The sequence below is a fragment of the Ranitomeya variabilis genome, chromosome 1, assembly GCF_051348905.1.
Source record: "Ranitomeya variabilis isolate aRanVar5 chromosome 1, aRanVar5.hap1, whole genome shotgun sequence".
NCBI lineage: Eukaryota > Metazoa > Chordata > Amphibia > Anura > Dendrobatidae > Ranitomeya > Ranitomeya variabilis.
Genome location: NC_135232.1, coordinates 771,374,830 through 771,519,008, shown reverse-complemented (window position 1 = coordinate 771,519,008; position 144,179 = coordinate 771,374,830). Strand labels below are relative to the sequence as shown.

The 144,179-nt window shown below is 44.9% G+C and overlaps 1 protein-coding gene across 2 annotated transcripts; it reads right to left on the bottom strand.

Moving 5' to 3' along the window:
* Window positions 1–41,486: 41,486 nt before the first annotated feature.
* Window positions 41,487–104,069, bottom strand: LOC143766858 (uncharacterized). 2 transcript variants are annotated; one of them, XM_077254887.1, is made up of 3 exons: window positions 103,946–104,069; window positions 44,261–45,116; window positions 41,487–41,779 (listed from the first exon to the last, which is right to left on the bottom strand). In XM_077254887.1, exons 2-3 carry the CDS (start codon window positions 45,106–45,108, stop codon window positions 41,611–41,613), a joined length of 1,017 nt encoding a protein of 338 aa, XP_077111002.1. In that variant the 5' UTR covers window positions 45,109–45,116; window positions 103,946–104,069; the 3' UTR covers window positions 41,487–41,610. The 2 variants fall into 2 exon arrangements, with proteins under 2 accessions (XP_077111002.1, XP_077111074.1); XM_077254959.1 differs by having other exon boundaries at window positions 41,487–41,776.
* Between the last annotated feature and the right edge of the window lie 40,110 nt (window positions 104,070–144,179).

The following is a 144,179-nucleotide window of genomic DNA, read 5'->3' as shown; positions in this document are numbered from 1 at the left end:
GCCACTCATTACAGTTTTCCTCCACTGAACAAAGCAATGCCGCCTATTTAGTCCTGTTACCACATTTGAACTGCATTTAGCCTACTTTATTATTTGGGCCTACTAACTGTGTTTCCTTCTCATCCTGCCCATTGCCCAGCCACTGCTAGATGAGTCTGCTGGTACATTGACCCAGACCACTACATTCCCCTTGCACTCTACACAGCCAGAATCTGACCCTGCTGAAAGTAATGGTCCCCTTCCCGCATACTATACCACCTTACTCGGGGACAAAGAGGAAGGTGTAGATGAAAGTGCAGGTTCCTTCATCAGGTGGGGTGGCATACTCGTTAGCGATGTCACTGGCACAGGGTCCCTCATAGTATGCAAAAGTGTCTCTGCCAGTGGGAGGCGCCACCTGCCGTCAAACACACCGCCGTACTATGAGGGGCCTTGTGCCAGTGCCAACGAGTGGGCCCCCCACTGCTTACTCAGGATCACAGCACTTGCAAAGTTGAAATAATTACCTCTCACTGCTCCACCGCCGTGACGTATTCCACGTTTCCTGGGCCCACAAAAAATCTTGAGCCAGCCCTACCTGTTGTGAATTCCGTTCTTGCGCTCCCTCCGGTGGTTGTAAATGGCACTTTTGTGAGTTCTGCCCTTGGGCTCCCTCCAGTGGTTTTGAGTGGAACTGCTGCTCTTTGGGTTTAGCATTGCAGCTGCTTCCACTGATCGTCTCTCCTGGCTCTGCTATTTAGCCTGGCTCTAGTCTTCAGCCAGTGCCAGCTGTCAATGTTTCTTGGTTGGATTCAGATCTCTCCTTGGATTTCTTTGATAGCCTGTCCATTTCAGCAAAGATAAGTCATTGCTTTTCTTTTGGTTGTCCACTTGCTGTGGACTTAATCGTTCAGCTCATGTTGTGTTTTTTCTTGTCCAGCTTGTCTGTATGATATATTCAGCTTAGCTGGAAGCTCTGGGGAAGCAGATTTGCCCCTCCACACCGTGAGTCGGTGTGGAGATTTTTTGTAAACTCTGCGTGGATTTTTAGCTTTTAATACTGACCGCACAGTATCCTTTTCTATCCTGTCTATTTAGTTAGAATTGGCCTCCTTTGCTAAATCTTGTTTTCATTCTGTGTATGTCATTTCCCTCTCCACTCACAGTCAATATTTGTGGGGGGCTATCTTTCCTTTGGGGTTTTCTCTGAGGCAAGATAGCTTTCGGTTTCCATCTTTAGGGGTAGTTAGTTCTCAGGCTGTGACGAGGTGTCTAGGGAGTGACAGGAACATCCCACGGCTACTTTTAGTGTTGGTGTTAGGATTAGGAACTGCGGTCAGTACAGATACCACATCCTCAGAGCTCGTCCCATGTTGCTCCTTAACCACCAGGTCATAACAGTACAGCTGGCCGGCAATGTGTTGAATGCATCTCAAAAGAGGGAAAAAAAAAGTTCTGAGCCATTTTTTTTTTCTTTGCAGCCTGTTTTTTCTTTCTTTTTCCCCTTACCTCTGGGTGGCTCAGTGGTTAGGTGCTAGCATGGATATTCAGGGATTGACATCTCATGTGGATCATCTTGCTGCTTGAGTACAGGGTATTTTGGATTATATCATTCAGACTCCTGTTTTAGAGCCTAGAATTCCTACTCCTGATTTGTTTTTTGGGGATAGATCCAAATTTTTGAACTTTAAAAATAACTGCATATTGTTTTTTGCTTTGAGACCCCGTTCCTCTGGTGACCCCATTCAGCAGGTGAAGATTGTCATTTCTCTGCTGCGTGGAGACCCTCAGGACTGGGCATTCTCCCTTGAGTCAGGGGATCCTGCATTACTCAATGTAGACGCATTTTTTCAAGCGCTCGGATTGCTGTATGACGAACCTAATTCTGTGGCTCAGGCAGAAACAACCGTGCTGGCTCTGTGTCAGGGTCAGGAAGCGGCAGAAGTATACTACCAGAAATTTAGAAAGTGGTCTGTGCTCACAAAATGGAATGAGTATGCCCTGGCCGCAATTTTCAGAAAGGGTCTTTCTGAAGCCCTTAAAGATGTTATGGTGGGGTTCCCCACACCTGCTGGTTTGAATGAATCAATGTCTCTGGCCATTCAAATTGATCGGCGCCTGCGCGAGCGCAAGGTGGTGCACCATATGGCAGTGTCCTCTGAGCAGAGTCCTGAGCCTATGCAATGTGATAGGATTTTGACTAGAGCAGAACGGCAGGAATTCAGACGTCAGAATAGGCTTTGTTTTTACTGTGGTGATTCTGCTCATGCTATTTCTGAGTGCCCTAAGCGTACTAAGAGGGTCGCTAGGTCTGTTACCATTAGTACTGTACAGCCTAAATTTCTCTTGTCTGTTACCCTGATTTGCTCATTATCATCCTTTTCTGTTATGGCATTTGTGGATTCAGGTGCTGCCCTGAACTTAATGGACTTAGAGTTCGCCAGACGCTGTGGTTTTTCCTTGCAGCCTTTGCAGAGCCCTATTCCCTTAAGGGGGATTGATGCTACACCATTGGCCAAGAATAAACCTCAGTACTGGACACAGTTGACCATGTACATGGCTCCAGCACATCAGGAAGATTGTCATTTTTTGGTGTTGCATAATTTGCATGATGTTGTTGTGCTGGGTTTTCCATGGTTACAGGTGCATAATCCGGTGCTGGATTGGAAATCTATGTCTGTGACTAGTTGGGGTTGTCAAGGGATACATAGTGATGTTCCTTTAATGTCAATTTCCTCTTCCCCCTCTTCTGAAGTTCCTGAGTTTTTGTCGGATTTCCAGGATGTATTTGATGAGCCCAAGTCCAGCTCCCTTCCTCCTCATAGGGACTGCGATTGTGCTATTAACTTGATTCCTGGCTGTAAGTTTCCTAAGGGCCGACTTTTCAATCTGTCTGTGCCAGAGCATGCAGCCATGCGGAGTTATGTAAAGGAGTCTTTGGAGAAGGGGCATATTCGCCCGTCTTCGTCACCGTTGGGAGCTGGATTCTTCTTTGTTGCCAAGAAGGATGGCTCCTTGAGACCCTGTATAGGTTATTGCCTTCTCAATAAGATCACGGTCAAATTCCAATACCCTTTACCTTTGCTTTCTGATTTGTTTGCTCGGATTAAGGGGGCTAGTTGGTTTACTAAGATTGACCTTCGAGGGGCGTATAATCTTGTTCGTATTAAACAGGGTGACGAATGGAAAACAGCATTTAATACGCCCGAAGGCCATTTTGAATACCTTGTGATGCCATTCGGGCTCTCTAATGCTCCATCTGTGTTTCAGTCCTTTATGCATGATATCTTCCGGAATTATCTTGATAAATTCATGATTGTATATTTGGATGATATTTCGTTTTTTTCCGATGATTGGGAGTCTCATGTGAAACAGGTCAGGATGGTATTTCAGATCCTTCGTGCTAATGCTTTGTTTGTGAAGGGGTCTAAGTGCCTTTTTGGAGTTCAGAAGGTTTCTTTTTTGGGTTTCATTTTTTCTCCCTCGGCTATAGAAATGGATCCTGTTAAGGTCCAGGCCATTCATGACTGGAGTCAACCCACATCTGTGAAGAGCCTTCAGAAATTTTTGGGCTTTGCTAATTTTTATCGCCGTTTCTTTGCTAAGTTTTCCAGTGTGGTTAAGCCCCTGACCGATTTGACGAAGAAAGGCGCTGATGTGATGAATTGGTCCTCTGCGGCTGTTGAGGCCTTTCAGGAACTTAAACGTCGTTTTACTTCTGCCCCTGTATTGCGTCAGCCGGATGTTTCTCTTCCTTTTCAGGTTGAGGTTGACGCTTCTGAGATGGGGGCAGGGGCCATTTTTTCTCAGAGAAGTTCTGATGGTTCTTTGATGAAACCGTGTGCCTTCTTCTCCAGAAAGTTTTCGCCTGCTGAGTGTAATTATGATGTCGGCAATCGGGAGTTGTTGGCTATGAAGTGGGCATTTGGGGAGTGGCGACATTGGCTTGAGGGAGCCAAGCATCGCGTTGTGGTCTTGACCGATCATAAGAATCTGATTTACCTTGAGTCTGCCAAGCGGTTGAACCCTAGACAAGCTCGATGGTCCCTGTTTTTCTCCCGTTTTGATTTTGTGGTCTCGTATCTTCCGGGATCTAAGAATGTGAAGGCTGATGCCCTCTCTAGGAGTTTTTTGCCTGATTCTCCAGGAGTCCTTGAGCCGGTTGGTATTCTCAAGGAGGGGGTGATTCTTTCTGCCATCTCCCCTGATTTACGGCGGGTGCTTTGGGAGTTTCAGGCTGATAAACCTGACCGCTGTCCAGTGGGGAAACTGTTTGTTCCTGATAGATGGACAAGTAAGGTAATTTCTGAGGTTCATTGTTCGGTGTTGGCTGGTCATCCTGGGATTTTTGGTACCAGAGATTTGGTTCCCAGGTCCTTTTGGTGGCCTTCCTTGTCGCGGGATGTGCGTTCTTTTGTGCAGTCCTGTGGGACTTGTGCCCAGGCCAAGCCTTGCTGTTCCCATGCTAGTGGGTTGCTTTTGCCTTTGCCGGTCCCTGAGAGGCCCTGGATGCATATTTCCATGGATTTTATTTCGGATCTTCCTGTTTCCCAGAAGATGTCTGTTATCTGGGTAGTTTGTGACCGGTTTTCTAAGATGGTCCATTTGGTACCTTTGCCTAAGTTGCCTTCCTCCTCTGATTTGGTTCCATTGTTTTTTCAGCATGTGGTTCGTTTGCATGGCATTCCGGAGAATATTGTGTCTGACAGAGGTTCCCAGTTTGTTTCTAGGTTTTGGCGGTCCTTTTGTGCTAGAATGGGCATTGATTTGTCTTTTTCTTCAGCATTCCATCCTCAGACAAATGGCCAAACTGAGCGAACCAATCAGACCTTGGAAACCTATTTGAGATGCTTTGTGTCTGCTGATCAGGATGATTGGGTGACCTTCTTGCCGTTGACCGAGTTTGCCCTTAATAATCGGGCTAGTTCGGCTACCTTGGTTTCGCCTTTTTTTTGTAATTTTGGTTTTCATCCTCGTTTTTCTTCAGGGCAGGTTGAGCCTTCTGACTGTCCTGGTGTGGATTCTGTGGTGGACAGGTTACAGCAGATTTGGACTCATGTGGTGGACAATTTGACGTTGTCTCAGGAAAAGGCTCAACGTTTTGCTAACCGTCGTCGGTGTGTTGGTCCCCGGCTTCGTGTTGGAGATTTAGTCTGGTTATCTTCTCGTCATGTTCCTATGAAGGTTTCTTCCCCTAAGTTCAAGCCTCGCTTTATTGGTCCTTATAAGATTTCGGAAATTATCAATCTGGCATCTTTTCATTTGGCCCTTCCAGCTTCTTTTTCCATCCATAATGTTTTCCATAGATCTTTGTTGCGGAGATATGTGGTGCCCGTGGTTCCCTCTGTTGATCCTCCTGCTCCGGTGTTGGTTGAGGGGGAGTTGGAATATGTGGTGGAGAAGATATTGGATTCTCGTTTTTCGAGGCGGAAGCTTCAGTATCTGGTCAAGTGGAAGGGTTATGGCCAGGAGGATAATTCTTGGGTTGTTGCCTCCGATGTCCATGCTGCCAATTTGGTTCGTGCTTTTCACTTGGCTCGTCCTGATCGGCCTGGGGGCTCTGGTGAGGGTTCGGTGACCCCTCCTCAAGAGGGGGGTACTGTTGTGAATTCCGTTCTTGGGCTCCCTCCGGTGGTTGTAAAAGGCACTTTTGTGAGTTCTGCCCTTGGGCTCCCTCCGGTGGTTTTGATTGGAACTGCTGCTCTTTGGGTTTAGCATTGCAGCTGCTTCCACTGATCGTCTCTCCTGGCTCTGCTATTTAGCCTGGCTCTAGTCTTCAGCCAGTGCCAGCTGTCAATGTTTCTTGGTTGGATTCAGATCTCTCCTTGGATTTCTCTGATAGCCTGTCCATTTCAGCAAAGATAAGTCATTGCTTTTCTTTTGGTTGTCCACTTGCTGTGGACTTAATCGTTCAGCTCATGTTGTGTTTTTTCTTGTCCAGCTTGTCTGTATGATATATTCAGCTTAGCTGGAAGCTCTGGGGAAGCAGATTTGCCCCTCCACACCATGAGTCGGTGTGGAGATTTTTTGTAAACTCTGCGTGGATTTTTAGCTTTTAATACTGACCGCACAGTATCCTTTTCTATCCTGTCTATTTAGTTAGAATTGGCCTCCTTTGCTAAATCTTGTTTTCATTCTGTGTATGTAATTTCCCTCTCCACTCACAGTCAATATTTGTGGGGGGCTATCTTTCCTTTGCGGTTTTCTCTGAGGCAAGATAGCTTTCTGTTTCCATCTTTAGGGGTAGTTAGTTCTCAGGCTGTGACGAGGTGTCTAGGGAGTGACAGGAACATCCCACGGCTACTTTTAGTGTTGGTGTTAGGATTAGGAACTGCGGTCAGTACAGATACCACCTCCTCAGAGCTCGTCCCATGTTGCTTCTTAACCACCAGGTCATAACACCTACCCCCCCACAACTTTAGCCAAATGACCCCCAGTTTTCAATGTCTAACTATTATTATAGAGTAAATTAAGATTGATAAGCTTAAGTAATAAGAATTGATGTTTTTGTCATTAAAATGGGCACTGTAGGTGTTTTCCTGTCCTCCACTCACTGCCGACTTTGATTCACCATTGACTTGCATTGGGTTTCGTGTTTCAGTCAGCCCCCGACTTTTCGCAATAATCGGCCGATTTCACCCGACCCGACTCTTGACAAAGTCGGGTTTCGCGAAACCTGACTCGATCGGAAAAAAGTAAAAGTCACTCAACTCTAATATATAGGTAGCTTTGTCACCATAGAAGGAGAGGGGCCCATACACATTTCTTGCACAAGGGCCTCAAGCTGTTAGTGTCTGCCCCTGCCACACTGCACTGAGACTCGGCCGCCATGCCCCCCTCTTGATGCATCCATGCATCTGTGCTGGCCATACCCCCTCTCTTTTGCTGGCCATGCCCTCTCTTCATGCTGGCCTCACACCTTCTCCATACTTACCAAACCCCCAGGAGTCGGTATGAGACCCTCAGCAGTCAGTACCTGACCCTCAGCCTGTGGTCACATGACACCTCTGCCCTCACATCCCATCATGTGCATCACATCTTCTCAGGCAGAGCTGCGGAAAACACTGCCCGGGGTCCTCACACTGCGGCTTGTGATTGGTTACCAACGGATCTGCTTGACCACCGCAGAGAAAAGAGAGAGATGGGGAGGTGCAGCCGCGCAGCAGGGCGCGCCTTCTGCACCGGAGCTGGTACTGACATGGGTACTAACGGAGCTCACAGAGGTGACATAGCAGGCTGGGAATCTTGGACACCAAGTACCAGGGGAAGGGAGTGAGGGTGCATCCAGGTCCATGTCATCTCATACATCACAGAGCACACACTATCGCGGGAAGATGACTGTGTCATGTGCCAGCATCTGTCTGCCATCATCCTGCCAACACATTCCGGGTGTGTCCGAGGGGGAGATCATAAGAGGGATCAGCTGACAATTCCCAGATGTGTTGGATCACATTGTGCAGGTCTGTGGGCTGCAGAGCTGTCAGATCACTCAGAGTGTGTGATCTGTTAATATGCAAGAGATCTATATCGGAAGATCACATTGGTGATTGTCCATGGTTATGTCACCTGTGAGGAGATGTGAGGAGATCCCATGTGAGGAGATCCCATGGGTGAAGGTTGTGATAAGCTGATCTGTCAGGAATCTATGTAAGATCTCATTGACAAAGTGTAATCTGCTAATGTGTTAGATAAATATATCAAGTCTATGGTGTCCTGATGTGTAAGAGATTACTGGTGAGCTCTGTGATCTGCTGATATGCATTAGATCTGTATGAAGAGATCACATTGGTGAAGTGTATTGCCCGCTGATGCATCACAGATGTCAGGTCTGTGTCTGCTGATCTGTCAGATCACATTGGTTGTGCGTGATCTGCCACTGTGCTATGGATCAATGTGAGATGACATTGGTGTATTATCCGCTGATATTTGTGAGATCGGATTCTGAAGTCTGTGATCTCTGTACTGTATACAGAATACAGGTATGGAGGCTGGTGCACTGCACTGTACACATTATACAAGTGCAGAGGCCGGTACGCTTCACTGCACACAGTGTACAGGTATGGAGGCCGGTGCACTGCAATGTACACAGTATACAGGTACGGAGGCCGGTACACTGCACTGTACACAGTATACAGGTATGGAGGCTGGTATGCTGCACTGTACACAGTATACAGGTACGGAGGCCGGTACGCTGCTCTGTACTCAGTATACAGGAACGGATGCCGGTATGCTGCACTGTAAACAGTATACATGCAGCGCCCCAGAGTCCTGGTTGTTGCAGTACTGTTGCTCCGCCACTAAGGGGAGTGATGGTATGTCCGATGGCACTGAAGGAGTTCACCTGACCAGGTATCACAGGCACCAATACACTTCACAGTCTAGCCTCCAGGGGGAGCAAAGGGTACTATGTATTAGGCCACTCCTCACAATCTGGTAAAACTGGGGGTTGGATAGGAAGTTAGACAGAAGCTGACTGGGTTGGAACCAGGCAACATCCTGTGGCAGAGGGTGTTGCGGGGAAAGATTCAGGGGGGTCCCTGTCAGGGGTGGGATCCTGACAGAGGCCTAGCGAACAAGACAGAACGTTAAGGAACCGCGCCTGCACTACATTGCGGTGATATCTCAAGAAAGGACAAGAAGCGAGGTTTATTGTGGAGAAGTGAGAAACAAGATCACAGCAAAAAGGAGATAACACCAGTCGGAGTCGTGCCGTAAGATCGAGGCAACATCCTACTGAGGCGCGTAGCCGGTGGCCGGAACGCCGAGGAAGTATTGGGCTCCAAGCATTACTTCAAACAGCGGCAGGACAGTTAATTATAGGTTGGATGTCTCACCTAAATCACCTAAGCAGACATAGGAGGCAATTGTGGGAGAGGGGCGACACTAGGGTCCCGGAAGAACTCCAGGCCTACCCGTCATAAGGGTGCGTCCTAGCCATATCATCTGGGGGACGGAGAGAACGAACATCAGAATAGAAACGAGACTTGTGAGAAAGAACATCAGAAATAGACACAACAGTTGTGAGGACTATCCCGTGGTGCTCAGCAGGGAAGTACTACAACACACAGGCGCTAAAAGGTAGGCACTGATTTCCACCTGCAAAGGGAACTCTGGATGTGCCTTCGGACCGGCCGGTCTCAGCCAGCCCTGTTAGCAGTACTCTGGATTGAGGATCCTGAAGCCTTCAGTAAAGAGGTAAAGAGACTGCAACCCTGTGTCCTCGTTATTCCTCACGACCTTTACCACGCACCACAATCTCATCTTTCATTGGACGCCCCTTAGCAGGGTCACGGACTGGGTCTAGCCACCGTGACAACCCCAAGACCGCGACATAGAGGCCCGGTACCGAGTATCCCGCGGCCCTGCGTCTGGGGGCGCTCCATACAGGTACGGAGGCCGGTACGCTGCGCTGTACACAGTATACAGGAACGGAGGCCGGTACGCTGCACTGTACACATTATACAGGTACGGAGGCCGGTACACTGCACTTATTGGTACCATTACAGGGACAGTATGCAGTCATGCTTAAAGGAATTTTCCCATGAAAAAAGTTAATTTTAATCAATACAGTACATCTTGGAAAAATAATAATTTCCACAATTGGATGTGTTTAAAAAAATGTCCATGGGCTGAGATAATCTTATTAATGTGCCCCTGCTGTGTACTGTGTAATGGCCGTGTCTGACCGCACAGGAACATGGGCTGATCATACCACAGCTCCAGATGGGGGCTGGAATGGGCGCAGCTTGATGTAAGCCCCCATGACTGCGTTGCCATGGGAGGGTTTTCCCATATTGTTTTTTAAAAGCTGGGCTTGGGATTGGCTGTAGGGGGGCGTGGGAGGAGTTTAGGGGTTGGGGAGGGTTACAAGGGGGGAAAAGTGCGGGAAAAGTAATTTACAGGAGAGAACCCAGCGTGAAAAGCTCACCCACCCTCCCTCTTTTTTCTGGGATGTTTAGCAGTTGTTCTGTGGTCATTTAACCATTCCTCGGGGAAGGGATATGTTGGTTTGTTTGTATTTTCATGATATTTTTATTGTCACAGTGGCAGGTGGGGCGGGGGACGGGGTTCTTGGAGTTAGTGATGTTTTATTGGAGGAAGGTCAATTGTATGGGGGTTGATCTGGCTTGTGAATACGGGCTCTGGACGAGGATTGTCCTCGGGAGCTTTGGGGTTTTTTGGTCTGCCCTGAAAAGGGTTACATGGTGCCCTCGAGCTGGTGGTCACGGCTGAGGGTAAAAAAGTGTTGGTTAAAATTGTGGGCATTTTTTTGCCTATATATATGATGCCAGATCTTTTAGCTCCAAGAACCCTCCCCCTCGAGTTTTTTCAGATGTTTTTTGTTATATAATTACAAGTATTATGTTTTGTTTGTTAATAAAACTGGCCGCTGTGGCCAAAATTATCCAAAGAATTTAACGTGTTATGTTTTTATTGCATAATTAGCATTAAGTGGGGGGTGGCGGATTTTTTGATTGGTCACAGTTGGCGGGTTTGGTGGAGAGGTGTGAGGAAAAAGATCCCAAATGGGCCATACGCGGTCATGGGAAGGAGAGTATACAGACATTACAGCATGGGATCACAGCTGATTCTTTCTTCTTCTGCCTCCATCTCCGCTGTGGTATGATCAGACCATGTCCATGTACGGTCAGACACAGCCATTACAGAGTACACAGCAGGGGCACAATTATATTATCTTTAAGCTCATCAAATTGTGGAAATTATTATTATTCCAAGATATATTGATTTTAAATTTTTTGTCCATGGGAAAACCACTTTAATGCTCCTAGTCCAGTCGTAGTAATGTAATTCCTTCTATAGATTTTGGGTCTCTCCCAACCTTTAGTGACTGTTCACACATGAAGCTCCGTTATGTGTACGCCGGACTGCTTAGATTATGGAGCGCTGGGCACTAATGTGCCAATCAGTGACTGCCCATAACCTGGTACACTTTATTAAACATTGATCTCTCTGTGACTTTTGGCTGTGCCTATTAGGGGTGATGGCCGTGTGATGAGCTGACCCCCTCTGTGCCCATTAATGGTGATGCTGGTGTGATGAGATGACCCCCTTTGTGCTCATTACTGGTAATGCCGGTATGAAGAGATGACCCCCTCTGTGCCCATTATTGTTGATGCCGGTGTGATGAGATGACCCCCTTTATGCCCATTAGTATTTATGCCGGTGTGATGAGATGACCCCCCTCTGTGCCTGTTAGTGGTGATGCCAGTATTTAAGTGGTTGTTATGTGCAAGTAGTTGTTTGGTGAATATTCATGAGCTTAATAAGCGGCAGTGGAAGCAGGAGAGAGCAGGGACACTGGTAATGCTATTCTCGCTTCTATCTATCTTTCTATCCTATCATCTATCGCAAACACAGTATAACGCAATGCTGCAGGTTTGTACAAATCTGTATCATGATGTTATATTGCATTTGTTTGCTAAAAAAATATAAAAACACTGCAGTCAGCATTTGCCTGTGCATTTCAACAAACAAATACTTGCAAACGCATGCCTATTTTGGCATGCGATTGGATGTGTTTGCTGAATGCAAACCTATGGAGACGTTAACGTCTCCGTTAGTCTGCCGTCACACTAGCAGAATTTGGTCAGTATTTTACATCAGTATTTGTAAGCCAAAACCAGGAGTGGAAAAATTAGAGGAAAAGTATAATAGAAACATATGCACCACTTTTGTATTTATCACCCACTCCTGGTTTTGGCTTACAAATACTGATGTAAAATACTGACCAAATACTGCTAGTGTGATGGCAGCCTTACATTGCGTTTTTTCTGCTGTTCATCGGATGCAATAAACGGACAGCAGTAACGCAATGTGAACCTACCCTTAAAGTGACAGGTATTATCTCCTTTAGGGTAAGTTCACACAGGGAGTTTTTGCTGCTTTTTTTCTGCAGCAAAACCTGATCATCTTGGCAGGATAGAAGGTGCATCAAAAACGCAGGTTTAGGTGCATTTTTGGTGCATTTTTTGTTGTGTATTTGGTGCGGTTTTTTTGTGCGTTTTTTTAATCTTTGTCCAGGCTTATGTCCTTGCATTTTCAGCAGCAAAAACACAGCAAATAATGATACCTGCGTTTTTGCTGCTTTTTTTTCAACACCTATTCAAGTCAATGGGTGAAAAAACACAGTAAAAACGCTGAAAGAAGTGACATGCTCTATGTAAAAAAAAAAGGCAGCAAAGCACAAAATATTGATCAAACAAAAAAACAATGTGTGTGCATGAGATTTCTGAAATCTCATAGGCTTTGATGGAACTGTAAAAAGCAGCTGAAAATTAGCATAAAAAACGCAGCAAAAATACGCAGCAAAAACATACTGTGTGAACTTACCCTTAAGGACAAAAATAGCGCAAATAATAATGTGATCTTGGTTAATTGGGGTTATCCATCCAGGACCTTTTTTATTTTTTTTAAATAAGGCGCTAAGAATTCACAGGCAAGTAGTTAACTACCTGCCTGTTCTACCCTGTGCCAATTTGTGGTCACAGACGCTCCTGCCGGTCATTCTGCTTAATTTGATCTCACTGTTGAGAGAGGTGAGGGTAATGCTTCTCATGATTTCAGTAGATATGCAGAACAATAAGTCATCTATACTCTAATTCCTCCTATTAACCAATAGCACAATATTGTTGAAGATATTTTATCTAATAGAGTGGATCTGTTATGTATCTTGCTGCTTTTACATTCTAATTTAAAACAAATATTATTACCAAGTTTGCATTAACACTTTAATTTGTTACTTGTAAATAAATGTATTTTTTCTGTTTATAATTATTGTTTATGAAACAGTGTGATCAGCAGTGCTAAATGGGTGTGGTTGGGGCGCGGATATGGGTGTGACTATATGTGAAATGTGTGGTCAGGGGCGAGGGCTAAAATTTGCCGTAGGGTGCACAGCAAACTTTGTCCCTCTTTTCCTTCTTCAAAAGTTGGGCGGTATGCTTTAACTACTATCAAAACGGTTTGGGCAGTTTTAGTCTGAATTATCAGTAGGGGGTGTCACGACTTAGGGCAGCATGAACACCAAAAATGGCCCTGGCAACACCTAAACTCTCACCAGGCTACCCACCTCCATGAAGCTCCATAAGCCTCCTGATAACTAGCTGAATTTTAGTTTATCTGGTTACATTAATGTAGCATGCAGCTGGACAGATTGACAAAAGTGGGCAACTCAATATTTTGCATGGTTATCCTCTGTGTGTTTAATTTCAGTCCTTATCAAGTAAACGTAAATGCATAATTACATGCTTATTTTATTTGCTTTTTTGAAAACATGAAATAGATTGTATACAACACAGAACTTCAGCTTTGCAGTGCAGAATTTACGTTACACACAGAAAATCAAATCGCATTATCACCTAAAATGTCAGGTATTTTATCATATAACTAAAGGAGATACCAGCTTTACCTTCTACATACATTTTACCTTCTGCATATATTTCCTACATTCATTTTCTGCATACATATTAAATATATGTTCTAAAAAATACATATTACTCATTTTTCAAATTTTCAATATTTTTTGATCTGACTTAAAAAGACTTTGCATATAAAAGAGGGTTATATATCCCAATCTTCACACTGGCCATTAGCAGTTGAGCAATAATTGCAGCGGTAGGGAGTGTTACTGTTATTTGCCCGCAAGACGAGGTAGTCATTCATCTCAACTATCCACAAAATGTGGATCAAGTTCAGAACTATGGCTGGTTACAGATCAATTGGCTTCGTGCGTCAACACATATTTGTAAGCCACAAGCTGCCTGTGACCTATCAGAGATAAGGAGCACACAGTGGATGCCAGCATTCAACTGCCAGTGACCAAAGTTGCAAACTTGACGTTTTAGTTTTTCTGGACAGCTAACCAGAAAATCACTGACAGCAGTAGTGTAGCTACCGGGGGGCAGAGGGGGCTATAACCCTGGGCCCCGCACTCTGAGGGGGTCCACTCGGAGCTACGCTACTTGTTATGATGACCTGGTGGTTAGGAGCACTTGGAATGACCTGATGAGCAAACTAGTAATACAGGACAAGCTCTGGGAAGTGGGAGCTCTGCTGACCGCAACCCCTAATCCTATCACAACAACTAGAAATAGCCGTGGAGCGTACCTGACTCTGCCTAGATGCCTCTTCACAGCCTAAGAGCTAACTACCCCTAAAGATAGAAAATAAAGCCTAACTTGCCTCAGAGAAATTCCCCAAAGAAAAAGGCAGCTCCCCACACATATTGACTGTGAGTTAAGATGGAAGTCACAAACACAGGAATGAAATAGGTTTCAGCAAAGGAGGCCAGACTTAACTAAACAGACTGAGGATAGAAAAGGTATCTTTGCGGTCAGCATAAAAAACTACCAAAAAACCACGCAGAGTGTGCAAAAGAGACCCCCGCACCGACTCACTGCGCGGAGGTGCCACTCTGCATCCCAGAGCTTCCAGCTAGCAAGGCAAAATCAAGATAGCAAGCTGGACAAGAAAACAGTGGTAAACAAATAAGCTAGCAGGGACTTAGCTTTTGCTGGAGTAGACAGGTCATCTGAAAGATCCAAGAAAGAACTGAACCAGTACTAGGACATTGACAGCTGGCATCAAGTAACGATCTGAGTGGAGTTAAATAGAGCAGCCAGCCTAGAACTAAACGAGGTCAGCTGAGGAAGGAACCTCAGAACCAGCCGCTCCACTCACAGCCACCAGAGGGAGTCCATGGACAGAACTCGCCGAAGTACCATTCATGACCACAGGAGGGAGTTCGAGAACAGAATTCACAACAGTACCCCCCCCTTGAGGAGGGGTCACCGAACCCTCACCAGAGCCCCCAGGCCGATCAGGACAAGCCAAATGAAAGGCACGAACCAGATCGGCAGCATGAACATCAGAGGCAACCACCCAGGAATTATCCTCCTGACCATAACCTTTCTACTTGACTAGGTACTGAAGTTTCCGTCTCGAAATACGAGAATCTAAAATCTTCTCCACCACATACTCCAACTCCCCCTCAACCAACACCGGGGCAGGAGGGTCAACGGAGGGAACCATAGGAGCCACATATTTCCGCAATAACGACCTATGGAACACATTATGGATGGCGAAAGAAGCTGGAAGGTCCAAACGAAATGACACAGGATTAAGAATTTCAGAAATCTTATAAGGACCAATGAAACGAGGCTTAAACTTAGGAGACGAAACCTTCATAGGAACATAACGAGATGACAACCAAACCAAATCCCCAACACGAAGTCGGGGACCAACACAGCGACGACGGTTAGCGAAACGTTGAGCCTTCTCCTGGGACAATGTCAAATTGTCCACCACGTGAGTCCAAATTTGCTGCAACCTGTCCACCACAGAATCCACACCAGGACAGTCCGAAGGCTCAACCTGCCCTGAAGAAAAACGGGGGTGGAAACCAGAATTACAGAAAAAAGGCGAAACCAAAGTGGCCGAGCTGGCCCGATTATTAAGGGCGAACTCAGCCAAAGGCAAAAAGGACACCCAATCATCCTGATCAGCAGAAACAAAGCATCTCAGATATGTTTCCAAAGTCTGATTGGTTCGTTCGGTTTGACCATTTGTCTGAGGATGGAAGGCTGAAGAAAAAGACAAATCAATGCCCATCTCAGCACAAAAGGACCGCCAAAACCTTGAAACAAACTGGGAACCTCTGTCCGACACGATGCTCTCCGGAATGCCATGCAAACGAACCACGTGCTGGAAAAATAATGGAACCAAATCAGAGGAGGAAGGCAATTTTGGCAAAGGTACCAAATGGACCATCTTAGAGAAGCGATCACAAACCACCCAGATAACCGACATCCTTTGAGAGACAGGGAGATTAGAAATAAAATCCATGGAAATATGCGTCCAAGGCCTTTTCGGGACCGGCAAGGGCAAAAGCAACCCACTGGCACGAGAACAGCAGGGCTTAGCCCGAGCACAAGTCCCACAGGACTGCACAAAAGAACGCACATCCCGTGACAAGGAAGGCCACCAAAAAGATCTAGCCACCAAATCTCTGGTACCAAAGATTCCAGGATGACCAGCCAACACCGAACAATGAACCTCAGAGATAACTCTACTAGTCCATCTATCAGGGACAAACAGTTTCTCCGCTGGGCAACGGTCAGGTCTATTGTCATGGATCCCAATGGCTGGGGATCGCACTGGACAAGCAAAATAACATAAATAACGGACGAGCTCTAGGGTGATGGAACCTGGGCTGACCGCTGCCCTACTCCTGACAAACACAACTAGAAATAGCCAGGGAGCGTGCCTACGTTGATTCTAGACGCCACGCGCCAGCCTAAGAGCTAACTAGCACTGCAGAGGAAATAAAGACCTAGCTTGCCTCCAGAGGAATGAACCCCAAAAGGTATAGTTGCCCCCCACATGTATTGACGGTGAAATGAGAGGAAGGCACGCACATAGAGATGAAAATAGATTTAGCAAAATGAGGCCCGCTATAACTAGAAAGCAGAATGATACAAAAGGGGTCTGAGCGGTCAGCAAAAAACCCTAATCAAAAACCATCCTGAGATTACAAGAACCCATGTGCCAACTCATGGCACATGGGGAGAACCTCAGCCCACTAGAGCTACCAGCTAGCATAGAGTCATAACTAGCAAGCTGGACAAAAAACCAAACAACTAAAAAACAGAACTTAGCTTATCCTGAGAGATCTGGGAGCAGGTAGTCAGGAACCAAACTGAGCACATCTGAGTACATTGATAGCCGGCAAGGGAATGACAGAAAAGCCAGGTTAAATAGGAAACACCCAGCCTCTGATGGACAGGTGGAAAGCAGAGACCGCAACCCACCAAAGTCACCCAGTACCAGCCGTAACCACCAGAGGGAGCCCAAAAACAGAATCCACAACAGTACCCCCCCTTGAGGAGGGGTCACCGAACCCTCACGAGAACCCCCAGGGCGATCAGGATGAGCTCTATGGAAGGCGCGGACCAAATCAGTCGCATGAACATCAGAGGCGACCACCCAGGAATTATCCTCCTGACCATAACCCTTCCACTTAACCAAATACTGGAGTTTACGTCTGGAAACACGAGAATCCAAGATCTTCTCAACAACATACTCCAATTCTCCCTCCACCAGCACCGGAGCAGGAGGCTCAACCGAAGGAACAACGGGCACCTCATACCTCCGCAATAACGACCGATGGAACACATTATGAATAGCAAACGATGCTGGGAGATCCAAACGAAAAGATACAGGGTTAAGAATCTCCAAGATCTTATAAGGACCGATGAACCGAGGCTTGAACTTAGGAGAAGAGACCTTCATAGGGACAAAACGAGAAGACAACCACACCAAGTCCCCAACAAGAAGTCGGAGACCCACGCGGCGACGGCGATTAGAAAACTGCTGAGTCTTCTCCTGAGACAACTTCAAATTGTCCACCACCTGATTCCAAATCTGATGTAGCCTGTCCACCACCACGTCCACTCCAGGACAATCCGAAGGCTCCACCTGACCAGAGGAAAAACGAGGATGAAACCCCGAATTACAAAAGAAAGGAGAGACCAAAGTAGCAGAACTAGCCCGATTATTAAGGGCAAATTCGGCCAGTGGCAAAAAGGCAACCCAGTCATCTTGATCAGCAGAAACAAAACACCTTAAATAAGTTTCCAAGGTCTGATTAGTTCGCTCCGTCTGGCCATTCGTCTGAGGATGGAATGCAGACGAGAAAGACAAATCAATGCCCATCTTAGCACAAAACGTCCGCCAAAATCTAGACACAAACTGGGATCCCCTGTCAGAAACGATATTCTCCGGAATCCCATGCAAACGAACCACGTTCTGAAAAAATAAAGGGACCAACTCAGAAGAGGAAGGCAACTTAGGCAAGGGTACCAAATGAACCATCTTAGAAAAGCGGTCACACACAACCCAGATAACGGACATTTTCTGTGAGACAGGGAGATCTGAAATAAAATCCATGGAAATGTGCGTCCAAGGCCTCTTCGGGATAGGCAAGGATAACAACAACCCACTGGCCCGAGAACAGCAAGGCTTAGCCCGAGCACACACTTCACAAGACTGCACAAAGGTGCGCACATCCCTTGACAAGGATGGCCACCAAAAAGACCTGGCCACCAAGTCTCTAGTACCAAATATTCCAGGATGACCAGCCAACACAGAAGAATGGACCTCGGAGATGACTCTACTGGTCCAATCATCCGGAACAAACAGTCTTTCTGGTGGACAACGATCAGGTTTATCCGCCTGAAACTCCTGCAATGCACGTCGCAAGTCTGGGGAGACGGCGGACAATATTACCCCATCCCTAAGGATACCAGTAGGCCCAGAGTCTCCAGGAGAGTCAGGCACAAAACTCCTGGAAAGAGCATCTGCCTTCACATTCTTTGAACCTGGCAGGTATGAAACCACAAAATTGAAACGAGAAAAAAAACAACGACCAACGAGCCTGTCTAGGATTCAGACGCCTGGCAGACTCAAGGTAAATCAGATTTTTGTGATCAGTCAAGACCACCACACGATGTCTAGCACCCTCAAGCCAATGACGCCACTCCTCAAATGCCCACTTCATGGCCAAAAGCTCCCGATTACCCACATCATAATTGCGCTCAGCGGGCGAGAATTTTCTAGAAAAGAACGCACATGGCTTCATCACCGAGCCATTGGAACTTCTCTGTGACAAAACCGCCCCCGCTCCAATCTCGGAAGCATCAACCTCAACCTGAAAAGGAAGTGAAACATCTGGTTGACATAACACAGGAGCAGAAGAAAACCGGCGCTTAAGTTCCTGAAAGGCCTCCACAGCCGTAGGAGACCAATTAGCAACATCAGCACCCTTTTTAGTCAAATCAGTCAAACGTTTAACAACACTGGAAAAATTAGTAATGAACCGACGATAAAAATTAGCAAAACCCAAGAACTTCTGAAGACTCTTAACAGATGTAGGTTGTGTCCAGTCACAAATCGCCTGAACCTTGACGGGATCCATCTCAATAGTAGAAGGAGAAAAAATGTACCCCAAAAAAGAAATTTTCTGGACTCCGAAGAGACATTTTGAGCCCTTCACAAACAGAGAATTGGCCCGCAGGACTTGAAACACCTTCCTGACCTGTAGAACATGAGACTCCCAGTCATCAGAAAACACCAAAATATCATCCAAATACACAATCATAAACTTATCCAGATATTCACGGAAAATATTTTGCATAAAGGACTGAAAGACTGAAGGAGCATTAGAAAGTCCAAAAGGCATTACCAAATACTCAAAATGGCCCTCAGGCGTATTAAATGCGGTTTTCCACTCATCACCCTGTTTTATCCGCACAAGATTATACGCACCGCGAAGATCTATCTTAGTGAACCACCTAGCCCCCTTAATGCGAGCAAACAAATCAGTCAATAATGGCAATGGATACTGATATTTGACCGTAATCTTATTCAGAAGGCGATAATCTATACAAGGCCTCAGGGAACCATCTTTTTTTGCCACGAAAAAAAAACCTGCTCCCAGAGGGGACGAAGATGGACGAATATGTCCCTTTTCCAAGGACTCCTTAATATAATTCCGCATAGCAGTATGCTCTGGCACTGACAGATTAAATAAACGACCCTTAGGGAACTTACTGCCAGGAATTAATTCTATAGCACAGTCACAATCCCTATGAGGAGGGAGCGAATTGAGCTTAGGCTCCTCAAAAACATCCCGATAGTCAGACAAAAACGCAGGGACCTCAGAAGGAGTAGATGAAGCGATTGAAATCAGAGGTGCATCATCATGAACCCCCTGACATCCCCAGCTTAACACAGACATTGTTTTCCAATCCAGGACAGGATTATGAGTTTGTAACCATGGCAGACCAAGCACTAGTACATCATGTAAATTATACAGTACAAGGAAGCGAATCACCTCCTGATGAACGGGAGTCATGCGCATGGTCACTTGTGTCCAGTACTGCGGTCTATTCATAGCCAATGGTGTAGAGTCAATTCCCTTCAAAGGAATAGGAACTTCCAGAGGCTCCAGACTAAAACCGCAGCGTTTGGCAAATGACCAATCCATAAGACTCAGGGCAGCGCCCGAATCCACATAGGCATCGACGGAAATGGATGACAGTGAACAAATCAGAGTTACAGACAAAATGAACTTAGACTGCAGAGTACTAATGGCAAATGATTTATCAACCTTTTTTGTGCGTTTAGAGCATGCTGATATAACATGAGCTGAATCACCACAATAAAAACACAATCCATTTTTCCGCCTATAATTTTGCCGTTCACTTCTGGACTGAATTCTATCACATTGCATAGTCTCAGGTGCCTGTTCAGAAGACACCGCCAACTGGTGCACAGGTTTGCGTTCCCGTAAACGCCGATCAATCTGAATGGCCATAGTCATAGACTCATTCAGACCTGTAGGCGCAGGGAACCCCACCATAATATCCTTAATGGCCTCAGAAAGACCATCTCTGAAGTTTGCAGCCAGGGCGCACTCATTCCACTGAGTAAGCACCGACCATTTCCGAAATTTTTGACAATATACTTCCGCTTCATCATGCCCCTGAGAGAGGGCTAATAAAGCCTTTTCAGCCTGAATCTCCAGGTTAGGTTCCTCATAGAGCAATCCCAGTGCCAGAAAAAACGCATCCACACTGAGCAATGCAGGATCCCCTGGTGCCAATGCAAATGCCCAATTCTGAGGGTCGCCCCGCAGGAAAGATATTACAATCTTAACCTGCTGAGCAGGGTCTCCAGAGGAGTGAGATTTCAAAGAAAGAAACAATTTGCAATTGTTCCTGAAATTCAGGAAGGTAGATCTATCTCCAGAAAAAAACTCTGGAATAGGAATTGTAGGTTCAGACATGGGAGTGTGAACAACAAAATCCTGTATGTTTTGAACTTTTGCAGCAAGATTACTCAGGCTGGAAGCCAAACTCTGGACATACATGTTAAACAGCTAAGGTCAGAGCCATTCAAGGGTTAAGAGGAGGTAAGAAGCAGCTAGACAGCAATTAAGGGCTAGGCAGCAAAACTCTGAGGAGAAAAAAAAAAAAATTTCCCTTAAACACTTCTTTTTCTCCTGCTTCAGCCCAAACAATTAACACTTTGTAGGCCGGCTATACTGTCATGGATCCCAATGGCTGGGGATCGCACTGGACAAGCAAAATAACATAAATAACGGACGAGCTCTAGGGTGATGGAACCTGGGCTGACCGCTGCCCTACTCCTGACAAACACAACTAGAAATAGCCAGGGAGCGTGCCTACGTTGATTCTAGACGCCACGCGCCAGCCTAAGAGCTAACTAGCACTGCAGAGGAAATAAAGACCTAGCTTGCCTCCAGAGGAATGAACCCCAAAAGGTATAGTTGCCCCCCACATGTATTGACAGTGAAATGAGAGGAAGGCACGCACATAGAGATGAAAATAGATTTAGCAAAATGAGGCCCGCTATAACTAGAAAGCAGAATGATACAAAAGGGGTCTGAGCGGTCAGCAAAAAACCCTAATCAAAAACCATCCTGAGATTACAAGAACCCATGTGCCAACTCATGGCACATGGGGAGAACCTCAGCCCACTAGAGCTACCAGCTAGCATAGAGTCATAATTAGCAAGCTGGACAAAAAACCAAACAACTAAAAAACAGAACTTAGCTTATCCTGAGAGATCTGGGAGCAGGTAGTCAGGAACCAAACTGAGCACATCTGAGTACATTGATAGCCGGCAAGGGAATGACAGAAAAGCCAGGTTAAATAGGAAACACCCAGCCTCTGATGGACAGGTGGAAAGCAGAGACCGCAACCCACCAAAGTCACCCAGTACCAGCCGTAACCACCAGAGGGAGCCCAAAAACAGAATCCACAACAGTCTATCAGCCTGAAACTCCTGCAGCACCCGCCGCAAATCAGGGGAGATGGCAGACAAAATTACCCCCTCTTTGAGAATACCAGCCGGCTCAGGAACTCCCGGAGAATCAGGCACAAAACTCCTTGAAAGGGCATCAGCCTTCACATTCTTAGAACCCTCAAGGTACGAAACCACAAAATCGAAGCGGGAGAAAAACAGCGACCATCGAGCCTGTCTAGGATTCAACCGCTTGGCAGACTCGAGATAAGTCAGATTCTTGTGATCCGTCAAGACCACCACACGATGCTTGGATCCTTCAAGCCAATGTCGCCACTCCTCGAACGCCCACTTCATAGCCAACAACTCTCGATTGCCCACATCATAATTGCGCTCAGCAGGCGAAAACTTTCTAGAAAAGAAAGCACATGGTTTCATCACCGAGCCATCAGAACTTCTTTGAGATAAAACAGCCCCTGCTCCAATCTCAGAAGCATCCACCTCGACCTGAAAAGGGAGCGAAACATCTGGCTGACACAACACAGGGGCAGAAGAAAAACGACGCTTCAACTCCTGAAAAGCCTCAACGGCCGCAGAGGACCAATTGACCACATCCGCACCTTTCTTGGTCAAATCAGTCAATGGTTTAACAACACTAGAAAAATTAGTGATGAAGCGACGGTAAAAATTAGCAAAGCCCAGGAATTTCTGAAGGCTCTTCACAGAAGTAGGCTGAGTCCAATTATAAATGGCCTGAACTTTAACAGGGTCCATCTCGATAGTAGAAGGGGAAAAAATGAAGCCCAAAAATGAAACCTTCTGAACTCCAAAGAGACATTTAGACCCCTTCACAAACAAGGAATTAGCACGAAGGACCTGGAACACCATTCTGACCTGCTTCACATGAGACTCCCAATCATCCGAAAAGACCAAAATATCATCCAAATATACAATCATGAATCTATCCAGGTACTTTCGGAAGATGTCATTCATAAAGGACTGAAACACAGATGGAGCATTAGAAAGCCCGAATGGCATCACCAGGTACTCAAAATGGCCCTCGGGCGTATTAAATGCTGTTTTCCATTCATCGCCCTGTTTAATACGCACAAGATTATACGCCCCTCGAAGATCTATCTTGGTGAACCAACTAGCCCCCTTAATCCGAGCAAACAAATCAGACAGTAGCGGCAAAGGGTACTGAAATTTGATGGTGATTTTATTGAGAAGGCAGTAATCTATACAAGGTCTCAGAGAACCATCCTTCTTGGCCACAAAAAAGAACCCTGCTCCCAATGGTGACGACGACGGGTGAATATGCCCTTTCTCCAAGGATTCCTTTATATAACTCCGCATAGCGGCATGTTCTGGCACAGATAAATTGAACAGTCGGCCCTTCGGGAACTTACTACCAGGAATCAAATTAATAGCACAATCGCAATCCCTATGAGGAGGTAGGGCACTGGATTTGGGCTCATCAAATACATCCCGGTAATCTGACAAGAACTCAGGGACTTCAGAAGGATGGGAAGACGAAATTGACAACAATGGGACATCCCCATGTACCCCTTGACAACCCCAACTGGATACAGACATTGATTTCCAATCCAATACTGGATTATGGACCTGTAGCCATGGCAAACCCAAAACGACCACATCATGCAGATCATGCAACACCAAAAATCGAATATCCTCCTGATGTGCAGGAGCCATGCACATGGTCAATTGAGTCCAGTACTGAGGCTTATTCTTGGCCAAAGGCGTAGCATCAATTCCTCTCAATGGAATAGGACACTGTAAGGGCTCCAAGAAAAAACCACAGCGCCTGGCAAACTCCAAGTCCATCAAATTCAGGGCAGCGCCTGAATCCACAAATGCCATAACAGAATAGGACGACAAAGAGCAAATCAGAGTAACGGACAAAAGAAATTTTGGCTGTACCGTACCAATGGTGGCAGACCTAGCGAACCGCTTAGTGCGCTTAGGACAATCAGAGATAGCATGAGTGGAGTTACCACAGTAAAAACACAGCCAATTCTGACGTCTGTATTCTTGCCGTTCAGCTCTGGTCAAGGTCCTATCACATTGCATAGGCTCAGGCCTCTGCTCAGAAGATACCGCCAAATGGTGCACAATGGTGCGCTCCCGTAAGCGTCGATCTATCTGAATGGCCAAGGACATAGACTCATTCAGACCAGCAGGCGTGGGGAATCCCACCATAACATCCTTAAGGGCTTCAGAAAGACCCTTTCTGAAAATTGCCGCCAGGGCACACTCATTCCACTGAGTAAGCACAGACCACTTATTAAACTTCTGACAATATACCTCCACTTCATCCTGACCCTGACACAAAGCCAGCAAGATTTTCTCTGCCTGATCCACTGAATCTGGTTCATCAAAAAGCAATCCAAGCGCCAGAAAAAACGCATCTACATTACGCAATGCAGGATCTTCTGGCGCAAGGGAAAATGCCCAGTCTTGAGGGTCATCACGTAGCAAAGAAATAATGATTTTTACTTGCTGAATGGGGTCACCAGAGGAGCAGGGTTTCAAAGGAAAAAACAGTCTACAATTATTTTTGAAATTCAGGAACTTAGATCTATCCCCAGAAAACAAATCAGGAATTGGAATTCTGGGTTCAAACATCGGGTTCTGAACTACATAATCTTGAATGCCTTGTACCCTTGCAGTGAGTTGATCCACACAAAAGGACAGACCTTGAATGTCCATATCTACACCTGTGTCCTGAACCACCCAGAGATTTAGGGGAAAAGAAAAACAAAACACGCTGCAGAGGAAAAAAAAATGGTCTCAGAACTTCTCTTATCCCTCTATTGAGATGCATTAACACTTTACGGGCCAGCTGTACTGTTATGATGACCTGGTGGTTAGGAGCACTCGGAATGACCTGATGAGCAAACTAGTAATACAGGACAAGCTCTGGGAAGTGGGAGCTCTGCTGACCGCAACCCCTAATCCTATCACAACAACTAGAATTAGCCGTGGAGCGTACCTGACTCTGCCTAGACGCCTCTTCACAGCCTAAGAGCTAACTACCCCTAAAGATAGAAAATAAAGCCTAACTTGCCTCAGAGAAATTCCCCAAAGAAAAAGGCAGCCCCCCACACATATTGACTGTGAGTTAAGATGGAAGTCACAAACACAGGAATGAAATAGGTTTCAGCAAAGGAGGCCAGACTTAACTAAACAGACTGAGGATAGAAAAGGTATCTTTGCGGTCAGCATGAAAAACTACCAAAAAACCACGCAGAGTGTGCAAAAGAGACCCCCGCACTGACTCACGGCGCGGAGGTGCCCCTCTGCATCCCAGAGCTTCCAGCTAGCAAGGCAAAATCAAGATAGCAAGCTGGACAAGAAAACAGTGGTAAACAAATAAGCTAGCAGGGACTTAGCTTTTGCTGGAGTAGACAGGTCATCTGAAAGATCCAAGAAAGAACTGAACCAGTACTAGGACATTGACAGCTGGCATCAAGTAACGATCTGAGTGGAGTTAAATAGAGCAGCCAGCCTAGAACTAAACGAGGTCAGCTGAGGAAGGAACCTCAGAACCAGCCGCTCCACTCACAGCCACCAGAGGGAGTCCATGGACAGAACTCGCCGAAGTACCATTCATGACCACAGGAGGGCGTTCAAGAACAGAATTCACAACAGTACCCCCCCTTGAGGAGGGGTCACCGAACCCTCACCAGAGCCCCCAGGCCGATCAGGACAAGCCAAATGAAAGGCACGAACCAGATCGGCAGCATGAACATCAGAGGCAACCACCCAGGAATTATCCTCCTGACCATAACCTTTCCACTTGACTAGGTACTGAAGTTTCCGTCTCGAAATACGAGAATCTAAAATCTTCTCCACCACATACTCCAACTCCCCCTCCCCCTCAACCAATACCGGGGCAGGAGGGTCAACGGAGGGAACCATAGGAGCCACATATCTCCGAAATAACGACCTATGGAACACATTATGGATGGCGAAAGAAGCTGGAAGGTCCAAACGAAATAACACAGGATTAAGAATTTCAGAAATCTTATAAGGACCAATGAAACGAGGCTTAAACTTAGGAGACGAAACCTTCATAGGAACATAACGAGACGACAACCAAACCAAATCCCCAACACGAAGTCGGGGACCAACACAGCGACGACGGTTAGCGAAACGTTTAGCCTTCTCCTGGGACAATGTCAAATTGTCCACCACGTGAGTCCAAATTTGCTGCAACCTGTCCACCACAGAATCCACACCAGGACAGTCCGAAGGCTCAACCTGCCCTGAAGAAAAACGAGGGTGGAAACCAGAATTACAGAAAAAAGGCGAAACCAAAGTGGCTGTGCTGGCCCGATTATTAAGGGCAAACTCAGCCAAAGGCAAAAAGGACACCCAATCATCCTGATCAGCAGAAACAAAGCATCTCAGATATGTTTCCAAAGTCTGATTGGTTCGTTCGGTTTGACCATTTGTCTGAGGATGGAAGGCTGAAGAAAAAGACAAATCAATGCCCATCTTAGCACAAAAGGACCGCCAAAACCTTGAAACAAACTGGGAACCTCTGTCTGACACGATGTTCTCCGGAATGCCATGCAAACGAACCACGTGCTGGAAAAATAATGGAACCAAATCAGAGGAGGAAGGCAATTTAGGCAAAGGTACCAAATGGACCATCTTAGAGAAGCGATCACAAACCATCCAGATAACCGACATCCTTTGAGAGACAAGGAGATCAGAAATAAAATCCATGGAAATATGCGTCCAAGGCCTTTTCGGGACCGGCAAGGGCAAAAGCAACCCACTGGCACGAGAACAGCAGGGCTTAGCCCGAGCACAAGTCCCACAGGACTGCACAAAAGAACGCACATCCCGTGACAAGGAAGGCCACCAAAAAGATCTAGCCACCAAATCTCTGGTACCAAAGATCCCAGGATGACCAGCCAACACCGAACAATGAACCTCAGAGAAAACTCTACTAGTCCATCTATCAGGGACAAACAGTTTCTCCGCTGGGCAACGGTCAGGTCTATCAGCCTGAAACTCCTGCAGCACCCGCCGCAAATCAGGGGAGATGGCAGACAAAATTACCCCCTCTTTGAGAATACCAGCCGGCTCAGGAACTCCCGGAGAATCAGGCACAAAACTCCTTGAAAGGTCATCAGCCTTCACATTCTTAGAACCCGGAAGGTACGAAACCACAAAATCGAAGCGGGAGAAAAACAGCGACCATCGAGCCTGTCTAGGATTCAACCGCTTGGCAGACTCGAGATAAGTCAGATTCTTGTGATCCGTCAAGACCACCACGCGATGCTTGGCTCCTTCAAGCCAATGTCGCCACTCCTCGAACGCCCACTTCATAGCCAACAACTCTCGATTGCCCACATCATAATTGCGCTCAGCAGGCGAAAACTTTCTAGAAAAGAAAGCACATGGTTTCATCACCGAGCCATCAGAACTTCTTTGAGATAAAACAGCCCCTGCTCCAATCTCAGAAGCATCCACCTCGACCTGAAAAGGGAGCGAAACATCTGGCTGACACAACACAGGGGCAGAAGAAAAACGACGCTTCAACTCCTGAAAAGCCTCAACGGCCGCAGAGGACCATTTGACCACATCCGCACCTTTCTTGGTCAAATCAGTCAATGGTTTAACAACACTAGAAAAATTAGCGATGAAGCGACGGTAAAAATTAGCAAAGCCCAGGAATTTCTGAAGGCTCTTCACAGAAGTAGGCTGAGTCCAATCATAAATGGCCTGAACTTTAACAGGGTCCATCTAGATAGTAGAAGGGGAAAAAATGAAGCCCAAAAACGAAACCTTCTGAACTCCAAAAAGACATTTAGACCCCTTCACAAACAAGGAATTAGCACGAAGGACCTGGAACACCATTCTGACCTGCTTCACATGAGACTCCCAATCGTCCGAAAAGACCAAAATATCATCCAAATATAAAATCATGAATCTATCCAGGTACTTTCGGAAGATGTCATGCATAAAGGACTGAAACACAGATGGAGCATTAGAAGGCCCGAATGGCATCACCAGGTACTCAAAATGGCCCTCGGGCGTATTAAATGCTGTTTTCCATTCATCGCCCTGTTTAATACGCACAAGATTATACGCCCCTCGAAGATCTATCTTGGTGAACCAAATAGCCCCCTTAATCCGAGCAAACAAGTCAGACAGTAGCGGCAAAGGGTACTGAAATTTGACGGTGATTTTATTGAGAAGGCGGTAATCTATACAAGGTCTCAGAGAACCATCCTTCTTGGCCACAAAAAAGAACCCTGCTCCCAATGGTGACGACGACGGGCGAATATGCCCTTTCTCCAAGGACTCCTTTATATAACTCCGCATAGCGGCATGTTCTGGCACAGATAAATTGAACAGTCGGCCCTTCAGGAACTTACTACCAGGAATCAAATTAATAGCACAATCGCAATCCCTATGAGGAGGTAGGGCACTGGATTTGGGCTCATCAAATACATCCCGGTAATCTGACAAGAACTCAGGGACTTCAGAAGGATGGGAAGACAAAATTGACAACAATGGGACATCCCCATGTACCCCTTGACAACCCCAACTGGATACAGACATTGATTTCCAATCCAATACTGGATTATGGACCTGTAGCCATGGCAAACCCAAAACGACCACATCATGCAGATCATGCAACACCAAAAAGCGAATATCCTCCTGATGTGCAGGAGCCATGCACATGGTCAATTGAGTCTAGTACTGAGGCTTATTCTTGGCCAAAGGCGTAGCATCAATTCCTCTCAATGGAATAGGACACTGTAAGGGCTCCAAGAAAAAACCACAGCGCCTGGCAAACTCCAAGTCCATCAAATTCAGGGCAGCGCCTGAATCCACAAATGCCATAACAGAATAGGACGACAAAGAGCAAATCAGAGTAACGGACAAAAGAAATTTTGGCTGTACCGTACCAATGGTGGCAGACCTAGCGAACTGCTTAGTGCGCTTAGGACAATCAGAGATAGCATGAGTGGAGTGACCACAGTAAAAACACAGCCCATTCTGACGTCTGTATTCTTGCCGTTCAGCTCTGGTCAAGGTCCTATCACATTGCATAGGCTCAGGCCTCTGCTCAGAAGATACCGCCAAATGGTGCACAGTTTTGCGCTCCCGTAAGCGTCGATCGATCTGAATGGCCAAGGACATAGACTCATTCAGACCAGCAGGCGTGGGGAATCCCACCATAACATCCTTAAGGGCTTCAGAAAGACCCTTTCTGAAAATTGCCGCCAGGGCACTGTCACGATTCAGACCGTGACTGTCAAGATCCCTTAGCCGCAGCCAGCAGTTTGTCACAAAATCCACAGGGATTCCTGACCACTGCCACCAATATCTCACGGATTGGGGTGACTTTAGACCAACAGACGGCTATCACATGTGCAGGGGGCTTATCTTAGTTATCCCTCCACTGCCACAATGTGATAAAAATAAACACACACAAGTTTAATGACCTCTTAGGTTACAGCAGGGGCTTATTTTAGGTATCCCACTGCTCTTCAATATACCATGAACTGCAGGGATTTGTGTATCCCGCTTACAGTTCCACTTAAACCTTGCAGCTCTCTGGCGCCCCCCTTTCTGTCAGGTCAGATTAGGTACTGGACCTAGGGTGATTAGTCGCCAGAAACGCTGCCTGCTATGTACTGGCTATTGGGCGCGCTGCAGCGACACGGTAACTACTCCCACTCGGGCAGGAACAATAATTATCAAGCCGCAGTCGCTGAAGTGACACCCAACGGCCTGTACACGATATTGCTGCCACCAGCTCCGATTAAACGGGTCCGGAGCTAACCCAAAAACAGTAGCGTAATTTCCCTTCAAGAGACAGGGTATGTTTTTAGAGCAAAAAGTACGAACTAGTATTAAATATTATACTCCAGAAAGGTTAGGCAGTGCTTTATCAAAATATTTTACAAAGATGTTACAAATGAGACAATTGCAAATATGTACAAGGTAATTATGAAAATAAAAGGATTAAATGAAGAAAAGATAACACTCACATATTCTCAGATCATTGCATTGCAGGCAACCATACGTCCCAGCTCATTGGACGTGCTGCTCAGGGCTCACAGGAAAAGACAAGAAGCCTGAGCTGGGGGTCCTGCCACAAACTTAAATCCTGCAGCTAGTGACATCACAGAAAGGCTGGCTTATCCAGACCCTCCTCTCTCTACATTCTGAGTAAATGTAAGCTAAATTTTTCTAAGACTTGTAATTCCGCTACTGAACATATCATAGTCCTAACATAACCAGCATTCATCTCGGAGTAACGTGGGCTTTCTAATAAGATCAAATATGCCCTGTCTGGGATACATATTTACAGAGAAATCCCTACTTCTTCACCAGATGGAGTTAGACGTCTGTGTTTAGAGTAATGGGTAGATGCTTCGATGGAGATCAAGGATATGTATTTTCGTGTCCCTATCTTAAATGATTTGCCTAATATCTTCCAAAAACAGAACAAAAGACTTTCATATTCTGGAAGTTTCTAATCTAGTTAAAGCTGGGCACTTTCCACCACAGGAAATACCGGTCGTAAATACCTTTCGTCAATAAAACTCTCTTCCCCCATGTACATTGACAAGGCAGCTCTTGTCCATTGTTCTTGGAGGTTTTGCATCTCTGTCTGGTTCCTCCTGCCCTGCTGCCAAATCAGCAAAGATAAGTGTCTGGTTTTTGCTTCTACAGCACACATGCTGTGTCCTTTACAATTCAGTGCTATTCATGGTTTTTTCTTGTCCAGCTTAGACTGTGTTTGGATATTTTCAGTCAAGTTGGATTCTCAGGAGAAGCAGATATACTGTACATTCCATGTCTTTAGTTATATGGAGGAATTTTTGTATTATCTGCTGTGGATATTTTTAGGGTTTTAATACTGACCGCTTAGTATTCTGTCCTATGCTTTCCTATTTAGCTAGCGTGGCCTCTTTTGCTAAATCCTGATTTCTGCCTGCATGTGTCTTTTCCTCTAATACTCACAGTCAATATTTGTGGGGGGCTGCCTATCCTTTGGGGTTCTGCTCTGAGGCAAGATAGAATTCCCATTTCCATCTATAGGGGTATTTAGTCCTCCGGCTGTGTCGAGGTGTCCAGGATGTGTTAGGTACATCCCACGGCTACTTCTAGTTGCGGTGTCAGTTTAGGGTTTGCGGTCAGTACAGGTTCCACCTACTCCTGAGAAAGTCCCATGCAGCTCCAAGGTCACCAGATCATAACAGCGGAGACCACTGTCTTTGTTTAACAAAAATAAACCTGCCACCACATGAGAAACAGAAGGACAGATGTGCCCCTTGTGGAGGTTTTCAGATATGTATTCGTACATAGCAAGCCATTCAGGACTTGAAAGATTATACAAGCAGGCCTTGGGCAATTTGGCACCTGGAACCAGGTCAATAACACAATCAAAATGGCAGTGTGGTGGCAAAATCTCAGCCTCTTTTTTGGAGAACTGTTATGAACTGGTGGTTTAGGAGCAACATGGGACGAGCTCTGGAGGAGATGGTACCTGTACTAACCGCAGTTCCTGAGCTTATCACAACACTAGAAGTAGCCGTGGGATGTTCCTGTCACTCCCTAGACACCTCGTCACAGCCGGAGGACTAACTACCTCTAAAGATGGAAACAGGAAAGCTATCTTGCCTCAGAGAAAATCCCCAAAGGAAAGGCAGCCCTCCACAAATATTGACTGTGAGTGGAGAGGGAAATGACATATGCAGAATGAAATCAGAATGTAGCAAAGGAGGCCATTCTAGCTAGATATATAGAACAGGACAGAATACTGTGCGGTCAGTATAAAAAAAACTAGAAAAATCCACCACAAACTTTACAAAAATCTCCACACCTGACTAAAGGTGTGGAGGGTAAATCTGCTTCCCAGAGCTTCCAGCTTAACTAAATAAATACATATTGACAAGCTGGACAAGAAAAAACATAGAAAGAGCTGAACGATTAAGTCCACAATATGTGGACAGCAAAAGAACAAGCAAGGACTTATCTTTGCTGAACTGGTCAGAATATCAGGGAAATCCAAGCAGAGATGTGAATCCAACCAGGAACCATTGACAACTGGCCCAGGCTGAAGGATAGAGCCAGGATAAATAGCCGAGCCAGAAAGACGATCAGTGGAAGCAGCTGCTGACTGCTAAATCCAAGGAGCAGCAGTTCCACTCAAAACCACCAGAGGGAGCCCAAGAGCAGAACTCACAAAAGTGCCACTTACAACCACCGGAGGGAGCCCAAGAGCGGAATTCGCAACAGTACCCCCCCTTAAGGAGGGGTCACCAAACCCTCACCAGAGCCCCCAGGCCGATCAGGGTGAGCCAAGTGAAAGGCACGAACCAAATCGGCGGCATGGACATCGGAGGCAACAACCCAAGAATTATCCTCCTGGCCATAACCCTTCCAGTTGACAAGATACTGAAGCCTCCGCCTCGAAAAACGAGAATCCAAAATTTTCTCCACCAAATATTCCAACTCCCCCTCAACCAACACCGGGGCAGGAGGATCAACCGAGGGAACAATGGGCACCACATATCTCCGCAACAAAGATCTATGGAAAACATTATGGATGGCAAAAGAGGCTGGAAGGGCCAAACGAAAAGACACCGGATTGATAATCTCAGAAATCTTATAAGGACCAATAAACCGAGGCTTGAACTTAGGGGAAGAAACCTTCATAGGAACATGACGAGAAGATAACCAGACTAAATCCCCCACCCGAAGCCGGGGGCCAACACACCGACGGCGGTTAGCAAAACGTTGAGCCTTTTCCTGAGACAATGTCAAATTGTCTACCACATGAGTGCAAATCTGCTGTAACCTGTCCACCACAGAATCCACACCAGGACAATCAGAAGGCTCAACCTGCCCCGAAGAAAAACGAGGATGAAAACCAAAATTACAAAAGAAAGGCGAAACCAAAGGAGCCGAACTAGCCCGATTATTAAGGGCAAACTCGGCCAACGACAAGAAAGCCACCCAATCATCCTGATCAGCAGACACAAAGCATCTCAAATAGGTTTCCAAGGTCTGATTAGTTCTCTCAGTTTGGCCATTTGTCTGAGGATGGAACGCCGAAGAAATGGACAAATCAATGCCCATCCTAGCACAAAAGGCCCGCAAAAACCTAGAAACAAACTGGGAGCCTCTGTCAGACACAATATTCTCTGGAATGCCATGCAAACGAACCACTTGCTGAAAAAACAATGGAACCAAATCAGAGGAGGAAGGCAATTTAGGCAAAGGTACCAAATGGACCATTTTAGAGAACCGGTCACAAACCACCCAGATAACAGACATCTTCTGGGAAACAGGAAGATCCGAAATAAAATCCATGGAAATATGCGTCCAGGGCCTCTCAGGGACCGGCAAAGGCAAAAGCAACCCACTAGCACTGGAACAGCAAGGCTTGGCCCGGGCACAAGTCCCACAGGACTGCACAAAAGAACGCGCATCACGTGACAAAGAAGGCCACCAAAAGGACCTACCAACCAATTCTCTGGTACCAAAAATACCAGGATGGCCAGCCAACACAGAACAATGAACCTCAGAAATCACTCTACTAGTCCATCTATCAGGAACAAACAGTTTCCCCACTGGACAGCGATCAGGTTTGTCAGCCTGAAATTCCTGAAGAACCCGTCGTAAATCAGGGGAAATGGCAGAAAGGACCACCCCTTCTTTCAGAATGCCGACCGGTTCAAGGACCTCAGAAGAATCAGGCAAAAAACTCCTAGAGAGGGCATCAGCCTTAATATTCTTAGAACCCAGAAGATACGAGACCACAAAATCAAAACGGGAAAAAAACAAGGACCATCGAGCCTGTCTAGGATTCAGCCATCTGGCAGACTCGAGGTAAATCAGATTTTTATGATCGGTCAAGACCACAATACGGTGCTTAGCTCCCTCAAGCCAATGTCGCCACTCCTCAAATGCCCACTTCATAGCCAACAACTCCCGATTGCCGACATCATAATTGCGTTCAGCAGGTGAAAACTTACGGGAAAAGAAGGCACACGGTTTCATCAAGGAACCAACAGGATCCCTCTGAGACAAAACGGCCCCTGCCCCAATCTCAGAAGCGTCAACCTCAAATATTGACTGTGAGTATTAGAGGAAAAGACACACGCAGGCAGAAATCACGATTTAGCAAAAGAGGCCACGCTAGCTAAATAGGAAAGGATAGGACAGAATACTAAGCGGTCAGTATTAAAACCCTAAAAATATCCACAGCAGATAATACAAAAATTCCTCCATCTAACTAAAGACATGGAATGTATATCTGCTTCTCCTGAGAATGCAACTTGACTGAAAATATCCAAACACAGTCTAAGCTGGACAAGAAAAAACCATGAATAGCACTGAATTGTAAAGCACACAGCATGTGTGCTGTAGAAACAAAAACCAGACACTTATCTTTGCTGATTTGGCAGCAAGGCAGGAGGAACCAGAGAGAGATGCAAAACCTCCAAGAACAATGGACAACTGGCAAGGGCTAATGAATCCTGCACACCTAAATATCCCAGTCAGAGCTGCAATCAGCAGGGACACCTGCCCAGGATTGCAACCCAGGGACAACTGCATTACTACAACAACCACCGGAGGGAACCCAAGAGCAGAATTCACAACACTCCGCCCATGCCTTGATTTTCGGGAACTTAATAAGATCACGGTGAAAAATACTTATACCCTTCCACTCATTCCCAATTTGTATAACTAGGGTTGAGCGACCTTTACTTTTATAGGATCGGGTCGGGTTTCACGAAACTTTTGAAAAAGTCGGGTCGAGTGAAATCGGCCAATCCTATAAAAAAGTCGGGGTCGGGGTCGGCCGAAACTCGAAACCCAATGCAGTGCATTGGGTTTCCAATGGTTCCCAGGGCCTGAAGGAGCGGAAACTCTCCTTCAGGCCCTGGGATCCATATTTAAGTGTAAAATAAAGAATTAAAATAAAAAATATCGCTATACTTACCATCTGACGGGCCCTGGTACTAACTGGGAACCTTCCTTCCTTAGAATCAGCCTTCCAGGACCTCGCGGTGACGTCACGGTGACGTCGCGGCTTGTGATTGGTCGCACGGCCGCCCATGTGACCGCTCGCGCGACCAATCACAAGCCGCGACATCACCGTGACGTCACCGAAGGTCCTGGAAGGGCTGATTCTTAGGAAGGAAGGCTGCCGGAACGAAGCCGAGGGTGAGTATATTCCTATTAGGTATATGCTCACCCTCGGACACGCCCTGCTTCGTTCCGGCAGCCTTCCTTCCTAAGAATCAGCCCTTCCAGGACCTTCGGTGACGTCACGGTGACGTCGCGGCTTGTGATTGGTCGCGCGAGCAGTCACATGGGCGGCCGCGCGACCAATCACAAGCCGCGACGTCACCGTGACGTCACCGCGAGGTCCTGGAAGGCTGATTCTAAGGAAGGAAGGTTCCCGGTTAGTACCAGGGCCCGTCAGATGGTAAGTATAGCGATATTTTTTATTTTAATTCTTTATTTTACACGTAAATCTGAATTCCGATACCAATTCCCGATATCTTAAACATATCGGGAATCGGTATCGGAATTCCGATTCCAGATTCAGAAGATCGCCGACTTCATGGCCGACCCCACACAGGGGTCGGGTCGGGTTTCATGAAACCCGACTTTGCCAAAAGTCGGCGACTTCTGAAAATTGCCGACCCGTTTCGCTCAACCCTATGTATAACCAATTGTCTGGGGCCAAATGGTTTTCTAAACTGGATCTACGGGGAGCATATAATCTGATCCGGGTATGGGAGGGAGATGAGTGGAAAACGGCTTTTCTCACCTCATAGGGACTGTTTGAAAACCTGGTTATGCCCTTCGGGTTAACTAATGCTCCTGCAGTTTTACATAATTTCATTAATTGCATGTTCTCTGATTGTATTGGGCATTTTATGGTTGTATATTTGGACAACATACTCATTTACTCACCTGATAAGCAGGCTCAAATTAGTCATCTACGTGCAGTTCTCCAAAGACTCCGGGAGATCTTTTTCTTTGCCAAGTTAGAAAAATGTTCATTCTTTGTTCAGGAACAGTCTTTTCTGGGGTTTATTGTGTCTGCTGAGGGCTTTCTTATGGATCCTAGGAAGGTTCAGGCCATTGTGGATTGGGTTCAACCCAGAGATTTGAAAGGCCTGCAATACTTCTTAGGATTCGCTAATTATTATCGGATGTTTATAAGGGGGCTTTCGCAGGTGTTCAAACCCCTCACAGATCTGACTCAAAAGGGGGCAGATATCATTGGTCAGCCTCAGCTGTGGTGGCGTTTTTAACCTTAAAAAGAGTTGCATGTCTGCTCCGGTTCTAATTCAGCCAGATTCCTGTAAACTATTTATTGTTGAGGTGAACAACTCATAGGTGGGTGTGGGAGCGGTGTTGTCCCAAGGGCCCGCCACTTTGACCAAATTAAGGCCCTGTGCCTTCTTTTCTAAGAAGTTCTCCTCGGCAGAGAAGAATTATGATGTTGGCTTTTGAAGAATGGAGGAATTTTTTGGAGGTGATGGTACATCCTATCACTGTGGTTGCTGACCACAATAACCTGGCTTACACTGAGTCTGCCAAGAGGTTGACCCCGAGGCAGGCGAGATGGTCACTTTTTTTTTCTCGATTCCAGTTCTTGATCACCTTTCGGCCTAGGTCCAAAAATGTCAAGGCCGATGGTTTGTCCCGTAGCCTGGGGTGCTAGTGGCTGATGTTTCCTCTGATTTGGAGCAAGGGATCCAGGAGGCTCAGTCGCTGGCTCCTCCATCTTACCTGGTTGATAGGTTGTTTGTGCTACGTCAGTTTTGTCTCAGGGTCCTCAGGGAGTTCCATTACTCAGTCTTGAGTGGACATCCTGGAATCTCGGCAACCCATAGGGCCATCTCGAGGATTTTTTTGGTGGCCCTCTCTAGCCTCAGATATTGGGAAATTTGGGTCTGCCTGTGAGGTACAGTGCCTACAAGTAGTATTCAACCCCCTGCAGATTTAGCAGGTTTACACATTTGGAATTAACATGGCATTGTGACATTTGGACTGTAGATCAGCCTGGAAGTGTGAAATGCACTGCAGCAAAAAAGAATGTTATTTCTTTGTTTTGTTTTTTTTTAAATTGGGAAAAGTTTTTTCAGAGGGTCATTTATTATTCAACCCCTCAACCCACCAGAATTCTGTTTGGTTCCCCTAAAGTATTAAGAAGAAGTTCAGGCACAAAGAACAATGAGCTTCACATGTTTGGATTAATTATCTCTTTTTCCAGCCTTTTCTGACTATTTAAGACCCTCCCCAAACTTGTGAACAGCACTCAAACATGGTCAACATGGGAAAGACAAAGGAGCATTCCAAGGCCATCAGAGACAAGATCGTGGAGGGTCACAAGGCTGGCAAGGGTACAAAACCCTTTCCAAGGAGTTGGGCCTACCTGTCTCCACTGTTGGGAGCATCATCCGGAAGTGGAAGGCTTATAGAACTACTGTTAGCCTTCCACGGCCTGGACAGCCTTTGAAAGTTTCCTCCCGTGCCGAGGCCAGGCTTGTCCGAAGAGTCAAGGCTAACCCAAGGACAACAAGGAAGGAGCTCCGGGAAGATCTCATGGCAGTGGGGACATTGGTTTCAGTCAATACCATAAGTAACGTACTCCACCGCAATGGTCTCCGTTCCAGACGAGCCCGTAAGGTACCTTTACTTTCAAAGCGTCATGTCAAGGCTTGTCTACAGTTTGCTCATGATCACTTGGAGGACTCTGAGACTGACTGGTTCAAGGTTCTCTGGTCTGATGAGACCAAGATCGAGATCTTTGGTGCCAACCACACACATGACATTTGGAGACTGGATGGCACTGCATACGACCCCAAGAATACCATCCCTACAGTCAAGCATGGTGGTGGCAGCATCATGCTGTGGGGCTGTTTCTCAGCCAAGGGGCCTGGCCATCTGGTCCGCATCCATGGGATGATGGATAGCACGGCCTACCTGGAGATTTTGGACAAGAACCTCTGCTCCTCCATCAAGGATCTTAAGATGGGTCGTCATTTCATCTTCCAACAACACAACGACCCAAAGCACACAGCCAAGAAAACCAAGGCATGGTTCAAGAGGCAAAAAAACAAGGTGTTGCAGTGGCCTAGTCAGTCTCCTGACCTTAACCCAATTGAAAACTTGTGGAAGGAGCTCAAGATTAAAGTCCACATGAGACACCCAAAGAACCTAGATAACTTGGAGAAGATCTGCATGGAGGAGTGGGCCAAGATAACTCCAGAGACCTGTGCCGGCCTGATCAGGTCTTATAAAAGACGATTATTAGCTGTAATTGCAAACAAGGGTTATTCCACAAAATATTAAACCTAGGGGTTGAAGAATAATTGACCCACACTTTTATGTTTAAAATTTATAAAAATTTAACTGAGCAACAAAACTTTTTGGTTTGTAAGATTTATGCATCTGTTAATAAATCCTGCTCTTGTTTGAAGTTTGAAGGCTCTAACTTATTTGCATCTTATTAAACCTGCTAAATCTGCAGGGGGTTGAATACTACTTTTAGGCACTGTATGTGCCCATGCAAAAAGTTCCCATAGCCAGCCAGCTGGGGATTTGGTGCCTTTGCCAATTCATGATAGGCCATGTACTCATTTCTCCATGGACTTTATCACCAATCTCCATCCTTCCAAGGGTAATACTGTTGTTTGGGTGGTGATAGACAAATTTAGTAAACAGGCACATTTTGTACCCTTAACTGCTTTGCCCACTGCGGAGTCTTTCTCCAGGTTGTTTGTGGAGCATGAGGTGAATTTGCATGGCATTCCCTTGAGTGTGGTGTCTGAAAAGGGGATGCAGTTTGTATCCACATTTTGGAGGGTGTTTCGCAGGAGGTTGGGTTGTGTTCTCCTTTTTGTCCGCTTATCACCCAGAAGCCAATGGACAGACTGAGCGGACCAATCAGTCTTTGGAGCAAATTTTGTGCTCTCTGTCCACTGCCAGACAGGATGATTGGTGTGCGGCTTTGCCTTTGGCTAAGTTTGCTTTTAACAACCGTATTAATCAATCAATGGGCACATCCCCCTTTTTCTGTAATTATGGTTTCCATCCACATTTTGGGGAGTTCTCCCGCTTGGAGTCTGGGTGCCTAGGGGTGGATGGCGCAGTCCAGCGCCTGGGGGAGTAATGGCGGGAGGTCCAAAGGATTATTGGGGAGGCTCAGAGTAAATATAATTTTTTTGCAGACAAAAGATGGTCTGTGGGGCCTGTGTTCTGGGTTGGCGATAAACTTTGGTTGTCAACTAGGAATATAAAACATGAAGACATTAGCTACATTTACGGCAAACTTTAAAATGATGATAATTATAATCAAATTAATCCGTATAAAATTCTTCAGCTTCCAAAAAATCATGGACGCCTTAAATATTTTTTACAGACAGAGCAAAAAAGTGCCTTATTTTTATGGACTGCCCTGGAAGTTCTTGACAGTTAACATCTCAGCCAGAGACAGCTATTCCCTTTAACCACCAAACACCATTTTCAAGATCTCTGCCTGATATAATTCTTATATGTTATGTGCTTCTTTAACAATGGCTAGCACTGCTCCTATCCCAAGGTATGAGAAGACGCTAAGGTAGAAACCTAGTGAGTATCTGATATAAAAGTATATTGTAATCTGAACTTATCTGATTTATTGGCTATATGGCTATATATAGCTATATGGCGTCAAAATGATAAAGTAGGAATAGCCCGCAATAACTAAAAAAGCAATCTATCTTGTTTCATTGCCCTTTTTTTCAGGACTGGAGCTGCTTGCATCTAGACACATTCACAGTGAGCTTTATATTGAACGACTGATTTCCTAAATGTATTTCTTTTTTCACTCAGCACTCTACAGACATTATTTGGACTCACTATGTAAGTTTCCTATCAGTATGTTTTTGGAATGTGAAAGGAAACCCACACAAATTCCTTATAGACATTGTCCTTGGTGAGATTTGAACCCAGGGCCTCAGTGCTGTAAGGCTGCAATGCTAACCACTGAGCCACAATGCTGCCATCTATACCCTCATGAATTTAAAGGGAATGTGTCACATGATTAACAAAAACACAATATAATTTGGAGCATGGATGTGAAGGAGTGGTGGAGATGATGTTCTGCTCTCTGACACCCCAAGTGGTTAAATGTATTTTATAGTAATGCATGTCATCTGCAAGTAAAACCCTCTGGGATTGCAGTTTAGCCTAGACAGGGTTAACTATGGCCCAGATTGGATAGGGGGAACTGAGTGTTAGGCCGAGGTCACACTTGCGAGTGTGATGCGAGAAACTCGCGCATCAATAGCCAGCACTGCCGTCGACACTCGGGACCAGAGTGTGTGGCTGCATAGAAATACATGCAGCCACACGCTCCTGTCCGAGTGCCGGCAGAAGTGCCAAGTATTGATGTGTGAGTTTCTTGCACCACACTCACAAGTGTGACCCCGGCCTTAGTGTCAAGTTCAGGAAGGGTCAAGTTCCGTTAGGGAAAGTGTGGCATCATAGCAGTGGTCATAGGCAGCAGGCTTCTAGGGATAATGTGAGCCTGATACTTGAGGCAGAGGATTGCCAAAGAACTCCTTCCATGCAAATCTGTCTGTCGGTCTGGGAACCTCGAGATGGATGTCGAGACCCCTGGGGCGCACTAAGCCTGCAGTGCTTCAGGAAAAGATGGACTCAAACTCTCAGAGGCTGGAGGTAATTTAATCTGGGTGTGCTGCTTGTGTTGGAGAATAATTTCTAGTGCTAGAGAGGTTAGTATGAGTGATTCTCTACCCATAATGAGAATTAGGGCTGAGGGTATGTCTGGTACCTGTGGGAAATACTGTAACCCATTGGGCCCTATCCTATATGTTTCATTGTAATGACTGTAAACTGACAAGTAAAAGTATGATTGTTTTACCGAATTCAGTGTCCCCTAGATTGTTTTCTGCAAAGGTTCTGGAAGATGACGCCAGTGGAGGCTTATGGACCATAAGTAAGTGTTATGCACCCCACACACAGTAGCACATATGGACACGATTTTCAAGGTATGAGGGTCAAATTTTTTAAACAATTATTGCAGCAGTACCAGGAACAAGAACTAAAAGAGCCACCTTGTCAGAATGCAGCATTAGTGCTGCACAAAGTGGCTCTTTTAGTTACAAACGCCTGGGGGGGGGTGACAGGTTCCCTCTAAATATTTCTGATGGATGGATATGCTGAACTTCCTTCTATTTGTTTGCTGTTGCTAAGTTGGAAGTTATCTGTTCAGAGTTGCCTTTAGAATCATCCTGATTCTGATGATTTTAAAGTTTTCCAGGATGATAATTCTGCAGTCACTCTATTGTAACTTGTGCAATTCAGCAGTCTGTAGCCAAACAGACCTCTCTTTTCATTGCGGAAAATCCCTCTAAAACAATTCAAAATGATAGTTACATGAGTTATAAATGGTAACCCATCAGGAAAAACTTCCTTTTTCTACTTTATACAAACATTACATAGTTGATGTTTAATATCAAAGAAATGATTGAATGTTGGTCTTACAATTTGCACTTTGTGCGACAAATGCATAAAGATTATATAAAATTAACAGTAGCTTCTTAGTGATGTCATTAGGACCATTCAGGAGGAATAGTAATTTATTAGCATAGGTCACAAATGTCATAACAACAAGACAAGTATATAATTGCTGCAACATAATTCTTGACACACTGTACATGCTGTCTTTTAAAGACAACTTTTCCTTTACTGATCTGGTAATATGTACACATCTTCTTCTTCTTTGCTGTTGCTATTCCTTAGTCTTGGTTCTGTGTAATTATAATAAATCCCCTGGGTATTTGTGTAAATAGGCTGGTCACCCTCATAGACGTCACTTTCCAGATGTATTTTGCCTTCTGTTGTAGGTTTGCTGCTGATGAAAAAAGAACAATATTAAAGTTGATCATGAGCATTTGCTAATCATATCTAGAATATATTTGGAGTGGTAATCCCATGTAAAGAATTATTGTCAAATGAAGTGTCTTTCCGAAAAACATCCATTAGCGTATTCTGTCACAATATGTACGTACATTACAATTTCATAATTGGTAGCTCGGTAGCTCCCTCCTGCAGTTTTTCCTTATGTTACTGCCAAAATGATTTTCAATCCTTTATATAAATACTATATATATATATATATATATATATATATATATATACACTCACCGGCCACTTTATTAGGTACACCTGTCCAACTTCTTGTTAACACTTAATTTCTAATCAGCCAATCACATGGCGGCAACTCAGTGCATTTAGGCATGTAGACATGGTCAAGACAATCTCCTGCAGTTCAAACCGAGCATCAGTATGGGGAAGAAAGGTGATTTGAGTGCCTTTGAACGTGGCATGGTTGTTGGTGCCAGAAGGGCTGGTCTGAGTATTTCAGAAACTGCTGATCTACTGGGATTTTCACGCACAACCATTTCTAGGGTTTACAGAGAATGGTCCGAAAAAGAAAAAAAATCCAGTGAGCGGCAGTTCTGTGGGCGGAAATGCCTTGTTGATGCCAGAGGTCAGAGGAGAATGGGCAGACTGGTTCGAGCTGATAGAAAGGCAACAGTGACTCAAATCGCCACCCGTTACAACCAAGGTAGGCCTAAGAGCATCTCTGAACGCACAGTGCGTCGAACTTTGAGGCAGATGGGCTACAGCAGCAGAAGACCACACCGGGTACCACTCCTTTCAGCTAAGAACAGGAAACTGAGGCTACAATTTGTACAAGCTCATCGAAATTGGACAGTAGAAGATTGGAAAAACGTTGCTTGGTCTGATGAGTCTCGATTTCTGCTGCGACATTCGGATGGTAGGGTCAGAATTTGGTGTAAACAACATGAAAGCATGGATCCATCCTGCCTTGTATGGAGCATCTTTGGGATGTGCAGCCGACAAATCTGCGGCAACTGTGTGATGCCATCATGTCAATATGGACCAAAATCTCTGAGGAATGCTTCCAGCACCTTGTTGAATCTATGCCACGAAGAATTGAGGCAGTTCTGAAGGCAAAAGGGGGTCCAACCCGTTACTAGCATGGTGTACCTAATAAAGTGGCCGGTGAGTGTATATATATATATATACACACACACATACAGTATATGTATATATATATATATACACACAGTATATATACAGTATATACATATATGTATATATATATATATATATATATATATATATATATATATATACTGTATATACTTATGTGTACATGCACAGCTCTGGCAAAAATTAAGAGACCACAGCAAAATGTTCAGTTTATCTGATTTTTCTCTTTATAGGTATATTTTTCAGTAAAATGTAAAGTGTTTTTTACATGTCTCCGAATTTCCAAGCAATAAATTTAGTTGTTTTTTTTTGACAAAGAAAAATGTTCAAAATAAAAAAAACTGTACTTTCAGACCTCAAATAATGCAAAGAAAACTAGCTCATAATAATTTAGAAACAACAATACTCATGTTTTAACTCAGGAAGAGTTCAGAAATTAATATTTTGTGGAATAACTATGATTTTTAATCACAGCTTTCATGCGTCTTGGCATGCTTTCCATCAGACTTTCACACTGCTTCTGGCACAAAAATGTAAGCAGTTCTTCTTTGCTTGATGGCTGGTGACTATCCATCATCCTCCTGTTTACATTCCAGAGGTTTTCAATGAGGTTCAGGTCTGGAGATTGGGCTGCCCATGACAGGGTTTTGATGTGGTCGTAATCTCTTTATTTTTGCCAGAGATGTAGATAAATAGATTTTAATATACATATACATTACATAAAAGAAGCTACCTAGCTATCTGGACATTGTTGTAATGTTAATATGTTATGCCAATGCATTTTTTGGCTGGCATGCCCTTATTTTCCAAGTGCTATGCCTTGTTGGGATTAGTCCTGCCTCTTTCACTTTTGCATTGAGACGTGAGTGTGGCAGATTAAGGGATGCCTACTGATACCTCCCCGGACATGAGCCTGATTTTCCAATTCTAATGAAGTGTTTATTACAATGGGACATGTGCACAATATATCCAGGTGTGCAGTGATACAGGACTAACCATTTAATTATTGTATTGTTACAAGCAAATGTGGTAAGCCAATAAACTGTCTCATCAGTGGACAGAAACTTCATCACACCCACCATCAAGGATACCAGAGACAGAGTGTGGCCTATTTACCGTATTACATGGTGTCCTTTTAAAAAGTCTGCAATTCCTACATGTAATATATGATTGTACTTAGTTCTTTTATAGTGTTTTCTCTTTGGTGGTCCCGTGCTGTGATTTCCAAATACGTTGTACCTTAGTAGAGTGAATTTACAAAAGATGGCCTGATGGGAATAGCATAAGTTTCAGAGATTAAATCAAAACCTACCTGTGAGTGCCTGTTTTATGCTCATTTTTTCCATAGCCATAAGGTTTTGTTTCAGTGGTTGGCAAGTAACCAACAAAAACATTTTCATAATCTTGTTTCTGGCCTGGCTGTACAGTTGTTGCAGTAGTTTCCATATTCGTTGACATGTAGCGTGGTTGCCCATGAACAGGTGACATGTTTGCAGCACTTTTGCTTTGTAGAGTTGATGAACTTGTCTTCCTCTTCCACATATACAGAGCCACTCCTCCAGCAATCAAAGCTATTACCAATATTGGTAAAACAATGTACAGGGCCACATATTGTATGCGACAGTTTTCTTCATAGAAGACCAGTGGGTTAGCCCTCTCTGAAGACAATTTGCAATAGGCTTTAAGGTTTGGAACACTGTTTATTTTCTCCATTAAGTTATTGACCAAATTACACTTGCAGTCTACAGTCAGGTTATGAAGAGTATCATGGAAAATGCTTTCAGGAATTGTAGATAGTTGATTACCTTCAAGACTAAGAACTTGCAGGTTAGATGAATTTTTGAGAAATGTTTCTGGCAAACCTTCCAAGCTATTGTTTTGTAGATGAACTACTTTTAAATTAATGGCATTAGATAAAAATCCATCAGGAAGAACTTTAATTTTATTATTGGAGAGATCCAGTGTTGAGACATTGCCATAATAGCTTTCCCTGTTTGTTTCGATTTCATTGATGCCTTTATTGTTTAAAGTTACAATTGAATAACTGTTACAATTTGACCAAATGAGTGTTGTACCATCTATTTTGTCACACTGATTGCTTACTCCTTTGGTGCTAACAGCCATATACAAGAAGATCATCAACATAAATGCTGCACACATCTTCTTTTCTGTAAGACAAGAACAGTGTTTGTCATTATTAGGGGGTTCAGACATGATGCTAACTCCTCTGGCCCCGCACTGAATAATTTCAGTCAATGCATAAATAATTTGTTTGATTGTTCAGTTTCATACTATGAGGATGTTTTCTTTTTTTTATTTTATAACAGAATAGGGCCTCATTCACATGTCCTCGAATCATGTACATGTTCCATCTGTGATTTTTATGGCTAGCAAATCTACCCATTAAATTCAGATGAACATGTTTATGCGGTCAATGTGTCTGCAAAAACAATCATGGTGACTTATCCATTTTTGAGTCATAGATCAAGTTTGAGTTATTTACTTGTATACACTATTTTAGACAAATCAATCAGGAGGGTACATTTATATATGCAAACACCTATGGGGCAAAGTCCCACTGAATAGCCCCTCCCTTAACAGGTTAATAAAATATATCTTATATTAAATTAATTTAGAAATTATATTATGAGGTTCCCATTAAAATAAATTCATAATTGATTATATGTAATTGTAATAAATTTATGGTATAGTAATCTAATTCTAAAACTGTGGGATGGCACCATCTATCAATATAGACTATTTTCCCATCCCCTGAAGATGCTGTTTCATTAGAGAAACATGTTGGGGGGTCATATGCTATGTGTTTAAATTTTAACATTCATTATTTGCAATACTATTCATGGATCACACCTCGGAGATAGATTACTATCCAATAGATTTAATACATCTCTCAAACTACACGCTTGGGTACTATTCATGAATAATATAGCAAATATAATGAATGTTAAAATCAAAACACATAGTAAATGTCCACCATGTTTCACTGTAGAAACCATGTCATCAGGAGGTTGGACAATGGTGTGTATTCATGTATGCTACCCCGGGGTGCTATGCCATAGTTTGAGAGAGAGAGATAACTTTCCAATAGATTTATTACAATTATACATAGGCAATTATGAATATATTTTAATGGAAACCTCCTAATATCATTTTTAAATTACAATTATAAAAGTTATATCTTATTGACCTGTCAGAGAATGATGCTATTCAGTGGAGCTTTGCCTCATAGGTTTCTGTGTAGATCAAATTTTACCCATGCAAGTCTATGATCTGTGAAAATCACTGAGAGCATACAGATGGCATCAGTGTACAATCCGTGTGCTGTACGCAGGGCCGGCGTTAGGGGCAGGCAGACTAGGCAGCTGCCTGGGGCCCCCGCTGCCCTAGGGGCCCCCAGCCAGGGGCAGACATACTGCTGATGGCACTGCTACAGGGCCCAGAGGTGGAGGGGGGCCCCTGCAGGCAGAACCGGTATCATGCAGGATCGGGCCCCTCTCACTCCCTCCTGTAATCATGGAACACCGAGTGTCGGGGAGAGAGCGGGGCGCGAAGTGCAGGAGATCAAAAAGGGGGCGTGTCTTGCAGGGAGAGACGCTGGCCAATGAACGCTTTCCTTACCTCACAGTGACCAGACTGAGGAGAGCGCTCACTGGCTGCCGTCTGTCCCCCTGCATGGAGCGTCCCAATCGTGAGTACTCGCCTACAGTCAGGGGCCCCGGCTGCACAGCACACAGGGACAGCAGTGGAGGAAGAGCAGGACTTACAGGGGGTCTTCTGCTCCCTCCACTGTTCTGTTCAGAGCAGGCTGCAGCGTCTCCTCACAGAGAAGAGATGGGGGAGGAGCTCACTGCAGGGGCAGCACGGCAGCAAAATGTATGCTGTGAAGTGACCTGAAAAGTAATGTGCAGTTATAGTGCTCTTTATAACTTATCTCTTTAGAATTTTAGTCATGGAACTTTTTGAATTTGAGTCTTTTCCTCCCTTACTGGGAATTTATCATCAGGTGCTGTCTGCTCTGTGCCCCATCCCCCACAGTGGGGTCTGCAGCCTTCTCCAGCTGAACTGACCTGCAGGGCTCATCTAATCACCTATACAAGATTAGTATGTATGTATGTATATGCTTGTATATGTATGTGTGCATCTGTGTGTATCTATGTGTATGTTTCTATCTGTGTGTGTGTCTGTGTATGTACAGTATATGTGTGTATGTATGGTATAGTTGTATGGCTGTGTGTATGCATGTACAGTATGTGTGTATCTGTGTATGTGAAATAAATTTGTATGGATATATGGTATATATGTATGTTTATGTGCATGTACATGCAGTATATGTGTATGTATATGTGTGTACGGTATGTGTATATACTGTATGTGTGTATGTACGGTACGTGTATGTGTATCTGTATGTTCGGTATATGTGTGTGTATGCATGTACGGTATATGTATGTATGTACGGTATGTGCATTTGGGTGTATTTTATATGTATGTACGGTATGTGTGTACTATATGTATATAACTGTATCTGTGTATGTACGGTATATGTGTGTGTATCTGTGTGTATGTACGGTATATGTGTGTACGGCATTTGTGTGAATGTACGGTGTATGCATGTGTGTATGTACGGTATGTGTATGTATGATGGTATATGTATGTGTATCTGTGTGTATGTATGGTATATGTATGTGTTTGCATATACTGTATTTGTATGTGTATCTGTGTGTACGTACGGTGTATGTATGTGTATTTGTGTGTATGTATGGTATATGTATGTACGGTATGTGTATACTATCTGTGTATATAACTGTATGTGTGTATGCATGTAAGGTGTATGTCTGTGTATGTACGGTATGTGTATCTGTGTGTATGTACGGTGTATGTATTTACAGTATATGCCGGAACAAAAATCATTGTTCTCATCAGCACATCGCCCAGTTAAAACTGCAGATATTCTGCTAAGATGATATTGTATGGGGACAGATTGATTTACTAGTGATCATTCTGTCCCCAGCCAGTGTAAAGAGGCTGGAAACAAGTGGCGAATGACTTCAATATTGTTGATCACGCTCGTTTAGTGGCCTGAAATCAGCGCATGTAGCTACAACCAAAATGTTTCTGTTGGTGCAATATGTTAGCATTTGGGGCCCCATTTTAAACTTTTGCCTAGGGCCCCACTTTGCCTAAAACCGGCCCTGGCTGTACGTGATGAACTTTGCAACGTGTAGGAGAAGCTTTGTAATTTATTCATCTGTCTATATGTGAAAATCACTAATGAAACTGCTGAAAACTGACACACTGACCAATAACTAAAAAAACTTGGAAAATACTGAAGGACTCGGACTGTTTTTGCATATGTGAAATATCACGTAGGCCTGAATGAATACTTAAGCTACATTCACAAATCCTTGTGATACGTTCTATTACTGTCCATTTTCTTTGAAAGTACACAGAGCAATAGAGTTTCATATACCCACATCTGTTTTGAAAATGGATTCATGTTACTGGTCTGTGAGACTCAGAGCAAGTCCTAATCCTTTTTGCGGATCAGACTTGACCATTATCCACATAAATTGGTTGTCTACTGATAGCATAACCTGTTCTTAAATATTATGTAACCCTTATAAAATAAAGTAGACACCTCTCCCATACCTTCCAGCAATGTCGGCGCCAAGTCTCCCTAATTATGCAAATTGTCTCATCAGAGAGTTAAGCCCCCGTCACACTAAGCGAGGTCGCTAGCGAGATCGCTGCTGAGTCACAAGTTTTGTGACGCAACAGCAACCTCAGTAGCGATCTCGCTATGTTTGACACGTACCAGCGACCAGGCCCCTGCTGTGAGATCACTGGTCGTGTCGGAATGGCCTGGACCTTTTTTTGATCGTTGAGGTCCGGCTGACATCGCTGAATCGGTGTGTGTGACACGGATTCAGCGATGTCTTCACTGGTAACCAGGGTAACATCGGGTTACTAAGCGCAGGGCCGCGCTTAGTAACCCAATGTTTACCCTGGTTACCATCGTAAATGTAAAAAAAACAAACACTACATACTCACATTCCGGTGTCCGTCAGGTCCCTTGCCGTCTGCTTCCCGCACTGACTGAGCGCCGGCCGTAAAGTGAAAGTACAGCACAGCGGTGACGTCACCGCTCTGCTGTTAGGGCCAGCGCTCAGTCAGTGCAGGAAGCGGACGCCGGGGGACGCGAAGGTGAGTATGTACTGTTTGTTTTTTTACATTTTACACTGGTAACCAGGGTAAACATCGGGTTACTAAGCGCGGCCCTGCGCTTAGCAACCCGATGTTTACCCTGGTTACCCGGGGACCTCGGCATTGTTGGTCGCTGGAGAGCTGTCTGTGTGACAGCTCTCCAGCGACCACACAGCGACTAAACAGCGACGCTGCAGCAATCGGCATCGTTGTCTGTATCGCTGCAGCGTCGCTAAGGCTACTTTCACATTAGCGTTTGAATCTGCAGCGTTTAATCCGCAAACGCAAGGACACGAAAAACGCATGAAAACGCGTGTAAACGCAGCGTTTTTAAAACGCTTACGGTTACCGCATGCGTCATTAAAACGCAGCGTTTACATGCTTTTGCTTGCGTTTTCTATGCGTTTGCGTTTTTTGTGCGCATGGCGCAAAATTTCACCAGAGAAAAATTCTAGATGCAAGAACCAGCCAATGGGACTACAGAGGGCGTGTATTATGTGAAATCTATATATAGACCCTAGGACAGCTGAAATCTTCAGATTTTGCTCCTGTGTCCTGTGAGAAGATGGATCTTCACATGGATAGCTATTACTTTAAACTGGATCTGAGCATCAAGATTTTTCTGGCATGTGCGTTTGCTTGGGAGCAACACCGAAACCGGGAAAGACAGAGAAGGACAAGGCGTAGGCGGTTTTGGCAACACCCCATTGTAGAACTGCGGGAGAGCCGTGGTACATATCACACCCTGTATGGCGAGCTCAATGAGAACCCAGAAAAATTCCCAGAATATACCAGGATGTCACAAGACTCTTTCCGGGATTTGCTTGATCGTGTCCAAGGAGCCATCCGGAGACAGGACACACAGCTCCGTAGAGCCATTCCACCAGCGGAACGTCTCCTGGTTACCTTAAGGTACGTAATAATTCTAAACAAAAGCTAACCAAAATTTTTTGCAGGTCTGATGTTTTTTTGCCTATTTTGTAAATTATTTATTCTTACTACAGATTTCTTGCAACTGGAGAGAGCTTGTCATCCCTTCATTTCCAGTACCGCCTTGGGATTTCCACGCTGTCCGGAATTGTTTTTGAAACCTGCCGGGCTTTATGGACCATTCTCCGTGAGGAATTTATACCCATACCCACGGAGGACATGTGGAAAGAAATTGCTGACAAATTTTGGACTGTTTGTGATTTTCCCAACTGTTTGGGTGCGGTGGATGGGAAGCACATCCGGATTACCAAACCAGCCAGAACGGGATCACAGTTCTTCAACTACAAAAAATATTTTTCTGTAGTTCTTATGGCAATAGCCGATGCGGACTGTCGCTTCATTGCTGTGGACATTGGTGCTTTTGGCCGTGGCAACGATTCACAGACTTTTAAAACCTCTGATATGGGCCGACGTGTTTATGGCAAAAATTTTAATTTCCCACAGCCACGACCACTCCCCTACACTCAAGGCCCACCGCTGCCATTTGTAATGGTTGGGGATGAGGCCTTTCAGATGAGTGAAAATCTCCTGAAGCCCTATTCAAGTCGGGACTTGAACCGCACAAAACGGATCTACAACTACAGACTAACCAGGGCACGCAGAACAGTAGAGTGTGCCTTTGGGATTATGGTGTCCAAATGGCGCATTCTAGCAACTGCAATAAATCTAAAAATGGAGACAGTGGATGAGGTAGTTAAAGCCTGTGTGGTTCTCCACAATTTCATTCTGGCTAAGGAGCGACCCACCATAGAACTTGATGAACCTGTTGCCAACCCTTTGCCTGATTACCGTCATCATCCGCTGCGGTCAACAGTTGAAGTAGGCCACATGCGGAACCAATTTGCAGCGTTTTTTGATTCTGACATTGGACGTGTGCCATGGCAGGACAATATGGTGTAAAATGTACTGCTGGTTTCGGGTCTGCAAATTTATGTTTGGAATGTTAATGTTTTTTCAAATAAAATAATTGTGTTTTACTTTCTTCACCATGTCTCCTATCTATTTCCTTAACAAACCACTTTGGGTTTTTGGGCTTAGGTTGTTGACGTGAGTCCTGTCTTGGTTCACCATTAGCTTTTTGCCGCAGACTGTATAGACGATGTCCGTTATTGTCGCAGTATTTGTCCAGTACTTAACATCAGTATTTGTAAGCCTAAACCAGGAGCGGTAGTTAAATGCTTTTAGTGGTGCATATCTGTTTAATGTACTTTTCCTCACATAGTTCCACTCCAGGTTTAGGCTTACAAATAGTGCTGTAAAATACAGAGCGAATACTGACAGTGTGATGGCAGCCTACACCAGAGATCTATAGTCATCAAGTCACGTGTCTGAACTAATGAATTCATGATGCTATTTGCTCTTGAATTCATTTTTCCTGACACTTGTCCGGGTGAGTATAGATATGCCATGTACATTGTTCCTTCACTTTGTGTGAAATATATGTATATGTACCAATAAGATAAAATGGAGGTAATACAATGCATTTCTAAAATCAGCAGGTCAGGGGTCATAAATAATGTTTCGGATAAGAAAGGACCTGTTGAGTATAGTTGTGCTGTGTATTACCACCATTTTGTCTTCTGTGTGCGACCAAAAGTCACGGAGTAAACAGAAAGAACTGTTTTTGTAGAAAATACAAGTGTTATTTTTGGGGGCAACCTCATATCTCTCAACCAAACACACCAAGCTTCAGTGTTCTGCTAAGTAGGTACTGGAGGTTGGAGGTGGCCCCCAAAAATGTGTTTGACGCATAATTTGTTATTGGCGCAGGCTGTGTGGTGACGGTGGCGAAATACACAATTAACCAAACCTTATTGGGGCAAAAAACACAGGTTTATTAAACACACACAAACCAAAAAATTAACTGCGCCTGCTTGGGGTTGAGTGCCGATATTGTGGGGTGTTGAGTAGTGAGGTCTGGCTTATTACTGTAGCCGACATAGGGGTGGCAGGAGAAGGCGCTATGAAACTACTGGGGTCAGGATATTCAGGGATAGGGCTAGACACATGAGAGGGTTGAGACACACTGGAAGGGTGAGACAAACCAGACATTACAGACACATTGGGAGGTGAGGGGGGAGGGATAGCTATGGTTTTTTGTTTTTTTTTGCCTTTCCCCTTTCTTGGTTTGCGCGGGCACGTTGTCGTGGTGGCAGGGAACGCCAGGGCAGGGTCCGTCAACGGCAGTCTGGTGGTGGTGGTGCCAGGAAACGCCAGGGCAGGGTCCGTCAACGGCAGTCTGGTGGTGGTGGTGCCAGGAAACGCCAGGGCAGGGTCCGGCAATGGCAGTCTGGTAGTGGTGGTGCCAGAGAACGCCAGGGCAGTGTCCGGCAATGGCAGTCTGGTAGTGGTGGTGCCAGAGAACGCCAGGGCAGGGTCCGGCAACGGCAGTCTGGTAGTGGTGGTGCCAGAGAACGCCAGGGCAGGGTCCGGCGGCGGCAGTCTGGTAGTGGTGGTGCCAGGAAACACCAGGGCAGGGTCCGGCGGCGGCAGTCTGGTAGTGGTGATGCCAGGAAACACCAGGGCAGGGTCCGGCGGCGGCAGCATGCTGGTGGCAGTGGAGGAGGCCCAAGCAGGAGCAGCAGTTGTCATGGTGGTGGCGGTGGGCTGACCCACTGCACTGGGCATGGTGGTGGTGCTATAATACGGTCCGGAAGTGTTTGGAATGGAGGTGGCCGTGCAGTGGTATGCAGCAGATGTCGGCATTAATGTAAAGCGTGACAGTGTGGGCACTGTTGGAAATGCCCCCACTGTCTGCTGAAAATACCGACTCTGCTGCATAGCCTGCACGTAAGCAGCATTGCAGGCCTGCATAATAGTAATCTGGAGCTCAGGACTAAGGTGTTCCGACATGCCCTGTTCTATCTGATTAAAAAAATGATGTGCTGGCCTCTGGAGGTCGGCTTTCACTTGGGCAAGGGCTGTGGTTACCTCCTGGATACATGTGCTCATATGACGAATGGCAGTATCCAGTCGGTCACCCATCGCCTTGAGTCCCTCATGGAAGACCGAGCTCAAGTGCAAAAACTCGGGCATGAGTGACCTGTCCGCGGCCCTCTGCCGCTGCCGGGAGGAGCCCATAAAAAATTGGCTAGAGGCAGAGGACTGGGGAAGGGGAACATCTGATGGACCAGCTTCCTGGTCTCCAGGTTGTGTGGCAGGCCCACTTGCTGCAGCGCTGGAGGATGGCTGGGACGGGTCCGTGGCTGACTGATGAAGGACCGCTCCAGAACCTGGGCCAACAGTGGAGCTCCAAGTGCTGCGGAAAAAAAAAAAAAATATATTACAAAACATTTACAAAAAGATAACTGAACAGTTAGATACACATTCAGATAGGGAAAGGTCACACTACTATTTGTAGTGAATTTTACATCAGAATTTTCAAGCCAGGAGTTCAACAGTAGGAATAAAAGTTTCATAAAACAACATGCTATACTTCTGCATGCATCGACCAGTCCTTGGGGATTACAAAAACTGATGTAAACTATGAAGAGACGATGGAGGCAATACAAGCCATATCTCTATACAAGGTATTGGTAAGCCAAAACCTGGAGAGGAACTATGTGAGGGAAAGTATTCAAAGAACACGTACCCCACTGCTGCATCTATCAATCAATCAAGGTTTCGGATTACAAATACTGATGGGAAATACGAATTGACGACAGAGGACATACAAGCCACCTGTATACTCACCAGGACAAGTGTCAGGAAAAATGAATTGATGAGCCATTGGCATCCTGAATTCATTATTTCTGACACCTAACTTGCTGAGTATAGATCTGTTGTGCAGGCTGCCATCACACTCTCAGTATTTGATCAGTATTTCTAATCAGTATTGGTATGCCAAAACCTGGAGAGGAACTATGTGAGGGAAAGTATTCAAAGAACACGTACCCCACTGCTGCATCTATCAATCAATCAAGGTTTCGGATTACAAATACTGATGGGAAATACGAATTGACGACAGAGGACATACAAGCCACCTGTATACTCACCAGGACAAGTGTCAGGAAAAATGAATTGATGAGCCATTGGCATCCTGAATTCATTATTTCTGACACCTAACTTGCTGAGTATAGATCTGTTGTGCAGGCTGCCATCACACTCTCAGTATTTGATCAGTATTTCTAATCAGTATTGGTATGCCAAAACCTGGAGAGGAACTATGTGAGGGAAAGTATTCAAAGAACACGTACCCCACTGCTGCATCTATCAATCAATCAAGGTTTCGGATTACAAATACTGATGGGAAATACGAATTGATGACAGAGGACATACAAGCCACCTGTATACTCACCAGGACAAGTGTCAGGAAAAATGAATTGATGAGCCATTGGCATCCTGAATTCATTATTTCTGACACCTAACTTGCTGAGTATAGATCTGTTGTGCAGGCTGCCATCACACTCTCAGTATTTGATCAGTATTTCAAATCAGTATTGGTATGCCAAAACCTGCAGAGGAACTATGTGAGGGAAAGTATTCAAAGAACACGTACCCCACTGCTGCATCTATCAATCAATCAAGGTTTCGGATTACAAATACTGATGGGAAATAATGACCAACAACAAATTGCATTATACACCATTTTTTTTTCTTTTTTAACCAATATACTTACGTTCTTCGTGCAAGGACTGGTCTCAAAAACGCAAGGATGCGGTGGTACTTGTATTTGCGTATCCTTGCTGCAGAACCACTTTGAAGCCGGCTCTCTTGGCGCAGGTCCTTGTTGAAGCGGTCCTTCATCGATCTCCAACGTGTTTTCACTTTTGACACTGTTGGCAAAACAAAACATAATAGTTAGGACAATGGTCTTTTGACCATGGTCACACAACTGTATGTGCTGTGAAAAAGTAATGACTTTCTGACATCATACACAGTTGTGTGAGCATGGCCAAGGTATTGACTACATCACACTGCATTGCGATACTTACCAAATGCAGAACGGACCCGAGCCGGGGCATTGGCCCAGCCATCCCACAACGCTGCGGCCACCTCATTCCAAAGCCTCCGGATCGTCACATTGTTGGCGTGCAGTGGATCCCTGGTGTCCCACAATGCGACTCGCTCGTGAACCAGGGAGATGAGGTGTTCATTCTCAATTAGGTCCTCATCCTCCTCTGGAACCTAACAACAAAAAGGACATTAATATTGGAGGCATTCACATACGGAAGACAGAAAACAGAATCAGAGGAATGGCATGAATATTGAAATAAAAAAAAACACTGGTGCTGAAGCCAAAGGGAAAGAAAGAGAGAAGTAGAAAGAAATGAAGATTCCAGAATTATAAAGTGAGGATACAATACACATTCAGCCAGCTATACTTACACGATGCCGCCGTGTTGCCCGGCCGTGACTACGCTGCTCCTGCCCAGTCTCCTGCTCAGTGTCTTCCGCTGTAGAAGAAGTGGTCTGAAAAAGGGAAAATATACATTGTCATATGTGTAGATGTGACAGTGAATACTTACCAATCTGAGGAGGTGAATACTCACTTCGCTGACATGTTCCCCTTGTGCAGGCCCAGGCGTTTCCTCATCAGAAGCAGAAGACATTCTGATGTGTGCAGAAAGAAAGGAATGACAGAAATTAGGGCACATAGACACAGATTATAGAAAAGAAATGCTTTGGATAGGATATACTCACATAGTTCTGAGGCTTGTTTGCTGATCCAAGGGGCTGTGGGGCGTCTCGTCTGCAAGGCAGTCTGCTGACTAGTGACCTGCAAATGTCCACTTCCTCCCTTTATCACCTTCTATGTGGGGGGTGGCTTATCAGTGTCTAGACATGTTTTTCTCAATTGAGACGCATGCGTCGGCAAACGCAAGCAAACGCATGTACTGGAAAACGCATGCGTTTACATAGACTACAATGCGTTTTTTGGGCGCAAACCTTGCGCAATCAGCCGCATGCGTTTCCAGGCGGCAAATTGACGCCTCTAAAAATTACTACATGTTGCATTTCCGCGCCAAGACGCAGACGGCTAGACGACGCATGCGTCGTCAAACGCGGCAAAACGCGAACATAGAAAAACGCATGCGTCGATAATGTTAAAGATAGGAATACACAACGCATGCAGATATTTGCGGAAGAAACGCTGCGGACACAACCGCAAATGTGAAAGCGGCCTAAGTGTGACGGGGCCTTAAGAGAACTAGAACTCTAGTACCACCTATTGGAAGTAGCAATCCTACAAGTCAATGTTGACACTTTAATGAGCCTTGTCACATTACTTAGGATAATAGCCAAACCAGAATCTCAATTTGCAGACACTGTGTTTGCAACCAGACAACCCCCACATGTACTTATGCTGGCTAACAGATGTAAATCATTCAGCTGTGGCAAGAAAAACTAAAACTCTGAGCACTAAAAGATACTCGGAGGACACCGAGCGTGCTCGAGAAATCTTGAGTAACGAGTATATTCGCTCATCACTACTTGTGAGCACAGCAGCCAATTAGCGGCCGCTAAGGGCCTGCATTACTCACACCTCTCCCAAATGTCCGAGGGTTGGTCAAACTCAGAGACCAGCAGTTCAATAGCAGCAGCTGATTTTTATGCCAAATGACTACTGCACCCAATGTCAAACAGGCCTCAGGAGATCCAGCGCGGACATTGCTGGAATGTTGAGTATCTATTATTTTTACTGTACAAAGGGGAATATAGTTTTTAAGAAGGGCTTGTCTTAGTAGTGGACAACCCTTTTAAGGAACAGGGGATTTTGTGTTTTTACAATTTTGTATTTCTTCTCCTTCCAAGTGCCATAACATTTTTATTTCTCCACTGACATTGTCATATGAGGTCTTTTTCGTTGCAGGACAAGTTGTACTTTTGAATGACAACATTCAATTTAGCATACAATGTACTGGAAAATGGGAAAAAATTACAAGTGCAGTAAAATTGCCATAAAAAAAGCAATTCTGCACTTTTTTTTCATTTTCATCATTTTCATTACATTATTGGTGTAGTAAAACTTGCCTGGCAGTATGATTCTTCTAGTTCAGCAAGTCAGTATGTTTATGACAATATCAAACTTGGATTTTTTTTATTTAAGTAATAAAAAAATCAGAAGTTAAAAACATATAGGCTTTCTACTGAGACCCGTAACATTTACGTTTTCAGTTGATGGAGCTGTGTGAGGGCTTGTTTTTTGCATGGCGAGCTGAAGGTTTTATTGATACCATATTGGGGCAGCACGGTGGCTCAGTGGATCGCACTGCAGCGCTGGAGTCCTGGGTTCATATCCCACCAAGGACAACTTCTGCAAGGAGTTTGTAAGTTCTCCCCATGTTTGCGTGGATGTTCTCCGGTTTCCTCCCACATTCCAAAGACATACTGATCAGGAATCTAGATTGTGAGCCCCAGTGGGGACAGCGACGATAATGTGTGCAAACTGTATAGTGCTTCGGAATATGTTAGCGCTATGTGAAAATAAAGATTATTATTATTGGGGTAGATGCGACATGTCGATCGCTTCTCATTGCATATTTTTTGTGACAAAGAAAAGTATTTCTGGAATGTCAATTTTTTTTGTCTTCACAGTTTTTATCAATTTCATTAACTTTATTTTTTTTATTATTTAAAATTTTAATAAATTGGACTTTTACAAATGTGGAGATGGCAATTATGTTTATTTTTTAATGTCAATTTTTAATGGCGAGAAAAGACAGATAATTAAAACTTTTATTTTTTTGCAATAAAAAAGATTTTTTTTACTTTTGAACCTGCGATCATCTGGACACTTGCTCTATATACTATATAAATAGCATCTATATAGTAAAACTCATGGGCTTTTATAAAATGTGGAACTGCATGCCATCGGGCAATATGCTGTAAATACCGCTGTCACGATCGATAGCGGCATCTAAGAAGCTTACAACAACGGGGGGTGGGGGGGAGTGTACGTGGGGATTCAGCTCCATTCATTGCTAATAGATGCAGATGATAAATGAATAAGACAGATATCATCTCTTTGGAATGGTGCCAGCTCACATCAACAAAATTCACTATACAGCTGTGTTCAAAGTAATAGCAGTAAATATGACTACTCAGATTAATCACTGTTTTTGGTATAAATTATATTACCACATGTCAAAGAATTTACCACTTGGTGCGGAAGAGTCTAAGAATACCACCAGACTCAACATTCATAACCTGCATATTTTTGATTCTGTGTATTAGAATAATTACCGCATTTTTCGGACTATAAGACGCACCCAGGTTTTAAAGGTGGAAAATAGGGAAAAAAATTGGAAGCAAAAAAATGTGGTAAAATATTTTAATAACATACTATTATATGTGGTGTTATTATATATAATAGTATGTTATTATGTTGGAAGCTGCGGGACCAGTGTGGTGTCTGTGAAGTACTATATGAAGATGCTGGAGGGTGAGTATAAGAATGGGGGCACAGGGCTTATATTGAAAGCACCACTCCAGCATTGCAAAATAACACTGGAGTGCTGCTTTAAAATCCCATGGGAGAACTATAACTCCCAGCATGTCCTGCAGATCCTATGACATGCTGGGAGTTATAGTTCACTAAAGGAGTGGCAGAGTGCTTTATTGTGTTTTGGAAAGACTAACCTCTTAATTGTGGCAGCCAGCCACTGTGGTGAGGTAAAAGCATCTCATGGCTGCACACACAGAGCCCTCCCCCTTGTTGCCTTTCCACAGCACAGGTAATGGAAGCCAGCAGATTCTAGTGTTGGAGTCTGAACGACCTGTGATGATGTCAAGAAGAGGGAGGGCTCTGTGCTGCCATGTGATGCTCCAGCCCGCCCACTTCTGACATCATCACAGGTCCTCCTTGTGCACACTGCACAGCACTCAGCTCCAGCCCAGGAAGGTAGGCAGTGATTTCCTCTCCCCGGGACCCTGCTGCTGCTGCCTCCTCCTCCCCGGACACACGGATCTCCCCAGCTGCTGCAGGAATCAGTGCTGAGGAATCCATGTGTGTCCCTGCTTAAGTGCAGTATTCATTTGCTGCTCCTGGCACACCTCTCAGCTGATAGGTGGGCGGGGAGCAGCTAATGAATATTCACTGCACTTAATCATCGGGACCACATGGTTTCCCTAGCGCTGATTCCCTGGCAGTGGGGACATTTTTCTGCCTCCTGAAGTGGGATAACAGTGCGATTCCACTCGCTGCTGCCCCCCTCCCCACATGCTACATCCCTACCATAAGACGCACCCACACTTTCCTCCCAAATTTGGAGGAAAAAAGTGCGTCTTATGGTCAGAAAAATACGGTAATTGAAAAGAGGTGTGTTCAAAATAATATAAGTTTGGAGTCCAATTAGTGAGGTCAATCATGCTGTAAAAGAAACAGGTATGAATCAGGTAGTCCTTATTTAATGGTGAAGGCAGGACATGTTGTACTTGTATTTCTCCTTGAAAACCTGATAAATATGGGTTGTTCAAGACATTGTTCAGAAGAACTTATAAAGAAGTGCAAACAATGATAGGTTGTTCAGCCAAAATGATCTCCAATGCTTTAAAATGGAAAGTCAAACCAGAGAGATGTGGAAGAAAATGGAAGACTACCATTCGAATGGATGGAAGAATAGTCAGAATGGCAAAGGCTCAGCCAATGATCAGCTCCAGGATGATTAAAGACAGTCTCAAGTTACTTGTGAGTACTGTGAAAGTTAGAAAACGCCTGTGTGAAGCTAATCTATTAGCAAAAGGTCTCATTGTTTAAAAAAAACATGTACTGAAGAAAACATCAACTGGCCTAAAGAAAAATGGAGAAACATTTTGTGAAGTGATGAAGATGTACAATAACAAATTGTATTGTGGTACCGTGTTAGCCAGAAAAATAGATGTGAATACTTTTCTGCCCAATGATGACAAAAGTATTCTAGGAGTGATACCTTTATTGGCTAACCAGAAAAGGAAATATATTATTTTCTGGTTAGCCAATAAAGGTATCACTCCTAGAATACTTTTGTCATGATTGGGCAGAAAAGTATTCACATCGTGGAGTGATGAAAGTACACTTGTTCATTTTGGGTCCAAGGGCCACAGACAGATAACCCCCTAAACTCTACATTCAAGCCACAGTACACTCTAGAGACAGTGAATCATGGTGGTGCAAGCATCATGATATAGGCATGTTTATCTTACTATGGTGACAGAGCTATTTACAGCATACCAGTGATCAAGTATTATAATATATGTAAACTGATTCATGAAAAGGTCATTTTGCCTAATGCTGAAGAGAATATGCCCTTGAAATGGGTGTTTCAACAAGACAACAAGCCTAAACACACCAGTAAACTAGCAAAATCTTGCTTCCAGTCCAACAAAATTGAGGTTTTAATCCCTGGAACTAAATCCGATTAAACACTTGTAGGGTGACATCAAAAATGAAGTTTCTGAACCAAAGCCAACAAATTCAAAACAAATTGTGTGATGTAATCCAAGTATCCTCGGCTGGAATAACAGTTGACAGGTGGCAGAAGTTGGTGCCATATTTAACAGGGGAACTGCAGAAGGCTTATTATTAGTGTTGAGCGATACCTTCCGATATGCATTGGTATCGGTATCGGATAGTATCGGCCGATACCGGCAAAATATCGGATCTCGCCGATACCGATACCTGAAACCAATGCATTTCAATGGGACGCAAAGTATCGGAAGGGTTCCCAGGGTCTGAAGGAGAGGAAACTCTCCTTCAGGCCCTGGGATCCATATTCATGTGTAAAATAAAGAATTAAAATAAAAAATATGGATATACTCACCTCTCCGGCGGCCCCTGGACTTTACCGATGTAACCGGGAGCCTCCGTTCCTAAGAATGAGCGCTTGAAGGGCCTTCGATGACGTCGCGGCTTGTGATTGGTCGCGTGAGCGGTCACATGAGCGCTCACGCGACCAATCAGAAGCTGCGACGTCATCGAAGGCCCTTCACGCGCTCATTCTTAGGAACGGAGGCTGCCGGTTACAGCGGTAAGATCAAGGGGCCGCCGGAGAGGTGAGTATATCCATATTTTTTATTTTAATTCTTTATTTTACACATGAATATGGTTCCGATACCGATTCCCGATATCACAAAAGTATCGGAACTCGGTATCGGAATCCGATACCGCAAGTATCGGCCGATACCCGATACTTGCGGTATCGGAATGCTCAACACTACTTATTATGACTTGGCATTGCAGGGCACAAAAGAGTATGCTAAGTTAAAGGCTGAGATACTGGCACACTTAGGAGTGACTCTGACTGTCAGTGGTGCAAGAGGTGCACCAGTGGGCCTATCACAGTAACAAACCTCCCCGATCTCAAATCTTTGACCTCCTGCACCTGGTCGAAAAATGGTTGCAACTTGAATCTTTCTCCCCAGCACAGATGGTGAAGAAGGTTGTCATGGACAGGTTAATAGACACCCTACCATGGCCAGTGCAAACTTGGATTGCCCAGGGAGATCCCCGTAATGTTGATGACTTAGTGAGCCTGGTGGAGAGGTACCAGGTGGTTGAGAGTTCTCTGGGGAAGCAAGTGGTCAGGGCATCCCCATACTGGGGTTCCCAAATGGGGGCTGACACTCATAGGGGGAGCTAGAGACGTATCTGGGGGACTTCCAAGAGCCCAGGAAGCATCTTGGTCATTATCGAAGGCCCCGTCCAATAGTGCAATTTGTTGGAAGTGTCATACCCAAGGTCACATAGCCACCCGTTGCCTCATGTTTCACAGAGCCAATGGACTGCAGCATAGGATGATGCTGCTCATACCCCACATGCAGTGCTGTCTCTCAAACAGGCGATGTACCACAGGCATGCCCTGGCCATGACAGTAAATGAGGTACAAATGACTGGTCTATTGGACTCGGGGAGTTTTGTAAACCTATTGAGGGCCACAATTCCCCATTGGCTGATTTCTGAAAAGAGTGTGGGCATCCACTGTATCAATGTCAATGATAAAGACTACCCTGTGGCCCAAGTGGTCATAAACACAAACTGTGGCACCGCGTCCCATGAAGTCGGCATAGTCAAGGACCTATTGCAACCTATTACAATAGGGCTGGACTTTGCATTATTTTAGGGGAAAGAAAGGACATCTGGGGTTAGGGGTCGAGTTCCTGCCTCTGCACAGGGGGAATCTCGGGCCATCTCCGCTGTGGTTTCCCATTCTTCTCCAGCCACAGTGGAGCCTGCTCAGTGGAGACGTCGGTCCCAGCGTCTGACTCAGCCTGATACTGTGCGGATGGTTACTGCTGCCTTTCCAGGCACAACCATTGTAGCCAGTACTGGTCAGCGGCAAGCGGATGTCTCTGGGACTAAGCCCTGCTATTCCTCTTCTGAGTACGCCCAAGGTAAGACCTCTCATTGGAGGTCAAGGGTCACATGCTCAGGTACTGCAGCAGCTACCATTGGTCCTCTAGGAAGGTCCTGAAGTTGCTCAGGTTCTGTAGCAACTCCCATTGGTCCTCTAGGAAGGTCCTGAAGTTGCTGCAGCTCTAAAAGGTTTGCACGGCCGCACGGCCATGCACTTGTATCAACTAAAGTTATGTGGTCTGCACCAGTGTGGTCTTATGCATGTGGATTCAGGGTTTGGCTATAATAAGCCCTTAGAATACCGGCACCTCCGATGAGGAGTTTTGTGTGTGTGGATTCATGGCCCGGCTTAAATCAACAAATGCCAAGCGCTCAGAAAACACCACCATTATTGTTGCTAAAGTGCTGAACATATTTTTGTGGCAACACAAATATTTTCCCACACGTTTACCGAATGTTACTGATTTTTACTGATTTTATAAAATTTTGCTCGGGTTTCCGATCACAAATCCAAATGTGCCATATTCGTACTGAATTTATGTTTGGCAATCGTTTTCCAATCAAATTCGCTCATCTTTATTAACTAGCTAAAGTGGAGGATACAGCAGGCTTTTTCACATTTAGCTACTGAAAAAATATTATTTAGAATGCTATACTCGTGCATGGAGCACAATAGAAGCAGAGCACAACATGTGCCCTGCTGGCTTTGTCTGTGGACCTCAATAATGTCCAAAAAAGAAAAATAAATGCTGGAAGGTAAATATAACAGCCACACTGGACAGTATCTCTCTACACTATCTGACTGATATACAATCACCTAAGTAGCTAAAATGTGGGATTCAGAAGGTTTTTTCACATTTTGCTACTGAAAAAAATATAATTTACAATGCTATACTTGTGCATGGAGGAAAAAAATGACTGCTGTGCTTTGCTTCCAAGAACACTGTGCCTCTGAGCTCTGCAAAACCCCTCCCCTCATCAAACACGTGCCTAATGCTCATTATTCACCACCATTATCTTAGCTAAAGTGCTGAAAATATTTTTGTGGCAACGCAAATATTTTCCTGCGCTTTTACCGACTGTTACGGATTTTTACCTATTTTATAAAATTTTGCATGAGTCTCCGATCACGAATCCGAATGTGCCATACATGGGCAGCACGGTGGCGCAGTGGTTAGCACTGCAGCCTTGCGGTGCTGGAGTCCTGGGTTCAAACCCCACCAAGGACAACGCCTGCAAAGAGTTTGTATGTTCTCTCCGTGTTTGTGTGGGTTTCCTCCGGGTACTCCAGTTTCCTCCCACATTCCAAAGACATACTGATAGGGAATTTAGATTGTGAGCTCCATTGGGGACAGTGATGATAATGTGTGCAAACTGTAAAGCGCTGCATAATATGTTAGCGCTATATAAAAATAAAGATTATTATTATTCGTGCAAAATTTATGTTTGGCGATCATTTTCCCAACAAATTTGCTTATCACTACTTGTAGCCCAGGGCCTGGGTATGTCTGTGTGTGGTAGCTCTTGGCAATGACTCCAGCAACAGTCTACTCCTTGTTAATCTCCGACAAAAATTTGAATGGTCTTTCCTTAATCATTTCAAGGATGTGGTTATTCCAGTTGCTTGTGCACCTTTTTCTACCACACTTGTTCCATCCACTCAACTTTTCATTAATATGCTTGGATACAGCACTAGGGTTAGGAAGCCTTTGCAGGTGTTTTTGTTAATTATTCTAATCTATGGAGATAATGACTTTTCAATTTTCATTGGCTGTAAGCCATAATCATCAACATAAACAGAAACACTTGCAATAGATCACTCAATTGCAATGATTCTATGAGTTTCCCTTTTTGTATTGAAGAACTGAAGTTACCGTATATACTCGAGTATAAGCCAACCTGAGTATAAGCCGCGACCCCTAATTTTGCCGCAAAAAAATGGGAAAACTTAATGACTCTAGTATGAGCTTAGGCTAGGAAATGCAGCAACTACTGGTAAATTTCAAAAATAAAAATAGATACCAATAAAAGTAAAATTAATTGAGACATCAGGAGGTTGTGTTTTTGAATATCCATATTGAATCAGGAGCCCCATATAATGCTCCATACAGTTCATGATGGGACCCATAAGATGCTCCATACAAAATACGCCCCATATAATACTCCATACAGTTTATAATGGGCCCCATAAGATGCTTCATACAAAAATATGCCCTATAAAATGCTGCACAAAGGCTAATAATGGCCCCATAAGATGCTCCATAGAAACTATGCCACATGTAATGCTGCATAAAGGTTGATTATGGCCCGATAAGATGCTCCATAGAAAATTTGCCCCATGTAATGCTGCATTAAAGTTGATTATGGCCCCATAAGATGCAGTTTATGTGGATATGATTATCCATACTGTATATCTGCTGCTGCAATAAAAAAATGACATACTCACCTCTCGTCTCTGCCGGCTGCGCCTCAGCCTCCCGTCTGTACACAGTGACTGTTCAGGCAGAGGGCGGCGCGCACACTAACACGTCATCGCGCCCTCTGACCTGAACAGTAACAGCCAGAAGATGCGGAAGATGGAGCGGCACCAGGCAGTGGAACAGGGACAGGTGAATATGAAATGCTCACCCTCCCCTGTTATACTCACCTGCTTCGCACTGACAGATGGTCTCCGGTCGCCGGCAGCTTCTTCCTCTGTTCAGCGATCAATAGTACCACTCATTAAAGTAATGAATATGTGGCTGCACCCCTATGGGAGTGGAGTCCATATTAAGTACTTTAATACTACATGACCGCTGAACACAGGAAGAGCTGCCGGTGCCTGGAGACCATCGGAGATGCAGGGACCATGCCAGGAGCAGGCGAGTATGTGACAGCCACCGCTCCCCTCCCCCGCCAACCCCCCACCAACAATGACTCGAGTATAATCCGAGAGGAGTACTTTCAGCCTAAAAAAATGGGCTGAAAATCTTTGCTTATACTCCAGTATATACGGTAATCAACTTTTTGATGATATTCTAATTTTGTGAGAGGCACTTATAACTTATGTCTGCAGGGCTGACAGGATATAAGGTATAGCAATGGCTTTGCCATATAACTGCGATCAGACTGTAGAAAGTGAAAGTACCATAATGGGAATAAGTAAAAAAAAAAGTGAAAAAAAAGTTGTAAAAATATGTTAAAAAAGTCACACTGGCGCTCAACCCTAGAAACAACAATCCTCAGCTGCTAGGATCAATACAGAGCTGGTGCCAAAATCTGTAAAAGGGGATAGTTCAGAAAGCCGAAAAACACATGTACTAAAGAAGTCAATTCCAATCAAATGGTCCAATGTGGACTAAAAACCCTTGGTCAAATAAATAAATAAATACCTAAACGCCTAACTGGCGTGGTATTAAAACTAAGTGACTCTCCAGGGGTAGGTCCGTGACACCGGAAAGAATATACTGCTGACGTGGTGCACTCTCCATCAGCCCCAAGGAAAAAGAGTATGCAGCTGCTGGCTTACCTGTAAACACTGGGCACTACAGCATGCAGTGTAACTGTGCAGGTGCCAGATGCAGACTCACTTGCTTGGTGCAGATGCCCGGGGCTGGGGTGTTGCTTCTACCGGGCAGTGAAGCACAGTGTAGAGCCAGGGATGCCCTGGCCGGTGGCGTCCCTGGATACCAGAGAAAAAAAGATGGCCGATATGAAGACAAATTCTATTTACAAAAGTGGGGCACAGCTATAGGGACTCGGTTTGCCCCAGATATGCAAATTTATATGTAGCCAAATGGGAGGAGTCACATGTGTATCTAGCTGGACAACTCCATAAAGGTCTGGTTTTTTGGCGTCGGTTTATTGACGACGTCTTATTTATTTGGGAAGGCACACAAGATGATCTCAAATTGTTTCTATCCAGCTTAAATGTTAATGAGTATGGTCTCGAATTTACTCCAACAACAAATTATATGAATGTTAATTTTCTTGATCTCAATATTTATGTGGAGGGAAATCGGTTGCACACCAGATTTTATCGTAAAGAAGTGGACACAAACAGTTTTATCCACATAACTAGCTGTTACCTCCCTGTATGGCTCACGAATATACCCAAGAGTCAGTTTCCATGTAAAAAACGAAATTGTACTAAAATTTATGATTACTATAGAGAATCGGAGCACCTAGCACAGCAGTTTCTCTATAAGGGCTATCCAGAACCTCTATTAAAACAGGTGAAACTTGAAATGGAAGCATTACTGTTGTGAATTCCGTTCTCGAACTCCCTCCTGTGGTCATGAATGGTACTTTGGTGAGTTCTGTTCGTGGACTCCCTCTGGTGGCTGTGAGTGGAGCTGCTGGTTCTGTGATTCCTTCCCCAGCTGCCCTCATTTAGGGCTAGGCTGGATTCTCTATTTAACTCCACTCAGATCGTTACTCTATGCCAGCTGTCAATGTCTTAGTACTGGTTCAGTTCTCTCCAGGATCTTTCTGAGGACATGTCTACTCCAGCAGAAGCTAAGTTCCTGCTTGTTCATTTGTTGCATATGGTTTTTCTTGCTAAGTTCTAGTCCAGCTTGCTATCATGAAACTGCCTGGCTAGCTGGAAGCTCTGGGGGTGCAGAGTGGCACCACCGCACCGTGAGTTGGTGCAGGGGTATTTTTTGCACACTCTGCGTGGTTTTTGTAGTTTTTTGTGTTGACCGCAAAGATCCATTTTCTGTCCTCAATCTGTTTAGTCAGACTGGCCTCCTTTGCTAAAACCTATTTCATCCTGTGTTTGTGATTTCCTCTTAACTCACAGTCAATACTTGTGGGGGGCTGCTTTTACCTTTGGGGAATTTCTCTGAGGCAAGTGAGGCTTTGTTTCCTTTCTGAGGGGCAGTTAGCTCTTAGGCTGTGAAGAGGCGTCTAGGCAGAGTCAGGCACGCTCCACGGCTATTTCTAGTTGTGTTGATAGGAGTAGGGTTTGCGGTCAGCAGAGTTCCCATTTCCCCAGAGCTCGTCCCGATTCCGTGTTTAACTATCAGGTCATTCCGGGTGCACCTAACCACCAGGTCCATAACAGTACAGCTGGCCCACAAAGTGTTAATGCATCTCAATAGAGGGAAAAGAGAAGTTCTGAGACCATTTTTTTTTCCTCTGCAGTGTGTTTTGCCTTTCTTTTCCCCTTAAACTCTGGTTGGTTCAGAACTCAGGTGTAGATATGGACATTCAAGGTCTGTCCTCTAGTGTGGATCAACTCACTGCAAGGGTACAAAACATTCAAGATTATGTAGTTCAGAATCCTATGTTGGAGCCTAGAATTCCAGTTCCTGATTTGTTTTCTGGGGATAGATCTAAATTTCTGAATTTCAAAAACAATTGTAAACTGTTTCTTGCTCTGAAACCCCGCTCTTCTGGTGACCCTATTCAGCAAGTAAGAATCATTATTTATTTGTTGCGTGGCGACCCTCAAGACTGGGCATTTGCCCTGGCGCCAGGAGATCCTGCATTGCGTAATGTTGATGCGTTTTTTCTGGCGCTGGGATTGCTTTATGATGAACCGAATTCTGTGGATCAGGCAGAGACAATTTTGCTGGCTTTGTGTCAGGGTCAGGATGAAGCGGAGGTATATTGCCAAAAGTTCAGAAAGTGGTCTGTGCTTACTCAGTGGAATGAGTGTGCCCTGGCAGCAATTTTCAGAAAGGGTCTTTTTGAAGCCCTTAAGGATGTTATGGTGGGGTTTTCCACGCCTGCAGGTCTGAATGAATCAATGTCCTTGGCCATACAGATCGATCGGCGCTTACGTGAGCGCAAAACTGTGCACCATTTGGAGGTATCCTCTGAGCAGAGGCCTGAGCCTATGCAATGTGATAGGACTTTGACCAGAGCTGAACGGCAAGAACATAGACGTCAGAATGGGCTGTGTTTTTACTGTGGTGACTCCACTCATGCTATCTCTGATTGTCCTAAGCGCACTAAGCGGTTCGCTAGGTCCGTCACCATTGGTACTGTACAGCCTAAATTTCTTTTGTCCGTTACTCTGATTTGCTCTTTGTCATCCTATTCTGTTATGGCATTTGTGGATTCAGGCGCTGCCCTGAATTTGACGGACTTAGAGTTTGCCAGGCGCTGTGGTTTTATCTTGGAGCCCTTGCAGCATCCCATTCCTTTGAGGGGAATTGATGCTATGCCTTTGGCCAAGAATAAGCCTCAGTACTGGACCCAGTTGACCATGTGCATGGCTCCTGCGCATCAGGAGGATATTCGCTTTTTGTTGTTGCATAATTTGCATGATGTGGCCGTGTTGGGTTTGCCATGGCTGCAGGTCCATAATCCAGTATTGGATTGGAAATCAATGTCGGTGTCCAGTTGGGGTTGTCAAGGGGTACATGGGGATGTTCCATTGTTGTCAATTTCTTCCTCCACTCCTTCTGAAGTCCCTGAATTTTTGTCGGATTACCGGGATGTATTTGATGAGCCCTAATCTAGTACCCTACCTCCTCATAGGGATTGTGATTGTGCTATTAATTTGATTCCTGGTAGCAAGTTCCCTAAGGGACGACTTTTCAATTTGTCTGTGCCAGAACATGCCGCTATGCGGAGTTATATAAAGGAGTCCTTGGAGAAAGGGCATATTCGCCCATCGTCGTCGCCATTGGGGGCGGGGTTCTTTTTTGTGTCCAAGAAGGATGGTTCTCTGAGACCTTGCATAGATTACCGCCTTCTTAATAAAATCACAGTTAAATTTCAGTACCCTTTACCTCTACTGTCTGATTTATTTGCTCGGATTAAGGGGGCTAGTTGGTTCACCAAGATAGACCTTCGAGGGGCGTATAATCTCGTGCGTATTAAACAGGGCGGTGAATGGAAAACAGCATTTAATACGCCCGAGGGCCATTTTGAGTACCTGGTGATGCCATTCGGCCTTTCTAATGCTCCCTCTGTGTTTCAGTCCTTTATGCATGACATCTTCTGAAAGTATCTGGATAGATTCATGATCGTATATTTGGATGATATTTTGGTCTTTTCGGATGATTGGGAGTCCCATGTGAAGCAGGTCAGAATGGTGTTCCAGGTCCTTCGTGCTAATTCCTTGTTTGTGAGGGGATCTAAATGTCTTTTTGGAGTTCAGAAGGTTTCCTTTTTGGGCTTCATTTTTTCCCCTTATCCTATCGAGATGGATCCTGTTAAAGTCCAGGCTATTTATGATTGGACTCGGCCTACATCTGTGAAGAGCCTTCAGAAATTTCTGGGCTTTGCCAATTTTTACCGTCGCTTCATCGCTAATTTTTCTAGTGTTGTTAAACCGTTGACTGATTTGACCAAGAAGGGTGCTGATGTGGTGAATTGGTCCTCTGCGGCCGTTGAGGTTTTTCAGGAGTTGAAACGTCGTTTCTCTTCAGCTCCTGTGTTGTGTCAGCCAGATGTTTCGTTCCCTTTTCAGGTCGAGGTTGATGCTTCTGAAATTGGAGCAGGGGCTGTTTTGTCTCAGAGAAGTTCTGATTGCTCTGTAATGAAGCCATGTGCTTTCTTTTCGAGAAAGTTTTCGCCTGCTGAGCGTAATTATGATGTTGGTAATCGGGAGTTGTTGGCTATGAAGTGGGCATTCGAGGAGTGGCGACATTGGCTTGAAGGAGCCAAGCATCGCGTGGTGGTCTTGACGGATCACAAGAATCTGACTTATCTCGAGTCTGCCAAGCGGTTGAATCCTAGACAGGCTCGTTGGTCGCTGTTTTTCTCCCATTTAAATTTTGTGGTTTCGTACCTTCCGGGTTCTAAGAATGTGAAGGCTGATGCCCTTTCAAGGAGTTTTGTGCCTGATTCTCCTGGAGTTCCTGAGCCGGCTGGTATTCTTAGAGAGGGGGTAGTTCTGTCTGCCATCTCCCCTGATTTGCGGCGGGTGCTGCAGGAGTTCCAGGCTGAGAGACCTGACCGTTGTGCAGCGGAGAAAATGTTTGTCCCTGATAGATGGACTAATAGAGTTATCTCTGAGGTTCATTGTTCGGTGTTGGCTGGTCATCCTGGGATTTTTGGTACCAGAGATTTGGTGGCTAGGTCCTTTTGGTGGCCTTCCTTGTCGCGGGATGTGCGTTCTTTTGTGCAGTCTTGTGGGACTTGTGCTCGGGCTAAGCCCTGCTGTTCTCGTGCCAGTGGGTTACTTTTGCCCTTGCCGGTCCCGAAAAGGCCCTGGACGCATGTTTCCATGGATTTTATTTCAGATCTTCCTGTTTCTCAAAGGATGTCGGTCATCTGGGTGGTTTGTGATCGCTTCTCTAAAATGGTCCATTTGGTACCCTTGCTTAAATTGCATTCTTCCTCTGATTTGGTTCCATTATTTTTCCAACATGTGGTTCGTTTGCATGTCATTCTGGAGAACATCGTGTCTGACAGAGGTTCCCAGTTTGTTTCAAGGTTTTGGCGGTCCTTTTGTGCTAAGATGGGCATTGATTTGTCTTTTTCTTCGGCTTTCCATCCTCAGACAAATGGCCAAACCGAACGAACCAATCAGACTTTGGAAACTTATCTGAGATCCTTTGTTTCTGCGGACCAGGATGATTGGGTGACCTACTTGCCATTGGCTGAGTTCGCCCTTAATAATCGGGCCAGTTCGGCTACTTTGGTTTCGCCTTTTTTTTGTAATTCTGGTTTTCATCCTCGTTTTTCTTCAGGGCAGGTTGAGCCTTCGGACTGTCCTGGTGTGGATTCTGTGGTGGACAGGTTGCAACAAATTTGGACTCATGTGGTGGACAATTTGACCTTGTCCCAAGAGAAGGCTCAACGTTTCGCTAACCACCGTCGCCGTGTTGGTCCCCGACTTCGTGTTGGGGATTTGGTTTGGTTATCGTCTCGTTATGTTCCTATGAAGGTTTCTTCTAAGTTTAAGCCTCGTTTCATTGGTCCTTATACGATTTCTGAAATTCTTAATCCTGTGTCATTTCGTTTGGCCCTTCCTGCTTCTTTTGCCATCCATAATGTGTTCCATAGGTCATTGCTGCAGAGATATGTGGCGCCTATGGTTCCCTCCGTTGACCCTCCTGCTCCGGTGTTGGTCGAGGGGGAGTTGGAGTATGTAGTGGAGAAGATTTTGGATTCTCGTATTTCGAGACGAAAACTTCAGTACTTGGTCAAATGGAAGGGCTATGGTCAGGAGGATAATTCCTGGGTTGTTGCCTCTGATGTCCATGCTGCCGATTTAGTTCGTGCCTTTCATTTGGCTCGTCCTGATCGGCCTGGGGGCTCTGGTGAGGGTTCGGTGGAGCTGTTGGTTCTGAGATTCCTTCCCCAGCTGCCCTTGTTTAGGGCTAGGCTGGATTCTCTATTTAACTCCACTCAGATCGTTACTCTTTGCCAGCTGTCAATGTCTTAGTACTGGTTCAGTTCTCTCCAGGATCTTTCTGAGGACCTGTCTACTCCAGCAGAAGCTAAGTTCCTGCTTGTTCATTTGTTGCATATGGTTTTTCTTGCTAAGTTCTAGTCCAGCTTGCTATCATGAAACTGCCTGGCTAGCTGGAAGCTCTGGGGTGCAGAGTGGCACCACCGCACCGTGAGTCGGTGCAGGGGTATTTTTTGCACACTCTGCGTGGTTTTTGTAGTTTTTTGTGTTGACCGCAAAGATCCATTTTCTGTCCTCAATCTGTTTAGTTAGACTGGCCTCCTTTGCTAAAACCTATTTCATCCTGTGTTTGTGATTTCCTCTTAACTCACAGTCAATACTTGTGGGGGGCTGCTTTTACCTTTGGGGAATTTCTCTGAGGCAAGTGAGGCTTTGTTTCCTTTCTGAGGGGCAGTTAGCTCTTAGGCTGTGAAGAGGCGTCTAGGTAGAGTCAGGCATGCTCCACGGCTATTTCTAGTTGTGTTGATAGGAGTAGGGTTTGCGGTCAGCAGAGTTCCCATTTCCCCAGAGCTCGTCCCGATTCCGTGTTTAACTATCAGGACATTCCGGGTGCACCTAACCACCAGGTCCATAACACATTACCAAAGAACGAATTGGTGCATCCCGCTAAACCTGCAACTACAGACTCACTGAATATCAGGGACCAAATATGTCAACTACCATTCATTGCTCAGTTCCATGCAGGCCACAAGCAGTTTAGAAGGATTATTGAGAAACATTGGGCAGTTCTACGAGGGGATAAAATGGTGGGGGGAGCATTTACCAACTTCCCCAAAGTTTATATATAGAAAAGCTCGATCTTTAGGCCACCTCATTGCCCCACAACTAAGTTGGCCATTGGTGACAGGGCAAATACATCTAGAATACCCTCACAATCTAATGTAGGTTTTGTGCCTTGTGGATGCTGCTATTGCTGCATAAATACCACTTTTAAAAAAAATTGACAATTCACGTTTAAGGACTCTAGTGGAATAAAGGAATTTATCATCAAAGAAAATATCATATCACTTCTTTTTCGACAGGGGTTATATATCTGATCCAATGCCCCTGTAAAAAACTTAATGTGGGACGTACTAAGCGGTGCCTCATGGTTCGGATCAAGGAACATCTGAAGAACACCCGTTATCATGTCATTTTTTATAAAAACACAATAAATCAACTGAATAATAAATAATAATAATAATAATAATAATAATAATATAAATTCAAATAAAAAGTCAGGTAAAGGGAATAATATTTTCTACTCATTTTTTCCTTTTATTCTTTGTTAAAAATAACGAATAGGGGCCTTGCAGTTGTAACCATAATTATTCCAACAGGAAGAGGATTTATGTTTTTAATATTGATGTTATAAATAAATTTTGGTTTTAAAACCTTTTTTTTCCTTTCTCCCCTTTTTTTCCCCTTATAGTGGGATTTTTTTTAAAATTCATATCAGTGTATTTAAACTTTATATATTATGTAGGACTAGCATCCATCACTTATTATTTGGTTAAACATCTAAGCACTTTATCAAACCAGCGGGCGCAATTAAAGTATGTTTTTGTAGAATTAATACACACAGTTCGCCACGCCATATGGACAATTGAGCACCTTGCGCCCGTATATATGGCAGTATAATATCGTGTGAATTTGCATGTTTATATTTAACTATGACTAAGCAGCGAATGAATTTGTGAATGTATATATATATATATATATATATATATATATATATATATATATATAAACATACAGGATGGATATGTCTGGGTGTGAATACATGGATGCACAAGCACTTGCTGGGCAATCTTGGGTTAAAATGAGGGGCGGTGTACATGCTTACTTAGAGAGTATATATGGAAGGCATATCCTATGGAGCAGTAACCCTGATGAAGAAGAGTGAGGCTCTTTGAAACGCATTGGTTAGGTCCCCCTTCCTTTTTTCAGCACCACAGCGCTCCTTCCTGAGTGTGATGTCACAAGTAGGTGGAGCCTATTGGCCATTTTTTTGTCTCACCCGGTACACAAAGAGTGATTCTGCACTAGTTTCATCGCATGCTGCAGAATGCAGTGTTTACAGGTAAGCCAGCAGCTGCATACTCTTGTTCCTTGCGGCCGGTGGGAGAGTGCACCACGTTGGCAGTGTATTCTTTCCGGTGTCACGGGCATACCCCTGGAGGGTCACTTGGTTTTAATACCACGCCAGTTAGGCTTTTAGGTATTTATTTATTTGACCAAGGGTTTTTAGTCCACATTGGATCACCTGATTGGAATTGACTTCTTTACTACATGTGTTTTTCGGCTTTCTGAACTATCCCCCTTTTCTTATCCTCAAGCGCGGCATCTATTTAGTATTATGTTGTGAAAGTTGTAAAAATATGTTTTTTTAAATAGAAAAGCAATTAAAAAATAATTTGTACCCATAAAGAATGTATTATAAAAAAATATTAAAAAGAATAAAAGTACACATATTTGCTATCGCCAGGGCCAGATTTAAGAAGTGGGTGGCCCAGGACCCATTTTGGAGGGAGGCCTATTTTTCAAGGTGTTGCAATATGTAATGCAAAAACACAAAAATGAAACGAACGCAAGTTTATTTGCAAAAATCATTTACGCAGAGTAATTCAGGTAAAATCATTTATTTTTTACAATCCAAGCACTTTCCTTGATTTTTGTGCTGCAAAATCACTAATAATGTCACTAAAGTCCAATGCACGCAGTATATCTGACTCGATGCTCATGATAGCCAAATTTACAAGTCGTTCCTGCTTCTTGGATGTCCTTAATCAGTTTTCAACTAATTTGAGTTTTGAGAAGGAATGCTCACCACTGCAGTTTGTTACCATCAAAATTAGATATATCCTTAGAGCTATCTCAATATTTGGGAAAGTGTCCTGCACAACCTTTTCCATGATAAGCTTGTACATGAAAAGTTCAATGGTGATATCTTTTGGTTCCTCATCTGTGAATAAATTGGCAAATGTTACAAACTGACACAGTTCATCTATAAATGTAATGTCCAAGTCATCTGAATAAGACATGACGAGTTGCTCTGCTGTGGCCTTAAGCTCGTCTGAAGACACTTCTTTCAGATGCCTAAAAAAGCTAAATTAGTTTGATATATCTTTATAAGCTTGAAGACTTTGGTCAAGAGAAGCAATAAACTGATCAATGATAGGCAAGAAAGTTTCTGCTCTGTATTTTTCAGAAGGGCTGAGTTGTACTTCTTCCGTATGGCCATAATCCAATCGATTGAGACACGTTTTGGTGCCTGTGTCGAGTTATCGTCTGAACATACTCAGATGAACCAGACAGCTCTTCGCCTTGCTTCTCATAAATTTTAAAGGAGTCGCGCTTTGACGCGACATAGTTTTTTAAGCTGGTCAGTGACGCCACAGCAGTGTTTAGAGCCAGGTTTGCGTGTTGCAGATTTTTACTTGTAGCTTCTGTTCTTTGCAGGATATCGCTCCAGAAGGTGGTGTTAAGACCAATTTCAAGCTGATTCTTTTGTCTTAACAGTCCTTCTGCTTCACACCGCTGGGCTTTATATGTATGAGGGGCTGCTGTTAGGCTGTTTTTATTAGAAGCTGCTGCTGGGCTGTATATGTATGAGGGGCTGCTGCTGGGCTGTATATATATGAGGGGGTACTGCCGGGCTGTATATATTAGAAGCTGCTGCTGAGCTGTATATATTAGAAGCTGCTGCTGGGCTGTATATATATGAGGGGCTGCTGCCAGGCTGTATATATTAGAAGCTGCTGCTGGGCTGTATATATTAGAAGCTGCTGCTGGGCTGTATATATATGAGGGGCTGCTGCTGGGCTGTATATATCAGAGGCTGTTTACCTGTATATATCAGAGGCTGTTGCTGTGCTGGCTGTATATAGAATAGAGGCTGAGGGTCTGTATAAAGTGTATACTATACTATATTATACTGTAAACAGGTCCAAACTATATACATACAGTATACACAGACATACTGTAATGCAGGATATAGTGTGGACCTGTATATACAGTATGGTACTGTGTAGGACAGGAGCTGCAAGAAAGATACAGACAGACACACACAGACACACACACACAGACAGAGATCATACCCACCGCAACACTGTGAAGACTGAACCACTTCACCTCTGGATCTTCAGTGACTGAAGACCCAGAGTGAAGTCCTGCCACGCTCCACAGTGGAGAATGCTCTTCTCGCGCCGACATCGTGGCTCCTCCTCAAAAGTATCTGAACAAACTCTCATCTGATCTAGTCCGAGAGAGCTATCATAGCTGAATAAGTAGCATCTAGAAACTTCTCTTGGGATCGGAGAAGGCTGTCACATGCCATAAGCTAAGCATTAGGTACAGGGAGGGTACTAAGGAAGTCTGGCTAGGCTAGCCAGGTCAGTGGATGCTGACGCAGGTCAGATGCCAGGACTCTGCCGCTCTGCGCCAGCCACTGAGATGTAGGACCGTAGCCAGGTCCCTACACTTTCAATAGTTTCTCTTTTGTTAAATGTTCCTTATCATTAGAAACGGTTAACAGCAAAGACACATGTATTTTACATGTTTTGAGATATTTATCCCTATATTGGTGGGAGGCCCCAGCTTGGTGGGTGGCCCAGCCCTCTAAATCCGGGCCTGGCTATTGCCGTGTCCAGAACAATCTGATCTATAAAACTGTCCCTCAAGTTATCTCCTTTAGTGAACACTGTAAAAAAAAATTAAAAGCTAGGCAAAAAGCAATGCTTTATCATCTACTGCCGAAAAAAAAGAGGAATAAAACACGAGTATAAAAATATAAATAAAAATAATAGTATCGCTGAAAAAGTCATCTTGTCCCACAAAAAACACCATACAGCTCCATTAGCCGAAAAATTAAAAAAGTTATAGCTCTCAGAATAATGTGATGCAAAAATAATTAAAGTGCCAAAACATTTAAAAAAATTATTAATGGGGTATCGCTGTAATCGTACTGACCTGAATAATAAAGCTGAACAGAAACTGGAATAAAACGAGATAAAAAAAAATGTACTGTATTTTTTGGACTATCAGACGCACCCCAAATTTGGGGTGAAAATTGCAGAAAAAAAGATTTTTATAAGATGGGGTCACAGGAGGCATGATGTCGGCAGAGGAGCGGTGATGCTGATGTGCCATGAGCAGTATGGCGTGCACCTGAGCAGGGTCACTTCCTGCTTAGGTGGATGACGTCACGGCCTGGTGTCCATGGGGGGGTTGCGGCAGTGCTGTGGCCGCAGCAGACATGCGGTCACCTCCTCAGGTGAGGTGACACCGCTGCCCGGTATCCAAGGCGAGCAGCAGAGCTGTGTTAATCACCGGTTTCTCAGTGGTGGCCATCTTCCTGAGGCCGTGCATGCGCAGATTGAGTGCTCTGCTTCCTGGGGCTTCAGGAAAATTGCTGCAGGAGGCTGCGCGTGCGCAGATGGAGATCGCGGTGGCCATTTTCTGAAGCCGAGATCTCAATCTGTGAACTCAGCTTCAGGAAAATGGCTGCCGTGATCTAAATCTGCGCACGCGCGGCCTCCTGCGGCCATTTTCCTGAAGCCCCGGGAAGCAGAGCACTCAATTTGCGCACACGCAGCCTCAGGAAGACGGACGCCGACACCGAGAAAGCTGTGATTCACCCGGCTCTGCTGCTCGTCTTGGATACCGGGCCGCGGTGTCACCTCACCTGTGGAAGGGACCCTTCTCACACCATACCGCTCACCGCGCCTCATCATCCCACACCTCTGCTGCCGCCTCACCACTGCCGGTAAGCCTGCATTCGAACTATAAGACGTACCCCCATTTTCCTCACAATTTATGGCGGGAAAAAGTGCATCTTATAGTCCAAAAAATACGGTAAATAAAAATAGTATAGCTGAAACTGTCATCTTGTCCCGCAAAAATCAAGCAGCCATAAAACTTTATCAGCAGAAAAATAAAAAAGTTATAGCTCTCAGAATAAAGCGATGCAAAATTATTATTTCTATACAATAATTTTCATTGTGTAAATGAGCCAAAACATAAAAAAACTATGCAAATGTGGCATCGATCTAATCGTACTGATCTGAATAATAAAACTGCTTTATCAATTTTACCACATGTGGAATGTCATAAATAAAAACAAGGAAACAATTCCTGAATTGCTGTTTTTTGTTCATTCTTCCTCCAAAAAAATTCGGAATAGAAAGTGATCAAAACATGCCATGAGCCCAAAAATGCTATCAATGAAAACATCAACTCGTCCCGCAAAACACAAAGTATTCACTTGACTGTCGGCTGAGATATGGAAAAATTATAGCTATCAAAATATGGTGATGCACAATCTTATTTTTGAAAAAAAAGCATCTTTAAGTGTGTGACTAGACAAAAAATAAGAAAAAAAAAACGCCATTTGTTCCCTTGTATTTTTGATAACCAGCCAGGCTAACCTCACAACTGGGGGCTGCAACCCTCAGCTGTGAGCTTCAGCAATTCTGGTTATCAAGAATAGATCTGTCTAAACGCTGTTTTTTTTTTAAAAATTTACATAAATTATTTAAAAAAAGTGTGGATATTGGCCCCCCAACCTAAAAATAGCAGCCCACAGCCACCCAGAAAAGACGCATCTATTAGATGTGCCAATTCTGGCTCTTTGCACGGCTCTTCTCCCTTGCCCTGTAGCTGTGGGTAAGTGGGGTTCAAATTTGTGGGGTTGACGTCACCTTTGTATTGAGAGCCGCCTAATTTATGGGTAAAGCACTAGGGTGGAACAGTAGAAGGTCACCAACATCATATTAGAACCCAAATAGGGTATATTTAGTCCAGAAAAAATGGGACCAAAAGCAGGAACATATTGGACCACTGCATTTAAATCGACAAAAACAAATAGAAAAAAAGCAGCATAAAGTCCGGATAAATATATATAACAAACTTTATTAGTAATAATTCCAGGCTTAAAAACGACAGAGGGAAATGATCCCCGTGCTGTACTCAGCACGCACCTAAATGAACAGGGGATAGGTGCCTATAGTATACATATATCCACATTGTAACCGAAACAGGTATCACAAAAAATCAAAGTGACTGTGCAATAAATAGGATTCAAACACCTGCATTAAACCCACAGGTCCATACGATTGTATAGAAAGCACATTTCACACTGAATAGAAAATACTATACATACCAGTTAGTATAAAGAGAAATCACGGCGTGGACTGGCACCTCACCCCTGTATCCCCTGACGCGCATTTCGGCTATCGCCTTTTCTCGATAGCCGAAACCCGCGTCGGGGGATACAGGGGTGAGGTGCCAGTCCACGCCGTGATTTCTCTTTATACTAACTGGTATGTATAGTATTTTCTATTCAGTGTGAAATGTGCTTTCTATACAATCGTATGGACCTGTGGGTTTAATGCAGGTGTTTGAATCCTATTTATTGCACAGTCACTTTGATTTTTTTGTGATACCTGTTTCGGTTACAATGTGGATATATGTATACTATAGGCACCTATCCCCTGTTCATTTAGGTGCGTGCTGAGTACAGCACGGGGATCATTTCCCTCTGTCGTTTTTAAGCCTGGAATTATTACTAATAAAGTTTGTTATATATATTTATCCGGACTTTATGCTGCTTTTTTTCTATTTGTTTTTGCTAATTTATGGGTGCATGAGCTTGGCAAAATGTACTGTTCACTGTTAGAGATGAGTAAACCTTTCAAGATTCAGTTTGGTTTGGATTGGCGAAAATCCCATTTAGGGGAAAACCACTCTTAAGATTGTCTACAAGCATGTTTCAATACTCCAGCAAGTGTGCGTCCCTTTCCTGGGGTAGAAGCATCTGAAACAATGTACTCTTGTAACATTGATCTAACAGAGTAGCAACCCAGTAGTCAGCACTATTTCTAACCCTAACAATACAGACATCATGTTGAACATGGAGCAGCAACAAGGCTCTCTGGTGTCTGGCGCTTTCATCAGGTACAAGTCCATGGTGTCTTGGTGGCTGGGAAACAATCAAAGTTGCTTCTTCCATCCCCTCCCACCAGCCAAGGATAACAAAGAGGGGATAATTAGCCTCTTCATCTCCTGACCGTTAAAAGTCCATCATCTTATTCTCCTCCATTTGTTCCTTGGCTCCTGAACCTTCCCTAACAGTTTGTCTGGTACCATGAGGCCTCCTCAATCACTGTAAGCCATCCTCCCATGGCACCCACATGTGCGACGACAGTCCGGAAATTTGTGATATTACAAACAATTTAGATTAGCTAATTGGGCCTCCTGGATGCACCGCAATATTACGCCTAATGATTTTGAAGTGAAAATCTGGCCTTCTGATTTGTCTCTGAAACACTGTTTTATCACAAATGATTTGGATTAGCTAATTGGGCCTCTTGGCTGCAGCATATTAGGTCTAATGATTTTAAAGTGGAAATCTGGCCTTCTAATTTCTCAGTGAAACAGTTTTATCGCAAGCGATTTGAATTAGCTAATTGGGCCTCCTGGCTGCACCCCAATATTAGGCCTAAAGATTTTGAACAGAAAATCTGGCCTACTGATTTGTCTCTAAAACACAGTTCTATCACAAATGATTTGGATTAGTTAATCGGGCTTCCTGGCTGTGCAACAATATTAAGCCTCATGATTTATAAGTGGAAATCTGGCTTTCTGATTTCTCACTGAAACACAGTTTTATTGCAAATGATTTAGATTAGCAAATGGAGCCCTCTTAGACTGCAACACAATTTTTGCACAATCTAGTTAAATGCCGGAAGATCGATTTCACACAGGACAGTATCCTGTCTAGCTAACTGACAAGTTCAATTGCAAAACTAGCAGCAGCGGCTTCTCTGCACTGTGACACTGAGAAAATGGCACCAGAAAGACAAGATGTCATCTTTTTATGTGGCCAGGGACATGTGACTTCGGCAGTCAATCACAGAAGACCTTGTGTCATCATGTTGTGGATGGTTTCTATGCCTGGATTTGCTTCCGGAATGTAGACACATTAAGGTATTAAAGAAATAAAAATTACACTCCACGGCCCCTCTGACCTAGACATAGACACAGCCCCTTCACTCATAAAACACGTACTCCCTGCTAATCATACATCAACACTATCCTAGACAAAGTGAGAACAGAAGCAATAGTGGAAATGTGATAATTTACCGATCTGTAACCGAATTTTGCTAAATTGAGGGAATATTTTCGGGAAACCGAACACGAATCTGAATATACTACATACATGGCGAATTTGAGATTAGCGAACGTATTCTGAACTCGAGTTCGCTCATCTTTAGTCACCAATACATTATAGTTACTAGTACATTTTAGTGCCCAGTATGTTATAGCGCCCAGTACATTGTAGTGCCCAGTTTGTTGTAATGGCCAGCTCTTGCCTTTGGAGACATGCACTTGCAAGTTAAATGGCTGTCGTCATTTCAGAAATGTCAAACATGTGAACACTAAATGTGATTTTGGCACACTGGGGTTCAGAAAGGAGCGAGGCAATGATTTTCCGAACTGTGATTTAAAACCAGTCTGGTCACAGGAGTAGGTGTATAGCCAGGGAGTAATCAGAGATCAGGAGCTGGATGCAAAGCAGAATACTCTAGCACAGACTGAAGGCTGGGGTGGAGTTTTATAGCAGGAAGACATAGTGCACATGAGACCAAAGACGCCATCTTGGAAAAAAGCAGTAATGCACAAAAGGTAAAAAATGTTCAGAGTCCTGACATTACTCCCTCCTTAGAAGCGGCTTCAGGATGATCCTGGACCTGGTTTCTCAGGGAATCTCTGATGAAAATGAGAAATCTTCTGTTGGGCATTGATGTTTTCCACAGGTTCCCAAGAGTCTTCCTCAGGGGGATATCCCTGCCATCTTATCAGATATTGTAGCCGATTCCTGCGAATCTTGGAATCAATAATTTCCTCCACCACAAATTGTTCTTGCCCATCAATCACCACAGGCTGCGGAGGTGGCACAACACGTCCCTGGAAGGTATTAGGAGATACAGGCTTTAGTAAAGATACATGAAAAACTGGGTGTACCTTCATTGTCCTAGGCAGCTTCAGCCGGCAGGCAACAGAGCTCTCAATACCGTTGATCTTGAAAGGGCCAATGAATTTCTGTCCAAGTTTTTGTGAAGGAACGTTTAACTTCAGATTCTTAGTTGCTAACCACACGGAATCTCCTACCTTGAACATGGGTGCAGGTTTACGGAATCTATCAGCCGATCTCTTATAATGTTCTTGAGCCGTGGTCAGGGATTCCTTCAGAACCTCCAGATTCTGTCTCATCGCAGTCAGCCTTTGCTCCACTGCTAGAACCAGAGAATGAATTGGAGACCTAGGTAAAATACACGGATGATAACCCAGATTGGCAAAGAAAGGTGTAAATTTAGTGGAGGCACTCTGAGAATTATTATATGAAAATTCGGCTAACGGCAACAACTCCAACCAATCATCCTGGAGATGGCTGACATAACATCTTAGATATTGTTCCAGCGTCTGGTTGGTAAGCTCAGTCTGACCATTTGTCTGGGGATGGTAAGCAGAAGAGAGACAGAAATTAATATTGAGTGCAGAGCAAAACTCCTTCCAGAATCTTGAAGTGAACTGTACTCCACAGTCCAAGATGATCTCATCCGGAACCCCGTGCAAACGAAAGACATTCTGTATTACCAAGTTCACTGTATCTTTAGCTGAGGGGAGGCCGGTGCACGGAACAAAATGAGCAGCTTTAGTCAGGCGATCAACTACCACCATGATTGTATTCATGCCCCTGATGTAGGCAGCTCCACAATAAAGTCCATTGATATAGACCCCCAAGGGTGGGACGGAAATGTAATGGTTGTAGAAGACCCGTAGGTGCCACATGAGGAGTCTTGTAATGGTCACATACCTCGCAAGAGAGAACATAGTCCTTGGTATCCTTCAGGCAAGTTGGCCACCAGAAGAATCAGCTCAGGAACTCTTGTGTCTTCTGTACCCCCCTGTGACCAGCCAACTTGGAGTCATGTACCAACTTAAGGATCTGCAGATGGACGACCTCCGGGATTTAGATACGTTGATCTCTGAACCACATGCCACCCTTAAAGACAAGATTAATATCCACAGGTGGGTTGGCCAGAAATACATAACCTTCATAGGCCTCCCTGCACTCCTTCCACAAGTCCTGATCGTGGATAACTCCGATATAATTGACATCTGATAGAATGGCCTTGGACGGGGCTCCAGGTACGGAATCCGCAGCATGGATTCGGGATAAAGCATCAGCCTTCCCATTACGAGAACCTGGACGGTACGAGATAACAAAGTTAAATTGATTTAAAAATAAGTTCCAACGAGCCTGACGAGGAGAAAGTCATCTAGCGTATCTAAGGAACTCTAGATTGTGATGGTCAGTTAGCATTATGATCTGTTGTGCAGCTCCTTGCAGATGATGCCTCCATTCTTTGAAAGCCGCAATAATAGCAAGCAATTCCTTGTCTCTCACGTCATAATTGTTCTCTGCTGAGGTTAGTCTATAGGAAAAGAAAGCACAAGGAAGTAGCAGACCCTTCTCTCCAGTTCTTTGGGAGAGAATAGCCCCCAAAGCATTATCAGAAACGTCCACCTCCACAATGAAAGGAAGTGTTGGATCAGGGTGTATCAACAGCGGTGCTGATGTGAAACAGATCTTAAGCTGATCAAAAGCTTCTTGAGCCTGTGATGACCACTTAAAGGGCTTTTCCTTCTTTGTCAAGGAAGTAATGGGACGGACAATATCAGAAAAATTTTGAATGAAGCGTCTGTAGAAATTTGCAAAACCAAAAAAACGGACCTCCTTAACGTTCTTGGGTACCGGCCAGTCAAGGATAGCCTGAATCTTACCAGATTCCATGTTCAGCCCCTGGGGAGAGATGATATAACCTAAGAACAGTATCTCAGAACGATGGAACTCGCATTTCTCCGGTTTAATATACAGATGATTCTCTTTCAGACATCTTAAAACAGTTTTGACATGTTCTTCATGTTCCTGTAGAGAGTCAGAAAAGTTTAGTATATCGTCCAAATAGATCAGTTCAAACTGGTCCAACAAATCTCTGAAAATGTCTTTAGCAAGGTGTTGAAACGTTGCAGGGGCGTTACAAAGCCCGAAGGGCATCACAAAAGATTCAAAGTGTCCATACTGGCATCTGACTGCTGTCTTCCACTCATCCCCTGGACGAATACGCACCAAATTATAAGCCCCACGAATATCCAGTTTAGAGAACACCTTAGCATGGTGGACTCTTTCCAGTAATTCGGGAATCAGAGGCAAAGGGTATCGGTTTCGTACGGTTGCCTTATTGAGTTCTCGATAGTCAACACAGGGTCTCAGGGTCCCATCCATCTTCTTGACAAAAAAGATAGGTGCCCCTGCTGGTGATGAAGAAGGACGTATGAAGCCTTTGGCCAGATTTTCATCAATATACTCTTTTAAGGCTTGAAGCTCAGGTGCCGCCAAAGGGTATACGTTACTAAAAGGAATGCCTGCCCCGGAAAGCAGCTCAATGGGACAGTCATAATGCCTGTGTGGAGGAAGCTGATCTGCATTCTTCTTGTCATAGCTGAACACTGAACACTTGTAGATTGTGTTCAAAGCTTCCAAACGTCTTTTGCACACCTTCCACATCTTTCTGCAGTGATCTAATTATGGAAAACACCTGCTCTAATTTGCTTTCTGCAGTCATTGTTCCAGCAGTCTCCTTTTTTTTAGGCTAGAGTATCCTGTAATAATTATAGGGGATAACTCAGGAGACTCTTTGCCTGGAACAAGACAACTACAGGACACAGTTTTATAAGTGGTAAAGTCTATATTATCACACGGTGATTCAAACAGGTGCAGAGAGAAACTCAAGTCCGCAACACTTGGTGCAAATAATAAACACAGCTTAGCAGTCTATAGGAAACTTCAGAGGAAAATGCAATCAAGCAGAAAGTCTATGAAGCACAATTATTCTTGAGGATACTTGACACAAATAAATCCTTGTCCTAGTCCAGGCACAGATAGATATGCTTATTAGACAGTTCAAATCATATTTTTACTCAACCAGGGAGTCCTGGTTAATAGTCTCAGGTTATTGCAAAGCAGAAACAGCTTACATGTCCAGCAAATGCAGATGGAAGTAAACACGAACAGCAGATGAAGGAGGATTACTGGAAACTTGTGTATGCAGCAGGAACTCAGAGCAGAGTAGCAGGATCACCACACAGGTTCACAGGAGCAGGTGTATAGCCAGGGAGTAATCAGAGGTCAGGAGCTGGATGCAAGGCAGAATACTCTAGCACAGACTGAAGGCTGGGGTGGAGTTTTATAGCAGGAAGACACAGTGCACATGAGACCAAAGACACCATCTTGGAAAAGGGCAGTAATGCACAAAAGGAAAAAAATGTTCAGAGTCCTGAAAGTTGGATTGGCAACTTCCCTCATGATGGTGTTACTGGGAATGGATGCACGGTTTCTGTCTGTGGCCACCACACTGCTTCTTCTTGCCTGTTGGTGGGATATGCCTCCTTCCCCATTTGTGCTGCTGTCCTCGCTATGCATGTCCTTCTGCCAAGTTGGGTCAGTCACTATGTCATCCACCACCTCGTCTTCCACATCCGCACCCTTCTCCTCCTCCTGACTTTCTGGCAATTGTTTCTCATCATCGTCCACCTCTTGTGACACTTTCCCACCATCACCTTCTTGTGACTGGGGCTTGTCAAAGCATTGTGCAGCTCTACATGCAGTCTCATCTTACTCCACTTCAAGTTGACCGGCAGAGATTTCTGAATTTTGAAATGGCAACTGAACAGCTCTTCAGAGTGTCCAAGTGTGGGATCAGTTGTTTCAGGGCATGGTGGGAGGAAGGTGGATCAGGGTGATGAATATCCTGGCCACACTCACGGCTACTCAGAGTTGACCATGTGGAAAACAAGGTGGTGGTGGTGGCTAAGTGATGGGAAGCATTATCCGCTTTCCAACCAACAACCGTTTCACACTGCTCTGGCTTCAATAGTGGTGTGCTTCAGTCCCCCAGAAACTGGGAAAGGAAGGTCAAGCAAGAAGATGTGGGTCTTTGTTATTGCCCACTTTAACCTTGGCCACAGCCTCATGAGGAGGTCAGGGTCGTGTAGTAGGTCTGTTTGGTGAGGTGAAGGTCAGAGTTGTAGGTTAACATAAATTTGTAGTGGATGAAGATTTCTGGGGTATGAGTTTTCCTCCATAGGTGTCCAGCACGCCAAGAGTATCACTGGAGAAACAGAGTTTGCGATGTGAGCCAGGGTTGTTTTACTCTGTGTTTGGAGGTTCTGAGGGTAAGGGGCGCTACTTCTTCTGAGAGTGTCATTGTTATGATGTACAGCCAGATCAGGACAGGAAAAAGAGGATATTGGGAACAGTATTGAGTGTAAGGAGACTGTAAGTGTACGAGGGTTAAGTGTTGTGAATTTGGTTTTTGGGCTCCCCCGGTGGTCACTGGTGGTACTGGACTTGTGTGCTTCACTTTCTCTGTTCACCTGTTTCCATCAGGATATGGGAGTATCCTATTTAGCCTTGCTGCTCAGTTATTCTAGTGCCGGCCATCAATGTAACCAGAGCCTTTCTGTTGCATGTTCCTGCTTCTAGACTACTATCAGCTAAGTTGGACTCTTAGTCCTAAGTTTGTTTTGCATTTTTGTTCCAGTTCACAGTTATGTTATTTTTCTGTAGCTGGAAGCTCTTGTGGGCCGAAATTGCCACTCCGGTGTCATGAGTTGACACATGAGTCTTAAAGTAATTTCGGGATGGTATTTTAATAGGGTTTTCAGCTGACCGTGAAGTTCCTTATTGTATCTTCTTGCTATCTAGTAAGCGGACCTCGCTTTGCTGAACCTACCTTCATACTACGTATGTCTTTTCCTCTGAACTCACCGTCAATATATGTGGGGGGCTTCTGTCTCCTTTTTGGGGGAATTTCCCTAGAGGTAAGCCAGGTCTGTCTTTTCCTCTATTAGGGTTAGTTAGTCCTCCGGCTGGCGCTGGGCGTCTAGGGATAAAACGTAGGTACGTCACCCGGCCACTGTTAGTTGTGTGATAGGTTTAGCTCATGGTCAGCTCGAGATTCCATCACCCAAGAGCTGTTCTGTTATTTATGTTCTCTGACTTTCCCTTGCCATTGGGAACCATGACAGTATGGCCGGCCAAGGGTTAAAACCGTTGGCAGAAGAAAGGAGAGAAAAAGAAGTCTGCAGATTTTTTTTTTTTTTTCCTCTGAGCTTGCTTTTTAGTTGACTCAGTTGCATTTCTGCTCTAATTGCAGCTTTTCTCTCTCTCTCTCCTTCTAATCCTTGAATGGCTCTGATCTCACCTGATTAAAATGGATCCTCAGAGTGTGGCTACAGGTTTGAATAATCTTGCTATGAAGGTTCAAAATTTACAGGATTTTGTTATTCATGCTCCTATATCTGAACCTAGAATTCCTATACCAGAATTTTTCTCCGGGGATAGATCTTGTTTCCTGAATTTCAAAAATAATTGTAAATTATTTCTTTCCCTGAGATCTCGCTCCGCTGGAGATCCCGCACAGCAGGTTAAGATAGTAATTTCCTTGCTGCGGGGTGACCCTCGAAACTGGGCATTTGCATTGGCACCCGGGGATCCTGCGTTGCTCAATGTGGATGCGTTTTTTCTGGCTTTGGGGTTGCTTTATGAGGAACTTAACTTAGAGATTCAGGCTGAAAAAGCCTTGATGGCCCTATCTCAAGGGCAAGATGAAGCTGAAATATACTGCCAAAAATTTCGTAAATGGTCTGTGCTTACTCAGTGGAATGAGTGCGCCCTGGCGGCGAATTTCAGAGAGGGTCTCTCTGATGCCATTAAAGATGTTATGGTGGGGTTCCCTGCACCTACAGGTCTGAATGAGTCCATGACAATGGCTATTCAGATTGATCGGCGTTTGCGGGAGAGCAAACCTGTGCACCATTTGGCGGTGTCTTCTGAGAAGGCTCCAGAAAATATGCAATGTGATAGAATTCTGTCCAGAAGCGAACGGCAGAATTTTAGGCGAAAAAATGGGTTGTGCTTCTATTGTGGTGATTCAACTCATGTTATATCAGCATGCTCTAAACGTACAAAAAAGGTTGATAAGTCTATTTCAATTGGCACTTTACAGTCTAAGTTTATTCTGTCTGTGACCTTGATTTGTTCATTATCGTCAATTACCGCGGATGCCTATGTCGACTCTGGCGCCGCTTTGAGTCTAATGGATTGGTCCTTTGCCAGGCGCTGTGGGTTTGATCTAGAGCCTCTGGAAGTTCCTATACCTCTGAAGGGTATTGACTCTACAACATTGGCTAGTAATAAACCACAATACTGGACACAAGTGACTATGCGTATGAATCCAGACCATCAGGAGATGATTCGCTTCCTTGTGTTGTACAATCTACATGACGTTTTGGTGCTCGGATTACCATGGTTACAATCTCATAACCCAGTCCTTGACTGGAAAGCAATGTCTGTGTTAAGCTGGGGATGTCAGGGGGCTCATGGGGACGTACCTTTGGTTTCCATTTCGTCATCTATTCCCTCTGAGATTCCGGAATTTTTATCTGATTATCGTGATGTTTTTGAGGAGCCTAAGCTTGGTTCACTACCTCCTCACAGAGATTGCGATTGTGCCATAGATCTGATTCCGGGCAGTAAATTTCCAAAGGGTCGTTTATTTAATCTATCTGTACCTGAACATGCTGCTATGCGAGAATATATTAAGGAGTCCCTGGAAAAGGGACATATTCGTCCTTCTTCATCTCCCTTAGGAGCCGGTTTCTTCTTTGTATCTAAAAAAGATGGCTCTTTGAGGCCGTGTATTGATTATCGACTCTTGAATAAAATTACAGTCAAATATCAGTATCCTCTGCCACTGCTTACTGATTTGTTTGCTCGAATAAAAGGGGCTAAGTGGTTCTCTAAGATTGATCTCCGTGGGGCGTATAATTTGGTGCGAATTAAGCAGGGGGATGAGTGGAAAACCGCATTTAATACGCCCGAGGGCCATTTTGAGTATTTAGTAATGCCTTTTGGTCTTTCAAATGCCCCTTCAGTCTTTCAGTCCTTTATGCATGACATTTTCCGTGAATATTTGGATAAATTTATGATCGTGTATCTGGATGATATTTTGATTTTTTCGGATGACTGGGATTCTCATGTCCAACAGGTCAGGAGGGTTTTTCAGGTTTTGCGGGTAATTCCTTGTGTGTGAAGGGTTCTAAGTGTATTTTTGGGGTTCAAAAGATTTCTTTTTTGGGGTACATTTTTTCCCCCTCTTCCATTGAGATGGATCCTGTCAAGGTTCGGGCTATTTGTGATTGGACGCAACCTTCTTCTCTTAAGAGCCTTCAGAAATTTTTGGGCTTTGCTAATTTTTATCGTCGATTTATAACTGGTTTTTCTGATGTTGCTAAACCTTTGACTGATTTGACCAAAAAGGGTGCTGATGTTGCTGATTGGTCCCCTGCTGCTGTGGAGGCCTTTCGGGAGCTTAAGCGCCGCTTTTCTTCCGCCCCTGTGTTGCGTCAGCCTGATGTTACTCTTCCTTTTCAGGTTGAGGTCGATGCTTCCGAGATCGGAGCTGGGGCGGTCTTGTCGCAGAAAAGTTCCGACTGCTCCGTGATGAGACCTTGTGCGTTCTTTTCTCGAAAATTTTCGCCCGCCGAGCGAAATTATGATATTGGTAATCGGGAGCTTTTGGCTATGAAGTGGGCTTTTGAGGAGTGGCGTCATTGGCTTGAGGGGGCCAGACATCAGGTGGTGGTATTGACCGATCACAAGAATTTGATTTATCTTGAGTCTGCCAGGCGCTTGAATCCTAGACAGGCTCGCTGGTCGTTGTTTTTCTCTCGGTTTAATTTTGTGGTCTCATACTTACCGGGTTCTAAAAATGTGAAGGCGGATGCCCTTTCTAGGAGTTTTGAGCCTGATTCCCCTGGTGATTCTGAACCTACAGGTATCCTTAAGGATGGGGTGATATTATCTGCTGTTTCCCCAGACCTGCGACGGGCTTTGCAGGAGTTTCAGGCGGATAGACCTGATCGTTGCCCGCCTGGTAGACTGTTTGTTCCTGATGATTGGACCAGTAGAGTCATCTCGGAGGTTCATTCTTCTGTGTTGGCAGGTCATCCCGGGATCTTTGGTACCAGGGATTTGGTGGCTAGGTCCTTCCGGTGGCCTTCCCTGTCTCGAGATGTACGAGTTTTTGTGCAGTCTTGTGATGTTTGTGCTCGGGCCAAACCTTGTTGTTCTCGGGCCAGCGGATTGTTGTTATCTTTGCCTATTCCGAAGAGGCCTTGGACTCACATCTCTATGGATTTTATTTCTGATCTCCCTGTTTCTCAGAAAATGTCTGTCATCTGGGTGGTGTGTGACCGTTTTTCAAAGATGGTTCATTTGGTGCCCTTGCCTAAGTTGCCTTCCTCATCCGAGTTGGTTCCTCTGTTTTTTCAAAATGTGGTTCGCTTGCATGGTATTCCGGAGAATATCGTTTCTGACAGGGGGACCCAGTTCGTGTCTAGATTTTGGCGGGCGTTCTGTGCTAGGATGGGCATTGATTTGTCTTTTTCATCTGCGTTCCATCCTCAGACTAATGGCCAGACTGAGCGAACTAATCAGACCTTGGAGACTTATTTGAGGTGTTTTGTGTCTGCAGATCAGGATGACTGGGTTGCCTTTTTGCCGTTGGCGGAGTTTGCCCTCAATAATCGGGCTAGTTCTGCCACTTTGGTTTCTCCTTTTTTTTGCAATTCGGGGTTTCATCCTCGTTTTTCTTCCGGTCAGGTGGAGTCTTCGGATTGTCCTGGAGTGGATACTGTGGTGGATAGGTTGCATCGGATTTGGGGACAGGTGGTGGACAATTTGGAGTTGTCCCAGGAAAAGACTCGGCATTTTGCTAACCGCCGTCGTCGTGTTGGTCCTCGTCTTCGTGTTGGGGACTTGGTGTGGTTGTCTTCTCGTTTTGTCCCTATGAGGGTTTCTTCTCCTAAGTTTAAGCCTCGGTTCATCGGCCCGTCTAAGATTTTGGAGATTCTTAACCCCGTGTCCTTTCGATTGGACCTCCCAGCATCTTTTTCTATCCATAATGTCTTCCATCGGTCATTATTGCGCAGGTATGAGGTACCGGTTGTGCCTTCCGTTGAGCCTCCCGCTCCGGTGTTGGTTGAGGGTGAATTGGAGTACGTTGTGGAGAAGATCTTGGACTCCCGTGTTTCCAGACGGAAACTTCAGTATCTGGTCAAGTGGAAGGGCTACGGTCAGGAGGATAATTCTTGGGTGACAGCCTCTGATGTTCATGCCTCTGATTTGGTCCGTGCCTTTCATAGGGCTCATCCTGATCGCCCTGGTGGTTCTTGTGAGGGTTCGGTGCCCCCTCCTTGAGGGGGGGTACTGTTGTGAATTTGGTTTTTGGGCTCCCCCGGTGGTCACTGGTGGTACTGGACTTGTGTGCTTCACTTTCTCTGTTCACCTGTTTCCATCAGGATATGGGAGTATCCTATTTAGCCTTGCTGCTCAGTTATTCTAGTGCCGGCCATCAATGTAACCAGAGCCTTTCTGTTGCATGTTCCTGCTTCTAGACTACTATCAGCTAAGTTGGACTCTTAGTCCTAAGTTTGTTTTGCATTTTTGTTCCAGTTCACAGTTATGTTATTTTTCTGTAGCTGGAAGCTCTCGTGGGCCGAAATTGCCACTCCGGTGTCATGAGTTGACACATGAGTCTTAAAGTAATTTCGGGATGGTATTTTAATAGGGTTTTCAGCTGACCGTGAAGTTCCCTATTGTATCTTCTTGCTATCTAGTAAGCGGACCTCGCTTTGCTGAACCTACCTTCATACTACGTATGTCTTTTCCTCTGAACTCACCGTCAATATATGTGTGGGGCTTCTGTCTCCTTTTTGGGGGAATTTCCCTAGAGGTAAGCCAGGTCTGTCTTTTCCTCTATTAGGGTTAGTTAGTCCTCCGGCTGGCGCTGGGCGTCTAGGGATAAAACGTAGGTATGTCACCCGGCCACTGTTAGTTGTGTGATAGGTTTAGCTCATGGTCAGCTCGAGATTCCATCACCCAAGAGCTGTTCTGTTATTTATGTTCTCTGACTTTCCCTTGCCATTGGGAACCATGACAGTTAAGGGTTTGTAGTATTCTAAATGTGTAATAGTTAGGAGTGTGCTGGGCGGGTAAGGATTTGTGAGCGAGAAAGAGAGAATGTTGTGGTCTGAAAGGGGAAGAGGTGAATTATCTAGGTAGGTGATTCAATACAGGATGTTACCATTTTTGTGTGTCTCAGAAGTTGAGAGGTGTGAGAGGCCAATAAAAGTGGTTAGAGAAAGAAGCTGGGATGCAGGTGGGTAGGTGGTGCTGTATATGGGGATGTTGAAGTCTCACAGGATAAGGGTTGGTAATTCGGAGGACATGAAATGCTGCAGTTAGGCAGAAAAATGGTCAAGGAACTGGGTGGAAGATCCTGATGGTGTGGACCTCAAAAGAAGGAAATGAGAGAGATGGAACTGGGGGGATGACCTAGAAAGTGCATTGTGTGGACAGGAGTATGCTGACTCCACCACCAAGTCTGTTTGCGAGTTTCGGGGAATGGGAAAAATGTAAGCCATGAGAAATAGCAGCAGGGGAGACAGTGACAGAATCCTAAATCCAGATTTCAGTGAAAGCCAAAAGATTAAGAGATTTGATCTGAAAGTAGTTGTGCAGGAAAGGAAGCATATTGAATTCAGACTGTGGATTCCAGAGTGCACGATAAAAAGAAGGAGATGAAGGAGTCAGTTAATGTTAAGGTTAGTAAGGTTTCGATGTGAGGTGAGGGAGGGGTTGGATTTGGTTGCGAGTGGACTGGGGTTGGGAGAGATATGCCCTCAAATAAGTAGAAGTAAAAAGAGAACAAGTAGTTCTTGGATTTATGACATGGTTTATTGTGTGATACATTTGGACAAAATGGCCTTTGATTTTTCAGGTAGGTAAACAGTGCTTGAGAGCTGTACATGGGGTCAGGAAGGAGAGAGGGGCTGATGTGGATGAGTGGTGAAGGGGAGGATGGGGTGGTGAATATGGCTGACAAAAGCACACAGGAAGATAGACATATAAATAAAACACATGGCTAAAAGAGAGTGCAAAGTGTGGGTTACCTTACTCCTGCCACTGAAATAACTGCTGCTTCTGGTTACTTGGCTACAAGGAAACTTTGCTGAATGAGACACCTGCATACCCCCTACACACATGCACCCCTTATGATTAGTGTTGAGCGATACCGTCTGATACTTGAAAGTATCGGTATCGGAAAGTATCGGCCGATACCGGCAAAGTACCGGATCTAATCCGATACCGATACCCGATACCAATACAAGTCAATGGGACTCAAGTATCGGACGGTATCCCTGATGGTTCCCAGGGTCTGAAGGAGAGGAAACTCTCCTTCAGGCCCTGGGATCCATATTAATGTGTAAAATAAAGAATTAAAATAAAAAATATTGCTATACTCACCTCTCCGACGCAGCCTGGACCTCACCGAGGGAACCGGCAGCGTTCTTTGCTTAAAATGCGCGCTTTTCCTTCCTTCCGTGACATCACGGCTTGTGATTGGTCACGTGCCGCCCATGTGGCCGCGACGCGACCAATCACAGCAAGCCGTGACGTAATTTTCAGGTCCTTCTAGGAATTCAGTATTTTAAAATTACGTTCCGGCTTTGTGATTGGTCGCGTCGCGGTCACATGGGCGACGCGACCAATCACAAGCCATGACGTCACGGGAGGCAGGAGACGCGCGCATTTTTAAAATTACGTCACGGCTTGTGATTGGTTGCGTGCCGCCCATGTGACCGCGACGCGACCAATCACAGCAAGCCGTGACGTAATTTCAGGTCCTGATGCCTTTTTCTGCATTCAGGACCTGAAATTACGTCACGGCTTGCTGTGATTGGTCGCGTCGCGGTCACATGGGCGGCACGCAACCAATCACAAGCCGTGACGTAATTTTAAAAATGCGCGCGTCTCCTGCCTCCCGTGACGTCACGGCTTGTGATTGGTCGCGTCGCCCATGTGACCGCGACGCGACCAATCACAAAGCCGGAACGTAATTTTAAAATACTGAATGCCTAGAAGGACCTGAAAATTACGTCACGGCTTGCTGTGATTGGTCGCGTCGCGGCCACATGGGCGGCACGCGACCAATCAGAAGCCGTGACGTCACGGAAGGAAGGAAAAGCGCGCATTTTAAGCAAAGAACGCTGCCGGTTCCCTCGGTGAGGTCCAGGCTGCGTCGGAGAGGTGAGTATAGCAATATTTTTTATTTTAATTCTTTATTTTACACATTAATGTTGTATTTTACACATTAATGTTGTTTCGATACCGATACCCGATACCACAAAAGTATCGGATCTCGGTATCGGAATTCCGATACCCGCAAGTATCGGCCGATACCCGATACTTGCGGTATCGGAATGCTCAACACTACTTATGATGCTTCTAAAATTATAGGCGGCCAAAGGGTCGAGAGGTGAGGGGGATTGTGGAAGCTGGTTTGGTATAAATTAGCAGCTGGTCAACACACCAGTGGGTGGGTAGCTGATCAAAGATGGCCAGAATTAACACTAGGCCTGACTCCATCTACATGCTATAACACCTTTCACCAGATAACATCTACAGTGAAGGAATTAAGATTGCAGGAAGGATGGACATACAGCAGTGAGTATTGAATACATTGCAACAGATAACTTATGGCAGAGACATAGCAAGCAGAGACATTATATCATTAAATTGTTTCAGGATGGTAAAGCAGATGACATACATACCAAGCAGAGATGTGGGGCAGCATTGTGGCTCAGTGGTTAGCAAGGAGGTTCAGTGGTTATCACTGAGGTCCTGGGTTCAAATGCCACAAGGTCAACATCTGCAAGGAGTTTGTATGTTCTCCTCATGTTTGCGTGGTTTTCCTCCGGGTACTCCGGTTTCCTCCCACACTCCAAAGACATAATGATTCTGAGCCCCATTGGGGAAAGTGATGATAATGTATGTAAAGTGCTGCAGAATAAGATAGTGCTATATAAGCAAAGCATAATAAATAAATTATAAGATGACTCCTTCATGTGTGTTGTCTGTAGCAGTAGGGCTCCCAGACCGGCAGGCCTGCACTTACTTTCAATTACATACCTGTGCTACTATCCTTAAATGTTTTAAATGTTTCTAGCAATGGTAGTCTACGAAGCTGATATTTGTGCCACCTGAGTGTGGTTGAGCAGAAAAGCAGTTTGAGCTGTTACATGATGCATCAGGGCTCCCAGCACAGCAGGCTTACACCAGTCTCTCTCCTTCCTCATCTTAATTTAAACTTAAAATAAAAGCTTTAAATGCAGGCCAAGACCTTGATACCTCATGCATGGCCCATGACTGACTGCTGCTGGGCCATTATCACATTTAGGCCGGGGTCACAGTCGCGAGAAACTCGCACGAGTCTCACGTCTCAATACCCGGCACTGCCGCCAGCACTCGGGACAGAAGTGTGCGGCTGCATGTATGTCTATGCAGCTGAGCGCTCCCGTTCGAGTGCCGGCGGCAGTGCAGGGTATTGAGATGTGAGACTCATGTGAGTTTCTCGCAAGTGTGACCCTGGCCTTCTACTGTGGGTCAATTGATGCCACTTTTCCTGTTGTCTGCCCCTATTTTTTGTAAATGTTTGGAATCCAAGTTTGCTCTCCTTTATGTATGTTGCCTGTTGCCCGAATTTGGCAGGGCTCTCAGAGCACAAGATCTACACCTGTAACTCATCCACCTATTACTGATCAATGTTTCAGCTACAAATGCTGGTCCAAGCCCTGTCCCATGCATCCATGCTGCGCAATTATACTATTTGTACTCTGGGTCAATTGAAGCCACTTTTCCCCATGTCTGCCCCTTATTGGAGATGTTTGCACTGCTTTTTGTCCCTCCTTAATGTGTTGTCTATGTGTTTGGTTTTCCCTCCCATTGAATTCAGTGGGGTTCGAGTTTGTTCGGTGAACAGTTCAATGAACATGTTTGGCGAACATCGAGACGTTCGACGAACTGAATCGAAACTATAAAGATTCGCTCATCTCTAATCTGAAGCATGAAAATGTGAATAAATCATAGGTTTTAATCTGTTATCTACGATGTGTCACCTGTTCAAAGGAATAGCTGGATGGATATCAGGTGTAATTCATGTCCTAATTCAAGCAGTTTTAGTGATACTAATCATTGCAGTGATGAAGTTATTTGTTATGCTTTTAAAGAAAATTTGCAGTTCTAAAGGTACCTTCACACATAACGATTTCGTTAACGATATCGTTGCAACGTCATGCTTTTGGTGACATAGGAACGATCCCGCTAACGATCTCGTTATAGTTACATAGTTACATAGTTACATAGTTATTAAGGTTGAAGGAAGACTTTAAGTCCATCTACTTCAACCCATAGCCTAGCATGCCCTAACATGTTGATCCATAGTGTGACAGCGACCAACGATCAGGCCCCTGCTGGGAGATCGTTGGTCGTAGGGATTGATCAGGACCTTTTTTTGGTCGCTGATCACCCGCTGTCATCGCTGGATTGGCGTGTGTGACGCCGATCCAGCGATGTGTTCACTTGTAACCAGGGTAAATATCGGGTTACTAAGCGCAGGGCCGCGCTTAGTAACCAGATATTTATCCTGGTTACCATTGTAAAAGTAAAAAAAAAAACAGTACATACTCACATTCCGATGTCTGTCATGTCCCCCGGCGTCAGCTTCCCGCACTGACTGTGTCAGCGCCGGCCGTAAAGCAGAGCACAACGGTGACGCCACCGCTGTGCTCTGCTTTACCGCCGGCGCTGACACAGTCAGTGCAGGAAGCTGACAGCGGGGGACGTGACAGACATCGGAATGTGAGTATGTACTGTTTTTTTTTTAACTTTTACAATGGTAACCAGGGTAAATATCGGTTTACTAAGCGCGGCCCTGCACTTAGTAACCCGATGTTTACCCTGGTTACCCGGGGACTTCGGCATCGTTGAAGACAGTTTCAACAATGCCGAAGTCGTTCCCCTGATCGTTGGTTGCTGGAGAGAGCTGTCTGTGTGACAGCTCCCCAGCGACCACACAACGACTTACCAACGATCACGGCCAGGTCGTATCGCTGGTCGTGATCTTTGGTAAGTCGTTTAGTGTAACGGTACCTTTATTGTAAATGTTTTACAGGTAAACGTAAAGCTAAAATCAATACTGACTTTGAGATAAAGTAAACCCAAGTGATGACTATCTCAATAACTGCACTCCAACCTGAATGCATATTCTGCAACAAGCAAACTTCAGTAGACTTGGTGGATTGTATTTCAGAAGACCAAAGGTCTGATAAAAGACAAAGAGCCCACAGAGAACTTACAAAGACTCATTGACAATATGGACTCTATGAATTATACTAACAAACAAAAACTATATTCTATTTTCTAACACATATTTTAATATATTAAAATAAATGTCTATATTTCTATGTCATCAAAATTTATCTATATCATCCCCTTACAATAATCCCTTGATAGAAATAGGGTTAGAAGGAACAGAAGGTCTGACCCACAAGTATAACTTGAATGGATACACAGCATGTCGGTATCCCATGATATACACCGGATAAGCCATGTATTTCGTGAAGTAGGGTTATCTTGCAGACCTGAATAACAGGAAGGGATCAGCTAGGGCAAGGTAGATCAGATGATAAAAAGAGGAAAGTTGTTAAAGAAATGGTTAATCTGTATTCTTAATAAAATAGGAAAATACTAAGTGTTGCATAAGAAATTGTGCAACAGGTCATATGTTTTTAGTTATCATCTGTCTCTCCTTGTGGACACTTTCCCGGACATTCCACATAGTATTGGTCAGAATTTTTCCGAATTGGTCAAGGACATGTAGTTTATTTCTAGACTAATGATATATGTCTGTTTTTGTCTTTATCCACCCATAAATCCTGAATATTCAGCCAAAATCTCAGCACCAGAGCACGCTGACATTTTCTTATGTAAACTATCTTGTATACCAGGATGTGTCTGACAACCCATTGTATAATCTGTATTCTTGCCAATTTATTATGTAACCCTATATTTCCTTTTGTTCTTGGGGCTTTAAAAGCCCAGGCCTAAAAATAAAGAACAGAGACTATTTGGACAGACAACGAGCGTGTGTCTCTCTGATTATTGCTTCATCGCTTAGGTACCTAAAAGACAGAACACCTGAGTAGGTTAGAAATCCCTTCTCTAACAGGGGTGCATTATATTGTACTGGCTGACTACTGGGGGTGCATTATACTATACCGGCTGCCTAAAGGGGGTGCATTATACTGTACAGGCTGCCTTATTGGGGTGAATTATGCTATACAGGCTGCCTTATGGGGGTGCATTATACTATACAAGCAGCCTAATGGGGGTGCATTATACCATACAGACTGCCTAATGAGGGTGCATTATACTATACAGGCTGCCTAATGGGGCTGAATTTTACTATACAGGCTGCCTAATGGGGGTGCATTATACTGTACAGGCTGCCTTATTGGGGTGAATTATTCTATACCGGCTGCCTAATGGGGGTGCATTATACTATACAGGCTGCCTAATGGGGCTGCATTTTACTATACAGGCTGCCTAATGGGGGTGCATTATACTATATTGGCTGCCTAATGGGGGTGCATTATACTATACTGACTGCCTAATGGGTTTGCATTATACTATACAGGCTGTGTAATGGGGGTGCATTTTACTATGCAGGCTGCTTAATGGGGGTGCATTATACTATACTAGCTGCCTAATGGGGGTGCATTATACTATATAGGCTGCTTAATGGGGGTGCATTATACTGTACAGGCTGCCTAATGCTGGTGAATTATGCTATACAGGCTGCCTAATGGGGGTGCATTGTACTATACAGGCTGACTAATGGGGGTGCATTATACTGTACAGACTGCCTAATGGCGGTGCATTATCCAGCATTGGCTGCCTAATGGGGAGCATTATACTGTACTTGCTGCCTATGGGGGTGAATTATACTATAGTGGCCTATGGGGAGTGCATTATACCATACAGGCCTATGGGGAATGCATTACACTATACAGGCCTATAGGGAGTGCATTATACTATACAGGTCAATGGGGAATGTATTATACCATATTGAGGACTATTTGGCACATTATACTATATGGAGGCTATCTAGTGGGGGCATCATACAGTGTGGGGTTTACAGTGAAGAGGCAATCACACAGTGTTGGAGCCATCAAGCAGTTTGGGGGCTAATAAGGGGTCAGTATACTGTGTGGGGGTACATTTAAGTGAGGAGGTATCATGTTTTGTCTAACAGAGCATCATACTGTGTATAGGGGAGCTGTACAGGGGAGGAGACTCAGGACATTATTCAATGTTAAGTGGGCACTTATTGTTATAGGGGAACTCGGGTTACTGTGACTATCAAAGGGGCACACAGGGAAATATTACTTTCTAGGGAGCAAAATGTAGGCACTGTTTTTTAGGGCACTTGCACCCAGCATTACTATATTCTAGAGGGTTGCTTTAGAATTTAAAGGGCACATAGTACCACACAGCAGGTGCAGTAATAGGGACACATACGGCAGCAGCATTGGGGTACTAGTAGGATGATGAGTTTGTGCAGGTTGGAAATAGATGGTGATGTGCTGAAAATATGAGAAGTCAAATGTGTCTTTGTTGTATTCTCTGCAAACGAGTCCTGGGTGGAAGAAGTTGTGTCGGTTTGGGCCAGATGAAAAAGGCCAGAAAAGTGAACAACTCCATCAGAAAGAACGTCAGTGGTAAGTCACCATCTGTAACTGTGATGTGATCTCTTATATGTTCTGCAGAGCTGGTATTTACCACTGACCATATGGCGGTAATATCAGCTTTGCGCTTTGTATAGAGATTATTTTCAGCAACATCACTGTCATCTGCTGAGGTTCTCCTCCACTATTGGGCTATGTGCCCATGTTGTGTTTTTTAAGCCTTTCCGCTGTGGAAATACTTAAAAATATTAACCTAATGCATCCCATTCATTTTAATTGCATTCTGCAATTGCTGTGCCCATGCTGTGTATTTTTCTGCAGCAGAATCGCATCGCGGAAAAATACATAGCATGTTCTTTAATTTTGCAGAATCACACAGCCATATACTTGTATTGGAACGCATGGAAAAAACGCATGAAAAACGCGGCAAAAGCACAACAAAAACACAACAAAAAAGCAACAAAAATGCATGAAAAATCAGCATGTGTTTTCCCTGGCAAGGGTGTGCAATTTTAATGAGGAAATGAGGAAAAATCGGCTTATATTCTGCAACATGGGCACATAGCCTAAGGGTCAGTCACCCAGTTGTAATCAAGGTTACCTGGTTAGGTGCCCCCCCTGAACCAAATCCCTAGCTATGCCTCTGGCTGATATACTCCATTTAAGGCCTCATACCCATTTGTGAGAAAAAAATGGTCCGATTTTTGGACCGAAAAAACGGAGGTAAAACATGCGTTTGTCATGCGATGTCAATGCGATTTTTTTTTTAGGCTGCCTATGCAACATCAATAGTAAAAGATATAATGTTCAAAATTATTACAAAAAATGGTTATACTCACCTTCCGAAGGCAGCCGATCTTCTCAGCGGCTTCCGTTCCTATAGATGCTTTGTGTGCAGGACCTTCGATGACGGCACGGTCACGTGACCGCGACATCATCGCGGTCACGTGACCGCGACGTCATCGCAGTTCCTTCACACAAAGCATCTATAGGAACGGAAGCGGCCGCGTACACCACTGAGAGGCGGGAAGACTCCGGGTGCCATCGAAGGTGAGTATATCACTTTTTTTTATTTTAATTTTTTTTAACAATTATATGGTGCCCAGTCCGTGGAGGAGAGTCTCCTCTCCTCCACCCTGGGTACCAAGCGCACTTGATCTGCTTACTTCCCGCATGGTGGGCATAGCCCAATGTGGGAAGTAAGTGGATCAATGCATTTCTAGGTGTGCGGAATCCCCGCGATTCTGCAAATTTAATGAACATGCTGCGTTTTTTTCTGGAATGCGATTCTGCTCAGGAAAACAATGCAGCATGTGCACAAAAAATGCGGATTGCATTCTATTAAATAGGATGCTTAATGTGAGCGTTTTTTTTGCGGTTTTATAGCGAAAAACCGCGAAGAAAAAAGCAAAAAATCTGCTACATGTGCACACAGCCTTAATCGCAACACCCGACAGACAGGCAATTCCTGTGCGCTTACATTAAAATCACACTGGGAGGTTGCAGTAGAATAGATAAAATAAATGTCTACACATAGAATAGGTATATATATATATATATATATATTTATATATATATATATATATATATATATATATATATATATATATATATATATATATATATATACAGACAAGGATAGCAGAAAAGCCGGTAATTCAATTGCCGGCTTTTGCCGAACAGGATATGAGACATGGTTTACATACAGTAAACCATTTCATATCCGTTATATGTTCCTTACTAATAATGTTAGAAGTGATTGTGTGTAAAATTTAGGAACACTAGGTGTTAAATTAAAGGGTTAATTCATGGAAAAAACTGGCGTGGACTCCCGCCCAATTTTCTCCACCAGAGTGGGAAAGCCAGTGACTGAGGGTAGATATTAATAGCCTAGAGAGGGACCATGGTTATTGCCCCCCCCCTGGCTAAAAACATCTGCCCCCAGCCACCCCAGAAAAGGTGCATCTGTAAGATGGGCCTATTTTGGCACTTAGCCACTCTCTTCCCACTCCCCTGTAGCAGTGGGATATGGGGTAATAAGGGGTTAATGTCACCTTGCTATTGTAAGGTGACATTAAGCCTGGTTAATAATGGAGAGGTGTCAATGAGACACCTATCCATTTAATAAGCCACTAGTCTGAAAGGGTTAAAACACACACAGACATTAAGAATAATGCATTTTAATGAAAGAAAGACACAGGGTTTTATTATCTTTATTGTACTCTCAATCCACCTGAAGACCCTCATTCTCCTGAAAAAAATCCCCCCCAAAAATGCAACAATATCTCATACCTGTCCGCTGTACAGTCATGTCCCATGCAGTAATCTATCTCAATGGGTTAAATTCATTTACAACTAGGAGCGGTGCTGATGCTGCTGCTCCCAGCTGTAAGACACTCTGGAATGAATGAAATGAAGGTAACGTAGCTTCGGTGCCTAGCGGTGTTGTCACTGAAGCTGCGCCCTCTGGTGGCATAAACTCATATGAACGGTAGCATGAGAAAATATGCAGAAAAATTCCCACACTGCAGTTCATATGAGTTTATGCCACCAGGGGGCGCAGCTTCAGTGAAGGCATCGCTAGTCACCGAAGCTCCGCCCCCTGCATTTAATTCATTCCCCAGTGTTTTACAGTCCGGAGCAGCAGCAGCACTGCTCTTGGTTGTAAATGAATTTAACCCCTTGTGATGGATTAGTGCGTGGGACATGACAGGTATGGGATATTGTTGTTTTTATATTTTGCATTTTTTCCAGGACAATGTGTGTCTTCAGGTGGATTGAGTATACAATAAAGATTTTAAAACTTGTGTCTTTCTTTCCTTCATTAAAATACTTTATTCTTAATGTGTGTGCTTATTTTTAACTTTTCCTACTATTGGACTAATAATGGATAGGTTTCTCATTGACACCTCTCCTTTATTAACCAGGCTTAATGTCACCTTACAATAGCAAGGTGACATTAACCTCTTATTACCCCATATCCCACTGCTACAGGGGAGTGGGAAGAGAGTGGCTAAGTGCCAAAATAGGCACATCTTACAGATGCACCTTTTCTGGGGTGGCTGGGGGCAGATGTTTTTAGCCAGGGGGGGCCAATAACCATGGTCCCTCTCTAGGCTATTAATATCTGCCCTCTGTCACTGGCTTTCCCACTCTGGCGGAGAAAATTGCACGGGGCCCACGCCAGTTTTCTCCATGATTTAACCCTTTATTTTAACACCTACAGCTCCCAAATTTTTCACACACACACACTACTAACATTATTAGTGAGGGATATGTAAAAATGTAACAGATATGCAATGGTTTACTGTATGTAAACCATGTCTCATATTCTGTCGGATTCGGGAATTATTTAGCAAAAGTCGGCAGTTGAATTACCGGCTTTTTTGCTAGCTAGCGCTGTATGAAATATAAATATATATGTATATGTGTCTCACGAATATTTGAGCCCATGGATCCATTATATGTCCATTTTGCAAGCCGGCTAGAAAATCTCGCTGTACGGATGCCATACAGAGGTTTACATGCGCAAAATACGCAGCCACACCTTGCCAACGGTTGACATACGGATCACTGTTCAGGGAACATTTCTGCGTATTTGGTTCATAAAAAACGGACCTTATTTTTATACGTTGTGTGTGACTCCAGCCTTAGACTTGTATTGTCACTTTTCAGCCATGATTACAAAAATTGAACATGGCTTTGTGAGTTTTGCATGTACGCTGTCTGTGAAAAACACAGACATGGGAACAGTCCCATGGACTATAATAGGTATGTGTTGAATCCGTGAAAAAAAAAAAAAGGGTAAAACTCTTACATGCAACATGGATGTTGAAATGAGGCATATGTGTGACAGCCTTCTTTGGCAAGTTATCAAGAAGGTGTGTTGTCATTCATGATAACCTTTGCTACCATACATTGCTACTAGTGGTGATCGAGTGTACTCGTTGCTCAGCTTTTCCCGAGCACACTCAAGTGGTCTCTGAGTATTTATGACTGCTCGGAGATTTAGTTTTCATCGAGGCAGCTGAATGAATTACAGCTAATAGCCAGGCTGAATACATGTGGGGATTCCTTAGCAACCAGGCAACCCCCACATGTACTCAGCCTGGCTATTAGCTGTAAAACATTCAGCTGCCGCGATGAAAACTAAATCTCCGAACATTAACAAATATTCGGAGATCACCCAAGCGTGCTCGGGAAAACCCGAGCAACGAGTACACTCGCTCATTACTAGTTGGTACATGTTCAATAGTCTAAAAATAATACTACAATCCCCTTGATAATCGGCATAACAATCAATACATTTTGTCAACTAGTTTTCCATAAATACATAAAACACAACCAGCAATTAGTTCTACTTAGTCATTTATGTTCAAATATACATTACCAACCTATTAATTTGTAGATCTATTTCTTTGCAGTATCGTACAGCAGGTTTCAGTTCTGCCTCTTTTACAGGCACAGCAAATGGAGTCCACAGTGGTCTTTATGGCTGTTGCATACAAGAGTGACAAAGTAAAGTGAGTTATTGCTAATTCAGTACAAGACTCCAAAAAAGGGAAGCAGAAACTGTGGTATTTCAACATTAAGTTCTCCTTTTAACACAGGATATGACAGATCCCAGCAATGCCACTCAGTATTCACCTTTTAGAAGATAGCTCACTTTGTTTTACTGTCTCAGTACCTGTGACCATTGTTTAATAAAGGTGTAAACCACACAAGTATTTTAGTATTTTAAACATGGAATGGTGGTCTGATATAATTCTTTTTTTTTATAGTTCTTATATATACAGCTGCTTTTCTCTAAATTAGAACATTATCAAAGAGTTAACTTACTTCAGTTCTTCTATATAAAAAGTGAAACTCATATTATATAGTCATGACCCTGGTATTGTCGAAGTCTCTTGGGAAAGAGGGAGATACATCCCGCTGACACTCTTACAGTCCCTTACCTTTTTTCCCCCAGCGCGACCACCCGAACCCATTCTCCCAATTAAGACAGAGACAAGAGTTTCTTTGGAATTATGTAGGCCACAGCAGCCTGTTTATTAAACAAAACAACAGTTAACAATTAATGTAAAAGCATACATTTCAAAACTAGGGGAAGTCCTTGGAGCCAAAAGAATCTGGTGATTTTTAAACATACCGCGAACATAACTCAGACCATATTTTACTCCCAGCCGTTGTAAGCCTGGCTCGGGAGCACCAAAAACCCCACAAGAGGGTTCACTGTTCGTGGTAAAAACGTGAGATCCGACCACCCCTGCCGGAACTCCCCACCACCAATCTCCAGATCCGAAACATAATAAACTTCAAAACAGAGGAGCCATATACCTATGGACCCCCCAAACCAATTTCCACCAACTCCAAGGACTCCCCCCAACCGCCCCAGCCGCAATGACCCGAAAAGAACCATATGAATACTATAACTACCCGCTCACCACGAGTAATGTAACCCCACAGAACCACAAACCAAAAAAGGGCGGGAGGGAGGGATGCTTCCAGTGCTGGTGATCGGGAACTGACCGGCCCCCGCCCCCTGACACTTCCCTAACCCTCTCTTCCACTAGCCCCCCCCGCCCCCTAATACTGTTAACCCTTTCGGCCCCACCCCCTCCTCTCCAACCCATTGTCATGCTGGCCTTCGCTTAGCCGTGGGGGGGAGGGGGCGGCTCGCTCCGGCCTGTCCTTGACCCTGGTATTGTCGAAGTCTCTTGGGAAAGAGGGAGATACATCCCGCTGACAATCTTACAGTCCCTTACCTTTTTTCCCCCAGCGCGACCACCCGAACCCATTCTCCCAATTAAGACAGAGACAAGAGTTTCTTTGGAATTATGTAGGCCACAGCAGCCTGTTTATTAAACAAAACAACAGTTAACAATTAATGTAAAAGCATACATTTCAAAACTAGGGGAAGTCCTTGGAGCCCAAAAGAATCTGGTGATTTTTAACCATACCGCGAACATAACTCAGACCATATTTTACTCCCAGCCATTGTAAGCCTGGCTCGGGAGCACCAAAAACCCCACAAGAGGGTTCACTGTTCGCGGTAAAAACGTGAGATCCGACCACCCCTGCCGGAACTCCCCACCACCAATCACCAGATCCGAAACATAATAAACTTCAAAACAGAGGAGCCATATACCTATGGACCCCCCAAACCAATGTCCACCAACTCCAAGGACTCCCCCCAACCGCCACAAAGAGAGGCCTTTGAACACCTTAAAGGCCCGAGACCCCACCCGACCGAAGAGCTATGGCCTTCTCGATGCCCTCCTGTAACCCAAGAGCCCAAAAATCCATTCCGACAGCATTCAAATGAACGCCGTCCGCCAACCAATACTCCCCATGTCCTGATTCTAGTTCAAAATGTCTGACCGCCGCGCCCCCATTCCTAACCACAAAGGCAGACACCGCCCTGTTCACCTTTATGCGGGCCTTATCAATTTTTTGCAAAGACCTCATGTGCTTCCACCGTTTCCGCGGCACAATTTCGGACCAGACGATAGTCAAACCCAAGTACAAAACCCACAAACGCAAACAGTCCTGTTTTATGTCTCTAATCAACTCCCGAAAAGGTCGGACCCCGAGATCGTTACCCCCCACGTGCAGAACCAAAACATCAGGGGCTCTGTCCAGTCTCACGCTGTTCTGGATCTCCCGCAACACGCGATTCCAGGCCATACCCTGAAAACCGAGCCACCGGATGACTGCAACGCTTCGATCAAAGCCCAGTTGCCTGCCCTCCGTCCGAACGTCGGCTCGCAGAGCTCCCCAGTGCACGTACGAGTGTCCAAGAATCCATACCAATAAACCTTGGTGACCTGGAAAACAAAATACAAACTTAACAACTGTCATCTACTGCAGCAAAAAAGCTCCCTCAAGCCTATAAGACCCCATCGACCACCCCTTGTGGCCGCACGTAACTCCTAAAGCGGTTGGAGCGCCACCTACCGATCCTACGAATGGCGGAATCCCCAAATCCCCCAATTGCAGCTTCAGTTGCGGCTCCTATCCGGAAGGAGAGAGGGGCGAAGCAAGCCCCGTCCAAACCCACCGAGGAAATTGCCTTTTTGAAAACCGCCGTGAACTGGTATCGAGACAAGCAGGAACCGTCCTGGTGACATAACAAAACCCCATCCCGCCTAGGCTGCAGGCCCCAAAAGATGCTAAGGCAAGAGACTGGACACATAACGGACCCCGCAACTGAGCCCACCACAATCCCGCTGCCCCGCCCCTCCTGATCCGACTTTGACCGTCGCAACCATAACTCCACATGGCCCTCAGCCAACAATACGTCCCTGGCCAATAAACCCCCCGGCCCTTTTTTGTTTGGTGCCACCAACTCTCCTACTCTAAAGGCCCCAAAAAAGGCCAACCAAAACGCCAGCCGAAATAAACAAAGCTGAAAAAACGAAGAACACAGTGAAGACAATGCTTCGCCCAATTTTTCCAAAACGTTAAAAGACACAGGCCGCCTTGAATCTGTTCATCTGGGCCGCCGCCTAAAACCTTTTACGGCCCTCTGCACCAAAAAGGACTTTGTGATATCGTCCTGACACCGCAATTTGCAACCAAAGGCCAGAGCCGCCATGACTCTTGACACTTTTGCAGGAGACCAACCCGCTGATGCCCCCCGGCTTAACCATGACAACAGGATCCTGATCTGATCCTGGTGGCTCCACCCACCAGATGCCACCGCTAGCAAAACCTCCCACTCCCGCCAAATTGCCTGATAGGCCTCCCAGGTTCTGGGAGCCAACGACGCCTTAATCAATGCCTGAGCGTCCCGGACACCGCTAGCCAAAGTTCTGGAGGGCACTCCAAACCGACCATCTCCGCCTCCGGGGCCAATGACCGAAAGCGATCGAACTGTAAACAAGAAAGAGAGTCAGCGATAGAGTTATGAACTCCAGGCACATGCGACGCTGTAACGTGCGCGTTCAAAGTCAAACACAACAGCACCAAACGCCGTAACACGCAAACCACCGGCGGCGATGATGCAGACAAACTATTAATCGCGCACACCACCCCCATGTTATCGCAGCAAAAACGAACGCGCCTGTTCCGAAAATTATCTTGCCACAAGTGCACAGATACCAAAATAGGGAAAATCTCCAGGAGAGCAATGTTACGAACTAAACCGGTAGAAATCCAACTCGCAGGCCACTTTGCCGCGCACCATTGCCCTTGAAAATATGCTCCAAAACCCGAACCTCCGGCTGCGTCAGTGAATAATTCCAACGACTCGTTGTCAATCACGCCCACCATAAACAACGACCTACCGTTATATGACTTCAGGAACTCACCCCACACTGCCAAATCCTCCTTGTGCTCAGCTGATAACCGCACGAAATGGTGAGGAGCCTTAACTCCAGCCGTAGCGCTAGCCATCCTTCTAGAAAAAACTCGCCCCATTGGCATGACTCGACAAGCGAAATTAAGTTTACCGAGCAGTGATTGCAGGTCTCGCAACGGCAACTTACGCAGACGACCAGTCCGCACAACATCTTCCCGCAGGCCCGTCAATTTGTCCTCAGGCAAACGAAACTCCCACCGCACGATATCAATGACTATGCCTAAGAAACACAAGCACGTGCTCGGGCCTTCCATCTTGCCCGGGGCCAGCGGGACCCCGAACCGCAAAGCCACCCATTCAATCGCACTCAAAATCCTTGCACAGCAATCGGACCCCGCCGGGCCGATGCACAAAAAATCGTCTAGGTAGTGTAGGACCACATCACAACCAGACACATCCCGTACCACCCATTCCAAAAATGAACTAAACGCCTCGAACAGAGCACAAGACAGCGAACAACCCATGGGTAAACATCTGTCAACAAAAAATTTATCCTCCCAAAAACATCCAAGAAGTCTAACGCTAGACGGATGAACCGGCAACAATCGAAAAGCGGATTCTAGTCTTTGCAAGCAGGGCGCCTTTTCCGCATCTCTGCACCCAAACAACCGCTTCATCAAACGATGCGTAAACCATCGAGCACAACTCAGGATCGATGCCGTCGTTCACCGACCTACCCTTAGGATACGACAGGTGTTGAATAAGGCGAAATTTACCCGCTTCCCTCTTAGGGACCACCCCCAGAGGGGAAACAACTAAGTCCTCAAACGGAGCGTGGTCAAAAGGGCCAGCCATGCGGCCTAAAGCCACCTCCTTACGTAACTTCTCTGAAACCACCTCAGAGTTTAACAAGGCTGAATGCAAATTTATCCTAACAACGGGAACCACAAAAGGAGGTGCCGGAATAACAAAACCTTCCGTAAAACCGGACAATAACAGTGCCGCCTTTTCCTTATCCGGGTACCTACTTAGATAAGGGACCATCCTTTCCACCATCACCGGAGTCTCCCCCATGGGAATTACCTGAACCTGATTTTGCCTTTCCCTTCTTAACCCCTTCACCCCCAAGGGTGGTTTGCACGTTAATGACCGGGCCAATTTTTACAATTCTGACCACTGTCCCTTTATGAGGCTATAACTCTGGAACGCTTTGACGGATCTTGGCGATTCTGACATTGTTTTCTCGTGACATATTGTACTTCATGTTAAAGGTAAAATTTATTCGATATAACTTGCGTTTATTTGTGAAAAAAATGGAAATTTGGCGAAAATTTTGAAAATTTTGCAATTTTCCAAATTTGAATTTTTGTGCCCTTAAATCACAGACATATGTCATGCAAAATACTTAATAAGTAACATTTCCCACATGTCTACTTTACATCAGTACAATTTTGGAACCAAAATTTTTTTTTGTGACGGAGTTATAAGGGTTAAAAGTTGACCAGCAATTTCTCATTTTTACAACACCATTTTTTTTTAGGGACCACATCTCATTTGAAGTCATTTTGAGGGGTCTATATGATAGAAAATACTCAAGTGTGACACCATTCTAAAAACTGCACCCCTCAAGGTGCTCAAAACCACATTCAAGAAGTTTATTAACCCTTCAGGTGTTTCACAGGAATTTTTGGAATGTTTAAATAAAAATGAACATTTAACTTTTTTTCACACAAAATTTATTTCAGCTCCAATTTGTTTTATTTTACCAAGGGTAACAGGAGAAAATGGACCCTCAAAGTTGTTGTACAATTTGTCCTGAGTACGATGATACCCCATATGTGGGTGTAAACCATTGTTTAGGCGCATGGCAGAGCTTGGAAGGGAAGGAGCGCCATTTGACTTTTCAATGCAAAATTGACTGGAATTGAGATGGGACGCCATGTTGTGTTTGAAGAGCCTCTGATATGGCTAAACATTGAAACTCCCTACAAGTGACACCATTTTGGAAAGTAGACCCCCTAAGGAACTTATCTAGATGTGTGGTGAGCACTTTGACCCACCAAGTGCTTCACAGAAGTTTATAATGCAGAGCCGTAAAAATAAAAAATCATATTTTTTCACAAAAATGATCTTTTCGCCCCCAATTTTTTATTTTCCCAATGGTAAGAGAAGAAATTGGACCCCAAAAAATGTTGTGCAATTTGTCCTGAGTACGCTGATACCCCATATGTGGGTGTAAACCATTGTTTGGGCGCATGGCAGAGCTTGGAAGGGAAGGAGCGCCATTTGACTTTTCAATGCAAAATTGACTGGAATTGAGATGGGACGCCATGTTGCGTTTGGAGAGCCCCTGATGTGCCTAAACATTGAAACTCCCTACAAGTGACACCATTTTGGAAAGTAGACCCCCTAAGGAACTTATCTAGATGTGTGGTGAGCACTTTGACCCACCAAGTGCTTCACAGAAGTTTATAATGCAGAGCCGTAAAAATAAAAAATCATATTTTTTTCACAAAAATGATCTTTTTGCCCCCAATTTTTTATTTTCCCAAGGGTAAGAGAAGAAATTGGACCCCAAAAAATGTTGTGCAATTTGTCCTGAGTACGCTGATACCCCATATGTGGGTGTAAACCATTGTTTGGGCGCATGGCAGAGCTTGGAAGGGAAGGAGCGCCATTTGACTTTTCAATGCAAAATTGACTGGAATTGAGATGGGACGCCATGTTGCGTTTGGAGAGCCCCTGATGTGCCTAAACATTGAAACTCCCTACAAGTGACACCATTTTGGAAAGTAGACCCCCTAAGGAACTTATCTAGATGTGTTTTGAGAGCTTTGAACCCCCAAGTGTTTCACTACAGATTATAACGCAGAGCCGTGAAAATAATTTTTTTTTTTTTTCTCAAAAATGATTTTTTAGCCCCCAGCTTTGTATTTTTACAAGGGTAACAGAATAAATTGGACCCCAAAATTTGTTTTCCAATTTGTCCTGAGTACGCTGATACCCCATATGTCGGGGGGAACCACTGTTTGGGCGCATGACAGAGCTCGGAAGGGAAGGAGCGCCATTTGGAATGCAGCCTTAAATGGATTGGTCTGCAGGCGTCACGTTGCATTTGCAGAGCCCCTGATGTACCCAAACAGTACAAACCCCCCACAAGTGACCCCATATTGGAAACTAGACCTCCCAAGGAACTTATCTAGATGTGTTGTGAGAACTTTGAACCCCCAAGTGTTTCACTACAGTTTATAATGCAGAGCCGTGAAAATAAAACATCTTTTTTTTCCCACAAAAATGATTTTTAGCCCCCCAAATTTTTATTTTCCTAAGGATAACAAGAGAACTTGGACCCCAGAAGTTGTTGTTCAATTTGTCCCGAGTACGCTGATAACACATATGTTGGGGTAAACCCCTTTTTGGGCGCACGGGAGAGCTCGGAAGGGAAGGAGCACTGTTTTACTTTTTCAACGCAGAATTGGCTGGAATTGAGATTGGACGCCATGTCGCGCTTGGAGAGCCCCTGATGTGCCTGGACAGTGGAAACCCCCCAATTCTACCTGAAACCCTAACCCAAACACACCCCTAACCCTAATCCCAACGGTAACCCTAACCACACCCCTAGCCCTGACACACCCATAATTCTAATCCCAACCCTAATCCAAACATAAATGTAATCCAAACCCTAACCCTAACTTTAGCCCCAACCCTAACTTTAGCCCCAACCCTAACTTTACCTCCAACCCTAGCCCTAACCCTAACCCTACCCCTAACCCTAACCCTAAACGTGACTGAAATACGTGGCACTGAAATACGTGGCACTGAAATACGTGGCACTGAAATACGTGGCACTGAAATACGTGGCACTGAAATACGTGGCACTGAAATACGTGATACGTGGCACTTAAATACGTGGCACTGAAACACGTGGCACTGAAATACGTGGCACTGAAATACGTGGCACTGAAATACGTGGCACTGAAATACGTGGCACTTAAATAAGTGGCACTGAAATATGTGATATGTGGCACTTAAATACGTGGCACTGAAATACGTGGCACTGAAATACGTGGCACTGAAATACGTGGCACTGAAATACGTGGCACTGAAATATGTGATACGTGGCACTTAAATACGTGGCACTGAAACACGTGGCACTGAAATACGTGATACGTGGCACTGAAATACGTGGCACTGAAATACGTGGCACTGAAATACGTGCAACTGAAATACGTGGTACTAAAATATGTGGCACTGAAATACGTGATACGTGGCACTGAAATACGTGGCACTGAAACACGTGCCACTGAAATACGTGATACGTGGCACTGAAATACATGGCACTGAAATACGTGGCACTGAAATACGTGGCACTGAAATACGTGGCACTATGACTGTCAGAAAATGTTCATTAAACGGTTAGGGGTGAGGTTAGGGGTAGAGTTAGGGTTAGGGTTTGGATCCCTTTATCACCTTGATGGTGGTGGGTGGCTTTTCAGTGTGTTTTCTGTTTTTTTCGATAAAAATGCATGCGTTTTTAACGCAAACAAACGCATGTGCTTAAAAACGCAAGAAAATACTGCAGGTTGTATTTCTGAAAATGAACGCATGCAGAAAAAAACCGCATGCGTTTGAAAACGCGACCAAACGCGTACAAAAAAACCGCATGCGTTTTCAATGTTAAATATAGGGAAAAAACGCATGCGTTTTTTTGTGCAAAAAACGCTGCAGACAAAAACGGAAGTGTGAAACCAGCGACGCTTTTTATAGCAAAAAAGTTTTTGCGTCTCCACATTTTGAGACCTATAATTTTTCCACATTTGCTCCACAGGGTCATGTGAGGTCTTGTTTTTTGCGGGACGAGTTGACGTTTTTATTGGTAACATTTTCGGACACGTGACCGTTTTTGATCGCTTTTTATTCCGATTTTTGTGAGGCAGAATGACCAAAAACCTGCTATTCATGAATTTCTTTTGGGAGAGGCGTTTATACCGTTCCGGGTTTGGTAAAATTGATAAAGCAGTTTTATTCGTCGGGTCAGTACGATTACAGCGATATCTCATTTATATCATTTTTTTTATGTTTTGGCGCTTTTATACGATAAAAACTATTTTATAGAAAAAATAATTATTTTGGTATCGCTTTATTCTCAGGACTATAACTTTTTTATTTTTTTGCTGATGATTCTGTATGGCGGCTTGTTTTTTGCGGGACAAGATGACGTTTTCAGCGGTACCATGGATATTTATATCAGTCTTTTTGATCGCGTGTTATTCCACTTTTTGTTCGGCAGTATGGTAATAAAGCGTTGTTTTTTGCCTCGTTTTTTTTTTTTTTTTCTTACGGTGTTTACTGAAGGGGTTAACTAGTGTGGCAGTTTTATAGGTTGGGTCGTTACGGACGTGGCGATACTAAATATGTGTACTTTTATTGTTTTTTTTTTTTAATTTAGATAAAGAAATGTATTTATGGGAATAATATTTTTTTTTTTTTTTCATTATTTTGGAATATTTTTTTTTATTTTTTTTTACACATTTGGAAATTTTTTTTTTTACTTTTTTACTTTGCCCCAGGGGGGGACAATACAGATCGGTGATCTGTCAGTTTGCATAGCACTCTGACAGATCACCGATCTGATTGAAGTGCAGGCTGCTTCACAGTGCCTGCTCTGAGCAGGCGTCTGTGAAGCCACCTCCCTCCCTGCAGGACCCGGATCCGCGGCCATCTTGGATCCGGGTCTGGAGCAGGCAGGGAGGGAGGTAAGACCCTCGCAGCAACGCGATCACATCGCGTTGCTGCGGGGGGCTCAGGGAAGCCCGCAGGGAGCCCTCTCCCTGCGCGATGCTTCCCTGCATCGCCGGCACATCGCGATCATGTTTGATCGCGGTGTGCCGGGGGTTAATGTGCCGGGGGCGGTCCGTGACCGCTCCTGGCACATAGTGCCGGATGTCAGCTGCGATATGCAGCCGACACCCGGCCGCGATCGGCCGCGCTCCCCCCGTGAGCGCGGCCGATCGGCTATGACGTACTATCCCGTCGGCGGTCATACGGGCCCACCCCACCTCGACGGGATAGTACGTCAAATGTCGGGAAGGGGTTAAAGCATTTTGCGGCTCCGTGGGAGGAACCACTGCAGTGGGAGCACAAATGTTTAAATCTACAATTGCTTCCAAATTTGCACTGTCCCTCATTAAATTGCCAGCAGACGCCCAACTTCTGTCCACCTGCCTGACCGGCGTTGCCTGAGGAGCTCCCTGCACCGGACTGAGATCCATGGCCGGACCCACCGGCCCCCCTCTTGAAAGGGATGGCCGAACTTGTACTGCACCATCACGCGCAACCAGAGACCAATATCTTTCTGGTCCCACCTAATGGCCGGCCGCACAGCTTTTCTCTGCCTAAACTGCTCATCGTACCTCAGCCACGCCTGACCGCCATACACCCTATGAGCCTCGCTGATGGAGTCCATGTAGCAAAATAGCCCCGAGCAATTCTCCGGAGCCTTCTCGCCAATAACACTGGCCAAAATGGCAAATGCCTGAAGCCAATTTGCAAAAGTCTGGGGAATCAAACGCCAACGCCGTTTTTCTTCCTCCTCCTTTTTTAAATCCTCCTTCTTCCCCTTGTCAATGTTAAATTTCTCTAGGGGGAGCAGTGAAAAAATTTCAAAGTACTCGTCCCTGCTAATCTTCTCCCTGACCTCTTTCTTAAGATGTGCCCCCAACGGGCCCTCAAAACACACGTATACTTCGCCGTGCGCCCTATCATCCAAATGAACCCTACACTCCTTCTCCTTCTCGGTCTGCACAGAAACCGAAACTGGCTCCGCAACCTCAGCCTGCAATGCTGCTGCACTAACCGGACTCCGTGATACACCAGACCAAGCACCCAGAAAACCCTGCGAAGCCACATCACGATCCAATCTAGCTAGCAAGTTCTGCACATTAACTAAAAGCTCCCGAACCCCTGCCGTTTCACAGCCGCCTGCTACCCCTGCCGCAGCTACACCGCTAAGTGCTCCCTGACCCCCACTAAGCGCAGGCGCACTAGCATCAGAAGAACACACACGAGACACAGACGCATACTCACCGGGCTGCAAGGGATCTGTGGTCCCTCCAGCCGGAGTGCTGGTATCCGGACGTCCACGGACGGCCCAATCCGCCACCGACCCGTCCAACGGTGTGCCTTGTGGGTGTCCGTCAGACCCGCTGCTCCGGGACGCCGCTGGCCCGTGGGACCCTGGATTCGGACTCCACGCGATAGGGGGAGACGCCGCCTGGACCGGCGAGGGCACATCCTGCTGACCGGCGCCAGCCGCACTCCAGGCCGCCGCAGGAGGCTGTCCGCTCCAAAGCCCTGGAGCAGGGGGACCCCCTGCCGCTGTCGTAGGGGCCGACCCAGCGCCGTCCTGCCTCGGGCCGCCCGCCCCGCTTCCATCCACGGCTCCTCTAGGCCCCGCTCGCACCGCCGAGGCAGGCCATGCGGCGGGACCGGCACCGCCGCGGCCTCCCGCTGCTCTAGGCCCCAAGCGCTGCCTGGCGCGTCTTGGCTCCGCCCCCACCGCACCACGAGGTGAGGGCCTTGCAACCGCCGCTGCGCCCCGCCTGGCAGTCGGATTCCTCCCAGGCCGGGGCCTACTCGCCACTGCTCTTACCGGCGCCCGGCCTGGAGGGTCCCGGGAGGGGCTCCTACGCCTGCGGGGGGCGCTAGGCCCAGGATCCGGTGATAGGCGCTCGGGGGGCCGTGTCCGCCGAGCCCGCCGATCGAGGTGGGGGACCGCCGGCGGGGATCCACTGCCGCCGGCGCCGCCATCCAGCAAGTGGGCAACCTGTGCCTCCAGCCATCCAGGAGGCCGGGAGGCTGCAGCCGCCCTCAGGCTCTGCAACACCGCATCCACACCAGACATGATGCTTCTGCTTCCAGTGCTGGTGAGCGGGAACTGACCGGCCCCAGCCCCCTGACACTTCCCTAACCCTCTCTTCCACTAGCCCCCCCCCGCACCCTAATACTGTTAACCCTTTCGGCCCCACCCCCTCCTCTCCAACCCATTGTCATGCTGGCCTTCGCTTAGCCGTGGGGGGGAGGGGGCGGCTCGCTCCGGCCTGTCCTTTACAAACAAAGTGATCTATTTCAAGTGTTTATTTCTGTTAATGTTGATAATTATGGCTTACAGCCAATAAAAGCCCAAACACCATTATTTCAGTAAATTAGAACACTTTATAACACCAGCTTGAAAAATGATTGTAAAACCTGAAATGTTGGCCTACTGAAATGTATAGAAAAAATGAAGGAAAAAGGGAACTCACCATCAGCAGTCTTAGTTACCAAAGTCCTTTATTGTAGCTTAAAGACATCTTAGTAGCAGGGTCTTACAGGAGAACGAAGGTGTCAAAAGACGATGGACCGTTTCGCGCTTGTGCGCTTCTACAGGTCTAACGTAAGACTGGAAGGAAGAGAGTAATAAGCAGCTGAGCCGCTGCGTAATCTCCGCCCCCACTCCAGTGCAAAGGTAAGACAACCTTAAACTTACTAATCAGAATTAAAATCAAAAGAACAAACATTAAAAACAAATGTTACAAATTCACTTTGACACCTAACCAGCTTAAATACAAGAAACTTATGAACAGAATTATAAGGTTTTATAGAAACATGGACATATCCGTCCTTTCATTTAACCCCATGGTGTTGTGATTCGGTTCGTGGGCTCCCCCGGTGGTCTCTTGTGGTACTGGTGTCCTGCAAGCTTTGCCTTCTCAGTTCACCTGTTCCTATCAGGATGTGGGAGTATCCTATTTAACCTTGCTCCTCAGTCATTCTAATGCTGGCCATCAATGTATCCAGAGTGATTCTGTTGCATGTTCCTGCTCCCAGTTTTCTGCTCAGCTAAGTTGGACACTTTAGTCCTTAAGTCTATTTTTGTATGTTTTGTCCAGTTTGCACTTAGGTGAATCTCTGCAGCTGGAAGCTCTTGTTGGGCTGAAATTACCACTCCAGTGGCATGAGTTGTCACATGAGTTAAGGTAATTTCAGGATGGTGTTTTGAAGGGTTTTGCAGCTGACCGCGAAGTCCTCTGTTGTATCTTTCTGCTAGTTAGTTAGCGGGCCTCTCTGTGCTAAATCTGCTTTCATACTACGTGTGTCTTTTCATCTGCTCTCACCGTTATTATATGTGGGGGGCTGCTATCTCCTGTGGGGACATTCTCTGGAGGCAAGCCAGGACTGTGTTTTCTTCTACCAGGGGTAGTTAGTTCTCCGGCTGGCGCGCGGCATCTAGAGACAACGCAGGAATGCCCCCTGGCTACTTCTAGTGTGGTGTGTAGGTTTAGCATCGCGGTCAGCTCTAGTTTCCATCACCCGAGAGCTTGTCCGTTTATTCTATGCTTCTGATGTTTCCTTGCCATTGGAAACCATAACAGTATGGCCAGCCCAAATGTTTAATCTATAGGCTGAAGCAGGAGAGAAAAGGAACTGTGTGAAACCTTTTTTTTTTTTTTTTTTCCCTTCCTCTGAAGTTGCACTCCAGCTCTAATTGCAGTCTCCTGTTTTCCTCTCCTCTTAACCCCTGAATGGCTCAGACTTTATCTGTTGAAATATGGATCCCCAGAGTCTGGCTACCAATTTGAATAATCTTGCCTCTAAAGTTCAGAATATACAAGATTTTTTGTTACATGCTCCTCGGTCTGAACCTAAAATTCCTATACCGGAGTTTTTTTCTGGAGATCGATCTTGTTTTCTAAATTTTAAATACAATTGTAAATTGTTTCTTTCGCTGAGATCTCATTCTGCTGGAGATCCTGCCCAGCAAGTAAAAATTGTTATTTCTTTACTGCGGGGTGACCCCCAAAATTGGGCATTTTCATTGGCACCAGGGGATCCTGCGTTGCTCAATGTGGATGCATTTTTTCTGGCTTTGGGGTTGCTTTATGAGGAACCAAATTTGGAGATTCAGGCTGAGAAAGCCCTAATAGCCCTCTCTCAGGGGCAAGATGAAGCCGAAATATATTGCCAAAAATTTCGAAAATGGTCTGTGCTTACTCAGTGGAATGAGTGTGCTCTGGCGGCAATTTTCAGAGAAGGTCTCTCTGATGCTGTAAAAGACGTCATGGTGGGGTTTCCTGCGCCTACTGGTCTGAATGAGTCCATGACAATGGCAATTCAGATTGATCGGCGTTTACGGGAACACAAACCTGTGCACCAGTTGGCGGTGTCTTCTGAAGAGGCACCACAGAGTATGCAATGTGATAGCTTTCTGTCCAGAAGCGAACGACAGATTTATAGGCGCAAAAATCATTTGTGCTTCTATTGTGGAAATTCTACTCATGTTATATCAGCATGCTCTAAACGAACAAAGAAAGTTGATAAATCCTCTGCTATTGGCACTTTGCAGTCCAAGTTTATTTTGTCTGTAACTCTAATTTGTTCGTTATCTTCTATTGTTGCGGATGCGTATGTGGATTCTGGCGCCGCTTTGAGTCTTATGGATTGGTCCTTTGCCAGGCGCTGTGGGTTTGATCTAGAGCTTCTGGAAGTTCCTATACCTTTAAAGGGTATTGATTCTACACCATTGGCTAGTAATAAACCACAATACTGGACACAAGTGACTATGCGTATGACTCCAGACCATCAAGAGGTGATTCGCTTCCTTGTACTGTATAATCTACATGATGTGTTGGTGCTGGGATTGCCATGGTTGCAAACTCATAACCCAGTCCTTGACTGGAAAACAATGTCTGTACTAAGCTGGGGATGTCAGGGAAATCATGGGGACACATCTTTGGTCTCCATTGCTTCATCTATTCCCTCTGAAATTCCTGAGTTTTTGTCTGATTATCGTGAGGTTTTTGAGGAATCTACTCTTAATTCTCTTCCTCCTCACAGAGATTGCGATTGCGCCATAGATTTGATCCCTGGCAGTAAATTTCCTAAGGGTCGTCTATTCAATCTGTCTGTACCTGAACATGCTGCCATGCGAGAGTATATTAGGGAGTCCTTGGAAAAGGGACATATTCGTCCTTCTTCGTCTCCTCTTGGAGCGGGGTTCTTTTTCGTAGCTAAAAGCGATGGTTCTTTGAGACCTTGTATTGATTATAGACTCTTGAATAAGATCACAGTCAAGTATCAGTATCCTTTGCCATTGCTGACAGATTTATTTGCTCGCATTGAGGGGGCGAAGTGGTTCTCTAAGATTGATCTTCGCGGTGCGTATAATTTGGTGCGAATTAAGCAGGGGGATGAGTGGAAAACCGCATTTAATACGCCGGAGGGCCATTTTGAGTATTTGGTGATGCCTTTTGGTCTGTCAAATGCCCCTTCGGTCTTTCAGTCTTTTATGCACAATATTTTCCGTGAATATCTGGATAAATTTATGATTGTGTATTTGGACGATATCTTGATTTTTTCGGATGACTGGGAATCTCATGTTCAACAAGTTAGGAGGGTTTTTCAGGTTTTGCGGACCAATTCTCTGTTTGTTAAAGGTTCAAAGTGTGTTTTTGGGGTTCAGAAGATTTCTTTTTTGGGGTACATTTTTCCCCCTCTTCTATTGAGATGGATCCTGTGAAGGTTCGGGCTATTTGTGACTGGACGCAACCGACTTCTCTTAAGGGCCTTCAGAAATTTTTGGGCTTTGCTAACTTTTATCGTCGATTCATAACTGGTTTTTCTAGCGTTGTCAGGCCTTTGACTGATTTGACTAAAAAGGGTGCTGATGTTGCAGATTGGTCTCCTGCTGCTGTGGAGGCCTTTCGGGAGCTTAAGCGCCGTTTTTCTTCTGCTCCGGTGTTGTGCCAGCCTGATGTTTCTCTTCCTTTTCAGGTGGAAGTTGATGCTTCTGAGATCGGAGCGGGGGTGGTTTTGTCGCAGAAAAGTTCAGATTGTTCAGTGATGAGACCTTGTGCGTTCTTTTCTCGAAAATTTTCGCCCGCCGAGCGAAATTATGACGTCGGTAATCGGGAGCTTTTGGCGATGAAGTGGGCATTCGAGGAGTGGCGTCATTGGCTTGAGGGTGCTAAACATCAGGTGATGGTCTTGACTGATCACAAAAATTTGATTTATCTTGAGTCGGCCAGACGTCTGAATCCTAGACAGGTGCGCTGGTCGTTGTTTTTCTCCCGGTTTAATTTTGTGGTTTCGTATCTGCCGGGTACTAAGAATGTGAAGGCGGATGCCCTTTCTAGGAGTTTTGAACCTGATTCCCCTGGTGATTCTAAACCTACGGGTATACTTAAGGATGGGGTGATATTGTCTGCTGTCTTCCCAGACCTGCGACGTGCTTTACAAGAGTTTCAGGCGGATCGGCCTGATCGTTGTCCGCCTGGTAGATTGTTTGTGCCGGATGAGTGGACCAACAGAGTCATCTCGGAGGTTCATTCTTCTGCGTTGGCAGGTCATCCGGGAATTTTTGGTACCAGAGATTTGGTGGCTAGGTCCTTCTGGTGGCCTTCCCTGTCTCGGGACGTGCGTACTTTTGTGCAGTCTTGCGATGTTTGTGCTCGGGCCAAGCCTTGTTGTTCTCGGGCTAGTGGGTTGTTGTTGCCCTTGCCTGTTCCTAAGAGGCCTTGGACACACATCTCTATGGATTTTATTTCTGATCTCCCTGTTTCTCAGAAGATGTCCGTCATTTGGGTGGTGTGTGACCGCTTTTCTAAGATGGTTCATTTGGTGCCCTTGCCCAAGCTGCCTTCCTCATCTGAGTTGGTGCCCCTGTTTTTTCAGAATGTGGTTCGGCTGCATGGTATTCCGGAGAATATCGTTTCCGACAGGGGATCCCAGTTTGTGTCCAGATTTTGGCGGGCATTTTGTGCCAGGATGGGCATTGATTTGTCTTTTTCGTCTGCATTTCATCCCCAGACAAATGGCCAGACGGAACGTACTAATCAGACCTTGGAGACTTATTTGAGGTGTTTTGTGTCTGCTGATCAGGATGACTGGGTCTCCTTTTTGCCGTTGGCTGAGTTTGTCCTTAATAATCGGGCCAGTTCTGCCACTTTGGTCTCCCCTTTCTTTTGCAATTCAGGGTTCCATCCTCGTTTTTCATCTGGTCAGGTGGAGTCTTCGGATTGTCCTGGAGTGGATACCATGGTGGATAGGTTGCATCGTATTTGGGGGCAGGTGGTGGACAATTTGGAGTTGTCCCAGGAGAAGACTCAACGTTTTGCTAATCGCCATCGTCGTGTTGGTCCTCGTCTTCGTGTTGGGGACTTGGTGTTGTTGTCCTCCCGTTTTGTCCCTATGAGGGTCTCTTCTCCTAAGTTTAAGCCTCGGTTCATCGGTCCTTATAAGATTTTGGAAATTCTTAACCCTGTGTCTTTTCGTTTGGACCTCCCAGCATCCTTTGCTATCCATAATGTCTTCCATCGGTCATTATTGCGGAGGTATGAGGTACCACTTGTGCCTTCTGTTGAGCCTCCTGCTCCTGTGCTGGTTGAGGGTGAATTGGAGTACGTGGTGGAGAAAATCTTGGACTCCCGTGTTTCCAGACGGAGACTTCAATATCTGGTGAAATGGAAGGGCTACGGTCAAGAGGATAATTCTTGGGTTACAGCTTCTGATGTTCATGCTTCTGATTTGGTCCGTGCCTTTCATAGGGCTCATCCAGATCGCCCTGGTGGTTCTTGTGAGGGTTCGGTGCCCCCTCCTTAAGGGGGGGGGTACTGTTGTGATTCGGTTTGTGGGCTCCCCCGGTGGTCTCTTGTGGTACTGGTGTCCTGCAAGCTTTGCCTTCTCAGTTCACCTGTTCCTATCAGGATGTGGGAGTATCCTATTTAACCTTGCTCCTCAGTCATTCTAATGCTGGCCATCAATGTATCCAGAGTGATTCTGTTGCATGTTCCTGCTCCCAGTTTTCTGCTCAGCTAAGTTGGACACTTTAGTCCTTAAGTCTATTTTTGTATGTTTTGTCCAGTTTGCACTTAGGTGAATCTCTGCAGCTGGAAGCTCTTGTTGGGCTGAAATTACCACTCCAGTGGCATGAGTTGTCACATGAGTTAAGGTAATTTCAGGATGGTGTTTTGAAGGGTTTTGCAGCTGACCGCGAAGTCCTCTGTTGTATCTTTCTGCTAGTTAGTTAGCGGGCCTCTCTGTGCTAAATCTGCTTTCATACTACGTGTGTCTTTTCATCTGCTCTCACCGTTATTATATGTGGGGGGCTGCTATCTCCTGTGGGGACATTCTCTGGAGGCAAGCCAGGACTGTGTTTTCTTCTACCAGGGGTAGTTAGTTCTCCGGCTGGCGCGCGGCATCTAGAGACAACGCAGGAATGCCCCCTGGCTACTTCTAGTGTGGTGTGTAGGTTTAGCATCGCGGTCAGCTCTAGTTTCCATCACCCGAGAGCTTGTCCGTTTATTCTATGCTTCTTATGTTTCCTTGCCATTGGAAACCATAACACCATGGGGCCTGTAGCGTTAACTCTCAAAATCCATCTGCCCTCCCTCTGGAGTAACAGTTTATTGTGATCTCCACCTTGTGCAGGAAGTTTTACTCGTTCTAAACCGGCAAACTGCATAACAGCCGCATTGCCGTCATGATGAGCCCGAAAATGGTTAATCAAGCGAGGGACTCCCTTACCCGTTTTTATAGAATTAAAGTGTTCCCTAAATCTTACGAACAAGGGGCGGAACGTTTTTCCCACATAATAATAACCACAAGGGCAAAAAACTACGTAGACTACATGTGTTGTTCTGCAGGATATAAAGTCTTTTACCGTGTGATACACTGGCCCTATATGAATTGTTTTATCAACCAAATGATAATCACAAAAATTGCAATGTCTGCACTTGAAATTTCCTCTCGGGGTTCCCGCTGTCAACCAATTGCTCCTATCCGAAACTACCCTATTACGTACCAAAATATCCCTTAAATTTCTGCCTCTATGGCACGCAAACAGGGGCCCCCGACTAGTTAACTCTGTAAGCACGGGATCTCTTTCTAGAATGTGCCAGCTTTTGCGAATGGCCGATCTAACACAGTTGTCCATTGGACTGAATTTGAAACTAAAAACGAATCTTTTTTGTGCACTGTTGTCTTTATCAACATAATTAGTTTCATGTTCTTCCGCCCTTGTTTTTGCTTTCTTTAAAACAGACTGAGGATAGCCTCATGCTCTGAACCTGTCATACAGCTCTTGAGATTGTTTTATGAAACCTATTTTTGTACTATTTAACCTCTTAACCCTTAAAAATTGGCTGTATGGGAGAGAATTTTTTGTGTACTGAGGATGTGCACTATCATAATGTAGGAGGGAATTGGTGGAGGAAGGTTTTCTAAAAACCTCTGTTTGAATGGTACCATCACTAATCCAAAGTTTAACATCTAAGAAAACCAAACTTAACCCTCCGAACACTGATGTGAACCTCATGTTCATAGTATTAACCTGTTCTAGATGGTTTACAAATTTTAGGAATTCCTCTTTTGTCCCATCCCACATAATAAAGGCATCATCCACAAACCTCAAAAATAATTTGATGTTACTCAAAAAAGGATTGGTATCTGCATAAACATAACGATTTTCAAAAACTGCCAGAAAGAGGTTTGCTAGGGTACACGCGACAGGCGTACCCATCGCGGTCCCTACCAATTGCCAAAACCAAATAGAATCAAACTGAAAAGCATTGTGTGTTAAAATAAATTTTAGGCCATCACAAATAAAGTTAATAGTTTTTATATCAGTTGCAGTGAAAGACAAAATTTCTCGGACAGCCTCTACCCCTAAATCCTGTGGTATACGGGTATATAGGCTCTCAATATCAATGGAAGCCAAAAAGAAGTTGTCCTGCCACACAAACCCCTTTAAAACTCTCAAAAAGTGTTTTGTATCACAAATATAAGAGGGGATATCCGGTAAGAGGGGATGCAAAAGCCAATCCAAATATCTGGACAAAGGCTCCGTTACCGAGCCTACCCCAGAAACAATGGGGCGGCCTAGAGGAGCTGTCAACGATTTGTGGATCTTTGGTATGTGATACCAGTGTGGCTTTTGCGGAAAGTTAGGAAATAGCTTCTCTGCTTGCCTTGCCGAGATAACTCTACTCTCAACCTGAACTCTCAAAAAAGTACGCAAATCATTTTTAAATTTATCCGTGGGGTCTGTCTTCAACCTCTGATATGTATCAGTTTTTGCCAATTGACTATGTGCCTCCATCATATAGAATTCTTTTTTTAAGAGGACAGTATTCCCACCCTTATCGGCCATCCGTACCACAGTGTCAGACCAACTTTGTATTTCTTTTAACGCTGTCATTTCTACCGTAGTCAGATTGGAGGGAGATTGTCTATAAACTAAAGCCTCAATTTCTTTTAAAACCTGATTCTCAAAGGCATCAATTAAATTGCCTGGTGTTACAGGTGGCATAAAGGCAGAAGGGACACCTCCAGTAAACGCCGTCATATCGGCACACCGACTACTGTTCGGTATAACTTCTGGACTGTTGAGACTAAGAAGTAACTCTACATCGTTATGAAAAGCCATATCAGTATTATGATCAACCATAAAGTCCAAAGGGCCTATAGTACAGGGAACTTCCCCCGGAGGTTTTGGAACCATAACATTAGGAACAGAAGCAAAATGTTTAAATAAATGGATCTTTCTCACTGCTTTAAAGAGGTCTATTTTGAAATCAACAATATCAAACTTTTCAGGTAAGCTGTAACTCAATCCCTTGGACAAAACAGAAAAGTGTGCCGGGTTTAAATCATGAGAGGATAAATTAATTATCGTGGTTGCCGATAGGTTGGCTGAAAGGTCCGTTTCCACGAAACTGTTTTCCTCTTGCGTTGATTGTCGAATTCTGTGCTTTCTGCCACCTCTGCGCATTCTCCGCCTAACGGGGCTGCTTGCTGTGCGATAGAATCACTAGTAGAGGCAATTGAAGAAACCGGAACTTCATCATTAACACTTGAGTCTGAATCCGTGGTAACATAGTCTCTAGCGTTATTTTTCCTTGATCTATTATATCTATTTCCCCTTGGGCGTGGGAATCTACGGGAATTTTGAGCATGTTTATTTTTATTCCAAGAAAAAATCTGGTTGGTGTCAAAATCCACCTTATCCCTGATAAATTTGTCTCTCTTCCTTTGTTTTATATCTGCTTGAAGTATAACCATTTTATTATCCAACTTCTTTTCTAACAACGACCACTGATTTACGGACAGTCTAGTTTTTATTTCTTCTTTTGTTTTTGTCAATTCCATGTTTACTGTATCATAATTCGCCATATTTTGTTGTAGAACTAATTGAAGTAAATCTTGTGAACACTTTAATAAAATGGACTCCCACTCTTTTATAAACTGAGCATTGTCTTTAAATTGGGATAAGTCTTTGAGAACTCTGAGACCACGAGGGACTCTTCCACAATCAGAGTAAGACTTTAACGAGTTGTTCGTCCAAAAAAGGTTTACTTCACGTTCAGCTAAATTAAATAACTTAAATTCCAGGGATTTTGTGCTGAGGGAATAAATATCCTCACATTGTTCTATTTCTGAGAAATAAGAATCAACGTTCACCCTGCCCGCTAAAATGCCACAGGACACTGGTACTGCAGTTGCATCCATGGTAAAATACAATTTATCCAAAAAGCCCAGAAAGACGTTCTCAATGAAATAACCCACTTCACTGTGTGCTGGATAAGTAAAGTCCAAATCGATAAAAAAAAGAAAAAAGAAAATCCGCACTCACAGCTGGTTAAATCAGAGATACCGGGTCTAGGAGCTGAATGCACGTCTGTGTTGCCAGTATTGGAAGATAGGGTGCTCCATAAATAAAGCAAAGTCCATAATGTGTAGAAAAAAATGAAGGAAAAAGGGCACTCACCATCAGCAGTCTTAGTTACCAAAGTCCTTTATTGTGGCTTAAAGACATCTTAGTAGCAGGGTCTTACAGGAGAACGAAGGTGTCAAAAGACGACGGACCGTTTCGCGCTTGTGCGCTTCTACAGGTCTAACGTAAGACTGGAAGGAAGGAGTAATAAGCAGCTGAGCCGCTGCGTAATCTCCGCCCCTACTCCAGTGCAAAGGTAAGACAACCTTAAACTTACTAATCAGAATTAAAATCAAAAGAACAAACATTAAAAACAAATGTTACAAATTCTATACAAGAATTCTATATGATGGAGGCACATAGTCAATTGGCAAAAACTGATACATATCAGAGGTTGAAGACAGACCCCACGGATAAATTTAAAAATGATTTGCGTACTTTTTTGAGAGTTCAGGTTGAGAGTGGAGTTATCTCGGCAAGGCAAGCAGAGAAGCTATTTCCTAACTTTCCGCAAAAGCCACACTGGTATCACATACCGAAGATCCACAAATCGTTGACAGCTCCTCCAGGCCGCCCCATTGTTTCTGGGGTAGGCTCGGTAACGGAGCCTTTGTCCAGATATTTGGATTGGCTTTTGCATCCCCTCTTACCGGATATCCCCTCATATATTTGTGATACAAAACACTTTTTGAGAGTTTTAAAGGGGTTTGTGTGGCAGGACAACTTCTTTTTGGCTTCCATTGATATTGAGAGCCTATATACCCGTATACCACAGGATTTAGGGGTAGAGGCTGTCCGAGAAATTTTGTCTTTCACTGCAACTGATATAAAAACTATTAACTTTATTTGTGATGGCCTAAAATTTATTTTAACACACAATGCTTTTCAGTTTGATTCTATTTGGTTTTGGCAATTGGTAGGGACCGCGATGGGTACGCCTGTCGCGTGTACCCTAGCAAACCTCTTTCTGGCAGTTTTTGAAAATCGTTATGTTTATGCAGATACCAATCATTTTTTGAGTAACATCAAATTATTTTTGAGGTTTGTGGATGATGCCTTTATTGTGTGGGATGGGACAAAAGAGGAATTCCTAAAATTTGTAAACTATCTAGAACAGGTTAATACTATGAACATGAGGTTCACATCAGTGTTCGGAGGGTTAAGTTTGGTTTTCTTAGATGTTAAACTTTGGATTAGTGATGGTACCATTCAAACAGAGGTTTTTAGAAAACCTTCCTCCACCAATTCCCTCCTACATTATGATAGTGCACATCCTCAGTACACAAAAAATTCTCTCCCATACAGCCAATTTTTAAGGGTTAAGAGGTTAAATAGTACAAAAATAGGTTTCATAAAACAATCTCAAGAGCTGTATGACAGGTTCAGAGCACGAGGCTATCCTCAGTCTGTTTTAAAGAAAGCAAAAACAAGGGCGGAAGAACATGAAACTAATTATGTTGATAAAGACAACAGTGCACAAAAAAGATTCGTTTTTAGTTTCAAATTCAGTCCCATGGACAACTGTGTTAGATCGGCCATTCGCAAAAGCTGGCACATTCTAGAAAGAGATCCCGTGCTTACAGAGTTAACTAGTCGGGGGCCCCTGTTTGCGTGCCATAGAGGCAGAAATTTAAGGGATATTTTGGTACGTAATAGGGTAGTTTCGGATAGGAGCAATTGGTTGACAGCGGGAACCCCGAGAGGAAATTTCAAGTGCGGACATTGCAATTTTTGTGATTATCATTTGGTTGATAAAACAATTCATATAGGGCCAGTGTATCACACGGTAAAAGACTTTATATCCTGCAGAACAACACATGTAGTCTACGTAGTTTTTTGCCCTTGTGGTTATTATTATGTGGGAAAAACGTTCCGCCCCTTGTTCGTAAGATTTAGGGAACACTTTAATTCTATAAAAACGGGTAAGGGAGTCCCTCGCTTGATTAACCATTTTCGGGCTCATCATGACAGCAATGCGGCTGTTATGCGGTTTGCCGGTTTAGAACGAGTAAAACTTCCTGCACAAGGTGGAGATCACAATAAACTGTTACTCCAGAGGGAGGGCAGATGGATTTTGAGAGTTAACGCTACAGGCCCCATGGGGTTAAATGAAAGGACGGATATGTCCATGTTTCTATAAAACCTTATAATTCTGTTCATAAGTTTCTTGTATTTAAGCTGGTTAGGTGTCAAAGTGAATTTGTAACATTTGTTTTTAATGTTTGTTCTTTTGATTTTAATTCTGATTAGTAAGTTTAAGGTTGTCTTACCTTTGCACTGGAGTGGGGGCGGAGATTACGCAGCGGCTCAGCTGCTTATTACTCTCTTCCTTCCAGTCTTACGTTAGACCTGTAGAAGCGCACAAGCGCGAAATGGTCCATCGTCTTTTGACACCTTCGTTCTCCTGTAAGACCCTGCTACTAAGATGTCTTTAAGCCACAATAAAGGACTTTGGTAACTAAGACTGCTGATGGTGAGTGCCCTTTTTCCTTCATTTTTTCTACACATTATGGACTTTGCTTTATTTATGGAGCACCCTGTCTTCCAATACTGGCAACACAGACATGCATTCAGCTCCTAGACCCGGTATCTCTGATTTAACCAGCTGTGAGTGCGGATTTTCTTTTTTCTTTTTTTATCTACTGAAATGTATGTTCAGTAAATGCACTCAATACTTGATCAGGGCTCCTTTTGCATCAATTACTGCGTCAATGTGGTGTGGCATGGATGACACCAGCTTGTGGCACTGCTGAGGTGTTATGGAAGCTTTGATAGCAGCATTCAGCTTGTCTGCATTGTTGGGTCTGGTGTCTCTCATGTTCCTCCTGACAATATCCCATAGATTCTCCATGAGGTAAAGGTCCGGTGAGTTTGCAGGCCAATCAAGCATGATAATACTGTTGCTTTAAAACCAGATATTGGTACTTTTGGCAGTGTGGACAGGTGCAAAGTACTGCTGGAAAATGAAATAACCATCTCCAAAAAGCTTGCCGGCAGATGGAAGCATGAAGTGCACTAAAATTTCCTGGTAGATGGCTGTGTTGACTTTGGTCTTGATTAAACACAGTGGACCTAACAAACAGATGACATGGCTCCCCAAACCATCATTGATTGTGGAAACTTCACACTAGACCTCAAGCAGCTTCGATTCTGTGCCTCTCCACTCTTCCTCCAGACTCCAGGACCTTGACTTTCAAAGGAAATGCAAAATTTACTTTCATCTGAAAACAACACCTTGGACCACTGAGCAACAGTGCACTTCCTTTTCTCCTTATCCCAGGTAAGACGCTTCTGATGTTGTCTGTTGGGCATGAGTGGCTTGACACAAGGAATGCATCACTTGTAGCACAGGGCCTGGATACGTCTGTGTGTGGTGTGTTGTGAATTTGCTTTTTGCTCCCTCTAGTGGTTACTAGTTTTTTGACTCTGGTTTTTCTGTCATTCCTTTTATCCGCACCTGGGTCGTTAGTTAGGGGTGTTGCTATATAAGCTCCCTGGACCTTCAGTTCTATGCCTGGCAACGTAGTTATCAGAGCTAGTCTGCTGTGCTCTTGTCTACTGATCCTGGTTCCAGTTATATCAGCTAAGTCTGCCTTTTGCTTTTTGCTATTTGTTTTGGTTTTGTATTTTTGTCCAGCTTGTTCCAAATCTATATCCTGACCTTTGCTGGAAGCTCTAGGGGGGCTGGTGTTCTCCCCCCGGACCGTTAGACGGTTCGGGGGTTCTTGAATTTCCAGTGTGGATTTTGATAGGGTTTTTGCTGACCATATAAGTTACCTTTCTTTATTCTGCTATCAGTAAGCGGGCCTCTCTGTGCTAAACCTGGTTCATTTCTGTGTTTGTCATTTCCTCTTACCTCACCGTCATTATTTGTGGGGGGCTTCTATCCAGCTTTGGGGTCCCCTTCTCTGGAGGCAAGAAAGGTCTTTGTTTTCCTCTACTAGGAGTAGCTAGATTCGCGCCTCTCCAGGCGGAGGCTTCAGTACCTGGTCAAGTGGAAGGGCTATGGTCAGGAGGATAATTCCTGGGTGGTCGCCTCTGATGTTCATGCGGCCGATTTAGTTCGTGCCTTTCATGCCGCTCATCCTGATCGCCCTGGTGGTCGTGGTGAGGGTTCGGTGACCCCTCACTAAGGGGGGGGTACTGTTGTGAATTTGCTTTTTGCTCCCTCTAGTGGTTACTAGTTTTTTGACTCTGGTTTTTCTGTCATTCCTTTTATCCGCACCTGGGTCGTTAGTTAGGGGTGTTGCTATATAAGCTCCCTGGACCTTCAGTTCTATGCCTGGCAACGTAGTTATCAGAGCTAGTCTGCTGTGCTCTTGTCTACTGATCCTGGTTCCAGTTATATCAGCTAAGTCTGCCTTTTGCTTTTTGCTATTTGTTTTGGTTTTGTATTTTTGTCCAGCTTGTTCCAAATCTATATCCTGACCTTTGCTGGAAGCTCTAGGGGGGCTGGTGTTCTCTCCCCGGACCGTTAGACGGTTCGGGGGTTCTTGAATTTCCAGTGTGGATTTTGATAGGGTTTTTGCTGACCATATAAGTTACCTTTCTTTATTCTGCTATCAGTAAGCGGGCCTCTCTGTGCTAAACCTGGTTCATTTCTGTGTTTGTCATTTCCTCTTACCTCACCGTCATTATTTGTGGGGGGCTTCTATCCAGCTTTGGGGTCCCCTTCTCTGGAGGCAAGAAAGGTCTTTGTTTTCCTCTACTAGGGGTAGCTAGATTCTCCGGCTGGCGCGTGTCATCTAGAATCAACGTAGGAATGATCCCCGGCTACTTCTAGTGTTGGCGTTAGGAGTAGATATATGGTCAACCCAGTTACCACTGCCCTATGAGCTGGATTTTTGTATTCTGCAGACTTCCACGTTCCTCTGAGACCCTCGCCATTGGGGTCATAACAGTGGTGGCTCTTGAAGTAATGACTCAAGCAGCAGTCCACTGTTTGTGAATCTCCCTCAAAATTTGTAATGGCCTTTCCTTAACAATCCTTTCAAGGTTGCGGTTATCCCGGTTTCTTGTGCACCTTTATCTACCACACTTTTTCCTTCCACTCAACTTACCGTTAATATGCTTGGATACAGCACTCTGTGAACAACCAGCTTCTTTAGCAATGATCTTTAGTGGCTTACCCTCCTTATGGAGTGTGTCAATGATTGCCTGCTGGACTTCTATCAAATCAGCAGTCTTCCTCATGATTGTGCTGCCTACTGAAACAGACTAAGGGATCTTTTTCATGCTTAGGAAGCCTTTGCAGGTGTTTTTTTGTTAATTATTTTAAACTACTGAGATAATGAAAACAATAATATATTATGTACTGTATGATTGATAAAAGGTCCAAGTATCCAGAAAAAGTCTCAGTATCCAAAAAAAGGCACACCATGACACACCTGTGGTGTGCCTTCTTAGGGATACTGGGACCTTTTTTTAATCATACAGTACATAATGTATTATTGTTTTTGAGGCCATGTGCACACGTTCAGTATTTTTCGCATTTTTTTCGCGTTTTTTCGCTATAAAAACGTGATAAAAACGCGAAAAAAACGCTTACATATGCCTCCTATTATTTTAAGTGTATTCCGCATTTTTTGTGCAAATGTAGCCTTTTTTTCCGCGAAAAAATCGCATCGCGGAAAAAAAAGCAACATGTTCATTAAAATGCGGAATTGCAGGGGATTCCGCACACCTGGGAGTCCATTGATCTGCTTACTTCCCGCACGGGGCTGTGCCCACGATGCGGGAAGTAAGCAGATTATGTGCGGTTGGTACCCAGGGTGGAGGAGAGGAGACTCTCCTCCACGCACTGGGCACCATATAAGTGGTCAAAAAATAAGAATTAAAATAAAAAACAGTCCTATACTCACCCTCGATGTCTTCCCGCCTCCACTGCACGCTGCCGTTCGGTTCCTGTAGCTGGTGTGCGGCGAAAGACCTGCCGATGACGTCACTGTCCTGTGATTGGTCGTGAGCGGTCATGTGACCGCTCACGTGACCGTGACGTCACGGAAGGTCCTGTGCGCACAGACCAGCTATAGGAAGAGGAGCCGGACGCCGGTGAGGAGATGTCTGGGTGAGTATAAGCATTTTTTTATTTTTTTTATTATTTTTAAACATTCTATCTTTTACTATAGATGCTGCATAAGCTGCATCTATAGTAAAAAGTTGGTCACACTTGTCAAACGCTATGTTTGACAAGTGTGACCAACCTGTCAGTCAGTTTTCCAAGCGATGCTACAGATCGCTTGGAAAACTTTAGCATTCTGCAAGCTAATTACGCTTGCAGAATGCTAAAAAAACGCGAAAAAAACGGAAAAAAAACGCAAAAAAAAAAATGCGGATTTCTTGCAGAAAATTTCCGGTTTTCTTCAGGAAATTTCTGCAAGAAATCCTGAACGTGTGCACATACCCTGAATCTTGTATCTCCACACAGTAGTGACTGCTGGTATTCCTTGCTGAATCATTTCAGCAGCATCACTTTATTTTTTATTTTGTCTTTCCTTACCTACCTCATGATTAACTCTTTCCTCATCCTTTTCTGGTCTTATCTTATAATACCCATACAAATTATCCATTTTGGCTATCTATTATATCACCTTTCTCTGACCTTTAACTTGTCCATATGGAAATACACAGCCGCCGTTTGTTGATTTGTATTTTTCTCCATATTTCTCTCGGTATCCACCTATTTTTATATCTAGCACAAGGATTGATTCTATATGATGAAGTTAATCATAAGATGTTTTTTTTTTTTGTTTAAATGTTTATAGACTTCTTTTAAAAAGGCAATGGTGATGGCAATGGTGATGAGCAAGCACTGAAATGTTCGGGTGCTCGTTGCTCGGATCGAGCAAATTGGAATACTTGGGTACTCGACCCGAGCAACAAGCCCAATGTAAGTCTATGGGAAACCCGAGTATTTTCACTGCGATTCCCCCGGGGGTCCATTTAAGGTCTAAAAACTTCTGAAAATGATGAAACACTGCTCAAATAACACAGGAGCATCATGGGGATCGCCCCTGAAAGCATCTCTGACTCCTAGGTCACAGCTGTAAGCAATGTTAAGTTTCACGCCATTTTTACAGGTGCACCATAAAACATACCAAATCGAAACCAAAATGGATTTTGCTGGGAAATAGGTTAAGGTACATCCATTCCATGGTAATGACTTATATGTAAGGCAAAATAACTAACCCCAGAGCAAAATGTTCCTCCACTACTTGGGCTATGTTCACAAGCAGCGTTTTTGATGCGTTTTTCAACTGTAACATTGCTTCCACCAATACAAATGCATTCACTGGGAAATGTCATTGTAACATTTAACAACCCTAGCTGAGCATTTGGTGTGTGACACATAAGGAGACACATCTTGTTTCATTTCTGAAGGAGGGACTCAAAGTCACAAAACCTATTTTTTGAGGGGCATCTGTTATGATCTGGTGGCCTAGGAGCAGCATGAGACGTACTCTGGAGAAGGTGGAACCTGTACTGACCGCAGACCCTGAACTTAACACCGCAACTAGAAGTAGCCGTGGAATGTACCTAACGCTCCCTAGACATCTCGACACAGCCGGAGGACTAATTACCCCTAGAGATAGAAAAGGGAAAACTATCTTGCCTCAGAGAAAATCCCCAAAGGATAGACAGCCCCCACAAATATTGACTGTGAGAGGAGAGGGAAATGACATACGCAGACAGAAATCAGGATTTAGCAAAGGAGGCCGATCTAGCTAAATAGAAAGGATAGGACAGAGTACTATGTGGTCAGTATTAAAACACTAGAAAATATCCACCACAGAAAATACAAAATCTCCACATCTAACTAAAGATATGGAGGGTATATCTGCATCTCCAGAGATACCAGCTTGGCTGAACAAATCCTTATAAAGACCAAGCTGGACAAGACAAAACATGGAAAAGAACTGAACAATAAAGCCCACAGCATGTGGACTGCCAAAAAACAAAGCCAGAACTTATCTTTGTTGAAATTAACAGCAAAGCAGGAGAGACCAGGCAGGGATGTGAATCCTCCAGGAACAATGGACAACTGGCACTGACCAAAGGGTCAAGCAAGATCAAATAGCCCAGTCAGAATTGCAAAAAAGTGGACACACCTGATGAATGCAGGGATCCAAAGACAGCAGCGCTACCACTTACAACCACTGGAGGGAGCCCAAGAGCAGAATTCACAACATGCATCATGCTGTTATTGCCTATGCAGTGAGTGGCTGGGCTGCCAAGAATTACAACGCACCCCAATACCTATTTCACAAGAGGTGCAGGAGAACCTCCTGAAAAAATGTTGCATTGAATGCAAGGCCTGCCCTGCTATCAAGTCATATGCACCCCAACAAGCCTTTGAACCCAGATACTGGAAGGCCACAGGAAAGCCCAGTTCACAGTCTTCAGTTGGTCCTGCTATACAGTTTCCTTATGCACTGAATGCAAGGGCTGCTTGACCCAAACTTGCAGGCACCACAATCCCCCTTGGAAGAAACATGGAGGAGGGCCTCCTAAACAAAACTGTCCCATTACCAAGGAGCGGATCTCCTAGACTCATACTGCAACATTTCCCCATGGGGTAACAGTTTACAAAATTTATTAATAGGAATCATACACACCCTTGGCCAAAACTTGAACGGCTGTAGCAGCATACAACACGTTTACTATGGTAAATTTATCAAAAGTCCCAAAATAGTGCTTAGCACACCTCAAAATCATGATATCAAACCAAAATTACCCAAAACATAATCAGGGAAAAAGAGGCATAAACTATAAATACTTTAAAACCATTTTTAATAAATAAACTAAAATACACAAAATGTCAAAAAAACAGGGTAAAGCTCAAAGTATATACGGCTGGGAACAATAACCACACCAGGTGATATAATGAATAGTACTCACATATATCAGCAGCAAGCAAGCAACAGTAGAGGTATATTACACATTTTTCAATTATCCTGGAATAATAAAACTAAAGGATAATATATTCAACGGTAATCTTCATTGATATATCTTGTTTTCCAGAATAATTAGAAGATGAAGATCACCAACATCCAATAGTCAGAAGGTAAGTTGCCACCCGCAATAATTTAATCCTAAAAACCAGCCAGTCAGGAGAAACGGCGCTGTTGGGGTCGCTGTGGAACATCCCCCACCAGGAAAGCTATATATGTAAGTTTACATCTTGCATTAATATGTTATATGTCAGCGCATAGATATGCACATTGCTTTAGGCACTTTAGCACTTTATGTTTGGCAGGCTACAGAGAATAATAGAGGTTTTATAGATTAAGCACCTTAGGAACTTGGTTTCCAGGATAATTGAAAAATGTGTAATATACCTCTACTGTTGCTTGCTTGCTTGCTGCTGATATATATGAGTTCTATTCATTATATCACCTGGTGTGGTTATTGTTCCCAGCCGTATATACTTTGAGCCTTACCCTGTTTTTTTTTACATTTTGTGTATTTTAGTTTATTTATTAAAAATGGATTTAAAGTATTTAAAGTTTATGCCTCTTTTTCCCTGATTATGTTTTGGGGAATTTTGGTTTGATACGTTTACTATGGTGTTCGAGTGGTGGCAAATGATGATATGTTAAGGAAGGCCTCATTTGAAACTAGGCTACATGTAAGGCCGGTTTCACACGTCAGTGGCTCCGGTACATGAGGTGACAGTTTCCTCACGTACCGGAGCCACTGACACATGTAGGCACATTGAAATCAATGCATCTGTGCAGATGTCATTGATTTTTTGCAGACCGTGTCTCCATGTGCCAAACACGGAGACATGTCAGTGTTCATGGGAGCGCACGTATTACACGGACCCATTAAAGTCAATGGGTCCGTGTAAAACACGTACCGCACACAGACGTTGTCCGTGTGCAGTCCGTGTGGCGTGCAGAAGACAGCGCTACAGTAAGGGCTGTCCCCCCACATGGTGCTGAAGACGCCATTCATATCTTCTCTGCAGCAGCGTTTGCTGGAGAGAAGATATGAATAATCCTTATTTTGTTTGTTTCTGGTCTTTAACATAAAGATCCATGTCCTGTCCCCACCCCCTGTGCGCCCGCCCGCTGTTATTAAAATACTCACCCGCCTCCCTCACAGTGTCCTGTCCTGGCCGCGGCTTCTACTGTATGAGCGGTCACGTGGGGCTGCCCATAACAGAAATTAATATGCGGCTCCACCCCTATGGGAGGTGGAGCCGCATATTCATGACTGTAATCGGCGGCCCCACGTGACCGTTCATACAGTAGAAGCCGCGGCCAGGACAGGACACTGCGAGGGAGGCTGGTGAGTATTTTAATAACAGCGGGCGGGCGCACAGGGGGTGGGGACATGGATCTTTATGTTAAAGGCCAGAAACAAACAAAAAAAAGGATTATTCATATCTTCTCTCCAGCAAACGCTGCTGCAGAGAAGATATGAATGGCGGCTTCAGCACCAGATGCAGGGGACAGCGCTTATCTCTGGCTCTGTCACCTGCACGCTCCGTGTGGTACCCAGTCGGCACACGGGCGGCACACGGATAACTCCGGTACCGATTTTTCCTGTACCGGAATTATCTGGACGTGTGGGACAGGCCTAAAGGAGTGTGTCTCCTAGACTTGTAATGACCATACATGCAGTGCATGGGCTGACAAACATTTCCCCAAGGGGGACACATTTTTTAAGAATATACTATGGGCATCATAGACACCCTTGCCAAAACGTGGACTGCCTGTACCGGCACAGAGGACATTAAGCCTGAGGATCTAGTAGTTCATAATGAGGAGACATAAAGATAAATCATAATGAAATCAAACAAATGAATAAAGGTTGTAAATCCACCGATGAAAGTAAATAACAAAAGGGAGGGGCGAACACAGGTTCATAGACTTGAAGCCAGAATGTGTCCAACGAGATATACTTGTCCCTAGCAACAGCTCAGAGACAGGGCTATAAATATAAAATATAATATAAAAGTCTTTGAATCTTTTTTTTATTGTAGAGGTATACACTACCTCATTAGAGGACGGTCCAGAGAAAGGGAAAATGGAAAATATAAGCGTAAATGGGAATAATAGACTTATGTCTCTTTTTTATGACATTTCCCCTGTGGGAGTAACATTTGTTTTGTTACTCCCACAGGAGTGCTTCCAGCTTCTGACTGATGTGTTGATTTCAGAGATGGAGGCTGAAGGGGAGGAGGTGCAGGAGCTGTAGACTGTGGGGGCAACCCTGATTGATGTAGGGCCTGCAGTCCTTTGCATGGGGAGGATGTGTTCCATCCCAAGGTCCAACTGGGTTCCGGCTCCAACTATGTTAACCCAGTGTGCCGTCAGTGAGATATACCATCCCTGGCCACAAGCACTTGTCCACATGTTCGTGGTTAGGTGGACTTTTCCAGTAGCAGCATTGTTGAGGGCACGGGTAATGTTGTGGGACACATGCTGGTGTAATGCTGGTACGGCACACCGGGATAAATAGTGGTGACTGGGGATCAAGTACCTTGGGACGGCCGCCACTATCAGGTTGCGGAAAGCTTTCGTCTCGACGAGTCTAAAAGGCAACATTTCGAGCGCAAGCAGAAGAGAAATGTTAGAATTTAGTACTGTGGCCTGTGGGGCGTTGGCTGTTGATTTCCGCTTGCATTCCAGTGACTCGGAAATAGACAAGTAAAGGCTGTGCTGTGACGAGGATGTGGACGGGCTTGATGATGGTGCTGCTTGACTGTGGGCAACAACAGGTGCAGGGCTAGAGGCATCATAACATGCAAGGCGGATGGGGGATTGGCTTCTATGCAAAACAGTGGAAGAAGCAGTGGTGTCACTTGCAGACAGTGTTCCTGGAGCCTGGAATTCAGCCCACAATGTTTGGTGCTTGCTGCCATGTGCCTGATAATGCTGGTGGTGGTTACGCTGGTAGTTTTGCTACCACTGCTGATGCGTGTGCGGCGCGCCCACACCGCCGCAGGGCCGAGGGGTACCCGGAGCCGGGCCTCTAGTTCTCAGTCTCGGGGTTGTCACGGTGGCTAGACCCGGTCCGTGGCCCTGTCCGTCAGTGGGGGGCGTCCGGTGCAATAGGTGGTAGTAATGGTAGCGATGTAGCGGTGCAGTTGTGGGGTGTAAGTCGCGGTAAATAACGAGGACACCAGGTTGCAGTCTCTTTACCTCTTTACTGGAGATCTCTGAGTCCTCAGTCCGGAATACGGTTCACCAGGCTACGCAAGTCCGGCCGGTCCAACGGCACCTCCAGAGTTCTCCTCTCAGGTGGAAATCTGTGCCTTCCTTCTTAGCGCTATGTGTTGTAGTCCTTCCCTGCTGTGCTCACGGAAAGTGACCCCACAACGGTTGTGTCTGTTTCTTAAGTTCCCTCACAACTCGATTTGATGTTCCTCTGTAATCCACCCCTTCCCTGTATTCAGGTTGGAATGGCACCCGTTTGTCAGGTAGGCCTGGAGTTCTTCCGGGACCCTAGAGACGCCCCTCTCCCGCAATTGCCCCCCAAGACTTCATAGGTGATATGTGGTAGACAGCCCGCCTGAGACCGACTGTCCTGCCGCTGTTTGGAGTATGGCTTGAAGCTGTATTCTAATCCACTCCCTCGGCGTTCCGGCCACCGGTATTGCGCCTCAGCAAGGTGCTGCCTCTTTCAGCACAACCCCTGCTGGTATTCTCCTTCTGCTTGATCTCGTTTCTCACTCAGCACAATCTATCTCGCTTCTAGTCCTTTCTTGAGTCCCGCCGCTTCCAGGAGCCTGCGCGGACCCGTTACGTTCTTTCAATGCCAAGCCTCTGCCAGGATCCCACCCCTGGCAGAGACCCTACAGTCTCTCCCTTCACAACACCCCCTGCCACAGGGTGTTGCTCCGTTCAATCCCGTCAGCGTTCTCTCTAACTTCCTGCCTGACCCCCAGTTTACCCACTATGGTGGGGAGTGGCCTAATGAATAGCACCCTTAGCTCCCCCCGGAGGCCCAGCTGTGAAACATATTGGTGTCTGTGATACCTGATTGGAGGAACTCCTTCGGTGCCATCGAACGTACCATGGCTCCCCTTAGTGGCGGAGCCACAGTACTGCAACGACCAGGACTCTGGGGCGCTGCACTCCCCCCTGGTTAAACACAGTACTCCGGGACTGGGAAGAAAAACAACAATACAGATTAGCAAAAAGACATACAATTTTGTTGAGTGCAAAACGATAAGTATACTTGAACAGGCTTCCCTTTATGGGAGGTGAGGACACTTTTAACGTTACAAACATGGTCAACATTATAAATTACAGGCTATGCATAACTCCTGTTACCCAACCGGGTATTCTACTTAGTGCAAATTCTGGAACAATAAATTAACATTGCCTTTAAGAAACATACACTCTTAGTTTACCAAAGGCCTTCCTATAATCACATTACAGGGTAAGGTAACTTCACATTCTCCTACTTTGAACCTGCAGGACCGCCTGTCCCTATGGCACCAGACCTACTGCCTCTCCTTTCTTTCACAGGACCGCCCCGTTCAGCCAGGGCCTACTGCCTTTCGCTACTATACATAGTATAGACATAACATTCCTTTCGTTTAAAGAACTCTGAGCCCGCTCTACTCGGCTCCTTTAAGGACTCACTCTCTAACCCCTACAGGTTCGCTTTCTGTCCTTAGTAACAAAGTAACTTTCTATGGGGACGCAGGGTTGACCTTCTATCCTCACCTTCATCATTACTTCCTTACTTTCAGCTATGCAGATCTCTATCTCTACCCCTACGGGCTCTCTGCATCTTTTCTTTCTGCAAAACATTATTTAGACTTCACATTTCAACAAATTCAACAAATATAACTTAGCATGTAAAACAGTTACATTTCTTTTTCAAGCTTCATTATCACATTACTGTTCTGCAACAGTATCTTTCTCGAGTTCAATTTCACACATCCCCTTTAAGAGGGGACCAAGTCTTTCTGAGGTAGCTCGTCTTCTCAGCCTACCAGCCCACGCAAAGGTTCCGGTATGGTATCTTCGCAAAGTGTCTTTAACTAGAACCGGTAGGAAAGGTATCTTCACAAAGTGTCTTTGGCTCAAACCAATAGGGCAAATATCTTCGCAAAGTGTCTTTGGCTAAAACCAGTAGGGAGCACCTTTAAGAAGGTGCAAACTATTTACAAAAGAAAGTTCGAATCATGCACAGTCCATGATTTCTGCAGTTTGTGTAACTTGGTGCAAAACTTCAAGAAAAAGGAAAACAAACAAAGGGGATCCCGGGTCAACAGAGGGATCCATTAACCCTGGGCGGGTTTAGCAGCAACAGGAACAGTTAAAACAATAAAGTAGCAACTATTTACATTTTCATGGTATCGAGGTTTATTCTTCTTCTGGTGGCTTGGGTTCCTGAACCCCGGCCACTGCAGCGCCAGCGTCCGCGGTTCGAACATGCAGATGAACTCGACTGGCCAACTCGGTGGCCGCAACCAGGCGCACCATTGCGATGGTGACAAGATCGGGTGCTCCTGGGACCAGGTCCGAGGCGGTAAGGGTCGCGGCTCCAGACATACACCGCCGAACATTCCGTGCATACCACCCGAGCGGGTTCTGGTGGCGGCTGTAGGTCACCGAATCCCCCTTTTGCAATGGTTCTCCACTTCGGCCACAGCAGGGAGCCCTCACGTTACAGTGCGCAACAAAAACGTCAGTATCCAATCCTGGCTCGTGTATGAGGCCCCACCCTCTTCTTGCATGGTAGGCCAACACAGTGCCCCGCCTTGTCACGTCTCTGTCATCCCATGCCGGAGGGGATTGTTGTATTCTCGATGGACCCATCGGCTCGGCCTCTTTCCGGCCTTTCCACTGTAGAATCAAGCACTGTCTATATTGTTCCCACGTAAGCACCGCAAGAGTGGACCCGTTCTCCTGGGATCCATCTGTCCCAACCCAGGGGCTGTCCCACCGAAGAACTACTCCATCTAGACTCACATCCACGGGCTCTCCCACTCTAGTCGACAGCGGTGGCACCATCCTCCCCAGGTCACCAGGGGATAACACCATTAACCCTGTCGAGAAGGGTCGCCCTTTACTGAGATGGAGGTGGGTCGTGGAAGCGGACTCGTGAGGGGGAGCAGGGGCGTCTTCCGTACCTACGCCTGATGTGGTTCCACCGATGTCGATCTGGTCCGCTGACAAGAACGCTGGAGTCGGCTGCTGCTCGGACCGCGGCTCTTCCGATGCGGCCCCCGAACGCTGCTCCGCTCGCTGTGGTTCCTCCTCCTCTAACTCCGAGGTCGGGATTGGTGGACGTAGCTCCACTGTCAGGTCCGCAGGCTCCTGGTCCGTCTCTGGTGAAGGAGGGCAGGCCGGGATCGCTCCTTCCTTGCTCAGGCACTCGCTGCTCATCATCGCTGCCTGATAGTCGGTGGCAGTGCATGCACCTAACTCCGCCATTTCTCTGAGGTCGGGCTTCTCCGTCACCAGCCTCTCGCCGTTGCATATCAAGGGGTGTTTCTCTTCTGCTTTGGGGCAGGTCATTCCTCTGCAGCCAGAAGTGCAGGGGGCGGTAGCCATTTCTCGCGCCACGCTGGGAGTCTCCGCCCATAACACGCCCTCCTTCCCCTTGGATGTAGCAATGGCGGCGCCTTTTGGCGGGAACTTTTGGCGGCTAATGGCGCAGCACAGTCTTACAATAAAGTACAGTCCAAGCACAACAAATCACAGTCTCTAGGCACACATGACCTGATTCTTCAGGCTTAAGTAGATCCTGTTCGTGACGCCAAGTCTGCGGCGCGCCCACACCGCCGCAGGGCCGAGGGGTACCCGGAGCCGGGCCTCTAGTTCTCAGTCTCGGGGTTGTCACGGTGGCTAGACCCGGTCCGTGGCCCTGTCCGTCAGTGGGGGGCGTCCGGTGCAATAGGTGGTAGTAATGGTAGCGATGTAGCGGTGCAGTTGTGGGGTGTAAGTCGCGGTAAATAACGAGGACACCAGGTTGCAGTCTCTTTACCTCTTTACTGGAGATCTCTGAGTCCTCAGTCCGGAATACGGTTCACCAGGCTACGCAAGTCCGGCCGGTCCAACGGCACCTCCAGAGTTCTCCTCTCAGGTGGAAATCTGTGCCTTCCTTCTTAGCGCTATGTGTTGTAGTCCTTCCCTGCTGTGCTCACGGAAAGTGACCCCACAACGGTTGTGTCTGTTTCTTAAGTTCCCTCACAACTCGATTTGATGTTCCTCTGTAATCCACCCCTTCCCTGTATTCAGGTTGGAATGGCACCCGTTTGTCAGGTAGGCCTGGAGTTCTTCCGGGACCCTAGAGACGCCCCTCTCCCGCAATTGCCCCCCAAGACTTCATAGGTGATATGTGGTAGACAGCCCGCCTGAGACCGACTGTCCTGCCGCTGTTTGGAGTATGGCTTGAAGCTGTATTCTAATCCACTCCCTCGGCGTTCCGGCCACCGGTATTGCGCCTCAGCAAGGTGCTGCCTCTTTCAGCACAACCCCTGCTGGTATTCTCCTTCTGCTTGATCTCGTTTCTCACTCAGCACAATCTATCTCGCTTCTAGTCCTTTCTTGAGTCCCGCCGCTTCCAGGAGCCTGTGCGGACCCGTTACGTTCTTTCAATGCCAAGCCTCTGCCAGGATCCCACCCCTGGCAGAGACCCTACAGTCTCTCCCTTCACAACACCCCCTGCCACAGGGTGTTGCTCCGTTCAATCCCGTCAGCGTTCTCTCTAACTTCCTGCCTGACCCCCAGTTTACCCACTATGGTGGGGAGTGGCCTAATGAATAGCACCCTTAGCTCCCCCCCGGAGGCCCAGCTGTGAAACATATTGGTGTCTGTGATACCTGATTGGAGGAACTCCTTCGGTGCCATCGAACGTACCATGGCTCCCCTTAGTGGCGGAGCCACAGTACTGCAACGACCAGGACTCTGGGGCGCTGCACGTGCATTTCAGGTGCTGCAAATGATCTGATGGGCTTTTCGGCAGAATCCTTAAAAAATAACCAGACTTGGGAAGATCTAACAGTTGGAATGGCAACTTCCCTCATGTTGGTGTTACGGAGCACACCTTCTGTCTGTGGCCACCACACTGCTTCTTCCTGCCTGTTGGGGTGATATGCCTCCTTCCCGATGTGTGCTGCTGTCCACGCTCTGCATGTCCTCCTGCCAGTTTGGGTCAGTCACTATATCATCCACCACCTCGTCTTTCACATCCGCACCCTGCTCCTCCTCCTGACTTTCTGGCATTTGTGTCACATCATCGTCCACCTCTTGTGACACTTTCCCACCATCGCTTTTTTGTGTCCATGGCTGTTCAAAGTTTTGGGCATCGCTGCATGTGATCTCATCTGGCCCCACTTCAAGTTGACCGGCCAAGAGTCTGGGATCTTGAAAGGGAAAACTGAACAGCACTTCAGAGTTTCCAAGTGTGGGATCAGTTGTCTCGGTACTTGTGAGAGGAAGGAGGATCAGGGTGAGGAATATCTGGTCCACACTCACTGCTACTCTGACTTGGCCGTGTGGAAGACATGATGGTGGTGGTGGTGGCTAAGTGACTCGAAGCATTATCCACTATCCAACCAACAACCATTTCACACTGGTCTGGCTTCAATAGTGGTGTGCTGCGGACCCCTAGAAACTGGGACAGGAAGGTCGTGAAAAGACGATTTTTCAAACACAGAAACACCAGGCCTTAGCCTGACATAACAGACTGGATAACATTTTTTTTGGTTTTTGGTGAATTTTAGGGACAAAAAAGCCACAGAAAACTGCAGCTAGGTATACAGTAGATAAGCAGCAGCAGACAGTTATGGAGCTTTTGGAGGTATGCAGTGACATCTATGTACCCACATACAGTACCTGCAGCCCTTGCACTGATGTGGATATGTGCACATAGACTCCTCTGTCTACCTAGCACTGAAATCTCGGGACCCCCAAATTAGTTGTGGACTGAACACTAGCAGACCCACACTAACTATTAAAAGGACGATTCTGTCTCTATCTCAGCAGCAGTTCTCCCTACACTTTTTAAGTCCAGAGCAGAATACGGCGAGCAGGGTGGTGCCAGGTCTCTTATAGACCTGATGACTCTGTGAGGCCAGCCAATCACTGTAAGGCCGGCGTCACACTCAGCGTATGTAAATACGGTCCATTTTTTACGGCAGTAATATGCAGAAATGTTCCCAAAATAGTGATCCGTATGTCATCCGTAGGCAGGGTGTGTCAGCGTATTTTGCGCATGGCATCCTCCGTATGTAATCCGTATGGCATCCGTACTGCGATATTTTCTCGCAGGCTTGCAAAACCGACATCTAATGGATTTATGGCCTCAAATGTTCGTTAAAACATATATACAGTATATATATATGTCATTGAGACACACACACACACATATATATATATATATATATATATATATATATATACACATATACAGTATATATATATATATATATATATATATATATATATATATATATATATATATATACATATATATATATATATATATATATTTATATTTAATTCAGCGCGATATAGCATTAAAGCCGGTAATTCAATTGCTGGCTTTTCCTTTCTCCTTCAAAAACCCGACATGATATGAGACATGGTTTACATACAGTAAA

What these genes read in the sequence shown, in the direction of transcription:
- LOC143766858 (XM_077254887.1), bottom strand. Translation starts at nt 45,108, where the DNA reads ATGTGTGCAGCATTTATGTTGATGATCTTCTTGTATATGGCTGTTAGC. An exon ending in CATAAAACAGGCACTCACAG is followed by an intron (nt 41,780 to 44,260) that starts GTAGGTTTTGAT and finishes TTTTTTCATCAG; the next exon opens with CAGCAAACCTACAACAGAAG.